This window comes from Acanthopagrus latus, chromosome 24 (genome assembly GCF_904848185.1).
Source record: "Acanthopagrus latus isolate v.2019 chromosome 24, fAcaLat1.1, whole genome shotgun sequence".
Classification (NCBI taxonomy): Eukaryota; Metazoa; Chordata; class Actinopteri; order Spariformes; family Sparidae; genus Acanthopagrus; species Acanthopagrus latus.
The window spans coordinates 1-125,000 of record NC_051062.1 but is presented as its reverse complement, the minus strand read 5'-3'; the positions used below and the strand labels follow the sequence as shown (position 1 = coordinate 125,000).

The 125,000-nt window shown below is 40.6% G+C and overlaps 7 protein-coding genes and 3 long non-coding RNA genes across 18 annotated transcripts in view; 4 read left to right on the top strand and 6 right to left on the bottom strand.

Moving 5' to 3' along the window:
- smg1 (SMG1 nonsense mediated mRNA decay associated PI3K related kinase) overlaps positions 1-14,223 on the top strand; it is a 134,809-nt gene extending 120,586 nt beyond the window's left edge. For both annotated transcript variants that reach the window (XM_037091662.1, XM_037091661.1), the window contains exons 56-64: positions 4,957-5,094; positions 8,444-8,596; positions 8,716-8,895; positions 9,126-9,353; positions 9,645-9,856; positions 9,949-10,049; positions 10,553-10,729; positions 11,359-11,465; positions 12,921-14,223. In XM_037091662.1, coding sequence (XP_036947557.1) covers positions 4,957-5,094; positions 8,444-8,596; positions 8,716-8,895; positions 9,126-9,353; positions 9,645-9,856; positions 9,949-10,049; positions 10,553-10,729; positions 11,359-11,465; positions 12,921-12,998 — 1,374 coding nt within the window. In that variant the 3' untranslated portion in view covers positions 12,999-14,223. The remainder of the gene's footprint in view (positions 1-4,956; positions 5,095-8,443; positions 8,597-8,715; positions 8,896-9,125; positions 9,354-9,644; positions 9,857-9,948; positions 10,050-10,552; positions 10,730-11,358; positions 11,466-12,920) is intronic.
- Positions 14,224-15,872: 1,649 nt separating this feature from the next.
- Positions 15,873-30,925, top strand: hao1 (hydroxyacid oxidase (glycolate oxidase) 1). 2 transcript variants are annotated; one of them, XM_037091663.1, is made up of 8 exons: positions 15,873-16,151; positions 23,506-23,657; positions 24,403-24,673; positions 24,841-25,013; positions 25,452-25,543; positions 27,150-27,308; positions 29,093-29,162; positions 29,256-30,925. In XM_037091663.1, exons 1-8 carry the CDS (start codon positions 15,880-15,882, stop codon positions 29,321-29,323), a joined length of 1,257 nt encoding a protein of 418 aa, XP_036947558.1. In that variant the 5' UTR covers positions 15,873-15,879; the 3' UTR covers positions 29,324-30,925. The 2 variants fall into 2 exon arrangements, with proteins under 2 accessions (XP_036947558.1, XP_036947560.1); XM_037091665.1 differs by lacking the exon at positions 15,873-16,151 and adding an exon at positions 20,902-21,077.
- A 6,148-nt stretch (positions 30,926-37,073) lies between these two features.
- ppp1r35 (protein phosphatase 1, regulatory subunit 35) lies at positions 37,074-50,206 on the bottom strand. 3 transcript variants are annotated; one of them, XM_037091703.1, is made up of 6 exons: positions 50,022-50,206; positions 46,337-46,584; positions 44,869-44,989; positions 39,070-39,185; positions 38,889-38,979; positions 37,074-37,507 (listed from the first exon to the last, which is right to left on the bottom strand). In XM_037091703.1, the coding sequence occupies exons 2-6, from the start codon at positions 46,577-46,579 to the stop codon at positions 37,203-37,205; spliced, it is 876 nt and encodes a 291-aa protein (XP_036947598.1). In that variant the 5' UTR covers positions 46,580-46,584; positions 50,022-50,206; the 3' UTR covers positions 37,074-37,202. The 3 variants fall into 3 exon arrangements, with proteins under 3 accessions (XP_036947598.1, XP_036947597.1, XP_036947596.1); XM_037091702.1 differs by having other exon boundaries at positions 44,869-44,992; positions 46,337-46,580; XM_037091701.1 differs by having other exon boundaries at positions 44,869-44,992; positions 50,022-50,205.
- A 512-nt stretch (positions 50,207-50,718) lies between these two features.
- On the top strand, positions 50,719-52,636 carry LOC119015612. Its single transcript, XR_005073404.1, has 3 exons — positions 50,719-50,859; positions 51,678-51,816; positions 52,503-52,636. It is a non-coding gene; the product is annotated as an uncharacterized LOC119015612 (long non-coding RNA).
- Positions 52,637-56,891: 4,255 nt separating this feature from the next.
- lin7b (lin-7 homolog B (C. elegans)) lies at positions 56,892-72,237 on the bottom strand. 2 transcript variants are annotated; one of them, XM_037090363.1, is made up of 6 exons: positions 71,858-72,237; positions 62,868-62,986; positions 62,464-62,535; positions 59,828-60,037; positions 58,929-59,104; positions 56,892-57,498 (listed from the first exon to the last, which is right to left on the bottom strand). In XM_037090363.1, the coding sequence occupies exons 1-5, from the start codon at positions 71,931-71,933 to the stop codon at positions 58,937-58,939; spliced, it is 645 nt and encodes a 214-aa protein (XP_036946258.1). In that variant the 5' UTR covers positions 71,934-72,237; the 3' UTR covers positions 56,892-57,498; positions 58,929-58,936. The 2 variants fall into 2 exon arrangements, with proteins under 2 accessions (XP_036946258.1, XP_036946257.1); XM_037090362.1 differs by having other exon boundaries at positions 58,941-59,104; positions 71,858-72,222.
- Positions 72,238-74,087: 1,850 nt separating this feature from the next.
- Positions 74,088-87,356, bottom strand: snrnp70 (small nuclear ribonucleoprotein 70 (U1)). Its single transcript, XM_037090764.1, has 10 exons — positions 87,133-87,356; positions 86,635-86,788; positions 86,472-86,534; positions 85,202-85,256; positions 85,048-85,112; positions 84,868-84,930; positions 82,252-82,333; positions 76,434-76,535; positions 75,426-75,525; positions 74,088-75,351 (listed from the first exon to the last, which is right to left on the bottom strand). The coding sequence occupies exons 2-10, from the start codon at positions 86,779-86,781 to the stop codon at positions 74,613-74,615; spliced, it is 1,416 nt and encodes a 471-aa protein (XP_036946659.1). The 5' UTR covers positions 86,782-86,788; positions 87,133-87,356; the 3' UTR covers positions 74,088-74,612.
- A 7,417-nt stretch (positions 87,357-94,773) lies between these two features.
- On the bottom strand, positions 94,774-100,288 carry LOC119014943. 4 transcript variants are annotated; one of them, XM_037090398.1, is made up of 4 exons: positions 98,291-100,288; positions 96,869-97,021; positions 96,416-96,517; positions 94,774-95,993 (listed from the first exon to the last, which is right to left on the bottom strand). In XM_037090398.1, the coding sequence occupies exons 1-4, from the start codon at positions 98,342-98,344 to the stop codon at positions 95,676-95,678; spliced, it is 627 nt and encodes a 208-aa protein (XP_036946293.1). In that variant the 5' UTR covers positions 98,345-100,288; the 3' UTR covers positions 94,774-95,675. The 4 variants fall into 4 exon arrangements, with proteins under 4 accessions (XP_036946293.1, XP_036946294.1, XP_036946296.1 ...); XM_037090399.1 differs by lacking the exon at positions 98,291-100,288 and adding an exon at positions 97,720-98,270; XM_037090401.1 differs by lacking the exon at positions 98,291-100,288 and adding an exon at positions 97,795-98,270.
- A 3,299-nt stretch (positions 100,289-103,587) lies between these two features.
- LOC119015653 lies at positions 103,588-109,123 on the top strand. The gene is made up of 15 exons (XM_037091869.1): positions 103,588-103,592; positions 103,905-104,079; positions 104,480-104,558; positions 104,759-105,148; positions 105,323-105,424; positions 105,649-105,881; positions 106,000-106,178; positions 106,300-106,393; positions 106,496-106,834; positions 106,945-107,062; positions 107,142-107,233; positions 107,341-107,455; positions 107,809-108,071; positions 108,186-108,362; positions 108,463-109,123. The coding sequence occupies exons 1-13, from the start codon at positions 103,588-103,590 to the stop codon at positions 107,961-107,963; spliced, it is 2,076 nt and encodes a 691-aa protein (XP_036947764.1). The 3' UTR covers positions 107,964-108,071; positions 108,186-108,362; positions 108,463-109,123.
- A 2,477-nt stretch (positions 109,124-111,600) lies between these two features.
- LOC119015552 lies at positions 111,601-113,575 on the bottom strand. The gene is made up of 4 exons (XR_005073387.1): positions 113,515-113,575; positions 113,322-113,389; positions 112,176-112,235; positions 111,601-111,903 (listed from the first exon to the last, which is right to left on the bottom strand). It is a non-coding gene; the product is annotated as an uncharacterized LOC119015552 (long non-coding RNA).
- Positions 113,576-113,897: 322 nt separating this feature from the next.
- Positions 113,898-117,170, bottom strand: LOC119015527. The gene is made up of 4 exons (XR_005073377.1): positions 116,983-117,170; positions 115,890-116,096; positions 115,336-115,505; positions 113,898-114,177 (listed from the first exon to the last, which is right to left on the bottom strand). It is a non-coding gene; the product is annotated as an uncharacterized LOC119015527 (long non-coding RNA).
- Between the last annotated feature and the right edge of the window lie 7,830 nt (positions 117,171-125,000).

The following is a 125,000-nucleotide window of genomic DNA, read 5'->3' as shown; positions in this document are numbered from 1 at the left end:
AGTACCACATTTGAGTGATGCATCAAGGTACATTCCACAACAGCTCTCTGCTAAGTCAGTCATTCTCTATTAAGATGAGATACATACTGCAGCCTTATTCCAGTTCTCAACCATTATTTCAATGAATTCAACTCCAAAAAATAAAGTCAAAAACTTTCTTTTTAGCAAACTCTGTGTACACAAACAATGTTCTCAATGCTCGTATTCATGAGTAGAGACAATGGTGATACTACATGCAGAGTTTTGTCGTGTCGAGCCTTCTTAGCGTTTTAAAAATAGCCCCAAGCACTCCCATTGAAAATAAGTTTGACCCAAAAACAAAAATTAGATAAATCTTAAAAGTGCCTCTTTCGTCAAAATTATGCTTTTACAGGAAGGTTGGACTCATATACATTCACAAAAAAAGCCGAAGTTCCGTTTTGGTGAGAGTTTCATTTTTAACACTTGTCTCAGACTCAAACCACTGCACGGTTGTCTGCTCAGCTGCTGAAAGATGCTCCGATGCTAATTTTTACCTGCTATTAATATGTTACTCACTGAACTGGCTGGCTAGCCAGCTACCTCTCTAACATTAGCAAGCAGATGTCTTAAGCATGAGTGATGATGGTTGTCAGGGGAAACTGATGGGGTCATTGTTTAGTAACGTTTCACTCACAAAACAGTTAGCAACTTACTGTGAAGATGGGTTAGGGTTACCGCTTCAACTCACTCTGTCTGCAGTAGCGTCTAAGAGCCTGGGTGACCTCTGCTGGACAAAGTATGTAAAGACACTGTATTAATTACTCATTTGTTTTGTTGGCATTGTATTCTACACTATGTGGTTCAGTGTTTCCCACAGTATTTTCTGAGACTGGCACTTGGGGGTTGGCGTGGATAATGTACTGTGTCGGACACGGGTGCGGATTGGGTCGGACGCCTGGAGAGCATTATTAGCGACACATCTACAAAAATATGCCTGCATTTCAAAATGATAAGCATTTACATTTCAGATGAACTCATTCATGCGTGCTTGCACCCTCCCAGAACTCCCAACACCCACGCTGGTTTACTTTCATTTTTTAAATTTGCGTCTGTCTAATTTTCCTTTGGGTAGGGCGTCGGTAACAATTCATAATCAGAATCAGAAAAAGCTTTATTATATTATTTAAGTATGATTTTACACATACAAGGAATTTGTTGTGGTGATATTGGTGCATGCATCAAATAACTATTAAGTGAAAATATAACAAATTAACAATATAAACTATTTTAAAAAGTAGAAAATATAACTATACAATATAAATATATATACACAATCTGGTTTTTGGGTAAAAGGATAAAAGGAGCAGACCGGCTGGCAGTGAACAATTACAAGAATGATGTGCAAATGAAAATGTGCAAATGAATAGGAAGTTCAAGCTGAGCGTTAATGTAACGCATAGAGTTATGGTGCTGTCAGTGTGACAGTAGAGTCAGTGGTAGAGGTGGAGTGTGAGGAGTGTCAGGGGGGATTCAGGCCTTGTTGATAAGGCTGACAGCAGACGGGAAGAAACTGTTCTTGTGGCGTGAGGTTTTGGTCCTGATGGACCGCAGCCTCCTGCCAGAGGGGAGTGTCTCAAAGAGTTTGTGACCGGGATGGGAGGGATCAGCAACAATCTTTCCTGCACGCCTCAGGGTCCTGGAGGTGTACAGGTCCTGAAGAGACGGGAGGTTGCAGCCAATCACCTTCTCTGCTGACCGAATGACACGCTGCAGCCTGCCCTTGTCCTTGGCGGTGGCAGCAGCGCACCAGATGGTGATGGAGGAGGTGAGGATGGACTCAATGATGGCTGTGTAGAAGTGCACCATCACTGTCTTTGGCAGACTGAATTTCTGCAGCTGCTGCAGGAAGTACATCCTCTGCTGTGCTTTGTTGATGAGGGAGCTAATGTTCAGCTCCCACTTGAGGTCCTGGGAGATGATTGTTCCCAGGAAGCGGAAAGACTCCACAGTGTCAATAGTGGAGTCACAGAGGGTGATGGGGGCAGGTGAGGCTGAGTTCTTCCTGTAGTCCACAACCATCTCCACTGTCTTTAGAGCATTGAGCTCTAGGCTGTTCTGGTTGCACTAGGTCACCAGGTGGTCAACCTCCCACCTGTAGGCGGACTCGTCACCATCAGAGATGAGTCCAATGAGGGTGGTGTCGTCTGCAAACTTCAGGATATAGCAGGTCGGCTTGGGTGCAGAATGTAATTTGTGCTACTGTCGGAAAACGGGTTGGATCCTTGAGCTAATTATCAAGCTAAATATCCAACATGCTAGTTAACGTCAAAGACTGTGGTGGAAGATGATGGTAAAATATTTCCTTTCTCTAACACTGGATTTATTCATGCCAACGGTTTTACATGAAATCAGATTTTTTGTGGATATACAATAACAAACTAGATGTTTCTGATACTCTTCAATTCACCGTAACAGTCAGTCATAGGCGACATTTTTGTAATTTTCTAACTAATTCATGGCTGCTTCGGAGCGACACACAGACCCACCATCTGTCACCGTGTGTGTGCTCGAGTGGAGGAGCCTCCGAGGGTGTGAAGTGCACTTGTCCGGGTTGGAAAACAGCTTCATATATTTTTTTTTCACTAATACAGCCCTTAATTAGCAGTACTGAAGTCATTAAAAGTAATGCAAACAAAAGAGACCGACTGAAAAGTCGGTATGCATTGGAAAGGTGGAAATATTTTTTCACATTCCATAATTAGACTATGGCACCAGAAATTAGACTATGGCGGGCCACCACAGTCTCTTCAATTTATGGGAAACACTGTGATGTGTTAAAATAAAGTTTTCATATTTGGGCATGTCGGAAAACAAATATGCAGATATCGATATGTCCGTAGGCCCATTCATGGGCCATATGGACAAATTGGAAGGGCTCCTCTTCTGATGTCTTCGTGTTCTGTTCAGATGTTGGGATGACAAAAAAACAATTATCTATTTAATCATATTAACACTGAAAATGCTTAAGGTATGTCAAGTTTGTACCAGGATGCCCACGGAGCCTTAAGTCTTAAATTCATTCATCTAAACTAAAGGCCTTGAAAAGTACGGCTGGCTCAAGCCCGGAAGACATCCCTGGCGTAATTTGGTGCCTTTCTGCTGCCATTCGTCATAGCTAATGGGGAAGTGCAAATTTAACGAGACCTGCCTGGAGATGGACATCTGGACTAGGTGCGCAGTCAGTAGGAAATCATTCAAAAGGCAGACTGTTGCTGAGAGTAACAGATGGTTGCTATGAGTCACAGACCGTTGTTAGGGATGCCGTTCTGTCCTTCCCTGGAGGTTCATGTCCTGTCATTTTAATCCTCGGACAGAGGTCTGGTAGATGTAGCCTACTGTAATGTAGGGGAAATTTGCCGGGTTAACTTAACTTTGGGCCTCAATTCAATTCAAATAATTTGTCCCCAGGGGTAAATTAAAGGCACGTAGAGTAGTTGTGCACAGATACAAACAAGTCAGCACGTTAAATACACAAGCCTATCATCTATCTGATCTGAAAACCTGTTTACTTTTATAAATTACAGGTATTGTGCCACCGTTAATAGATTATTATGCAAAATGTCCCATTCATTTCATCAGTCATATTTCCAGTTTAACTTGCTGAAACCTGCAGACACCCTGGTTGGTCCTGACTTGAATACAAGGTTGATTTTTGCTTTTGTTATGGATGACCATGATAATGGACATGATGAACACTAGTCAACATTTGTTATTACAGGGTTTCCATGGGGTCTTAAAAAGCCTAAAATTTGACAATCTCAATTTTAGGCCTTAAAAAGTCTTAAATCCATCCATATTTTGCATAAAGGTCTTAAATTACAATTAATAAGGTCTTAAATATGTACTTTCGAGATTCACAGTTTGCTCTGTGTGTTCTCCTTCTTTCTGAAGTATCCAGAAATGTAAGTAGCATTTTGCCAACAGCCTGGTTGGAATTTATCACCATACACTTAGCCAGTTCAGTATACGCTCAGTATACGCTCTGCAAGTGGACCCTCAACGTGGGCACAACGTGTGAAAGCGCTGGTGTCACAAACAAAACTGAAAAAACACCAGTTAGCTTCTAAAAGTTTCCAGTGAAGTCACGCTATCACTTCCCATTCCAAGTTCACCCAGTTCTGCTCAACCCAAACTCTGCGCTGTCTCGCAGTCAAGCGTCATTCAAACCATCCTCGGCTCAACTCTGACGTTGAACACGGAGGTGCTTTGGATTTTGAACACCGTTGCTGAACACTTTGGCAACAGATTTGGATGTAAAAACTTGTACCCCTCTCTCTCTCTCCAGTTTGATGTGAGGGAAGGTATGTGACAGCCCCTCCTGTCCTGTCCTTTCCTGCAGCCTCTCGTCTTCCACTGTTGAATAAACTGAGTGGAACTTCTCATATACACACACCGGGGTTATAGTTAACCACATTAAATTAAATTCCAAGATAAAAACTAAACTAAAACTACTTAATCACTTGTTAAACTAATGAAAATTAAACTGGAATAAAACAAAAATAGAATAAAAACTAATGAGATATAAACACTATAAAAACCCTGACACACACTCACTCACTCCATTCTTCATTGTTTGAGTTGCTCTGTGAGGGTTTTTAAATTTAGTTCAAAATGGTCCTGAAAAGGTCTTAAAAAGTCTTAAATTTGACTTTTTCAAACCTTCTGAAACCCTAGATTAAAATGGTATTGTAGATAACCAGCATCCATTTAAAAGAAACTCCTTCATTGCTTATCAGTAAGATTTGAAGCCTGAGGGCTTTTATTTATGTTTTTAATGGTTGCTTGTCAACAGCTCATGTTGACATGAAACACAACGCGACATAAATGTGAGCTCCACTTACAAGTTGGTTTTGTTGTCAGGTCAGGCATGTAATAAAGTTGAAGAAAATAATGAATGCACTTCTATTGTGTGGTTTTGTTTGTGTCTATTTACAGTGGCAGCATGAGGACATTCTTGGCCCCAGTAATCAGCCCCTGAGTGTCAGCATTCCTCCGCGCTCTGTCATCCTCAGCAACATGAAGAAGAAGCTGTATAAGCTGAGTCAGGACGAGGGAGCCATAGTCTCTGTTCAGGTCAGTATGACATCACATACACATCCTGCATTTAATTAATCCATCATCCCGAGCCAATCTGCAGGACCGGGGCCGATAGGGGCTTTTTTTAAACTGAATGGGATCAGCAATTTTGAACGTAGACCCAAAGCTAATTTTTTTTTTTTTTTTTTACGTCAGAGCGCAATTTGTGGCAGAATGAAGATGTGCGCGTAACGTTACTTTGGCAAACCTGTGGATAAAATGTCTGCAGTGTGGAAATATTAAATTATAATATAACAAAAATTTTAAAGTGAAAGCAGTCAATGGTGACATGTAACATCTGCAATACGACCGTTTCACGAGGGGGTAACATATTAAAAAACAAACACTCAAAGAATACATAGAGTTCACTCAAGCAATACAGGCAAAGGTACCAAAGCAACAAACACTCGCAGATACTCCTAGAGGAAAGAGAAATATCCTGGAGACAGCGACATGGCCAAAAATATTACAGAGAAGGTAACTGAATTCATCGCTCTGGATAACCAGCTCATCTCTGTGGTAAAGGATCAGGGTTTTCTTCATCATCTGGAGTTTTTGAATTCCATCATCTCGGCATTACATTACATTGACTCCACATTTTGGGTTGCAACGGGCCAGTATGCACACTAGTTTCGTGGGTCTCATACAGCAGAGCATGTAAAACGAGCAATCGAGATGCTGAACGTGTGTGAAACAGAGACAAGCAACGGGGTGATGTCATTTTATGCGACAACATAAGGAACATGAAAAAAGCAATGGGTGATACAGAGATTCCAAGCCTGGGCTGCATCGCGCACACACTTCCACACTTCAGCTGGCTGTACAAGAGGGTCTGCTGTCAAAATGCAGCATCACAGATTCACCTGCTAACGCAAGGAAGGTGGTAGACCAATGTTGCAATAGCATATGCAGAATAAGAAAGAGCCACATGAAAGTATATACTTTGTTTAAACAAAATATAAAACATGCAGAATAAGAACACCATATGAAAGTATATACTTTGTGTTAACAAAATAAAAAAAAACTATTAAGGAACAGCTTGGATTCACAGTATCGGCATGTACTAAATATTAAAGGACTCAGATTGGGGTAAATAAAACCTGACTGGGACATCCCTACTCCTCACACATGGATGACACTTTTTCCGTATGGGACAGTTTAAGAAAATGTCATTTTTAATAAGTCCACACTATTTCACTGATCAACATCAAGATACTCAGCAAAGCGCCAAGAAAAGCCCCAATCCTAACCCAGAAAGGTTTACTGGTCTACATCAGTTGTTTATTATGGAGGCTTTATCATTAGGGCCCAAGCAAGTCTCCACTTGCAAGGTCCCTATTGTTATTGTAGTGACAACTTTTTTGTCCCAGATGATTGCATTTTTCATTGCCTGAACATGCCCCAAAACTCACCAAACTTGGAATATACGTCACACCTGCCAAATTTTTTTATTATCTATTGTCGTTGTGAATTTCCGCCACTAGGTGACGCTATAATCAAGGAAAGTGCATTTTGGCTTATAACTGCCATATACTTTATCACACATTCAAAAACCTCATATCCACGCCTTCCCTGAATTGTGCTGAATCTCTTGATATAGGTCACGCCCAATTCTGCCAACCATTGTTCTTTGCTAATTGGCTAAATGTTACAAACCTACTTTTTCAAACTCCTCCCAGGCAATTTCTCTGATTTGCACCAAACTTTGCACACAGCATCTGTGGACCCTTCTGACAAAAAGTTATCAAAAGAATTTTTATGTTTCAAACAATACTCAAGTTATTAAATAACAAGTTCCTGCAGATTTCATTCCAAACAGGAAGTGTTGCATATCTCCACATTGGTGTGTCTGAATGACATGAAACTCTGTTACTACTTCCCCATGAGCCCTTAAGGATCTGTACAAAATTTTGGCCGATGACCACTGGGTGGCGCGCTTTAAATTGAAGGTTGGATTAACGCAAAACCTGGTACAATTATTGCCAATGCCCACCTGATGATTGCTGACGAAAGGTGTTAACAGGGGACTCTATAGAGCCCCCTGAAATATAAATAATCCAAGCCTCGCCTCCTACATGAATATACATGAGCAACATTTGGTACGCATATGTATCACGACCAGACGCACAAAAAACATCAAGGTACCAAACAGGAAGTTGGCCATTTTGATTCAAAATTCACATTTTACCCCCATTTTGAGCCATTTCTTTGCCACGTACTTTAACCAACTCCTCCTACAGATTGAACACCACAGACTTCCAATTCAATCAGTGTCATCTTCAAACCTTGAACATGAAAAGTTATCAAAAGGTTTCACCTACGTCAAACATGGTGAGTGTCATGATGCGATCCATTTTCATGCTTCGCCATAAAGCATCAAGACCTTATAACTTCAACATACAATTTCCCATGTAAAGCAAATTCATCACACATGTAAACGATGTCGCCCTGAATACCTCCATGCATCAGTACCATGTCATATCCATAGCGCCACCTACTGGACACAGGAATTCAGACAAACATCGCCCGGTTCAACTCGTGGCCTGGGGCCCTTTGCTCCCCGTCTCTCTCTCATCCTGTTTCCTCTCTAGTCTTCAGCTGTACTATCAATAAAACCTTACAATGGCCAAAAAATACTTTGTTGCATGAACAAGCCCCAACAGCAGCATGCCCTGACGCTCATGGACTGTTAGGGCCCGTTCATTGCTGCTTGCAGCTTTAATTTTAGATTTATTCCTGAAGTTCATTGTACATACAATGACAATAAAGGTATTCTATTCTATAACAGTAGGGTCAAAGTCTGAGGACCACCTTACCAAATACCTTCATTTTGCATTTGTTTTGAAAAAATCCATTACATCGAGAATATGTTGGCACCCCTCTTGGTTTAATGACAGCATACACTGAAAACCTGATGACTCATGTTATCCCAGCATGATTTGACAGTGACCCACAAAGCTTTTTGTGATGTCACAGAAAACGTGGCTTTCTCACCCTTTAAATGCCCCCAGAAGTGTTTACTGTGGCCGCTGGAGGGAAGTCCATAACATTCTCCTTGGTTTCCTTGGTCTCCTAGTAGTTCTTACAGAGCCTTTGAGCTGTGTTTGGGCTCATTACCCTGCTGCATTATGAATGTGTCTCTACAAAAATCAAACCAGAAGAGTGTATCTTGTCCTCTGACACCACTATAAGACTGCCCTCTTTTGACAGGACTTTTGCTGATTGGTTTATCTGTTGGGGTTTTTTTGCAAATTCTGTGTCTGTGATGAAGTAGCTTTTCTAGGGAACAAAGCTTGATGAATCAGAGGATCAAAATCCTGTGGGTTTTTTTTGCTGCTTTCCTCAGGAGAAGCTTGCATCACTGGAGGCTAGCATTGAGCAGCGACTGAAGTGGGCTGGTGGAGCCAATCCGGCACTAGCCCCTGTCCTGCAAGACTTTGAGATGACCATCAGGGAGAGACGTGCCATGGTGGCCAGAGAGAATCAGCGCACCAGCCAGGTAACACCACTGGCTTGATGAAGAAAAAGGGCCCATTTGTTAAACTTAAGTGACTCTTTCTTACCAGCTGCAGCACTTGCAAAGGAAAGTTTCACGTTTCCATGCTGTCTTCAATGCAGGTTACCTTCTTGTGCTCTACCATCCTGAACTTTGAAGGCCTTCGAACCCGATCTCCAGAAGCCATCAACATGGATGCAGCACTGTTTGAGCTGCTGAAGCGCTGCCAGCAAACCTGTTCTTATGCTGTCCAGTTTAGCAGCACTGTTTCTCCACTGGAGCTCCAGCTATTGCATAGACTGGTGGGTCTACAACATCAGTCGTTTAATATGTTTCTAGATTGATACAGTTTTGGATTTAATCAGACAATTCATTATTTTATGAATGAAATTGCTTATCTCTGATGTTAAAGTGTTTGTAAAAGTACCAAGCAGGAACTTTTTTTACATCGTGCTTATCATTCTCTTTGCAGTTGAAAGCATTAGCATATTACACCAAGTTTGTACTTTAAGTTCGTTCTCAATCATGACAGAGTCCAGTGTTAGATCTGCCCATTGGCACCCCTGATTGGCTGAGCTGTGCCCAAAGGCAGCTGGAGGAAGAGCTCAGTGTTGAGCGGAGGGCTCAGGAGGAGCGGGAGCAGCAGCTGGAGACCTGTGGAGAGACACTGCAGCTCTTGGTCGACTCAATTAAGACCATTCTGTCCAACCACAACCGCCAACTGGCTGACGTCAAGCACCTGCTGAGAGCCATGGCTAAGGTAAACCTGGTGCCCAGTTACTTCATAAATACACAGGAATTTAAAATACATTTGCAAAAAGGTGTGTAATGGGTTTTTTCTTTGTTTTTGATAAAATACCTTTAATCAATTTTGAATAATGTCTTTCACACAGTAAAGTGAAAGTTCTGAGTACTTTGAGTCAATGTCAAATAGCTTTGTGTTTCAGAATATACATTATTTCTACAATATGCAGTTGAGTGTCATCTTGACCCATGCGTTGGTTTCAGCTGTAACCCAGTAGTCTTCCTCTGTGTTAATTCGATCATACAGGATGAGGAGGCAGCATTGACGGATGGTGAAGAGGTGGCATATGAGGGCAGCGTGCGTCACTTCCTGTTGGAGTACAAAGCTTGGCAGGACAACATCCAGCTGGTCTTATTCACAGTGGTCCAGGCCAGTGGGCAGCCTCGCAGCCAGGAGCAGCTTGAACTGCTGGAAGAGATTCCTGCTACCCTGAAGGAACTGCATTCCCAGAGCCAGAGGTACTCACACTCACAGAAGCTTATACTCTCATACCAACACTTCATTCTCCTGTCTAAATCCTGTGTTACATTCTGTGTGTGCATCACTACAGTGTGTACAATGGCCTGGTGGGCTTTGCCTCCCCGTTGGTGACAGACAGAGACAGTGAATGTGCCAGTCCGGTTTCTACAGCACAAACAAGCTTTGCAGCAGGTACTTAAAGAATATGCACATTTTGCCCTTAGCCTTATGGTCTTTAAATGTGGCTGTAGAAGTTATGCATCTTCCCTCTTAGCTTAACAAAATATCAAAATATCTTAATCTGAAGAGATATTTATATACTCCAGGCATGGTGCACTGGAGGGACTTATCTGTCCACAATTTAATACCAAGTGAAAACCAGGGGGCCAAGGACTAAACACTACTTTCAAATGGTGACGAACCTGTAATGAGGCTTTTCCAAAAAGCCAAAAGGGAACTCTCAGTTCCCAGTTCAGCTCCTCGCTTAGTTCCTGTGGATCCAACTTTGTGACTGAAAAACATACTCAATACTGACTGAATTCAGGCTAACCACAGGGAGAAAAATGCAAACTTTACAGCCATGCTTCGAACATGTAGGACATAGATTTCATGCTTGTTATCGATCTATTTTATTTATGTAATACCAATTAAAGTGTGTTTGCTGTTTTCTCTTACACCATGTGCTTTGACTTCAGCTGTTAGATGCAGTGGAGTAAAGACCCAGTCTGACTCAATGTCCCAGAATGCACGCAAGGCTCTACCACGTAACCTGGGTACCCCCACTGATACCCCGCCCAGTACTCTGCTGATGAACAGCAAAGGCCTCAACCCCAGCCCAAAGAGGGCCATACGTGACCCCAAAACAGGACGAGGTACTGTTTTTCACACTTTAAGCTGGTGTTATTGTTTTGCCTGTACATGTGATTCATCTTCAAGCTATGTGACTTAAAAACACATTGAGTAAAATGTTGAACAAATACAAAAAGAACACCTAGACGTCAGACGGTTTCTGCCAATGTCCAACAGGCAGACACAGGTCCTTATCTGCGACTAATTGTATACAGCAGATCACAGACTGTTTCAGGTTTTTTCAGCCAGAGGTGGGTATTTCTAAGTATGTGGGAGTGAAACCAAGAATAAGTGTTTCAACTTTGTTATTTTGTTGTTTCCCCTTTGGTTTTTTTTCTTTGTCTGTATGGACATTTGATTAACATTAAAACATTTATGTGACATCCCTGAAGCATGTATATTCTGACAGGCCAGGTTGTCGTGAAAAAAAAATATATAACTTGACTGTGCATGACAGGGTTGATGTTACACAGGCATTATTACACAGAAAGCAAACCAAAAGAAAGAAAAAACATGCCCCAAATTCAAAATTGTCATGTGAAATCTTTTGTTGTGAATTGGCGGCAAATAAATACAACTCTCTGGACATGTAAAATTGATTGTGATGAAATCCCCCAACACTCCTCTGAACCAGCTGCTTGCTACATTGCAGCTGTCCAGGAGAGGAACTCTTATGCGGTCAGTGTGTGGAAGAGAGTGAAAGCCAAGCTGGAGGGCAGAGACATCGATCCTAACAGGAGGATGAGCGTCACAGAGCAGGTAACAATCTAGAGAGAATCCATGGCAGATCAAGCCTTGTCAGTTTTCATATTTGAATGCAACTTTTTTGTGTGTAAACTGGAGTAATCCTTATTAGTAAAACTATTTTTTTTTCTCTTGTTGGTATTATTATTATTATTATTAATGAACAGCAGCCTTGAAGCACACACTGCAGATCAAAGATTCAACTCAAAATAAGTGGGCCAAATTTACCACAGAATGCATCCCCACACAGGAAAAAAAAACGTAGTCAAGCTATGCAGAGAAGTCTTGATGCTGTGCAAAATTAAAAAAAAAAAAGTTCCATCTAAATATCAAGGAGATTCTTAGGGGTCCTACCTTTTTCATTTCCAGTGGACGCAGTTGTCGTTTTCTCTCCCAGCACACGTTACGCAAGTAGCAAATGTGCTTGCATCTGTGCACCCAGGGGTGTAGATCTTAAAATGAGGTGTTGTCACTCACATTGTTGGCACATTGCTGTCTTGAGGCAGTGGAAAATGACTTAGCTGATAGAATAGCCTTTCTGTATTCCTGATGAGTGGATGGATGGTGTTCGGGGGGATCTCCTCCTAGACCTGGGGGCGTTGGATGCATAGATACATAAAGTCCCACAGGTGCTCTGTTGGATTTACGTCAGGGGAACAAAGGGGGCCAGTCGATGACATTAATGCCTTTATCATCTAGGAACAGCTTACGCACTCATGCCACATGGCGCCTGCACTAGGGGTACTGTTGGCTATGACAGGGAGGTCTGTGTGACCCTCCAAGGATATACCTCCCCAGACTATTACCGACCCTCCGCTAAACCGATCATGCTGGAGGATGTTACAGGCCTCATAACATTCACAAATTCTGGTGTTATTTCGTGAAAGCCAGTTTAGTTGCACAATGCTATGCTATGAGCACAGGTCACAGTAGAGGAAGTCAGGCCCTCATGCCACCCTCATGGAATGCCGGAGGTAATTTTGTAGAGCTCTGGGAGTGCTCTTCGTGTCTTCCTCACTCGAAGGATCAGATAATGGTCCTGCTGCTTGGTTGATGCCCTTCTACAGCACTGTTGAGCTCTCCCCATGAAATGGCTGATCTCCTGATTTCCCCTTAATGCTCTAGAGACTGTGCTGGGAAACACAGCAAACCCTATTGCAACAGCACATACGGATGTGCCATCCTGGAGGAGCTGGACTACCTGTGCAACCTGATTGGCCAGGTTTATACTACTGGTAGCATGCTAGGATGCTAGCAGGACACAAACCTAAAGAAGATTCAGGAAGGATAAGGAAAGAGGAACTGTCTGTGGCCACCTATGGCAAAACATTTCATTTTGGGGGTTGTCTTGCTTTTGCCCCTGATCCCTGAAGTTTTAACTGACTTGGTGTTAGATGTAAAGCAGAGAAGGTGCATTAGACTGATTGTAAACCATGTTTCCATAACTGTCATCCTGCTGTATTGTTGCAGGTGGACTTTATCATCAAAGAAGCCACCAACATGGACAACCTGGCCCAGCTGTATGAGGGTTGGACTGCCTGGGTGTGAATGCTATGTTGCTTCATGTCTTTGGTCCAGCGAAGGCTTGGAGATCCACCTGAGTCCAGCGGGTCTGGGGTGTCGGAACAGCAGCACCAGGCCACACTGGGGGGAGGAAGTGGGAAGCGGATGCTTAGTCCGCCGTACCAGACTCCTGGTCACCCAAAAAGGGGAGGTGACCTCGTAGCACCGCTGCAACCACACTCCCCCAACCACCGGCGATCGGGCTAACACAGCGCTTAGTGGGCCCCACCTTCCTTTCTGGGGTTTGACAGGGCAAAGCAGCGCCGAATGGGGGAGGGGGGAAGGAGGGCAAAGGCCATATCACCCTCAACTTGAAAATACCTTCCCCCCTCACCTGCCTAGTTCACAATCAAGTTTTACCCATAAACATCACTTCATCCTGTTTAGCCAATCAAACTCCATCTGAGGCCAGGATGAAGCAGAAAGTGAGCAGTTTTCCTCTGAAGCACACAGCTGACATGCTGTGGGTGGGACTTCGCTGGGGCTAAAGCTCAGATGGATGGGGCATTTACATGGCCACACTTGTTTTTCTCTAATCTTTTCCTAAATGGTGTTGTGATTCTGATTGGCCAGTTGGTTACAGGTTTGGGCAGGAATGATAAAACGAAGGCTCAACAGGAATCCTTAAAAATGGCTAAATGGACAACCACATGAAACCTGAAATGAAAAGAAACTGAAGTGGAAAACAATATTCAAATAGTGCTTTGATCAACAGTAAGGACTTTGACACATGTCTGAAGTGTCAGATATCCCAAAATAAAAATTTAATGGAGGGTTTGCTTTCTCAGGAAGGTCTTCTGTGCTTTTGTGGGTCCTGTCATGTGGAATAGTTTTGGATGGTTTATTTGTGAGTTTAGATCAGACAGGTGAAGGTGAAATCACTTAGATGAGAGAGAACCTCTGTCTGAGTCTTTTTCTTCAGTGTGCATCTTTAGTCTGTATTGTGCTTTGTAACTACATTCAGTCATTCTTTAGACTGAAATGTAGAAGTAGCTTTCTGCCTTTTGGACTTGCCTGTTAGAAGCCATTGCTTACTTAATATGTATTCACTTCCCACCCCTAATGCTTGCATTTTAGAAATCTCTACCTTCTAGTTTTACATTTTTAGTGGGAGAAATTATGTTTGGTGATGGTGCAAAATGTTAATTCTTAAAGCTTTTAATGGATTTTTTTTTTGTTGGATGCCAAATAAACATGGAACTTAAAAGTAGTGAGTGTTTTACTCAACAATTACTTTCTTGACATAAATCTGATGCACAACAGAAGCAGCCTGATGATATTATTTCATCAATAAAGTTCAAGAAGTTTTTTACTTACTAGTTTTTAAACATGTTCATACATCTCAGGGAATGTTCTGGTGAGGCTAAGGGCTCTAATGTTTTCAGTTTTCAACAGGACATTAAAGTGAATGAAGTTTGGTTAACATTGCTCTGGTTAAAATGAATTAACATGTTCTCGTCAGTTTGGATGACAGAGTAAGGCCTGAATGTGGTCATAGATTAAACTAGACTGACATAAATTTACAGTAAACATGAAATAGAATATTATAAATGTACATGTACAACATACACTGATCAGCCATAAAATTATGGATGGATCCATGGATTGGACCTGTTTGTCCAGAACATCCTACAGATGCTCAACTTTGATGTGTTGCAAGTTGCATTAACCTGTACTAAAGTGGTATGCAACAATGTTAAGGTAGGTGATCCGCGACCCATCTGCAGCTAGACAGCCCTGTGGACAGCAAATTGTGATGCCCTGTGTGTTTTGTCCAAACCAGCAATATTTTTTTCAGCAACTTGTGCTACAGTAGCTCTTCAGTGGGATCGGACAACTGGGGCTAGACTTAGTTTCATCACGTATAGTAATTCAGAGCCTGCTAAACACCTCTGCCCCAAGTGTTGTGTAACTGTGCCAAATCCTGACCTTTATGACCAAATTAGTCTTGAAAGAGATGCAGACTGCACCCCCCTTTGCCTGTAATACAAATGGTTAAACAATGCTGCACGGATACCCTAAAAATAAAAATATCCATGTTTTTCAACTTGTTTTGTATTCATAAAAGACAAAAAAATATGGGGGTAACCATTTTACAAAATGATTTTTTCAATATCTTAATGGAGGATAATTAATTATCAACTCTGTCTTTGGGCAGAGATGTTTGACATGAGTGTGGCCTGAAGAACCCTAATGGCTAATGGCAATTAGGCTAAAGGCTGGCTTTACAATCCCAAATATAAACGCTGACTGCCTAAGGCTTCCAGGTGGAGAGAGATTGCTCAGTGCAAACTTTGTGGAATTTAGGGGTATCCCACAGGGCATAGTTACAAATGGCAATTATTTGGAATCATCGTAGTATCAGCATAATCAGAATGGAACATAAAGTCAACACTTTGAGTTTTAAAACCATCATTCATGTAAACATGGGTTTTTTTGTACTCAAACACCTACAGTAAGAGAATAACTACATTGGAAGACTATTATGGACAGTTTACTGAACACATGAGCTATTGAAAGGAGGATTCAAAGTTCACAGACCGCTATTTCACAACCTAGAAACAGTCTAAACGCACACAGGATATAAACGTCCAGTTGGTTCAGACTCATAGGTCGTGGAGAGGGGGTGGGTTGAGATAAGTTTGCACTTCTTTCTGATCATGTGATTTGAATTGACTGTTTTCTTGTACATTTTTGTGTTTGTTTTTTAAGATCATACACAAACCAACAAAAGAAAGGTGTAGATGTTCGAGATAAATATTTTAATACATCAGTCTATCAACAATATTCACAAACCTCTGGAATTGCTCTGGGTTTGTAAAGACATGTTTTATTTATCTTATGCAAACTGAGCAGAGTGTAAGTCATGCTTCAGACAAAGCAGTTGAGGGCCGGTGAAGGCTCCCAGCAGGTTAATGATTGCTGCAGCTTTGCTTATCACTGCTGCATTGTGTGTGAGAGTGACAGTCATCTCAGTGTCCAGGCATTTGAGTGGACAGCAATGTCGAGGCAGCGTGTGTGTGTGTCGGACTTCGAGGATGAAGCCAGAAAAGTTCTTCCTAAAGCTGTTTATGACTACTACCGCTCAGGAGCTGATGAGCAAAACACACTGGCTGACAATGTTGCTGCTTTTAACAGGTACAACACACACACACACAAACATGTTGAGCCCTGATCACCAGTCGTAGCTGGCCTGACTTATAAGAAGCGCTAAGAGGCCACACAAGAGAATGACAGATTTGGACTATTATGTCTAAAATCTAACATTAATCAAGACATCATAACTTGTCATGACAGAGGCTCGTTTGACAGCAAGGAATAAGAGGACCATGATGGTTTCTTTCCGTATTTGGCTCCTGGCACCCTAGGCTGATTCAGCTAACTAACACTTGATGTCCAAATGAGTTGATGTCTAGAAAATTATTCATGACTGTGTTACAGCATTTGAGTGTAATAACACTTAATGACAAGTACAAGTTATTGCTTTTAACAATGGCCTCATAACAGCTGTTGTCAAAACCAACCCCACATGAGTTTATGTAATGTTAACACATAAAGCAATTTTGTTTTTTAAGTTTTGATAATTATCTTCTATGACATGTTTATGACATAATTGATTGAATGACACCAACAGTTATAGACATTCATAAAGACTCTGTTGTGTTCGTGTCAGGTTGGCTGTAATAAAGGGTTACCCAAAATAAATAACGGTGGACTCATTTCAGAATAATATATGTATTCCCCAAAAAGACTTGTAACTCTTTTCATTAAGTTTTTGTACAAATGTGCAGGTTTGTCTGAGGTTTTGTCATGAGTGATTTATATTCTGTTTTTTTTTAAACATGATCAATTACCATTCTCTTTTTTTATTCATTGTTTTGTATTGCTGTAAGCAGTAATCATACTCATCATAGGATTAATAGTATTATTAGGGCCCGAGCAGGGAAACCTGCAAGGTCCCTATTGTTTATCGAATTACAACTTTTTTTGTCTCAAATGATCGCATTTTTCACTGCCTGAACATACCCCAAATCTCACCAAACTTGGAATTTGAGTCACACCTGCTGAAAAATGTTATAATCTATTGTCGTCATGAATTTCCACCACTAGGCGGCGCTGTTTAAATTGAAGTATTCTATATATCGACATTGGTTGGGCGGACTAACAAAAAACAATTATTGTAAAATTATTGCTAGTGCCCTCCTGAGGATAGTGGATGAACAAGTTACCAATCCACCACTAGGTGGCGCTCTGGTGGCAGTCTAATATTTGGCACTGTGCCCACAACATAACAGTTATGTCAATGAAATTTATAGGGGTGGTATAGACTGGCCCCTGTAACTCACACACCAAAAATGACCTGCAGGTGGCACTATTATCAACAAAAAAAAAAGTGTTTTGGGTCAATAATTCCCAGATAATGCGTTGCACATTTTTAAACCTTATATCTACATGTTCCCTAAATTGAGCCTAATTGTGTGATGTAGGCCAAGCCCACTTCCGCAATAAATTTCAGGGCCCGTTCATCGCTGTTTGCAGCTTAAATTATTCTTGTGTTCATGTAACGATATGTGTCTTATTATATGGAGACTAAATTACCATATTCAATGAGAATCATCCTCAACCCAACAGTCCCCTTAATTCAATCAAGCTTCATTTTATATGACAAACTTCATTTTTATATGACAAATGGCCCTTTATCACGTGAAACCACCCATCACTGCTTAAGCATAATTTAAGATCACCAGATCTGGGATCCTCATTAAATTGTACATACAGTGGAGATCAGCCACCTAAATAAACCTGAATTTGTTCATCAACAAAACAGACAGAAGCACTCTATGTGAAATAAAGTGAGAAAAACCTCCGGGATATATAATTGAACTTGCTCACTCATTTTCCATGAAGAGTATGAATAATAATAATAATAATAATAATAACAAAGGCTGCAAGCAGTGATGAATGGGCCCCTTGCATGGGGTCATGCTGCTGTCAGTTTTGTCCACGCAACACCTTCTGTTGAGGAAGGTTTTTTTTTTTTTTTTTGGCCTTTTCTGGCTTTATTGACAGTGCAGCTTGAAGAGTGTGACAGGAAACAGGGTACGAGAGGGGGAGTGACATGCAGCATAGGGACCCGGGCCAGGAGTCGAACCTAGGTCCGCTGCAGAGCCTCGGCACATGCGTCATACCAGCCGAGCTAAGTGGCACCTGAGAAAGTTTTTCTTTTATAATTTGCTGGGCTGCTCCTCCTGCCAGTATTAAACAATGTATGCTGAAATCAGAAGAACTTTCTGCAATCTACATAAAGAACAAATGATGAGAGGAGTACACTGTGACCCTACAGACTGTTAAACAGAGTTTTGTATCCATTAGCAAGGCTGAATGGTCAAGAATTTGCAGAAAAAGCTGAATTTTTCAAAAGCAGAAAAGGCAGAAAGGCTGCAAAGTAAGAGGCCTGTGATTTTGGGAAAAAATTAATGGTTATTGCCAAAATATTTATAGATTAAGTAACAGGAGACATTGCTGAACTCCGTGATGTCTTTTTTAATTCCGGTAGAGTGAAAAATGAACCGTCACCTTATCGTGGTGGAGGGGTTTGAGTACCCGAATGATCCTAGGAGCTATGTTGTCTGGGACTTAATGCCCCTGGTTGGGTCTCCCAAGGCAAACAGGTCCTAGGTAACGGGTCAGACTAAGAGCAGTTCTAATGCCCCCGATGATGAGTATAAAAACAAGGACATTCACGTCGCCCGGAATGGGGTTACTGGGGCCCCACCCTGGAGCCAGGCCTGGGGATGGGGCTCACGGGCGACCGCCTGGTGGCCGGGTCTTAGCCCATGGGACCCGGTCAGGCTCAGCCTGAAAGAGCGGCGTGGGCCCGCCCTACAGTAGGTTCACCACCCGCAGGAGGAGGGTTCAGAAGGGGCCAGTGCCATGTGATTTGGGTGGCGGTTGTGGGTGCCCCGGCAACCCAATCCCCGGACGGTGACTCTAGCCATGGGGACATAGAATGTCACCTCGCTGGGTGGGAAGAGCCTGAGCTGGTGGAGGAGGTTGAGCGGTACCGGCAAGAGATAGTCGGGCTCACCTCCTCACACAGCCTGGGCTCTGGAACCTATCTCCTTGAGAGAGGTTTGACTCTCTTACACTCTGGAGTTGCCCGCGGTGAGAGGCGGCAAGCTTGTGTGGGAGGGTGATTGGGAGGAACGGCCTCCCCGATTTGAAACTGAGTGGTGTTTTGTTACTGGACTTCCGTGCTAGTCACAGTTTGTCCATAACGAACACCATGTTCAAGCACAAGGGTGTCCATCAGTGCATGTGGCACCAGGACACCCTTGGCAGGAGGTCAATGATCAACTTTGTGACTTTTGTCTGGGAAAAGTTTGGGGAGGAGGCCATGGAGGAGGACTACCAGTCAGCCTCGAGGAAATTCTGGCAAACTATCCAGTGCCGTAGGAGGGGGAAGCAGGTCTCCACCAACACTGTTTACGGTGGAGGCGGGGAGCTGTTGACCTCGACTGGGGATATCGTCGGGCAGTGGAAGGGGCTGGGGACTCAGAAGTGGATTCATTCATCACCCAAGCCAAAGTTACTGAGGTAGTTGGGAAGCTCCTCAGTGGCAAAGCACCGGGGGTGGATGAGATCCGCCCTGAGTACCTCAAGTCTCTGGATGATGTGGGGCTGTCTTGGCTGACACGTCTCTGCAGCATTGCGTGGCAGTCGGGGACAGTGCCTCTGGACTGGCAGACCGGGGTGGTGGTCCCTCTATTCAAAAAGGGGGACCAGAGGGTGTGTTCCAACTATTGGGGGATCACACTCCTCAGCTTCCCTGGGAAAGTCTGCTCCAGGGTACTGGAGAGGAGAATTCAGCCGATAGTCGTACCTCAGATTCAGGAGGAACAATGTGGTTTTCGTCCTGGCTGTGGAACACTGGACCAGCTCTATACCCTTCGCAGGGTGCTCGAGGGTTCATGGGAGTTTGCCCAATCAGTCCACATGTGTTTTGTGGACTTGGAGAAAGCATTCAACCGTGTCCCTCGCAGCATTCTGTGGGAGGTGCTCTGGGAGTACAGGGTTGGAGGCCCTCTGCTAAGGGCTGTACGGTCCCTGTACGACCGGAGCAGTAGTCTGGTTCCGTTGCCAGCAGTAAGTCAGACCCGTTCCCGGTGCATGTAGGACTCTGGCAGGGCTGCCCTTTGTCACCGATTTTGCTCATTATTTTTATTGACTGAATTTCTAGGCGCAGTCAGGGGTCTGGTTCGGGAGTCACTGGATTTCATCTCTGCTTTTTGCGGATGATGATGTCTTGTTGGCTCCGTCAAGCCGGGACCTCCATGTTCTGGGGTGGTTTGCAGCCAAGTGCAAAGCAGCTGGGATGAAAATCAGCACCTCCAAGTCTGAGGCCATGGTTCCCGACCGGAAAAAGGTGGCTTGCTCCCTCCGGGTTTGGGGAGAGTTCTTGCCTCAAGTGGAGAAGTTCAAGTATCTTGGGGTCTTGTTCATGAGTGAGGGAAGGAAGGATGGAGCGTGAGATTGACAGGCGGATCGGTGCAGCAGCCGCAGTAATGCGGTTGTTGTATCGGTCTGTCCTCACCTATGGTCATGAATTTTGGGTCATGACCGAAAGAATAAGATCCCAGATACAAGCGGCCGAAATGAGTTTCCTCCACAGGGTGGCAGGGCACTCCCTTAGAGATAAGGTGAGGAGCTCTGTCACACTGGAGAAGCTCAGAGTAGAGCCGTTGCTCCTCCACATCGAGAGCAGCCAGCTGAGGTGGCTCAGGCATCTATATCAGATGCCCCCTGGACGCCTTCCTCGGGAGGTGTTCCTGGCATGCCCCACCGGGAGGAGACCCCAAGGAAGACCCAGGACACGCTGGAGTAACTATGTCGCTCGGCTGGCCTGGGAACGCCTTGGGATCCTCCCGGAGGAGCTAGGAGAAGTGTCCAGGGTGAGGGAAGTCTGGGTGTCCCTGCTCAGGCAGCTGCCCCCGCAACCCAGCCCCGGATAATCGGAAGAAAATGGATGGATGGATGGATGAAAAATGAGGATCGACAAAACAGGTACTGTCCTCCAGAAATTTTGGCTGAAAATTAACATTGCAGCTTATGGGGGAGTTGCTGGAGTGCTTGTCGCTTTGGGGCTTAAATAAGACCATCAGCTGAAAGGCAACAACATTTCCTACATTTGTATGTATTGTCTATGTAAAGTAAAAGATATGGGATCCAAATCAAGCTGAAGACAATTTTTGTCCAGTTTTTCCAGCTGCTCTCTCCACTTTAGCAATGATGTCACACACTCCAGCTCATGCAATACACACCCATTATAAAATCAGAAAATGAGCTGCAAATCCTTAAAACTAAAACTGTGATGATTTCAAAAGGGTAAAATATTTTAAAAAGCTGAATACATGCCCAATCGTTCAAGGTCTTCTCGCTCTTTAAACACTGGAATGGTGTATCTAGCTCCAAGTATGAGGGACAAGAAGAGGTTGAAAGTGGATGAGTTTTGAAGAGGATTTGAAGATTTTCCCATTTAATTCCAGTTACACTATTTAGACTGCGACTAGAGCGCCACCGATTTGCACCAAATTTGGCACAAAGCCTCATCAGGCAATGGAACATAATTAGCAAATGTGTTGTGGTAATTCGACCGTATTTGGTGAAGAAATGCAAGACTGTCTCTTTTGAACACAATGTGCAGCATTTTGTTGCTTTATATTTTTTATTTGTTTCTTTGACAATCAAAATTCTTTTGATAACTTTTTGTCAGGAGCATCCACAGATGATTTATGCAAAGTTTGATGCAAATTGGTCAAATTGCCTAGGAAGAGTTCGAAAAAGTCTGTTTTTCATTTATGGTGATTTTTGTGAATGGAAAAGTTAGTGGGCGTGGTGTACACCAAGCAATTCAGCTGAATCGAGGGAACATGCTGATATAAGGTTTAACAATGTGCAACATATTATGTGGGAATTATGGGCCAAAAACGCTTTCGCATTAAAAACAGTGCCACCTGCAGGTAATTTTTGGGGCGTGAGTTACAAGGGCCAGTCTACACCACCTGTATAAATTTCATTCCCATAAGTGTTATGATGTGGGCACAGTGCCATATATTTAATTAGACTGCCACCAGAGCGCCAGCTAGTGGTGGATCGGTAAGTCCTTTGTCAGATATTCTCAGGAAGGCATTGACAATAATTATCCCAAGTTTTGTGTTAATCCAATGAACCAATGTTGAGATAAGAAATACTTAAATTTAAAGAGCACCACCTTGTGGTCATCAGCCAAAATTTTGCACAGAGCCTCAGGGGCTCATGGGGAAGAAGTAAACTGAGTTTCATGTCATTTTTTTAAATAAGTTTTTGTCAGAAGGGTCCACAGATGCTGTATGAAAAGTTTGGTGCAAATGGGTGAAATTGCCTGGGAGGAGTTCGAAAAAGTAGGTTTGCAAAATTTTGCAAATTTGCAGAAAAAAACAGAGGCGGAAATGGGCGTGGCCTTTATCACAAGATTCAGCACAATTCAATGAACGCGTGGATATAAGGTTTTTGAATGTGTGACAAAGTATATGTGAGTTGTAAGCCAAAACGCAATTTCCTTGATTATGTATTAAACGGGCCCTCGCAGTCGGGGCATGCTGCCATAGGGGCATGCTGCCGTTGGGGCTTGTTCATGCAAAATCTTCTGTTGAGGAAGCCGTTACATTTATAATTTGGTGGCTTGGTCCCACTGGGATGAAATAATGTATGCATTGGGCGCCGCTTAGCTCGGTTGGTAGCGTGCGACCCAGGTGCCGAGGCCCTGTAGCAGACCTGGGTTCGACTCCCGGCCTGCGTGTCACTCCCCCTCTCTTACCCTGTTTCCTGTCACACTCTTCAGCTGTACTATCCCCGATTTTGAATCATACACGCTACAGTGCTGTGTTGTAAGGTGTCTGCTGATGTTGCATAACTTTTGGGGTGAGATGTGGAGCATGTTAAGAAGCGTAAAACACAGTGTAAATTTCTCACCCAATGCTGTTAGCTGTCAATGCTAACTCCATTTACAGAGCCCTGTAATGGTTGGACCAAATGTGTTCCCGTCTTCGGTACTGGCAAGCCAAGGGTAGCTTGAGCAATGAAGCTGCATGATTAAATCGACCGAAATTCTCCTTTTAAGCTGATAAAAAGCTGATTTTGTGAATGGGCAATCTGACCAAGAGTCATGCTGTGTCTTGATTTTATCCCTATCATAGTACTGAGGGGACACACCACTGACTTTACTTCTACTGACACTGACACTTCGGCCCAAGATGTTAGACAGACTCAGTGTTTCCATATTGTCACACTCAACAGACAAACCTCATATGCAACATGAATAAATTAAATAAATTAGAGACTGTTACAACAACAAGAATAAGGGCTTATTGTGTAACATTATGAATCTATGTCACAGAAATGAATCAAAATTTTGTTAAGTTTTTCCATTTTCCTTTGTGTGTGTTTGTTGCAGGTGGTATCTAGTCCCCCGGGTGTTGAGGAATGTGTCCACAGTGGATTTGTCTGTCTCTGTACTGGGCAAGCAACTCAGCATGCCTCTTTGTGTTGCAGCCACAGCAATGCAAAGAATGGCTCATTCTGAAGGAGAGACCGCCACAGCAAGGGGTAAAAACACACATGCATACAGTGTGTGAACTAATACAGAATACAATTTGGGAATATAGAATGATTTAGAATTGATCACATTTTCTATTTGAGAGTATCTCTAACATCCAATAATGAAATAATTTCTTGAAAATGAAAGAACACGTGAAGCTTTAATAAAACCTAATAATCTTAGTGCTGTACTGTAGGCAACTGGACGTTTCACGTCTAATCCAAGAGGATTCTTCATTCTCCAGTGGAGTCCATACCTCAACACAGGAAACATAGATATGTGTGTTTAACTCAAAAACTCATGAAATTGGACAACCTTGGGCATCCCAGTAGCTCAGTTGGTAGAGTGTGCAACTCATGTACAGATGCCTTTGTCCTAGCTACAGCAGCCCAAGGCTCAAGTCTGACCTGTGACCATTTGCTGCACGTCATTCCCCCCTCTCCCTCATCTCATTTCCTGCCATCTCCAAAAGCCATCCTGTCAATAAAGCCATGAGAGGGCTAAAAAATACTTCTGGGGACATGGACTTTGCCCAAAGGCAACAAAGTAAAATTTGACATGTTTACATCAGTGCAGTGTTGTCTTCTTTCATATATATGGTGCAAAATAGGTTTTCATAGTTTTATAAATCGCTGAAGGTGTCCATGATTTGAAATGGTGCTAGGTAAAATCTGTTCATAATTCATGATGAGCCCTCTTTCAAACTTATCTGGAAAACACCCTTAACACTGTTAACATGATATGTCAATCCAGCATGCCAGGCAGTGGGAACAGGGATGATGCTGAGCTCCTGGGCCACCTCCACTATAGAGGAGGTGATGTCAGCAATGACTGCCTCAGTGGGTGCTGGGGGTACCCTGTGGCTGCAGCTTTACATCTATAAAGACAGAGAGCTCACACTATCATTGGTCCGCCGGGCAGAGGAGGTGGGCTATAAGGCTATCTTTGTTACTGTGGATACACCATACCTGGGGAAGAGACGGGACGACATGCGCAACCACTTCAAACTGCCCCAACATCTAAGGTAGGAACCAAAAACACACGAGTAAGAGCATCACTTCCCAAATTCCACAATGGAAATTATAGAATGCATGGTGAGCTCCCATCCTAACTCCTCACTGTGTGTGTGTGTGTGTGTGTGTGTGCGCGCGTGCGTGCGTGTGTGCGTGCGTGCGTGCTGCGTCTCCCCAGCATGTCTAACTTCTCAACGGCCTCCCTGGCTTTCTCTGAGGGGAGCTATGGCAATAACAGTGGTTTGGCTGTTTATGTAGCCAAAGCCATTGACCCCACTCTATGTTGGGACGACATCACCTGGCTGAAAAAACACACGTGTCTACCTGTAATCGTGAAAGGAGTACTGAATGGTATACATGCAGATACACACACACACACAATGGTGTTTCATATGATTCCACAAAAATAAAATCTTTAATTTTGCCAATTGAATGTACATTTAGTTTTTACAGACTAAACCAGAGCTGTTATGTTTTTTACAGTAAAATCACAGAAAATAATGGAGGTTCGTGGCCAGTTTTGTCACATTTTAAGAAAAGCTTGCTTTTCCAATTATTCACATATATTTGAAAATGGGCCTGTAACTGTATGGGGCCTTACTCTCTACTCACAATGTGACAAGTCTTTTAACTGTGATATTATGTGGCTGACTTTGTCTCATTCACACACGTGTGTGTGTGTGTGTGTGTGTGTGTGTGTGTGTGTGTGTGTGTGTGTGTGTGTGTGTGTGTGTGTGTGTGCGTGTGCGTGCGTGTGTGTGTGTGTGTGTGTGTGTGTGTATGTGTCAGATGAGGATGCTGTCCAGGCTGTGAACTATGGTGTTGATGGCATCATGGTATCCAATCATGGAGCTCGACAACTTGATGGAGTACCTGCAACGGTGTGTGTGTGTCTTTTCCAAGAACTAAAACAATGTATTTTTATATAATAAGATCTTTGGTGAAAGTGGATTAATAATTAGATGAAATTTAAAAAATGTGTACATACAATGCAAGTAACAACAGAGTGAAAAAAATAGGGTGACACACCTCTGAATTGACCATTCAACAAGGTTTTTTCACAATCCACTGGATGTGCTGAAAAAATGCTAAGTTTTAGTATATTTGTGTGATTTTTTAAAATGATTTTTAAGTGAGTTTTTGAAGATTTGAATGGGATTTTTCATGCAATTTATATTTTGTTATAAGCCACTCCCAATTTTAATGATCATAAGCATATTTAAGCAGTCTATTGAGGTGCAACCCTGCATCCTGTACACTGAATTTCATGCAAATCCATGCAGCAAATGAAAAGATATCAACTTCTCTCATTTTTGGCACCCCTCTGCAGCTTTTTACTGGCCAAAAGTACTTAACGTGATAATAGTGCCGACTGCTAATAGACATGTATAGGTATGAGGTATGTGCATAGTTATACACCAGTCCTTTCAAGTTTTACTTACATACATTAAATTGTTTGGGCAGCAGTATAAGTTTTATATGTGGAAGGACATTTTTTTAATAAAAGTCCTTAAGTGAACAGTTGGGTCTCCTGAACTACTGGTGAGGGCTGCATTGCTCAGAACCCCAGGCCCATGCATGGGCCCCTGACAACAATGATTATGATGATGATAGTAGGAGCCAAGCAGGACCACATCAGCAGGGCCAACCACGCTTATTGAGAACCTGCGAAAGGAGAGAGAAAGAAAGAGGGAGAGAGAGACAAAGAGAGTGACATAATTACAATTTAAAAGACTAAAGCAATTTTTGGAGTCACTTTGTAGAGTCACGTTCAGATTAACACCAATAAAGGAATGCTATAAAGAAAGAAAGGAAAGGAAAAATATTTTCATCAGCCCCACGTTTCAATGCAGATAAAACATCTTATGAAGAGACACACTCCACATAAATAAAGGCATAGTTACCATAGACTTTCTATTGAAATGCGTAACTATACTTGAAAATGCATGCAAAGAACTGTGAGAATTTGTGCCCATCACTGAGTTCTAGTCAGGGTTGCAAAATTAACGAAATATTGGGGTTGGAAGCTTTCCATTGAAAGTCGCAACTGCTGTACACCCCAACGTGCACTCAGGTACAAGATCCCATTCAGTGCAGCTTTTATTAGATTGTGTGTCTCTAACATGTTTAAAGCCCGACACCGTAAGTGTTTTTGTCTGAGTTGAATAGCAGAAAATTGCTGGTCACCAAATGCACACTACAATCAGTTTTACTTAGCTCTAGCCCATATCGATAGTTTCCTGTTAGTACGCCATACTGGTAAAAGTTTGTGTTGTGCTCTAGCCTTGAAGACAAAAGAGGTCACAAAATCATTTGAATGCCTCGATTGCCGGTTACAAGAAACACTTCTGTGCTTCTGAGAACTTTTGTTGGAATCTGGGATATGTGGATGATAAGATAAACATTGATTATCATCAGACACATTTTAAATGTATTTTATGTGACAATGTAAATATAAAGTGTAAGAGTTTCTGTTTGTGTGTGTAGCTTGATGTGTTGGAAGAGATAGTAAAGGCAGTACAGGGTCGCTGTGATGTCTACATGGATGGAGGAATAAGGCGAGGGACAGACATCCTGAAGGCCCTAGCTCTGGGAGCAAAGGCTGTCTTCATCGGCCGACCAGTACTGTGGGGCCTTGCCTGTCAGGTGACGTACCTCACTTATCTACAATCTCATTAGCCTTAAAGCTGTAGTCTGTAACTATTTTTTGATTATATTTGCTAAAATTGTCGTTATGATCTGACATTTGGTAAATCATTTTTTTCTTTTGCTGGCACAAATCAATGGAACACACTTCCAATAGAGCTGATTACATGTGCAGATTTTAAGACATTTACATGTCACACAAAACGTTGGATGCAGTCTCTGCAAACTTGAAGACATTTGTGTGTGTGTGTGTGTGTGTGTGTGTGTGTGTGTGTATTTGATGGGGGTGGCATATTCATTTATAAAAGTTGGCGGGAGGGGGGTGAATTGTTTTAATTTGTTGTACTGATGTTGGAATGTGTGTATTCAACCCAGTGCAATGCATCTCTCCTTGTTATATACAGGGTTAATGTTTTATTGTGCACTGCCCCTGTTCAAGTGAAATAAATAAATAAATAAATAATGATAATAATAATAATAATAATAATACTGGGAAGTGCTCTTCCCCCACGCAGGTGCAGTGACTGCTCTTACCTGATCAGATATGCTCAAGCTCAAATTGTAAAAAAGGAGAACAGACAACAACAACAGGGCCGAAAAATGCCCCACCATCGCCCACGTCATGGAGAAGAAATAAGAACACTGACGAAGACAAGCAGTGTAAAAAGTGTAGTGTGTGTGTGTTGCTTACACATCCTGAATTACAATTTAACTGTGACAGGACAGGATGCTTCCTATTAGGTTAGTGTAAGACTGTGGTGATGTTTAGGTTTACATGTCCCTGGAGCTATTTATGAGTTCTGTGGGTGCGTCAGTACAGTACAGAGAGACCATCCACTTAGAGACGGTCCACTTTAGGTGACATCAGTAGAGTTAGGTGTTACGTCCCAAGATGGTTAGGGGATGAGGGGAGTAACACAAATAAATGATAATTGGGGGTAAATAAGGCAAAAGGAAACTGTAGCAAATAGTAACGCAAAAACTGCTATATTGCCCACACAAGAAACACTTATTAGCTGACACGGCTATAGTCACAAGAAAAAAACCCTGCAGGTTGCAAAGCGGCTATTGGTTAGCAAAAGTGTCTTTCAAGTGACCGGGCCGTTATAATGTTAGTATGTGTTCAGTACACTCTGAAGTGGTTGAATTGGTTAAGAGAAATAACGTCATTCATGCTCAGAAAGGCAGCACTGCAAAAATGTTGCACCAGGTAATGATTACGGGGTAACTACTAACTAACTAACTGGAATATTGTTTGTTACTCAGGATATCTTCAGTGATTGGCATGAGGTACTCGTCATTGTAATTTAGTTGTATTGATCAGAAATGGGCTTTTTTTGTTGTTGTTTTTTGAATGCGCCAACTTGGTGATCTAGCTTCCTCTGTTACCGTGGTTACAAGCCTGCTCCTCTGTGGGGAGGGGCTTTGAAGGCAGGGCTGCAGCGCAGCAGAGAGGAAGAAGGAGGGACCTGGGAGCTGTATCATTCAGATATTCTGGCTAAGTCCACTTTATTCTCAAAACTCCAGACTGCAGCTTTAATTAGGAGGAGGGCTTTGTGTGTACAACGCATCTGAATTCAATGGAACTGAATTTCAAAAAAGCATATCAAAGTGGTCTTTTTATTGGTGTTTTGTCTATCTGAGTCCTTTACGTGTAGTAAAACATAACTGGCTCTATATAAGATGGTCATTGTTAAACAATAACTAAACTCACAAAAAAAACTATACTCTCTAGCAATAAGACTTTAATGTGACATAACTAAAGACATGCCTTGTGTGTGCAGGGGGAGCAGGGTGTTACTGAGCTTCTGGACCTTCTAAAAGAGGAGCTGCGATTGGCAATGGCCCTGTCAGGTAACCCACACATAAACACAAAAACACAGAAACACACATATTGTCACCCATCAATCTTTTTCTCAGTGTGTGTCTGTGTGTGTGTGTGTGTAGGTTGTCGTTCTGTATCAGAGGTGAGCAGGTCCCTGGTCAGGAGACTGGAATTCACCTCGAGGATGTGAAAGAAGGACCTGTTGGAGGAATCACAAAACGGATGGATCATTGGACACATTAATTTTTTTCAAAATGATTTGCTATTTTTGGCAGTAAGACGTGTTTGTGAAAATAGTATATAATCACATCTAATGTAAGGTTGAGTTGAAATACTGGCCAATGTCCTGTTGTCAGTGAATTAAGTGGCACTGATTTTACTCAAGATGACTTTGCTAGTCATGATTAGTATCACTCAGCATGTGACAACAGAAATAATGAAGGACCTTTCAGAATTGGAATCACACATAGATTTATTGCCAAGAAGGATTTTACACCAACAAGGAATTTGTCTTGGTGGGGAAGGTGCATACATTTAAGACAATAAACATTAAACAAAAGGAGACATAAAGTTTGGGATGGGATAAATAAAGATACATAAAGATGGAAGAGCTGCGCATTAATGTACAAAAGTTAAAAGTTATACAAATGTACAAATTCTGCATTATTGTGAGGCAATGATTTAAGGGCGGTGGTGGGTTTGAGTGCAAGAGAGCAAGAGTCAGTCATAAGACATGTGGCAGGAGGTTTTGTTCCTGATGGACCTCAGCCTCCTGCCAGAGTGACAAAAAGTCTGTGACCGGGATGGGAGTGGTTGGCCACAATCCTGCCTGGATGCCTCACAGCCCCGGAGCTGTGAGGTCCTGAAGGAATGGAAGGTTGCAGCCAGTCACCTTCTCATTAAATTGATTAAATTACCAAACAAAACAAGACAAAACAACGTGCACCAACAGTGTGGCGCCATTCAAGTTGCATTGTGGGAAATGTAGGATTAGCAATAATTACAGATTCTCAGTAACCAAGGAGGATTGACTCTAGGGAAGGGATCAGCAACCTTTGCTATCAAAAGAGACATTTTTGCACCCCTCACCAAAAAAAATCTGTCTGGAGCTGCAAGAGGAGCATTTATTTTATATTTCCACATGATGTGGCAACTCTACAGGGAGCTATTATGCTTACAGTATAAGGTACTTGAACTTTGCCTTTCCATTTCAATGATGATGTTTTGGTGCATTTATGAAATAAAAGAACTAGCCCACAGTAAATAGAGTAGCAATACACAACTATAGCTGCAGACCTACTTTAGTCCTCCCTGTGTTTGTGAAAATGTACAAAAGTAGCCTTATCCAATAATAAATAAAACACAAAGCAGCAGGCTAGATTTAACAACAGTAAAAGTGAAAAAAAATTGCAAAACAATTTTAGAAAAAACACAGGACAGTTTAAATGTAATTCTAGTCACTTTCAGTGTGAGTGAATCCTTTTTTATCTTTAGCCACACACAGTGATCAACCCTCAGGCTTGAGCATAAAACACAATGATTTTAACTCAGAATCTATTTTTTTTTAGTGGGCGGTTTTTGTCAGTAAGGGGCGGGCCTGGGGGGCATGCCAATCGCCAGTGTATCCCCAAATATACTTGGTTGAGCGTATTCACCAATCGGACAGCAGGGTACAGCAACACCACTAGGACAATCGGGACAAACCACACAATGACGTATTGTGATTTGGTGTCTTGACTTGAATATTTGCAAAATGTCACACAGAGCAAAGAACTTCAGTATGTTTGTCTGAGTGCTGTCTTTTCTTTCCTCCATCATTGACATTAATCTGATAAAATGCTGATCATTTTTTGTAACTTGGACCCTGTTGCAAACAGACATTTTTTATTTTGGTAAAACTGTTTTGTTAATATTCTCGATGTAGGCTACTTCTTTCTCCCTGAAAATTATAAACGTAATATAAAAAAAAGAAGAAAAAGAAAATAATAATAATGATAATGATAATGATAATGATAATGATAATAATAATAGAGATAGAGGACCTGTAGTTAATAATAGGCGTCAGCAACTCTCGATATGAGAGCAGCACAGAAGCCTATAGCGAGTACTGCAATAGGAATTAAAGTATCTGTATTGTCTGTCGAAGTAAATGATATGGCAAGCTATGCATTTCTTAGATACGAAATTAACATTACCTCCTTGCAGTCGGCCATGGTTACTGATGGTTAGTGACGGTACAGGCGGAACACGAACAGTTGTCAGGCGCATACCGCCACCTGCTGTACGACAGTCATCATTTTACATTATTTCTTATTCTGCACATCACTCTTGTGTCTCTTAAAAAGAGTGTTCATGGCCATCTTTGCCTAACACTGTTCTGTAGACCTGCAGTAGGCTAATCGTTGCCCTATTTACTGCATGAACTGTATGTTTTCCCCCTAATTGGGCTAAACAACTGCTTACATGAAATCTCAGTGCCTGGTCCTGTTTTAATGCATGAACGAGCAGTTTATTTGCCGTCCCTTCTCCCATCCTCTTTAATGCTATAAGAGAAATGCAATTTGGTCAGCAGCGTACACTCAAATACTGATCCCAGTCTGCGATGCTGTCTGCTACTGGACCAGGTCTGGATACAAGTTTGAGTAAATAAAAGCCGGCCTCAATTAGAAGCCGGTCTGTTTCGAGGTTATTAATGTTTTCGATCCAAATCGCTGCTTGGCTGCATGTTCTTAATGAAATGCTGATTTATGTTTGGAAACATGTTGCTGTGTTTGCTGACAGCGCTCGCTGACTGTTCACACCTTTTTTTTCTCAACCCAGCACGTCTGGACAGAGCTGTTCGAGCCTGACCATTGAGAGCTCGGACTGACCCAAGGAAGGAGCTGTAGCCTGTATGGCAGTCTGTGGCCAGAGCAACACATTTATAAGTTTAATTGCTAGTAAACTTAAATGAATGTGTGCTCCAGATCCAGCTCTTTCCCTCTATAACTCTTTTAAACAGTAATAATGAGTTGGTTATATTATATTTTTCCATCTTTGCTGAGCATATGATTTGCTCAGAGTTAAATAAAAGCCTCTCCCATATAGAGACCCTACTATATTGACACATATCTGCATCTGGACATAGGCTTTTGCAGTTGCGTCGCTAGGAGTGCAAAACATCCGGGGCTTTAGACCCGCAGACAGTGTTGCCTCAGTTACCTTGAAAAAGTAATCTGATTACTGATTACTCCTTTAAACTCATTCAAAGCTTGATAGTACTTTGTCGCCAGCACAGAGTGTACAGCAACCTTATTATTCTCATCTTTAGCTGACAAACTCAAAATAATGACTGTATTTCCGGCTAGCAAATGTGCATCTCTCTCCTCCCTCCATTGTTGTTTGTGTTTGTGTTGCTGCGTGGTGTTACATGCGAGTTGTCCTCGTGCTGAAAACATGACTTGTCACAGACGTGACGTCACTCCCAGAGACGAGAGAAGAAAGCAAAAATATATTTTTTTTACTTAGGAGAATGACAAAAATAATAGTAACACACAGTGACTTGGATAAGTAACTTTAATCTAATTACTGGTTTTTAAATATTAACGTGTTAGTTTACTCATTACTGGAAAGGTGGTGAGATACTGGCATCACTTGAAAATTGGGCTGTTAAAGGTGCAATTTCAACGTAGTTTGTGAAGGAAAGGAAGGCCAATCGTTGAGGTCCTCCTTGTCATATATTAATCACAAATAAATCAAATTTTCCCTATAGGCCTACTGAGTAAAGTTTACGTTAAAGATATTGTAGCCTGTAATAAGACCTGTGTGCATAGGCTATTAGAGCAGGTAGAACATTCTCAATTATAATTTATTGTCTTCATTGTCTATCTACAGTAGGCTTTGCATATATGCGGCCGGCTCAGCTCGGAGCAGCTAGCAGAGTCCAAGTGAAGATTTGCCAGCACGAGAGCGGCCAAGACGGTCATTTTGACAGTTTTCAAATGTATGTGTGCAATAACTTTGACTCTATTTTAATCTAGAATAGTTTTTATATAAAGTACGTTAAAACAGAGAAAATATGAAATAATGACCACATATCATTTCGCGAGGTTTCATTGTTACATTTTTTTGTGCTTATTTGTGAATTTACTTGTGAGTTAATTATTATATAGTTGCATTATATAGCCTGGTTGGCACCATGGGAAAACACAAACTGTACCCGAAGATGGCCAGTGTCTTCTATAACATCCTCGACCTGGCTGGGGACCAATGCCCGCATCTTATTCAAGGAGCAGCAGGAGAGCCCGGAGGAAAGTCCTGCAGCAGCTGCCAAACGTTGGACACTTGAAATGTCACAAGCCCGTGTGTGGTAACTGTGCGAGGAGAGCAGAGGTAATCTGCTGAGACTGTGACCAGGGATCACAACAGCTCTTTGTTTTTGTTTTAGATCAGCTCGTTTCCAGCTTTTTCGATTTTTTTTTTATTATATATCTTTTATATTGTAGTTTCTGGGCTGTCTTCCTCAAAGGTGTCGGCACATAGTATGTTGATAAAAGAATTCTGCGGAGGCAAGGCTGGGTGGAATGATAGAGCAGTCTTTATTAAAACAGACTTCAAGTGGCCTAGCGTCCGAGCAGAGTGTGGCCGCACATCTGGTGTTCTCCAATCTAGGGCAAAGTAATGCCAAATGCTTTGCCCCCTGCCCTATCAGAACTCCTACACCTTCGATCTTAGGAATTCTACCAAATGCCGCCACCCTTTTCTCTGGTGTGTGGGCCTTTTTTAAAGTCTAACTGCCTACTTCTCCCAATTGGTCACTTTGGTGGATTCAAGATCTACATCTATCCAATGGGAAAGAAGAGAAGGATGGGTCTCCCTCACATCCTCTATGAAATAACTCTAGTGTGTGTTACTTAACTTTGCTGATGTCAGCTAAAGTGGACAGGATGGTCTCTCTATACTTAGATGACAATGTATACGTTGAGTCAGCTCTAAACCTCTGGTGTGGGCTCCTTCCTGTAGCTCATCTCTGATGCCCACCTCAGGGGTGATCAGGGCTCCTGGTCATGGGGGCCCTCACACTGTCACATTCCCGCCGTGGTCTAAGGGGAGCAACTGGTCTTGTCTCATCCTGTCTTCCTCCTATTCACTATTGTCTTAGAACCCAGGATGTGTAGGAAACACACAGATACTACAATATATTATATATGAATTATATATATAAAATGTTTCATAATCAAATAAGTTATTTTTAATTGTTAACTGAATTTTCTCTATTAAAATCTTGTGTAAATATATGCAGTAATTATGGTTTACTATGTGTGATGATATGAGTATTGATAAATGTAGCTATAATTAAACTTGTTAAAATGTACATTTTGTTGTTATTTCGTTTTTTTTTTTCTTCAAAGTAATAATATTCATATTCAATAAAATTCATCACTCAATTGGGTATTTACAAGAGAGATTATAGAGTTTAAAATCCAGCGGTCCAAATGATGCTTACGGCCTGGAGTTCTATAGCCCCGGATGCCCAGGTGTAAAGACGTGCCTGATGTGCTTTTCTCATATCGAGAGTTGATGATGCCTATTATTATCTTTATCTTTATTATCATTGTTATTATTATGATTATTATTATTATGATTATTATTATTATGTTTATTATTTTATTTTATTTTCTAACCCTTATTTTCTTATTTTTTTAATATTACATTTATAATTTTCAGGGAGAAAGAAGTAGCCTAGATCGAGAATATGAATAAAACAATTTTACCAAAATAAATGGACAAAAATGTCTGTCTGCAACAGGGTCCAAGTTACAAAAAATGATAAGCATTTTATCAGATTAATGTCAATGATGGAGGAAAGAAAAGACAGAACTCAGACAAACATACTGAAGTTCATTGCGCTGTGTGACATTTTGCAAACATTCAAGTCAAAACACCAACTCACAATACATGTCATTCAGGCATTCAGGGCTGTGTGGTTTGTCCCGTTCGTCTGAGGGGTGTTGCCGTACCCTGCTGTCCGATTGGCGAATACTCTCAACCAAATATATACGGGGATACAGTGGTGATTGGCATGCCCCCAGGCCCGCCCCCTTACTGACAAAAACCGCCCACTGAAAAAAATTCACTAGCGTGTGAGCAGGAGGAAAGATTTCCGAGCGAGGAGAGGAGGCTTCCGCGAGCGAGCAGTCTGTGCGCGCGCAAGCAGGGCAAAGTATTGCCAGCGGACTCTGCGCACGCTCGAGCTGTTTTTCTGCTGTGTACTGTTCTTTAACACTACTGAAGCTGCTATTTGTTAAATTTATACATTGCTAAATTGCCAGTATATCTCGTTTCTTCAGACTTCAATCCACCAAACACAGAGTCGGACTGGGAGACTTTTTCAGGCCAGGAGTCAGTCATTTACATGACTTACTTGCATACGCATCTTTTTTTAATGGCACCATAGCTGGGGGGGGGGGGGGGGGGTGAAAAAATTTAACAATTTTTGGCATTTGGCCGCGTCATCCTCTAGCGCCTCTATGTTTTCCTTCTCTCTCCCTCTCGGCACGGCCTTTTGTGTTTTTTTTTTTGTTGTTTTGTTTTATTTTTTTAACCCATCATCTAATCGTCGAAGCCTCGTCTCCTCTCCCGGTCCGGTCACTACACACACACACTCCGCAGCAGGTACCAGACACACGTCATGCCCTTCTTCCACGCGCTGTCTGTGTGGTTGATACGAACTGTTGGGGCGGGTGTTAATCAAAACAAACCAATCGTCTTGTCCTCCTCACATGCCTCTGATTGGCCTGGCCTGCCTCTCTGACTTAGAAAAAAAGTCAGATAGCCGCAACGCCGGGATCTGCACACTGCTAGCGGAAACGCGCGCTGGAACGCGCGCAACAAATGCGGAAGTAGATTACGGACCAGTCATTTTAGTGATTTCTACGGCAAAACGCGGCTTAAAAGTATTGACTTGTTCTCTGTCGGTTTAACGTGTGATAATATAAGTATATATTTATATCGGGGGCCCATATTTTACTGATTTTGTAGATTTGAGAGGTTATGAGAGGTTAACATTCTTCACATTCCTTATGGCAGCCTTTTTCCTGTCTTTGATCAATTTGTTCTGCAATCAGATTTTCAAATGTGTAGGCTACTACTGAATGGGTGTTACATTTATAGACATATATGGTTACATTTGCTCAACCAAGTCGAAGTTCATGAAAAATAAAATGTGTGTGTGTGTGTGTGTGTGTGTCAGGAGAGGGGGTGTATGTCAGAGCTGGTTTTGAGCTTGCCAAGCTCTGCATCCCTGGCTGGCTAAGACAGATACACTGATACATGTATAGAAGTGTTTATTCATATGAACATGAACATGTTCATATGAATAAACACTTCTCATTATAATGTGTCTAACCTCATTTGACCATCATCATTGCATACAGAAACTGTGATTAGACAGCTATTATTGAGTTTTTCCTTCTTTGTGTTTAGCTTGCACCAAGAGCTATTTGGCTGCCAAGCCTTCCTCGGGCTAATGTCTGGTCGCAGGAGAGAAAAGTGGATGAGGTATGACTAAGGCCTACTCAGCAACAGGAAATAAGAGACTGCTGTGTGCACAGCTTCACAGTGACATGATTAACCCCTGACATCCTGGATCAATCTATTGCACTGGATGGACGGACCTGGTTCTGGGCAGACAGGAGGAGGAGGAGAGAAGGTGGACTCTGTCTACATAATTAATGCTTAGTGCTCAAAAGCAGTTAAAGTAGATGGACAGTGTTCCAGATGTTGACCGACATAGCAGTATTAAACAAACACCTATACCTTTTTAAAAAAAAAAAAATTGTTAAGCAGAGGCTGAGATCTTGGTGGGCAACGCCCAGACGCTCAGGAGTCAGTTTGCTCAAACTACTCTGACTAAACAAGCAGAGATTAGCACAGCATCAGTCATCACATTGACAAGCGTGGACGTGTTTGAAAAAGTTTATTGGAAAAATGCTGCTCTTTAGAAAAACAACTGATAAGATAACTTCATTAAATGACATCACAAAATCTGACCAAAATACCACCAGCCAATCAGAATCGCCGCGTGGCCTTCATGGTGTGGCCTCATTGCGTCTCTGTCTTCCGTAGAGATCAAAGTTTGAATGGGCATGGTGTATTAATGGGCAGGGGTCTGCATTTACTGGCTCCTCCTCGGGTGGGAGGGGCTTCTGTCTGAGAAGATCAGAGCCCATGAAATGGAAGAGGGAGGGGCCATCTGCTGCCTTGTTTTCATGGCAGCGGGGCGTTGGAGCCAGCAGAAGCTTGTCCTGCAGCACTTGGCTGATCAGTTGATCCACCTGCACATCTACACTGACCAGTGAGTTAAAGAGAAGCTGACAGCGAGACACATTGACCTCTGTAGACACAGACACAGACACAGACAGTGGAGACTGGGAGTTACTCGTTTGGTGTACCTTCAAGTAAAGTGAAACATAATACTGAGTCTCAAGTCCCAAGTCATTTTTTCCTCAGGCAAGTCAAGTCACAGGGTATGTCAAGTAAAGTCCTTAGTTAAAAGGAAGGGAAGAAAATTCCCAGGTCAAGTCCCCCCAGTATGACAATAAATTGAATTGTTATATAATTTAAATAAATGTCATCAAACCATAATAGCTTATTTACTTATTATTGTATTCTTCAATCAAAACAAATACTGCCTTCCTTATTTAAACCCAAAGATAATCAGTGATGGAATGTCTCTCAGTCTATTTACTTCAGTACTGTTAAGTACAGTTATAGAATATTTACACTCCTTGCTACTTTGTACTTCCACTCCACAAAATTGATGTGGCAAATATTATACTTTTTACCCACTACATTAAATAGATATTTTTAAATTAACTTCAGATCAGACAATCACATCATATTACTCTTTCAAATATTGATTCAAATAATCAGAATTTGGTCTGATATGTTGCTAGGCAGATAATCAATTAAACACATACTGATTTACATACATGTCAATGATGTATTTGTAGAGGTTTTTCTGATTAACAGTAACTATGAAGCTGCAGCAATAGACAAGTCATTACATCTCAAGTCCCAAGTCTTCAACTTTCATGTCCAAGTTGAGTCTCGAGTCATTGATTTTTATTAAGTGTCATCAAAACAGTGACCAGAGTCAACCCGAACCCATCTCAGCAACAGACTGTAATTACCAATTACTTAATCATTAATTTGCCTTTCTGTGCCCCTTCGCATGAATTGGAACATAATACTGAGATATTAACAAGTAGTCCCACATTAATTCATGATTGTGACAGTTATGACATTCAGTTTTAAATTCAATTCAGTCAATTATTTTTAGCTAAACTGTGAATCAGAACACCAATGAAATCTAAACTTTGTAGTGAAATTGTGTTGAATCTGTTATTCACTCAGGTATAAAATTGTGGTCATGTAGCATGAGATCACTCAAGTAGCAAATTACTAACTACTTTCTCATGCAGGTATGTATGGGTCTGATAAAAAGAGCTATGTGCAAGGTGCTGCAGGCATCCTCCATTGCTCTCCTTGCTCCTTGCCATCATAAACATGGCAAGTTTTTCCTCACTCAAATCAAGGGTCTAAGGACAGAGGATATTGTTCATTGTACAGATTGTAAAGCCCATTGAGGCAATGTCATTGTGCTTTTGGCATGTAAATTAAATTGATTTGATTTGATAAAGGACATCTATGTCCTTTATGATGGCAAGGAGCAAGGAGACATGTGATGAGGACTCTGTGTGTCTGTGAGTTACCTTCAGTAGCTCTGGTGTTAATCAGGTTTTTAGTCCTTTCCGACCTCTTTAGGATCTCTTGAATGGCCTTCTGGGAGTTAAACTGCGACCCCTGCAGGACAGCATAGAGGTTACCAGATAACCAGCAATAAGCCAGCTGATAATCATCTCTGTGATGATTTTTTTGAAAAACAGTGTAAACCTGCAGTGACTGAAGCTCTGCCTTCATAGCCAGTGTAGTGTTTAGCTCCACCCTCTCCAGACAGTCTGGATCTTGATTGGATGCTGCAGCAGGAAGTTCTACACACTGTCTGGGGGCTACACCAAGCAGAGGACGGGAAGGAAATAAAATGCTTTTATTAATCATTTTATATGTTTCTGGTTCCAAAGAACCTAAAACCCCAGCAAGAGGACATGGTAGTGCTGGGTGGTATGATCAAAAATGTATATCACGGTATTTTTCATAAATTGCATAATCCTGTGTTCACAGCATTTTCTACTGGTTGAGAGAGGAATTACTAGCCACTTTTAGATAGAAAAGGCGGCACATTTGCTGCAAGGTAAAGGCTGCACTATGCCGCCCTGTCTATCTAAACGGGAGGTTTAATATTCCTTCTTTCCCAAAAAGCCGCCACTGGGGTAGGTATAAACATGTGATGTGACGTGGGTGGTGTTGGGTTCTTTATATGGCAGTGAATAAAGACTTGACTGCAGTAGAGCTAACATTAACATCTTTACTTGTTGCTCGTCAAACATACAACAACCTCCTGACATCCCTTGCGGCTCAGGTAACCCCTTGCTTAGAGCGCCCTCTTGTGTCTGACATACACCTGTATATCCAGATTACACCTCAACATGGAGCACGAAGTTTGGCATGAACAGTGACGTACAACATATGCTTCGGAAGAAATGTGGCGATACTTGATAGATTTACTTAATTATAGACACGTGGCCCATATTCTTGCCTCCTCAGTCAAACACACACTGATGTTAAACCCCCGCTATTATTAAAGCTGCCTCAAGCAACAGACCGCTAACAGGAAGCAGGTCAAATTTGTCTTCAAAATAAGAGCTTCAGATTGCACCCCATTGGAACTGGGTTCCTAGTGGGGGGCTTTTAATTTGACAGTAGCGACCGTAGTAGTGAAGAACAAGCTGACAGCTACAGAGACAGAGGAGAAGCTAGCATCTCTCGGATCTCATCGGCTCTCCAGTTGCTCATCTTGACATCCGCAGATGAAGTCATGAACTGCCATGGCTATCCTAGCCATCTTCACCGTAACGTAACACCAGAACACTACTGTTTACCCTCACCATGCCTTGTAGTTGCACCATGCCTGTTTAGTAGCACAACACTGAAAAGGGGCCGGTCTGAAACAGTGTCGCACGGCGCAGCATATTGTTCCGTAACGTTGTGTAATCAAATTCACTGGTATATTAAAAATTCATATCATAACGAAAATATACACCGGTATTCGGTATGAACCAGTATACTGCCCAGCAATAGGACATGCCAAAATCCATGACATGGTTTGGTTTGAGGGACACAGACCACATGTCATGTTTAAGTGTATGTCATAGGCAACTGATTAATAATACAGTTAAATTGAAATAGATGTTTTACGATTTTATTGAAAGCTTCTTTTACAGCCAGCATTGGCAAATAGACAGGAAACACCACAAACATGCAGTGATTCAGAAAATAGCAGGAGCAGCCTTGCTATGTTATTAACTATATTCTGGCTCAGATATTGACTGTCACTCAGTGTGTATATATGCACATCTTAATCGGATTACAGCCATAGTTCAACTATGCTGCTCAATCAGACAACTGCAATTGTCCGAGTATACATGCCGAAAATCGAATTACTGGACGAAGCATGTCATACCCCGGTGCGATAGGTGGCGCTGTACCCATTTCGACTAGTGGTAACAGAACCACCTCCGGCTGACCTCTTTACCTCACCAGCTGCATCTTTGTACATTTCGCATATGGTGTACATGATCATTACACAAACTTGATGCACAATGGCGCCCTTGCTTGCGGTCATTTCGAGGGAAAGCCACCGCGGCCCTTCTACTTATGGCTCACAGCCTGGAAAAAAGTCCCGAGCCAGCGCAGAATGCAATATCCGATCCGATCTGATGGAGTGTATACATGCCGGTGTAATGCAACTATCAATCGAATAATCCCGGTATGTTAATCCGACTACGAGAAATCTGATCTGGTCCTATTTTAGTCAGACTAAGGTGTATACATGCTTTTTAAAAATCCAATCATAGTCGGACTAACCCAGTAATTCGGTTTTCTTGAGTGTCAGGTAAATGCACTGACTAATGATCCCATGACCAAAACAAAGCAGTCCACACAGTAGTGATACTGTAATTGGATAGCTTAATTTGGTGGATTTAATGTTACCTTACACCTCAACAAGTTAGTTCAAATTAAATAAGACTGATTCTCATCCAAACATTAAGATCGGTCAAATTTGCTGAAAGCCCGAATGGAATCAGTCAGGCCTAGCCACTTACATTTTGTTTCATTCTTACTTGGTCAATTGTAATATATTGTGGCTTCTTTCTTGTGAGAAATGCACTTATTCTAAGTTGCCTTGGACAAAAATGTCGGCTAAATGCCCTAAATATTAATGTAAATGTAATTTTGCAAACGGTATTACAACCCTGGCCACTGTCCCTGATCAGGGTCAAACTTCTGAATTCAACTTGCCCAAGTGGTGTGGATGTGGTTGCAGCAGGGGAGATACTGAATAATTACCACTGTGCATGGCAGTGTCTTTTTAATTCTCATACCAAGATATAAGGCCAAAATAGTAGCAAATGGATCACACAGTGTGTCTGCCTGCTCTAATGTAAGCTGCTACTCTGGCATGCCTGGCTAACAATCATTAGCTTGCTATTCAATTTAATTCTATCAGCAGGCCTTATTGGCATTACATATTATGTGTGTTGCCAAAGCACAGTTTGAATAATGAAAAAACAAGGAAGGAAATTAACAATTAGGAAATGTGTTTGTTAATACTCACATTAGTTATTAGGAAAATAAAGGAAACAAAAATATTCTAACACACATATAAATAAAACATATGTACAAGGAGTAACCTGCACAATCATGGCACTAGCAACACCCACTTCCAGGTGGAAAACTGGCAGTTGATTTACATTGTGGAGATGGATACAAGTATACATATGGCCTATAATAAATCAGCAAACTTATTTATTTCTGCAGTAACATGTAAAGACATACAGTAAAACATGTTGGTCTGACCTTTCTCTGCTTTTTTCATGCACTAGGCTATACTACCCTGCTAGTGTCCTTGATATCTACACAACAGTGACACCTTATGTCACTTTCTCTAGTCTGTGGCCCAACAGGAAAATTAAGTCTTTAATCTATCTGTAGGAGCCATATATTTGATTTAAATTTGTTTGATTATTTCACTTGTGGTGTTACGTCACATGGTTTGAACCAATGAGGACTGTCTGTCTCATGCTTGCAAGAGAGAGAGAGGGGGTGAGTTGGGAGTCTCATTTTCTGTTGCCCGCATGCCTGATTGCATACCTCAAACGGATATCTAACATCTATGTTCATCTTTTGCAAATACCAGATTCTCTTGACTTTGATATTATTAATAAAACCGTCAACCGGGTCAGACGCAGTGTGGATCCCTCTCAGCGGCTTGTGGAAGGAGCAATTAGCCGTTACAGTATCATTAGTCAGTGCTGCTATTAATGAGTTATGAAAGCATCAAACATGCATTTTAGACTATTTAGATGTTTACACTTTGAAATAACATCAGGAAAAAAAGACACTAAATTTGGGTGTAATTAGTGCCCGAGCAGGTCGCAGACCTGTGAGGTCCCTATTGTAACTGAAAGAGAAAGAATTATTCTTCTGCGGTATAACTGCTGTTTTGGAAGGCTTAACATACCGTAAAACTTACCAAATTTGGAATATATGTTACATCTGGCGAAAAATAATTTAATAATTTAATGATAATTTAATATCATTGGGCATGGGCATGACCTGCAGGCTCTGTAGCGCCCCTTATTGTTCTTGCCTGCCTTCCACATGCGCACAGATTAAATTCATTATGCAGATTCATCATGAGGAGACGCACAAAAAAGTCTGGGGTACCGATACCGTCACTCCAACAGGAAGTTGCGTTTGGGTCATCATACTGTAACATTTATTATATAACTTATGTCACAGGCTACTTAGGGAATTTAATTTCTTTTTCTGTGCTTACAATGCTGTCACACAGCCATCATGAACTCCCCTGCATGGGCTTGGAATAAAGATTCATCTACTATTGTAACAAAATACTATTTTTATTGTTAGAGAGGAGTTACTGTATCTAAGTCAGAGTCCTGCACGGGTGAAAAATAATGTACTGTGTCGGACACAGATGCGGATCGGGTCGGATGCCTGGAGAGACGGGTCGGGTTTTACAATTGCCATTTTCAAGGCATCACTTATGAACAGTCATTATTAGTGACACAAATGATAAGCATTTATATTTCATATGAGCTCAGTCATGCATGTTGGTGCCCTCCCAGAACTCCCATTCCCCGCGCTGGCTTACTTTCATTTTTAAAAATTGCGTCCGTCCAATTTTCCTTCAGGCGTCGGTATGAATTTATAGCGGGTCGGCTCAGGTACGGAATGTAATTTGTGCTACTGTCGGAAAATGGGTTGGATGCGATTTTAAGCATGGCGGGTTTGGGCAGGTGCAGGTTCGCAAAATAAGACCCGTGCAGAACTCTGATCTAAATGACCATTTTAATCCTCTAGTTAATTATCAAGCTAAAAATCCAACATGCTAGTTAACGTCAAGGACTGTGGTGGAAGACGACGGTAAAATATTTCCTTTCTCTAATACTGGATTTATTTATGTCAACAGTTTTACATGAAATCTGATTTTTTTTGTAAACAAATTAGATGTTTCTGATACTCTTCAACTCACCATAACAGTCATAGATGACATTTTTGTCATTTTGTAACTTTTTGGCACTTAACATTTTGTAATGGCTGCTTCAGAGCGACACACAGACCCACCATCTGTCACCGTGTGTGTGTGTTTGTGTGTGTCACTAATACAGCCCTGAATTAGCATTACTGAAGTCATTAAAAGTAATGAAAACAAAAGAGACGGCTGAAACGTCAGTATGCGCTGAAAAGGCAGAAATATTGATCAATGTATGGGAAACACTGAATTTTTAAGGCGTGGCGGCTTTTATTTTGCCGTGGCGGTGCGCCACAGTCAATTACATGTAGCGGAATCCCTGTCCCTGTAACCATACAATGTCCAATCTACACCAAATCTCTCAGGAATGTAGAGGGAATCTTCATGAATATATCTCTGCATCAAAACTGTGTCATATCCATAGCGCCACCCACTGGACACAGGAAGTCAGACAAACATCATCTGATTGACATGACGTTTACTGCTTGTTTCCTCCCCAGCATCACATGAAAGTAACAGGTGAGCACGCAACCTGACGGCACTGCAGCCTGACTGAACTGCTGGCTGTGGTGATGCCATCCATTTCAATCCTTTGCCAAGAAGCATCAAGTCCTCATAACTTCACCATACAATGTCCTATCTGGGCCAAATCTCTCAGGAATGTAGAGGGAGGCGCCCTGCATATATCTGTGCATCAAAACTGTGTCATATCCATAGCGCCACCCATTGGACACAGGAAGTCAGAAAAACATCGTCCGATTGATATGACGTTAACTGCTTGTTTTCTCCCCATCGTGACATGCAAGTAACAGGTGAGCACGTAGCCTGACGCAGCCCAACGTGCGCGGACGGCGAGAGCCCGTTCATCGCTGCTTGCAGTTTTAATTCATATTTGTTACACAAGAAGCCTTTAGCTTTGCTGCTTAAATGTAGCATCTCACTAATGGCATTATTGCGAAATCACACTGAACACAGACATTAAATTTACTCTGTGTAAAGTGTCAGACTCTGGTTACCATGGTGACATCCTCTGCTCCTCCTCTGAGTTCTGATTGGTTGCTGAGGCAGGGTGTCTTTATTCAGAGTGACGCCAGGCTCTGGTCGTACCATGACGACCAACGGCTCTTCAAAACACACCTGCTGGAGATTGACATAGAACAATGTAAACAAGCCTGCACAAACATGCATAAATATACACATGCACACACACACACTCGGGCAATGGGAAAAGTAGAGGCCAATTTTTGATGCCATTTCCATTCACTGTGATTCTAACACTGCTCGATGCAGCTGTCTGCCAGACACTCATATTGTGTCTTTATCTAATTCGTTTTCCAGATTTATGTACTTTTCTTGATTTCTGGACTGGTCAACTAAAGTAGAAAGCTAAGTTATTTCTCAAGCAGAACTATTTTGTGCATCCTTTTTGGCTGTTTTAGCACTTTTACCCTGAAGGATGGCCGTCCTCGCAAAATTGAATTGTTAGTGAGAAGTGTAAAAAAGGCAGCCATCTGGGCATATTTACAATTTTATTAACTCACTGTGTAGCAAACTGGACAATACAGATGGTCTGTAAAATCTGCCGAATAATAATTAAATACTAAAACAAGTCCAATTGCCCACGATATAGCACCTAGAACAATTAAATACTTGATCCTACAACATGATAGCTGTTTTCAAACTAAACTAAGGTCTGCAACCACAGAGAAGTGAGGAAGCACTCTCAACTTTATTCTGATGTGTAATACGTGCAGCATAGTAATGTATATGATGTGTATGATTCAGGAGCTACCCTTGTATTAGAGCTGCTATGTGAAAACAATATCATTGTAGATTACAGCACAAGTGTAATCTACTGTAGGATTGATGTTCGTTTTAAATGATGCACTATGTTGTTTTGGAGAAGACATTTTAATCAGATTAGAATGACCTTTAAGTTTCTTCTTCTTCCTCCTCCTCCTCAGTAGTGGCTTCTTGTAGCAATTCGAACCATGACAGCCTAATTCACACAGTCTCCTCTGAACAGTTGATGATGAGATGTGTCTGCTACTTGAACTCTGTGAAGCAATCATGTGGGCTCAATCTGAGGTGCAGTTGATTTTTCGTCTCCGAGTCTGGTAACTGTAATGATTTTTTTTGGCCGAGAGGGTCTTGCCAAAACATGGATTAGAACAGTTTACTACCTAATTCCATATGTGTTCTTTCTTAGTTTTGATGTCTTGATCTACAATGTAGAAAATAATGAAAATAAAGAAAAAACATGACTGAGAGGGTGTGTCCAAACTTTTGACTGGTACTGTATAACTGCATGATAAAATATCAATTTATCTTAATATTCGTTATATCGCCAAGCCCTAACTTTTCATCAATATAGACATTGAGTCCCGTTGCACAAAAATTCACAGTGTTTTGCACCATTTTGAGAAACATGTTATTCAACTATTTTCAGATTGAATGTGAGCCAATACTTGATGCTGTAATTACCTCTTTGTTCCCCCTTCTTCTCGTTTGTCCTCTGGAACAGGACTTCTGTCCGGAGTGGTTCTTTTGCTGCCTCCTGTTCAGTTGACAAGGCTCCACGTTCACTTTGCTGGGGCTGAGTGTGACGGACAGATTGAGTTCAGGACAGCAAATCAGTGAGGAGGAAGAGAAGGAGAGGGGGAGGGGGGCAGGAGGAGGAGGAGAGGGAGAGGGAGGAGGAGAGAGGAGTGAAGAGGAACTCTTCATCCTGGCTGGAAAAAAGAGTGAGACAATGAAGAATACTGCTTTAACAGACATCTGATACTCACAGCTTAATGTAGAATTAATACAAGACAAAACAAGACATTATATTGCACCAGACAGCAACACAAAAGAATTATAATACTGAGGTTGAGAAAATTATGTAAATACATTAATGAAATTAAATCAAACAAACCAAAATTGGAGTAGAAAAATGGAAAACAAAAACAGGAAATACAAATTAAATATACACAAAAAAGATTTGGCTCAAACCTCAAATAAAACACTTGAAAATGAGATATTTAACTGCTATGTCAATTGTGATGGGTCCTGTTATTTTCCAGCTGTCTAAGATGTAGCACTGCGGTCAAGCCAGCTGTGGTTCGCGTTTGCTTGGTCAAATCAGCCGCCGCTTTTTTCCAGTGCACAAATGTACCACCATTTACAGTAATTAGGGGTGGAACGGTTCATCAAAAAAATCTGTCCCGTTCGGTACGCTTGTCACTTCTTTTTCTCATTTACTAACGAGACGAAGCGTCAAACTATGACACTCCAGAGCAGCAGGTGGCAGCACTGAGCTGATGCCAACCACCAGTAATCAAGAAGAAGAGCTCGCAGGCCAAAGACATAATATACGTAGACGCCTCATAGCGTGCTGGAACGTAATCCCGCGTCGCCGCCATCTTGGTTGGGTCTCCTCACTGTAGGCTAGCTACAGAGTCAATCGGAATCAACGGAGAGCGAGCTACTATGCCCATATTTTGTGCAGTTTATGGTTGCAATAACTGCCGCAGTATTGTTACCAGATCGTGGGGGATTACCTTTCACAATGTATCATGTGTCAATGTATCGTACCGTTGGTAACCGTGTGAAAATCCGGTAAAAATTCAGGAGGTTATGATTATTGTAGTTGGGGATACACCTTCCTCAGTAGAAATAAATGCAGGGGGGTCGCATTGGAGACCCATCCAAGATGGCGGCCGCACTGATACGTTAGCTCCAATAGGCAGCGTCAGTCTATGAGGCGTCTACGTATATTATGTCTATGTCGCAGGCTAGCTTGCGAGCTTCGATGCTGGAAACACAGCTGACTCGTCATAGCACTAGCTCGCAAGCAGCGATGCCAGAAATGCCTGCGACTCGAGTAAGAGGAGGACAGCGCTACGTTAGCAGACGAGCATGTATTTTCCACAAGATTCAGAGTACAAAAGGTTGGAGCACCTGTAACAGTAACCCTAACCACAAATACAACACAACACTTACACATTCACAAATTCTTAATTACAGGTGCACAAAATCCTATTTCACAAGTCACAGATTAAAAAACTGACATGCTCACATTTTTGCAGTGTATTTGGTGCAAAACATATTTGTGTACCTGTATCAGCCATGTGAAGTTGTGGAAAAAACTCTGAATATGTGCAAATCTGAATGTGAACTTGTGCAGTGTTCAATGATTGTTAAATCACTTTTCATGAAAATATTTGTGTTCTTTTAAAACACAAATCAATAAGCACAACTGCTCAAATCTTCCCCACTAGTCTCAGATTGTTTCCTTCAACTACAAATCACGAATCGTGCCCTCCACTGAGATATGTGGTGCAAAACTATCTGTGCATTCAGTCTGCTAGTGCATTGCCCGTAGGAAGCATGTATTCCTATGGAAAAGTGGGAGGTTAAAGGGATATTCTGGTGTAAATTTATTTATCATTGGTCTAACACACCGTGACACCAAGTAGGACCCCCCCTCGAGAGATAACGTTTGTGGACCACTAGCTTAAGTAGTTTTAGCATCCTCAGAAACGACCGCACAACAACAATACACTGCAAAAAATGGGTACAAGTATAAATCGCCATCAAAAAGCCACAAATAATGCTCAGAACAGCACCAAACGTCAGCAACATTAGAAACAGGGTCCCAGCACATATTTCGAGGCATCAAACATTTGATATCGTTGCCGGCTTTGTCGGAAAAGATAATTTTGTTTATCTATCAAATGAGGTTGTGTTTGAAGGTGAGATGACAGGAATATAATTCGCTGTTTTTGACGACTTTTGATTATACCATTATATTTCACCTTAAAAACTATTTACCTTGCCTTGTTTGGTGCCATTATTTTCAGCACAACCTCACATGTGTGACTGTACAGTTATTTTTTTCATTTTGACATACTAACACTATGGACCTAAAATCACAAAATAACATAAAATCAGAGAAGGAAAAAGATTTATTTTTTGCAGTGAAAACCACAAATATGTTTAATGAACCAATTGCATTAGTTATAATGCAAATATCAATTGTTGTTTGCCAAATTTGTGCATAAGTTTTGGAAATTTACAAAGTTATATGTAACTGTTTACATTTAAATGCAGGCAATTCCTCAGTCTCCACAGCTCATTCCTGCCTGTTCCGCATTCAGCAGTCTCCTCCTTGTTTTGACTCACAACACAAAAAAACAACTACACTACACACTAAACACTATATAACATACTAAAAATGTCACAAATCTCTCAACTCTCACCATCTCTGTCACCCTCACACAACTTTCCCTGTTCCCCAGCAAACCCTGCTTGCGGAAACTTTCGTGACAAAAGTCCGTTTTTACCATTTCTTCCTGTACCAGAGTCCGGTTTTGGACCTGACGGTGCATCTGTCGACTCGGGAGGTGGGCTGTGGGGGTGGGCTAGCAGCTAGTTACATATGAACATCCACAGATTCCGATTCCACTTTGTTGTCCTCGCGTATCCAGATCTCCTCAGACCGGAACAGACTCGGTCTGGACTCGTTTAGTCTCATTAATCCACAACAGTCAGTTTAGATGACCGAACGGGACCGAACCGCCGGCAAAATCCCGGTCCAGCTCGCACTGCTGCAGGTATGAATCCGCTTGTTTCTTAAGGTATGTCGTGGAAGTTAGCTCTGCAGTGATTGGCTCTGGTGCGCACATGGCTATGGTGGCTATGGTTAACAATGCAAGCGGAATTCATAAAGCATTTATGAGAGAATTTATTAACGGTATCATTGTAGTCCAAACAAATGCGACGTTGCACACCCTTGAACCACGCAGGGGCGGCTGATTAGGTCAATCAAACGCGAACCACGGCTGGCTTGACCGCAGTGATGTACCGGTTATAGCTATAGTGGTTAATAGATGGTTGTAATTAAATCTGTAAACTGAAAAAACTATTTACTAGTTAGCTATCTTAGCTACTGACACTGTTTCAGTTACGTTGGTAGATGAAGCTCGCTAACGTTAGCTCTTGAAAACAGACCACTAACTTAATAAAGTAATCTAAAGTTATATTCAGTCATTTATATATATAATATACGCGTATGTATACATATATACACATGAATGGTTAACACTGTCACTGTTTCAGTTCAGTCTCTAGTGAATATCGTTACTGAACCCCGACACTTGACTGTGTGAATGTCTCTGTGTCTCACCTGCTTCAGTCCTCAGGTCCTCTCCTGAAGGACAACCCGCACAATGTCTCTCTCTTTAGATGATGTCTTGATCAAATCCTTTGCTTCAAATGGCATTCAAATTTCCTTCCTTTCTTTCTTCTTCTTCTTCTTCTTCTTCTTCTTCTTCTTCTTCTTCTTCTTCTTCTTCTTCTTCTTCTTCTTCTTCTTCTTCTTCTTCTTCTTCTTCTTCTTCTTCTTCTTCTTCTTCTTCTTCTTCTAATAGAATTCCAGCAGGCTTTACGCAAAGGAGCGTAATGCTGCCCTCCACAGTCAAGACTTAACAGTTATTTTAAATTTTCACATACAGATCAGTAGAATAAAGGAACTTTACAACTGCTTTTCCAATGATATCGATATTCTGTTCTATTCCAAAAATGGACTTATGAGAAAAATGATAGACCTACATCTGAAAGTTCTTTGAACAACTGCTGCCTTTCACTTTTATATTTGTTGCAGACAAACATAATATGATGCACAGTTTCTAAGTTTCCACATTCACACAGCCCATATGGATGCTTCCCTACTACTTATAGACACCTTGCCAGACCACAGTGACCTAATCTTATCCTGGTTAGAATTACATTGTCTCTCCACCCAGCTTTCCTTTTCCATATCTTTCTTTTAATAGAGGGCTATAAAGTGAAGAAATGCCTGCCCTTCTTCTCCACAGTCCACTCTTCCTGCCACTGATGTTCCAGTTTCTCTTTACATCTGCTATTACATCAACTTTTCTCCAGGAAGACAACAGTTTCCTTTGACCAAGCTAGCTTTGCCAAGGAATCAGAGATTTTGTTTCCCTCCACTCCTGAATGCCAAGGTACCCACAGAAAACATACATTGTATCCCGATCTTTCAATTCTAAATAAGCAAGATAAAATTTCCCAGATCAGATCAGGATTGGCCCTTGATGTCCCCTCCTTCAGAGCCACCAAAGCAGCAGCTGAGTCAGAACAGATATTACTTTTTGGGGGTGTGTTTTCCTCAACCCAATCGTGTGCCAATAAAATTGCCAGCAACTCTACAGAGAAAATTGACAAGTGATCTGACATACGGACACTCTGTCTTGTTCTACTGCTGTCCACATATACTACAAGCCCAGTCTTCCCAGACTCTGGGTCCTTAGAGCCATCTGTAAAAGAGTGTAGATACACCTCAGGGTCAGGAAGAAGCCAAAAGGGTATCAGAGACCAATTAGTCCCACTCATCATATCTTTGTCCAGTCCTATTTTTATTGCCAGCTGTTTAATGAGATATAAGAAGTTTGATTTCCTTTCTTTACCTACGAATTCCCAAGAGTCTTCCAAAAGACATTTTCCTGCAGAGCTATTTTTTTGATCACTAAGTTTATTCCAGTAGTGGAGCCCCAGATTATATCTCCTGATTCTTAGAGGAAATTCTCCCATTTCAACCAGTAGTGCAGGAATAGGGGTGGACCTAAAGGCTCCACAGCAGACTCTTAAGGCTTTGGCTTGGACTAGTGACCGACCGGTCATCAGCCGCCGATATATCAGGGCCCGATAGAATGGCCCAATTTCTATCGGGGTTCTATCGTATCGGTAAAATGTTGCGCCGATAGAAAAAAAAAGCGTGACAATGACAAAAGCATGTGCCCATGTACTGATTTATTTTGTCCAGTGGGGTGCTTTGAGCTCAGCCAGAGACTTTGGCCCAGCTCACATTTCAGTGAAGTCCCTCTCCCACTCTACACCACAAAACTTCCCAGTTGAGTCAGCCGATCAATCAGCGGACTTTTCCCCCTTTTCTGCAAGCCACGGTAAGTTAGTTCATGAAATAAGTAACTGTAAACATGAAAACATCATGGAACAACAATTATAGGCCACATTTCATTACCCCTTTCAAAAGTGTCCCTGGCCAAGATCTCCCATGTAATTAATAACTTGCATATCAGCTATCGGTGATTGCACCCCCTCTAATATCGGCTATTGTTATTGGGCCAAAAAATCCTTATCGGTCGGACACTAGCTTGGACCCAATTCAATTTGAAAAGAACTGATTTAGCCGCTGCTCCAAATATCTCACACCCGTAGTCTAAGACAGATCTTATCATGGCTTTATAGATCATAAATAAGGTGTCCCTTTCAGCCCCCCAGTCACTTCCAACCACGCTACAGAGAATGTTGATCACTTTTTCACAGTTATAAACTAATTAATCTATATGACATTTCCATGTGAGTCTTTCAACCATCCATACCCCAAGGAATTTAAAAACCTTAACTCTTTCTAGTGGGCATTCATATGAAGAGATAATTTAACCAGGAATATTCCTCTTATATCCAAATATCATTGACTTCTCGGAAAATATCGTTGATCATTATATTGAAAAGTACAGGACTGAATCTTGGGGAGTACCATTTTTGATGTAAACAGTTTCTGACACATCTCCTCCAACTCTGACCTGAATGGTTCCATCAAGTTATTATAATGCTGTTCGGCCCGTAGGCGAAACAACAGTGAGAGACCTACCCCCGGCCCGAAGGCGCAGGGAAATGACCCTCTCATTCACCAGGGAAAACTCCAACACATGGCAGCTGAGCTGAGGAGCTATAAGCAAGCCAACACCAGCTCGCTGCCTCTCACCGCGGGCAACTCCAGAGTGGAAGAGAGTCCAGCCTCTCTCAAGAAGTTGGGTTCCAGAGCCCAGGCTGTGCGTGGAGGTGAGCCCGACTATCTCTAGCTGGTACCGCTCAACCTCCCGCACCAGCTCAGGCTCTTTCCCCCCAGTGAGGTGACATTCCATGTCCCCATGGCCAGAGTCGCCGTCCGGGGATTGGGTCGTCGGGGCCCTGGCCACGACCGCCACCGAAATCACATAGCACCGGCCCCTTCTAAACCCTCCTGCGGGTGGTGAACCTACTGGAGAGTGGGCCCACGTCATCTTTTTCAATATCCATGTTTCCATTTTATTGGTAATTGACCCTCTTTCCAACCATAATTAAAAAGAGTGAGGATTTCTTCCAGAGCAATATCATCTAACTGTTTGAGCATTTTGTAGCTGATCTTATCTTGGTGTGGAGTGATATTTGCCCCGGCCTGTAATGCATCTTTTAGCTCTTTGAGAGAGAATACATTGTAGGAATTACTTTCCTCAGTAAAATAATACAGTTTCCATCCTTCTGACTTCAAGGTTTCCTCCCTCATCTTAATATTCTCAACTCCAAGAGAAGTAGAATTATGCACCTCCTGGAAAAATTTAACGCACATGCTTGCTTTTTCTTTATTTTTAACAGCCTCAATACTACCATCATTCAGGGCTGGCATTGCAGATCTTGTCACTTTTCCTGACATTTTGTGAATTCTGGACCAGACCCGTCTGAAAGGAGTATCTGGTCCTAGAGTGCCACAGAAGGACCTCCAACTCTTCTTTTTAGCATCTACTCAAGATCTTAAATGCTTGGTTTCTGATTTTTACTGCCTTATCACAGTCTACAAGGGATCATCTTTAAAGCCACATTCAAATTCATTTTACTTAACAAATCATTAAACTCATCAGTAGATCCAACGCCATTAATTACTCCCAAACCATCTCCTATACCAATCTGAAATTCATCCCATTTAGCTCTTGCAAAATCAAATCTTTTAACTTGGTTCTCAGGATTCATATATAATGACCTCCCAAACTGGCTTATGATAGGAAAGTGATAGCTGCCCATTGAATCTTTAACCAGGACGTTCCATTCCCCGACTTTGGCTAAAGCTGAAGAGGCAAATGTTAAATCAAGGTAAGACATTTTAGAGAGTTAGTTTCAAATCGAGTTGGTCTGGTATCATTCATAATTACTAAATTATCATTATCTAAAAAATCCTATTTTTCGTAACATAATGTCTGTCTCACTTAAAAGCGGGGCAACTTGTCTCTAAGTTGTGAGAAAGATTGAAATGTGTGTCCATCCAGGAGTTGATTTATTATTGTCAGACCATTCTCGGCCCACCTTTTGTAGGTCCTGACTGACATGGATGGTAAAAATTTCCCGACTATAGGCATGGCCCGTGACAGAGCGACAACTCCTTTTAGTTGCTTTTGGACTAGATTCAAGACTTTCAATGTGTGTATGACCCAGATATTATTGATTTTAAGTTTTTTCTGAGATTGCTGACTAAGAAATGGAAGACCAGACAGGGGTACCCCTGATATGGAGTTTAGTTCGATAGAGACCCATCCGGTCTCTAGGTCCCCGACAACCCATGCCACCACCGCTCGCAGCTGCGCTGCCCAGTAATAGAATTTTAGATTAGGCAGGTTTAAGCCTCCTTTCTCTTTTGCTGACATCAATATTTTCAACCATATTCTTGGTCTTTGATTTTGCCAAATACATTTTGATATTAATTTTTCTAATAACTTAAATATGGATTGTGGTACTAAGATAGGGAGGGACTTTAACAAGAATAGTAGTCTTGGAAGAACATTCATTCTCACGGGCGCTATTCTGCCAAAGAGTGACAGGGGAGCACATCCTATCTGTTCAAATCCTTTTTAATTTCCTTGATCAGCTTGTCGTAATTAGAGGAGAATAGCTATGCAGTTTTAGATGTAATGAAAACACCAAGATATCTGAATCCCTTATTGGATCTTCTAAAAGACACCAGGTCATCTAACTGGGAGGGCCAGTCCCCAACAATCATCATGGCTTCAGATTTCCTTTCACTCTCTTTAATGCTGCTGCATAGGCAATTTTATGTTGATCCCTGACCTCCTGAACTTGCTTTGCTTTTACAAAGTGACCACGTTCTAAAAAGGAAGCCAAGTGGCTTCCACCACAGTTACAACATTTAGGAGTTCACATTTCTCTATGTCATGATCCCCTCCTCACTTAGCACACCGCCTGTTTGCCCTGCAAGAAGCTGCTACATGTCCATATCTCTGACATTTAAAGCAACGTAAGGGCGGTCTTTGGTATTCTTTTGACTAGGAAAGACAGACACCCTCTGAACACTCGAGCTGTGAGAATATTTCCTTCAAAAGTAAGCAACACAGGGGTATTTTTGTTTCCATCTTCCCTGGCTTTTAACCATTTCACATCAGTTACATTACCTCCTTTTATATTTTCCTTAATTTCTCTCTCCAACATTTCAGCATACACACCGTAGATGACACCTTTGGTTTCATTTTTTTCCACTTCCACTCTTTTCCCTCCTATTTTGCAAATTTTCTTTGCTTTTAACAAGTTATACCCAACACTCCATTAGTAAGAATCTGAGCATCAGTCCCCTCACCAAAACATTTCAATGACTTAGCCACCTTAAGCAGGTTCATTGATCGAAATCCTCCTGCCAACTGTTCTTTTAATTTGAATAGGCCTAGACACAGCCCTAGACATTTTACTCTTCTTCTTCTTCTTCTGATTCTTCCTCTTCTTTTTCCTCAACGTTTTACGGTAGTTGGCATCCAAGCTGTTGCACTACTGCCCCCCTGAGCATTTATTCCTCCTCATACATGCATTTGGTTTGAAGACTACCTGTGCTGTGCGTAGGGCCCCACGATCCATGGGGGTCAGATACGCTGACAGGCAGTTGGATGCAGGTGGAGAGATGGCCTCCAAATGGCGAAATGAATCGGGAACAAGCAAAAGACAGAAAAAGTCAAAACAAGAGGGGGCTTGTGCTTTACTTGAAGGTAGGTATGTTGTTGAAATAAAAAAGAAAAACTTTGTGGCCTAAACCTCCCAGCTGCTAGCCTGCTAATCATGAGACAGAAGATAGGATGTGGATTGGAAATTACATTTCCAGCGGACATGATTATGATTTATTGAATGTCTTGTTAACTGCATGTACATTCACCGCTGAAAAGGAGTGGTTAATTGACCAGTTGGTGGTCATATGTTGGCTCAGATTTATAGCATATGCTATCAATAGAAGTTTTGGGCTATTTTTATGGAGGTAAAATGTCGCAATCTCTTTGTAAATGTAATTCAACAGTCATATAATATTAGATAAAATAAAATAAAGATAATCCTTTATTTGACCCACAGTGGAGAAATCTAAAGTGTTGCAGCAGCAAACAGCAGTGTAGGAATATAGAACCTAAGTACAACATGTAAAAATAAGTATATAAAAATAATTATAGAAATATCATCAAGTCATACTGAATATTCTTATTCGTTTTAGTTGTAGTTGCATTAATTGCATTTTAATCTTTGTTCTAAGAACAGGAAAATTATCTGAAGCACACAGAGCTCTGTCAGAAACAGGAAGTGAGCCCGGTGTACTTCACATGATGTCACAGTGTACTTTAAGGTGGGATGACACTGGGCCGGACATTATAATGATTATAAGCTGTAAGAGAAAAAAAAGTTGTTAATTCTTGTTTTTCTTTTTTTCCTATTCTCACCCATCCTTACTATGACACTCACTCTCTTTCTTTGCACAAGAACTAAAGGAGGATTTAATGGCTCTATAAACCTGCAATGACTTTAAGCATAAGCTTTGTTCATAGCTCCAGAGATCTGCATAGGCTTTTCCTTGATCATTATTTTAAATGAACCAAATATTAGGATTCCAAATGGTGTGGTCTGTGTAAAGAAAAGTACAAATACAATGTATGAATATGATAACCTTGCTTATTAGAGGTGTATTAATGAATTCGTTCATGTAAATATGTGCAGCTAAAAGACAAAAGATACATAAAATAAATGTGTTAATATTTAAACAAATACAAATTAAGTCAAACTGACTGGACTTCATTCCATTTTCAATGGATTTCCCAAGACAGCACTGGTCAGCTGGGTCGAGCTGGTGGACAAGTGATTGGAAGGTTGCTGGTTCGAATCCCCCGGGGTAGAACTGAGCTACATTTTCTTGTTTCTAAGAAACACAGTGTTCAATTTACCCAGTAAGACTTTATTTCATAAATATTTATGCAAATAAATAAAATAAATACATGAATACAAAAAGACGACACTTGCCAGCCACTGATCTGAGGGCAGTTCTTAATAATGCTAATGCTTAGCCCTCCAGCTGGGACATCTGATGGAGACACAACGGTGAAGGCTGTAGGTGACAGTTTCCGTGTTTCCTCAACTAATCAGGCCTAACTGCTGAGAAGCGCAGTGAGAATACAATACTACATGAGAATGCAAACGTAAAATGACATGATAATATCACACTAGGTTTTAGTTAAGCCACACACTAAAGAGAATGTGTTGCCCTTATGTAACAGTAAACTGAGGAGGATTTCACTCTGGGATGGTGAAATTACTGGCACAGTCAGACTACAAGCTTAATCTGCACTTCACTAAGAAATAGGAAAGATGGAGGGGAGAAAATCCTAAACTGCAGCGTTGGCTTTAAGAAGAAATTCAGGTAACAGGTGTTGGTAGGCTACTTTGGTTTTTTGCTTCTCATCTAGGATCTCGCCTCCCACTGGAACAGAGGTTTGAGGAGGGTTGGATGATGAGGTGGATAGAGGAATTGGTTTAGCTAGCCCCTGGACTCCAGAGATCTGCAGAGAGAGACACAGAGGATTGTGCTGAATGCTGGTGAAACTGCTGAGACACAATAATAATCACTAAACATTATCTCAAGTACCAGGCTTGTCGGTGTATCATTGTGTAGTACTTTCCCGCAGTTGACATGAGAATTAAATCCATCCACCCATCCATCCATCCATCCATCCATTAAGTAAATCACTGTTCCCTCCAAGCATGAGAGGGGTCTAACACTGGGACACACATCCGCAGCAACTAGAACTTTAAGCCCCACTTCACAATTTTGATCTTTAAAATCAAAGCCAGGATTTTTTATGTCCTCTCCATCCCTGCTAAAGGCAGATATTTCATGTCACTCTCAAGAATAAACTTAATATTGTCAAGTGCAATTCCTGAAGGGGAAACTGAAGCTGTTATACTTAAATAATACTAAATACTACACTAAATAACATAGAGGAAGTACTGATTATAGGCCAACCATTAAACTGTACTGTCACTTAAGGGTTGTACCAGCATGTAATAGACATGGCTGCTAAGTGCCAATATTTTGTAAATGTGATTTGATTTATTAAAATACAAGTAAATAAAAATATAAGACACATGAATTGCATTTATATTTCCACAAAATGTGTCACATCTCCTTCACATTTCATGTTAATTAACTGACTGTGATGTCAGGAGGTGAGCACAGTGCAGCGTTTAAACGTTTTAAAATTGTAAAGTGGATATTTTTTAGGAGAAACCCCCCCCCCCCCCAGTCCCCTGTCATCTCTCTAAATTGTCCTTTAAAATAAAGCCAAAACAAACCAAAAGAACACATTTAAAGATGACAAAGCTAGGTTGCTGGTAGCCTACAGCTGCAGCTACAGCATTTCCAATGACTTATCCTTTGTGCAGGAAGAGAATTAACTGACTTGTACTCAGGACAGTTGTATTAAACTGAACTTAAAACTGAAAGACATATCGAATTGTGGATTTGGAGAGGCCACATTGTGACCAGAGCACAGCCAGGTGAAAACCTGCACCTTCTTCAAATTAGAAGACAGAGAAGAATATATTTGAAATAAGATTCCTTTAAGTTAGACAAGTCTGCCAGATTCACCGTCCTTATTTGCATATTGTGATTTGATTCAGGGGATAGCTAGAATGTTTAATTAGAGCAGGTGTAAATGTGAAGGCCTGTGATCAGATGTCATTATCCAGAAAATTAATCTTCATCATGTGAACCACTGGATGTAAACCTCTGGACTGTAAGACAAAACACACACAGAGCCAGAGACCCCCCACAAATTATGTTGATTTTCTGTTTATGAACTTCTGAACGTGCAGTCTATGATGATTTGTATGTAGTAGATATTGTATAGATTTCAAATGTAGTTTAGATTTGGGGCACCCAGTGTGCTCCCGTACATGTATTAACAGTGGTGACTGGGTGTAGACTAACGAGCAGCCTCACGAGTAGCTGGTGTGCTGCTGTCGCCTCCGGGCACTTCTCATCTTCTCGAAGCGAGCCTCCATCTCCTCCAGGACCTTTGGGGTGTAGCGGACCACCAGCTTGACTGAACCCTGGGCAGCCTTCAGCAGCTCCACAGCCTTCTCATGGTGCTCCCCCTCAACGCTCTGCATTGGTACCAACACACAATATCTACAACTGTTTTGCCATGTTGAGACAATAAACAAAAACGACCTTCAAACCCTGACTTTAAGACTCAATTCAAAGTAAGTAATTATACTTATTATATTTTAGTAAATAAAACCAAAATAAACATCTTGAAACCACCAGAAGTGGCTGACCCTTAAAAGTTCACTGCCACTAGATATCACACTAGAACTCCAGCAGTGCTCTAACCGTGTCTTCTAATCAGTCTAACGTAGAATGTTTTCTGAAATGTATCTTAGTGCACTTTTTGGATGTAAAATGAAAAAGTTAATGACTATTTCGTGCTTTGCTCTGAATGAGGGCTACCATCTCAGAGCAAAGCTATAAAATTAGCATTAAATATGAATATTCATCTGAATGGTAATAACCATGTTCCTCTTCTGTTTTAGGGTTAATGTGCACTTTACACCTGTTGAATCTGTTTTTGGCGACCTCTAGCGGTTGAGCTCTCAATTTCTGCAGTGACACAGAAGAGCAGGTTACGACTGGCTATGGCTGTTGTCTGATAGACTTGATACTTTCAATCAGAAGAGGACAGTGAAAAAAGATACAAGGTAAAGGTAAATCACTTTTGTGAGATACTGTGTGTTTGTATTTTAAAAACTATGTGAACACTTATTTTTCGACATTAGATTAAACTGATCAGAATTTGTTCCTCTTCTCTGTGGGCCTGAGCTCCTTACCACTCCGTTGACAGACAGCAGCTGGTCTCCTCTCTTTAGTCCTCCTTGGCGATCGGCCACTCCCCCAGGGATCACTCTAGATATATAGATGGGCGAGTTCTGCTCTTTCCCCCCCATGATGTTAAAGCCCAGACCTTCTTCCGTCTTGGGCAGTTCCACCACCCTTGGGTGGGCATGGCCCTCACTGGCTGCAAAGGCTGCCACTGTGGCCTGGTCAGAAAGGCATTGCATTTAGTGAGAAAAAGTCTATTCCACATAAAAAAGGTTTAGGTTCTCTCTCTCTTACTTTCTGTCCTACATTTTGAGCAATATGCGTCAAAATAACATATCTGGACCTTCCCAGGAAGAAATGTTATCGGAAAAACATCTTATTGGTCGTGATCAGAGATCACTTAAATGTTTTGTAAAATCAAATCATAGAAAGTCAACAATAGAACTCACAGCTATTTTTTTAAAAGTATTTTTTAGTCTTTCTGGCTTTATTGACAGTAAAGCTGAAGAGAGTGACAGGAAACAGGGTGAGAGAGGGGGAGTGACACGCAGCAAAGGGACCCTGGCCGGGAGTCAAACCCAGGTCCGCTGCAGAGCCTCGGCACATGGGACGCCCATAATGCCAACTGAGCTGAAGTGATGCATCCATCATGACTAGTGCCTACTGTAAGAGCCTGTGGAGGCAGTGTTATGATCTGGGGTTGATTCAGTTGGTCAGGTCTAGTTTCAACAACATTATTTGCCCAAAAAATGAGGTCAGCTGACTACCTGAATATACTGAATGAAAACCCTAACCCTGACTGTCTACCTAACCCATATGACTTTTTCTCCCCTGGTGGCACAGGCATAATCCAAGATGACAGTGCCACGATTCATCGGGCTGAAATTGTGAAAGAGTGGTTCAGGGACCATGTGACATCATTTTCATATGTGGTCCAGTCCAGACCCTAACCCCATTGAGAATCTTTGGGATGTGCTAAAGAATACTTTACGCAGTGGCCTGACTTTCCCATCATCAGTAAAAGTTCTTGGTGAAAAATTAATGCAACTCTGGACAGAAATGATGTGACACTGCATAAGCTTATCAAAATGATACCAAGGCAAATGTGTGCTGTAATCAAAGCTAAAGGCGGTCCGATGAAATATTAGTGTGTGACTTATTTTTGGCCAGGCAGTGTACATTCTGGCTGGTATGATGGTGGGATATTTTATTTCAACTTGGCGGGTGCATCAAAAAAAGAGCAGGAATCCCCTCATTAAATGCTGCCAATGTAGGTAACGGAGGACAAAATCATAGCATACTGGTAGATTATATCTCAGAATTTTGCCTGTTTCTGCAGAAAATGTAATGGATAAAAACCTGATCTGTAATACCATCACCCTATTTAGAAGTGTACAGCTGTTCTGTGTGTGTGTAAGGAAAGCACCTGCAGGGCCTGCAGGGGATAAACAATAGAGGAATCATCCCTTAAGAGGAATACAGTTACTGTATATGGAGATTATGACTGCTAAATATGAAATAAACAAAAGATGACTATTGCCAGGTGACACCTGAGCCCCAAGGAGGGAGGGGGCTGAAACGGGGGTGTCTGGCTTTATTTTCAAAACCTTATTTGGAAGATATTCCACCGGTATAATCTAAAAATGGAAGCTAATCGTGGTTAAGGGTATTGATCAGACCAAAAAGAAGTTGCTAATATAGACAAGTAGTTTTGGCACTACAAGGATACCTAATTAATGGGCCTAAGTAATCCTGTGTGTCCTGGCCTCATTTCCAGTTTTCCTTTTAGCAAAAGTGGCATCTCAAGTTTTATTCTTGAAATGAGCTGCATGTGAACACTGCTATCTCTCAGAATTATAACCAAAATTGCATCACATACTGGCAGGAAAAAACACATTATCTGCTTATTCTAAGTGCTGTACTGTAGGCAACTGGACCTGTTTCAGTTTCTTGAAGATGTTCACCTCTCATCCAAGAAGCTTCTTCGGTTCTAACTACCTGGAGGGGAGTTGCAGCTTTTAAACTCGGTGTGGGAGTGTCCTTAAAGAGTTGTTAAGGACATTGCAAACTCACTGTAGGTGGGTCAAAGAAGTCTGGAATGACTATCTTTGAACAGAGGAGGTGGCGTACGACATTAATCAAGCAAATTCCCCCTCCAGTTAGTTAGAACTGAAGGTGCCTCCTGGATGAGAGGAGAAACATCTTCAACAGACAAACAGTTTAACTGGTTGCCTACGATATAACACAACACAATTACCATGACCTAGATGACTGAGGACCTTCATGAACATTATCTGCTTATGTCAACAGATTTGTAGTACTATGTATTCATATCGTGCTGCTCTTCATGTAAATGTCTTTCTATTGTGTAATCATCATTGTTTAGACAATGTATCTGCTATATCAGAGTGTCAGTGACATGAGCGGCTGATAATGTAGCTTTGTATTAATCACCACAACCAATCTATATTAACTGTGCCCAACCCCTTAGCAATTCACTCTGCTGAATCATAATAGCAGCTGCGATTAGAGCCAGTCACACAGGCATGTACCAAAAGAAAAGGCACATGCCTGTGCAATAAAAAAAGGGCCCAATGTCTCAAAAATAACTCTGCTTGTGCAACACATAGTTTGCATGTAGTACCTTGGCTGTTGCCTGTGCTCGTACTTCTGGTCCTCCAACAATATCAAGAGTGTCATACAGCTGCTCATACACCTAGAAGACAACAAAGGAGGGCACGGATAAGTCCGGTTAACATGTGACTGAGGTAAAGAGATGTACAGTACATTGGATACATCACATTCATCCATCCATCCATCCATCCATCCATCTGTAACCGCTTATTCTTTGCCGGGTCACAGAACATCACAAAAAAACAAAACAAAAAAAAGTTGAACATTTACATAACTAAATAAGTAACTAAATTCTGATTCATAACGAATGTGTTACAATGAGCCATATCTCTGTCCACTATGGGGTTAAAAGTGATTCAGAGAGCTAAAAAAGGACATCGACCGAGAATCAGGTTAAGATAACTTCGTCTTTACCTCTCGGATAGCGGCACAGAACTTGCTCTGTAGGACTCTCTGCAGGGCCTGCAGTTTGGGAGGAGGCAGCTCACCACTCCGCTGCAGCCGATCAAGCAGCTCAATCACCCTGCACACATCTAGCACACACAAAACACAAAAAAGGCTTGATGTAGAGAGGGAGCTCTTTTCTCATTTGTCTATTATGTGCCTCCTTGCTCCATAGCCCTCCTGCCTTTGACCCCGAAATCCATCTCCTCATGTCATATTGAAGGATGTCTCAATTCCTATGTTCCATGAGGAGAGAGGGGCGAGGACAGAGGGGGCTTTTCGGGGTAGCTACACCGGTGTATCCTAACCTGAATTGTGATGCACAAAAGAGGCATAACATGCAGCTAATATACAAACCATGGTGGAGGCAGGGCTCCACAGACGTGCTCCTATGTATTCATTAGCTGTACAAATCTTTTTAAATCATCAAATGTGCAACCAAATTATCTGCCCTGGTCATCCACAAAGGTGCAACAGTCTATTACATTTTAAGAGGAGAACAGGCTAGATGTGTCAAACATTAAGTTGACCCACCCAAGCAAGTAGAACTGATAGAAAATGATAATACAAGGTAAACAATGGGAATATTTTATAGGTCAATAAATTAAACTGATGCAGTCTATTTTAAATTGTAAAAATAAGTTTTCTTAAACATTAAATATATGTATGTATGTGTATGTATGTATATACATACACATACATACATACATACATACAGTCATGGACGAAAGTATTGGCACCCCTGGAACTTTTCCAGAAAATGCACCATTTCTCCCAGCAAAGTGTTGCATTTACAAATGTTTTGGTATATACATGTTGATTTTACATGTGCACTGGGACAACACAAAAAAAGCAGAAGGAAAAAGCCAAATTTGACATCATTTTACACAAAACTCCAAAAATCAACTGGACCAACACATTGGCATCCTATTAAATCTGTGGGCAAATAATTTCATTTCAAGCATGTGATCTTTGTTTAAACTCACCTGTGGCAAGTAACAGGTGCTGGCAATATAAAAACCGATGCCAGTTGTAGAGTGTATAATGACTCAACCTTTGTGTTGTGTGCCTGTGTGTGCCACAACAAGCATGGAGAAGAGAAAGAAGAGCCAAGAATTGTCTGAGGACTTAAGAAGCAAACTTGTGGAAAAATATCAACAATCTCAAGGTTACAAGTCAATCTCTGGAGATCTTAAAGTTCCTTTGTCAACTGTGGAACTGTAACTGCAGATCTCCCTGGACCTGGATGGAAGAGAAAATTTGATGAAAGAATGCAACACAGGATAGTTTGAATGGTGGATAAACAACCTCAGTCAACTTCCACACAAATTCAGGCTGTCCTGCAGACTCAGGGTGCAACGGTGTCAGCTCGAATCATACATTGTCATCTGAATGAGATGAAGCGCTATGGCAAGAGACTGAGAACCCCACTTCTGACACAGGCAAACAGAAGCCAGACTGCAGTTTGCAAGAACATACCTGAGTAAACCTCAATCCTTCTGGGACAATGTTGAGAGGTGTAGGAGACTTGCTGATGGTTATAGGAAGCGATTGGTTTTAGTTATTTTTTCCAAAGGCTGTGCTACCAAATATTAAGTTGAGGGTGCTAATGATTTTGTCCGACCTAATTTTTGAGGTATATGTCAAATATTGTCAAATTTGGCTTTTTTCTTATGCTTTTGTGTTGTCCCAATGCACTTAAACAAATAAAGGTCATGTCATTGTCCGAACCGCTTATCCCTTTCCATGGGGTTGCAGGGTGTTGCTGCTGGAGCCAATCCCAGCCTTGTCTCAGGGCGAAGGCAGGGTACTCCCTGGATAAGTCGCCAGCTCATCGCAGGGCCCTCACTAGTGAGCAATGTCGGGTTCAGTGTCTCGCTCAAGGACACTTCGACATGCAGCTCAGCCCTGCCCGGAGCTGGGATTTGAACCAGTGACCTTCCGATCACTAGTCGACCTGCTCTACCCGCTGAGCTACAGCCGCCCCACAAATAAAGGTGTAAACCAAAACATTTGTAATTGCAACACTGGGATAAATGGTGCATATATATATATATATATATATATATAGAGAGAGAGAGAGAGAGAGAGAGAGAGAGAGAGAGAGAGAGAGAGAGAGAGAGAGAGAGAGAGAGAGAGAGAGAGAGAGAGAGAGAGAGAGAGAGAGAGAGAGGTGGTGGCCGTGCTGCAGCTGTAACTCAGCGGGTAGAGCAGGTCGACTAGTGATCAGAAGGTCGCTGGTTCAAATCCCGGCTCCGCGCAGGGCTGAGATGCATGTTGAAATGTCCTTGAGGGAGATACTGAACCCCATTGCTCATCAGTGAGACCAATCAGTGCGATGAGCTGGCGACTTGTCCAGGGAGTACCCTGCCCTTGCCCTGAGAAAAAGCTGGGATTGGCTCCAGCAGCAACACAACCCCATGGAAAGGGATAAGTGGTTACGGACAATGACACGACATGACAGTACAGTGTCCCTTTAAAGCATGCACCCAATTTCAAAGTTGTCACTTTTAAGCAGACTTATAAAATAAAGACAAATAACTGATGAGCACTATGTGATATTGAAGGAATATTTGTGTATATTTCACTGGGTATTACAAATGGACTACTTGTGCCTAACATAACCTATATTCTGTGGGCTGAACGGTCAAATGTTGTACAGTTTACTTTAAATGTACTTTAATTTGTATTATTATGATTCTTTTTTAAGTAAAACAAATTAATACATGAAAAACATAACTAAACTGTACGAAATTTGTGGGCAAATTTGTTAAAATAATATTGTCCCAGTAAATATTCTAATAAATGTGGTAACACAACTAACTCAGACACAACTAATTTCGACACAGCTAACTCAGTACAATAATCCCCTCAGAGCAATAATCCACTACCCATAATAATTCACAATATGTCTAATATGTATTACTGTTGTTTAGCACACTTCACATTAGAGACCTATAAACTGAGGACACACTAAAATTGATAAATTAATCATAAAAATAATCCTAAAGTAATGTTACATGGCAAACATTTAACAGCATAGGAGGTCTATGACGGAACAGCAGCTCCCACTGGACGAGAATATAGCAGGAATGACAGACATCTGCCTAACAACACACCCTCCCTCCCAAATGTAATGCCAATGCGCTGGACCTGCTCTAATTCACCAAAACAGATGTCACTTCAGTCAATCAGTCTTATGGCAGTCACATGTAACATATACATTTTATTTTAGCCCTTTCCTAAAGCAAACATTTGAGCTAGCTAAAGCTCCCCCTCCACCCCACATCATGAAAACAAACCTCACCTATATCCTGTGAGCATTTTTCTACTGTATATGTTTTCTTCTTTTTTCTCTTTGCTGAACCAGATAAATAGGTTTGTTTTGATGCCATGTTAAATCTACCATTCTCCTCAGTAGTCATAGCAACATGGCGTGGTAGACACGCTGGCCATGAAGCTCTCGCTGGATGATGGATTTTCTCTGACCAATCAGCTGGCGTATTGCCTTGGCTTGCTTGGAACCTCAGCGGAGGTGCTACGAAAAAAAAAGTACCAGGTGCTTTACACACCTTTTCCCAGTGAACAGCACTGCTCGGAGCTGGGATTTGAACCAGTGACCTTCCGATCACTAGTTGACCTAGTGAAAACTATTTACTTGGTGTCATTATTTTCAGCATGACCTCATAGGTGTTACTGTTCAGTTATTTTTTTTTTGTTTTGACTTACTGTATCAACACAATAGACCTAATCACAAAAAACCCCATAAAATCCAAGAAAAAAAAGTTACATTTTTTACTGTGAAAACCACAAATATGTTTAACAAACCATTTTTCTAAATTACTTATAATGCAAATATAAGTTGTTGTTTGCTAAATATGTGCATACATTTTAAAACTTTACAAAGCTCTATGTAACTATTTACATTTAAATGCAGGCAATGCTCAGGTCTGGCTGAGGTCCTTCCAGCTGAATGAAGAGCTGCACTGCCTGCTCCACATTCAGCAGTCTCCTCATTGTTTTGACTCATTATACGATAAAACCGACTCCACTACACACTAAAAACACCACACCAAACAATACATAACACACTGGCTATATGCTCCAAACACGCTAAATGTCACAAATCTCTCAACTATCAATATCGCTGGCTGTGTCTACACCAACCATCATTGCCTGTCATTCATCCGCCTACGTCCCTCCCACAACTTCCTGTTCCTCAACAACCAAACTTGCTGCTTGGACACTTTTGTGACAAAAGCCCGTTTATACCGTTTCTTCCTGCACCAGACACAAAGCAAACGTGATGGCAATGTTCCCAAAAAAGCATGGCGGACATTATTTACCCTTTTGGACCCTGCTGGTGCGTCCGTTGACTCCGGAGGTGGGCCGTGTGGGTGGCCTAGCGGCTAGCAGCTAGCTACACACTAGCATCCACAGATTCCGATTCCACTTTGTTGTCCGCACGTCTCTGGATCTCCTCAGACCCGCAGAATCAGAATCCACAACAGTGAGTTTAGATGCATAGAGCAGAAGGGGACCAAACCGCCGCAAAATCCCGGTCCAGCTCGCGCCGCTGCAGGTATAAATCTGCTTGTTGTCGTGGGTTTGAGCTCTGCAGTGATTGGCTCTGGTGCACACGTGACTGTGGTGGCTACGGTTAGCAATGCTAGCGAAATTGGTAAAGCATTTATGAAATAAATTATCAACGGTATCATTGCAGTCCAAACAAATGCGACGTTGCACAGCCTTAAACCAAGCAGCAGCCATGTGGAAACTCTCAGGTCAGTCTGATCCTGATCCACAGAGATATTTGAGGAACAGACACACACACACGGAGATTGCTTGCTTTTATAGAGAGATGGCCCCTGTAATGAAGATTTGTCATATAGATCATTATGATTATAAACTTTCTTCCAACTCAAGAACTCACAAAAGGGAGTGATTTTATGAAAAAGTCTGGGAAAATCCTCTCCCTCTTCATCTCCTTGCTGTTGTTGGCTGTAGTAGATGTTGCTGCTTTGACCTGTAGTATGCAGGTGTTCAGCTTTGCTTTCTGCTGTAGTGTGAAACTTCTCAAGTTATTCTACATTGTTATCAATAAATGTAAATGGAAGTAAATCGAATGGAGGCTGCAATGTAAGGCATCAAATGCTTACCAGGAGCAGTTAGGGGTTAAGTACCTTGCTTAAGGACACTACGACATATAAAGCTGCGGGAGCCAGGGATTCAAACCAGCAATCTTCCGATTATTGTATGACCCTCACTACCTCCTGAGCCACAGCCTATCTAACCTAACTATTAGATTTATGTTATTGTGGCCAGTCAGTAATACATAAAACATTAAAGTCATTAATGACCACCCCATTTACAATGACCTCATCATATAGACCGACCCCTCAGCACCCCTAGTTGTGACTGACTTCCTGTGTCCCTCAGTTGGGCACAACACCAGGATCTAGAAGAGGAATAAATGTTCATCATCATTGTTTCATAAACAGCGCAACACAGATACACTCTTTGTTTGATAAATAAATATAAAATGTAAACAAGCATAAAAAGTAGTATTTGTTCATTATATCAAGCTTTATTATGCCAATATGCTGTGTATTGGTAGTAAATACAATGATCTCATACTGCCTGTCACAGCACACTTGAGACAAGGTATTCCAGTGTGAGAATACCATTTAGAATCTTGAGCCTTTGGGAAAATGAGTTGGGTGAAACATATTGAATCACCACCATTGAATCTGGTGGTTTCAGCCAGATAAAAGGCTCATGGGGAAAATGTTGGTTCTCTCTAAATAAATTACTAAAGAGTATTGTCTGGAAAGTGTTATGAGTAGTGCTGTCAAACATGTCAAATCGCATTGATGTCATAGTTAACTCACAATTAATTGCAATTAATTACACGTTTGTATCTATTCTAAATGTCCCTTGATTTATTTTTGTCCCATTAATTTTTCACATTTTAATGCTCTTATCAACATGGAAAAGTGCATTTTTTTTTATTGAAAAACAACATTGGCAAACAGGGTGATACAAAATAAAATTATGAAGTGCACATGTCAGGTAAACGACTCAGCCCATAGTGCAGACTCAGTTAAACCAGGGTTTAATACCTTCTTTTTCTCAAGTTTGCTTTGATCATAGCAGTTCATTCACCAGAGACTCATCAACCCAGCCTCTTATTTCAGAAAGAATGAACAGTAAGTTAGGTTACCAATAAAAAGTGAGCCTACAACTTATTTGCTTTGAGCCAGTTGCCAGAATTGCCACAGGCCGATGTTTTTGTGAATGAAATGGCTGGGTGCGGTTGATAAAGTAACATAGGGCCATTGGGCCAGGTATTCTTTAAACAGACAAGCCACTGGGCCAATCGTTACCTCTCTGCTGTGTGTGCCGGGAGAGTTATCATAGTATGTTACCAACGCAAGGTGCAGCAGAAAAAAATAAAAATAAAAATAATAATAATTGATTAAATCAATTAAAAAAACGGCAGTCCATCGGAACATTGTTGATCGGCCCACCGGGAAAAATCCCGGTACTCCCGATGGCCACTCCATCCCTGCAATAGCACTTCTCTCAAATGCGTGTGTGTGAGTGTGCGTGTAGTGCACCATGACGTTACACTACCGTGTCTCACGCTTGTCATCCACTCAAAACTTAACATGCCCACTACTCTTTGGCCAGCTCGCAAGCCCAAACAGCTTGCCTGTCATTTTGCTTCCGGTCTAGCTAGATCCGGTGTGGTGTTGTAGCTTTTCTAAAGTCACTAGTGGTTGCAACAGCGTGTGAAAAAAAAACTACAGTTTGCTAGGCCAAATACAATATTAATCTCACGATAAAAAAAAATAAAAAAAATTGACGCCGTTAAAATGGGTTTGCGTTAACGCAGCTAATAACGCGTTTAACAGACAGCACTAGTTAAGAGATCACTTTTGTTGTGAATTGGGTTAGCGTTATTGGCATAATTAGCTAATTAAGGGGAGACCCAACTGAAAGAATAGGGAGAGTTTTAAGTAAACTCGTTTTGAGAAAACAGCCTTTATAAATATGTACTGTGTAAGAAATCTAGAGAAGGGTGGAGGAGGGGGTTTATGAAACATTTGGCGCTTTGGGATTTCTGGATATCACAAACATGGACTTTTTACCTTTTGAAGTTAACTAGAAACAATTTTGAGTTTTGGGGTTATTTTGCTTCCATAACATGTCTTCTTTCAGACTAGTGGTTAGAAAACATCCAAAATACACATTTAGGTGTTCATTTTACTTCACTTTGTCTATTTCCTTCTACAGATTTCTTATAAAATACATGTGTTTAAAGACCGTTTTCTTAAAATGAGATTTTTCTCATACTCTGAGCCAAAAATCTCCACATCAGTAGCATGTATATACACCAAACTTTCCAGTTTTATTGATATCTATATTCTGAAGGTTTCAAGAAAGGGGTTTGTTCATATATCATTCATAGCCTGATTTATATAACATTTTATCCCTAAAAACAGGGTGGACATTGTTTTTTTTTCATGGCTGTTGACAGTTTTTTCTGATGTATGGAGTGATAAAAAGAGATATCTAAAATTACCTCTGTAAAAACCTTTGGCTATAATATGTCAACAAAATGAAACAGGAATTAAACCTGGATTTATCCAATGTTTAGATTTATGTTGTGGAAATGTATGCAAATTGCCACATATTTAATTTGCATAATGCCTCATTTGCATATTTAAACATACAATATCAGGAAACTCACAATACAAAAAATAATTGTCTTAATGTAAGTAATCAGCTGGAGAAGATTCATGGTGATATATATAAGTTAAAACAATGTCCCTATACTTCACCTGGAGTGTCTCCCCTTTATTAGCTCATTATGCTAATTACTCAAATATCCCAACTTGTAGCTTTTAGCAACCAAGCTTAATCTCATCTGCTAAACCTATAGATGACATTTTAATAATAAAAGTTCATAGGAAACCACATTTCTGGGTTTAGTATGGGTCATATAGGGGTTTCCAGGAGACTACAAGAGTTGTCTCAAATCTGAGGTCACGTTTTTGTCTAAAGGTCACCACAGAGGTCATAATGCCAGAGATATACTGATATAAATCATAAGCCTGAGTGTGATATGGTCATTGATGTCACCTCCAGTGCAACGTGTAAACTATTTGAAATATCTCTGATGGCAGTTGAGTCCTGATAACAAAGGCACCAACAGGTTCAGTTCAGGTTCTGTTCAAGTGAATGTCAGGTGGTCAGAATGAATACAACTCACACGTCAACTTACATAGACATCATTGACAGGATGACGTTAATGAACCCAGTCAAACGTCATTTATGACGTCATGTCCATTCGGGTCACGTCATTGTTATCATGTACTTTTAACAGAATTTTACTAAGGATAGATTAACTGAAGTATTAAGATCGAGTCTTTGCCCAGCCATTCTTGGTCTGCTATCTGCAAACAGAACCGTTTAGGTTCGTGAGGTTCATTCAAGATAGGCTTTTCATAATGAACAAGTCACAATCAGTCGTTAAAATGCGTATTCAAAATCCGGGCTTTGGACCACACCTTGAATTAAAGATGAAACACCAGGGCGACCAATCCAAACGGAACTGCAGCCAGTTCGTCCGCAGATATCGTCGAAGGCCCGTGTGATAATACTCGAGACTCTGTGTGTCTGTTTACAGCCATCATGGTGCCTACACAGATGTGCCAACACCGGGATGGTCTGAATGGATTCTACTGATAACGACAGAAAGAAAGGAACACGGCCGGGCGAAAGGTCCAATTCGATTTTTTAAAATGAATAACTACGACATACAATCCTTAAATTAATTTACACGTAAATACGGTTATTTCAGCATGACTCGTGGTCATCATCGGGTAAATTAAGCCCCATCTGTCTCCTGTCTGTAACACAGGCTCCTACATCAGGTGCAGCAGCTACGTTACCTCTCTCCAGGCACAGCGGCTCCGTCATAGCTGCCATGTCCGCCTCCTTGGCAGGGTGGTAGTAAGAGGACATCATCGTGAGCTACTCTGCGTCCAAGATGCTCCTTTGATGAACAGTGCGTGGATGAAGAGAGACCGTGGTTCACTGAGATGTGCAGTCCATGTTGTAGGATGACGTGGTGAGCAGACTGGAGATGCTCCACAGGGTCAGGACTACCGCACGCAGCAGCTCCAATACAATGACTGTGACTGTACAGTGAGCATCTACTACGTGTGCGCACGCCTAAGGCACAGACACACAGTAATGACGAATGTTGCGTTTACATAGTTCAGGCTATATCAGGTAAGTGTAGAAAAAATCCATTTGAACAACAAAACACGATTGAATTACACCTCCTATACTTCGGTTTGCTGATCCGCTAAATTTATCTGAAGCTGCATTTGTTAAGGGCCAACACACTGTTTATACACACCCGAGTTTACATCCACTTGTAAAGACCATGTATATCATGGCAGTCTTGAGTTCCAATGATTTCTACAACTCAAATTATTCTGTAATGGATGAGTGGAACACACACTGCTTTGTCACTAAAACATTAATGACGTGTGGTTCAAAATGAATTTACTATAGGTTTCCTGAAAATGTGACCACTCTTCCAAGTGAAATAAAACAAAAAAACAAAAACAAAAACAAAAAAAACCAAAAACAACATACAGCAACTTGAATGTGATTATAAAACATTAGGTCAATCAAGTGTGTTTTGTTGCATGGCCTGTCAACTGGGTGATTATAACAATGGCTGGTGACTGTACTGGGCCTATTTATAGGGCTTGTTTGATACCCTACAATGGGAAAATCTAAGGAGCTCAGAACTGATCTGAAAAAGCACATTATTGATTGAACAAATCAGGTCAGTTGGAGCCATTTCAAAGCAGTTACAGGCCCTAAAATCAACTGTATAAACAATGGTCTGTAAGAATGGAGTGTATGGCACCAGTGTCACTGCCAAGATTAGGATCAGCAAGCCAGGCTGCAGTGCCAGTGTCCCAAGGGGAGCCACTAAAACACTGGGAACACAGTGTGGGAGCTGTCCTCAAGGTTTGCTGCTTGCACACGGTGGAAAGTGCTCTGACCTGCAGTCCAGGCATTTTAGAGCAGACTGACTGTGCTCTGAAGGCATATCCTGTATTGCAGACTACCAAAGAAAGTGATGACACTCTCAATGAAGGAGGAATAAAATGTCCAAAGAATCTCCTTATTACCCCCAAAATGTTTAGCTTCTCCTCAGTATTGTCAAAAATTGTGCCCACGTATTTGTACTCCTCCACAAGTTCCACATTCCTCCTGTGGACTGTGCTGATGGCAGCTGCAGCTAGCTCCCTCTCCCTACTGGTAAAGGTCACCACCATCTCTTGGTCTTCTCCATGTTTAACTCCAGGGCCAAATTATCACACCACTCCACAAACTCCTGCAGCATTGAGCTGTGGCGATGTGAGGGGTCTGAGAACAAGGACAGGAGAACTGTGTCAGATGACAGTCTGGATGGGTGGACCTGCAGTCATTGGTGTAAAGGCTGAAGAGCAGAGGAGAGGGGACACAGCCTGGAGGTGTGCCTGTGCAGGTGATTGAGATGTTGGACAAGGAGTTATTGACCCGCACCCTCTGAACTGTTGGTCAGTGTGGTATGATAATTAAGGAGGATTATCACCAAATTCTTCAGGAAAACCTAAAACTATCAGCAGAAGACTGAGTCTTGGGTACACCTGGGTGTTCAAACTGGACAATGACCCAAACACATCAGAAGTGGTAAAGGGAGGTTTTCCCATCGGGAACATGTGGACTGTGCTCATGACACAAGGCTGAGCCAGGAAGCTAACAAATTTAGTTGAATGTCACCATTTCTATCGAGCATAGTGGTTCAAATTCAGACAGGACTACCAGTGGCTCGTGGATGGCTTTCAGAAGTGCTTCAGTGAGATGAAAATGGCCAAGGGACATTCAACACATGTAAGATTTACTCCATGTATATTTTTAGCTGGCATATTTGATCACACTCAAAACTGCCATGATATACATTTCCTTTACAAATTGCATGTAAAAGTTTGAACACAAGTGTTGGTTGCTGCTACACATTCTACCTGTCAGTTTACATTCATGCAGAGTGGAAACAGTAGGAGATTTGACATCAAGTTATACTGACCATGGAAAAATAACATACAAACAGGAGAGATCATTTAAAAGTGTTTTATTCCAAAATGAATAAACAGAACAGCCCTCAATTATCACATCTACATTACCTTCAGTTTCACATACATTAAGCAGAAATTGGTCACTGGATCCAAATGAGCATAAATCTACCTGCTTTATAAGCTTGAAATTAAAAAAAAAATCCAAAGACAAACAGAACTCATATTTTTACACTTCATCCCAAGCCATGTGGGAGAGAAAGAAAAAAAAAAAAACATACCTAGCCTGAATCACTCAAATAATAAAAAAAAGGATTAGTTGGGCAATGTAGGAAATCTGCAATTTCAGTGAGATCAAATCAGTTTTATGCATCAATGGTGCAAGCAATGATAAAGTTTTCCAGCTGATTCCTGAACAAGACAAAAAACAAACTAGCTAGGTGTCTGGTACTGAGGAAGCCCTGACACTATCCAAGCTTCCTGAACCTTGGCAAACAGTTGCACCACATTTAAGTATAGTATGAAATGACTTATTCATAAATGGGAGTATGCTGGGTGAAGGACTATCTCAGTATTCATCTCCTGGTGCCTCCATCTTGTAGCCATTCTCACTGGAGACATAGCCATCCGCAGATGGCACTGACTGCTGGTCCATCATCATCCCGTCCTGACTGTACTCCTCCATGTTTGGTGGGGCTCCCCCCTCATCCTCATTGCCCATGTCATCTTGGGGGCCAGTGTCATCTCGTAGGGAGCTGTGGCGATCCTCTCTGCGGTCCCCCCTATCTCTCTCCCCCCGCTCCCTCTTGTGCTCCCTATCTCTGTCCCGGTCTCCCCTGCGCCTGTCTTTGTCCCTGTGGCTGCGCCTGCGGTCTCTGTCCCTTTCTCTGTCCCTGTCCCTACGCTCCTCCATGCCCTCACCCACTTCTCCTTCATGCTCCTCCAGCAGCCGCTCACCACCTTCAGGGACTCCATCGCCCTGGCCGACCTCCTCTCCATCCAGCCCCTTGCCCCTCTCCCTGTCTCTCTTGCGGTCACGGCTCCTGCTCCTTCTCTTACGTTCTCTACTCCTCTCCCTACTCCTGCTGTCTCCTCCCGCTGCCCCCCCACGCTCCCTCTCTCGCTCACGACGCCGACTAGTAGGGGTGACCTCGTCTCCTCCTCCAAGCGGCCTCTCTCTCTCCCTCTCTCGCTCCCGGGAACGGGTACGACGACGGCGTTCGCGAGACCGGGACCTTCTGCGCTCTCTGTCCTTGTCCCGGTCACGCTCCCGACTGCGCTCCCTCCGTTCTCCACGTTCCCGATCACTATAGACAAAAAGCAGTTATTGTTGTACATAACAGAACACAATTTTATGCCAGTCTTCCCCGCCAGTACTCACCCGCCCAGGGGACGATCATCATAACGGGATGCATCATCTCGTCCAGAGTGCTTGATATTAACGTCAGCTCCACCTCTCCTAGTGCCACCCAATCCACCACCTGATTAGGAACAACAAGCCAGACATAAGAACAAGTTATAGGTGTTAAGTTAGGACCCCTAGACTTGATGTTATCAAGTTATCAATTCTGGAAAGCTGACAAGGCAGACATTATTTTGCTCATCCATCTGAACACTTAAAGGAGCACGAATGCATGTGTGAACCTTTTTAAGAACAGCACTGCAACCTGTGCTACAGAGACCCAGAACAGTAGGCATCACACCAAGGGAAAATTGACAAAGGAAGAAGGCACAGAGCCATTTACTAGCCTGCACCACAACTGAAGCACAGATACAGGACTGCAATGTTTGATCAGCATCTAGCTCACTCACATCATGGCTGTGATAAACAGATTCAGCGGCGTGTTTGACTAGGTTCCTTTAGCCGGATGCAGTAGTCAGACTTAAGAGGTCTTGTATTATCACCCTAGTTACTCTGTAGTTTGTAATCTCAAATGTAAACTATAGATGAGGTACCCCCTAAGCTCTACAATCTGAATCAGGGGTTTAAATGCCCTATATTCAAACTTGTTTTGTTAAATTACTACTGCTACTACTAGAGCCCAGTGCGACTGACTCTTCCGTTAGCGGTGGTGGGAGGAGGCACAGACAAGAACGAACGAAGGCAACAGGGAAAAAATACAAAAATCAGAAAGCCAATAATGTTGACTATGTATATTACCAAAAAATATAAAGAAATTAGATTAGAAAAGGTTAGCACAACCACATGGCTTAAGCTGTAATAACATAAGTGTCAGTGGAGTTGTTACACCTCTGGTTCATTTACCCATTCTCTTGTTTTAGTTGGGTTCAGTGAATACTGTTTGAGAGCCTGTTAGTCTTTCAGCTGAGATGAAAACTTGCTTAGCACACAGCTTTGAAACTCAATACATAAAAAAAGGCAGCTGACCTAGCCTGCGAGGATGCCATCCTTTGACCGTGCGTCCTCGTTCCACGTCCACCAACACCCTTCTACCATCGATCTTCTTCCCGTCTGCATGTTTGTAGGCAGCTGAAGAATAGGAATGGGGAGAAGGAAGAAAAAAGGTTATATGCAAGTATAACGGCATCATTGTGGCAAAGGAAACAAACAGTGCGTCATTATACTGACCAGGAGCAGGTGAGGCCGAGATGGCTGCTCTCTGGGTAAAAGCCGAGGATAATGGGAGTTGACTTCCTTCCACCCGATGAGTGACTGACATGTTATACTTTTAACTGCATCATTTAACTACCAAGCATTCAGTTCTTTGGCTGTCTTCGTTGACTAACTCTGTAGCTAAGATTGATATATCGGTATCCATTTTAAGTTATTCAGGATGTCTTAAGGATATTATTTTAGGTCCAAACGACAAACTTATTGGGGTGCGACCTTTCTAAAAATACTACTATTGAACAAGAATAAAATGAAGCAGAATGAAATGTGACTCATATTTTGCTGAATAAATGCTTCATCCGACACAGGTTTGACTGAGTAGAACACTCATTCCAAAGTGTGACACATTGCCTTAAAACAGGTCTTAATTCTGTCACTGTGTATTTGCTAAATTTAACCAAATCTTTCAGAACAGTTAACAATAGTTATATTTAGTTTAGTTACTAAAGCCGTGCTGTTGTAATTGTTATTAGTGTATTCTAGGGGTGGAACGGTTCACAAAATCCATGTAACTTTGTTATTTCAGAAGTGGAAGAACGGCTTCTGTTGTACAATGACAAGTATATGCTTTTCATGCTGATTGGAGGAAGTTTAACCCAGAGACTTCACTTGCTCGTCTGCTACTAATTGAGAATGTAGTCGGCTGTTTGCGCTGTCTCCTGCTCTGACTCGAGTCGCGAGCGTTTCAGCATCGCGGCTCGCAAGCTAGTGCTATGATGAGTCGGCTGTGTGTCTGACGTCGAAGCTTGCAAGCTAGCCCGCGAGCCATGAAACACAGCCGACTCATAGCTCTCCTTGTTTACTGGCGGTTGGCATCCAGCTCAGTTCCGCCACCTGCTGCTCTGGAGTGTACACGCTTCGCCTCGTTAGTAAATGAGAGAAAGAAGTTGCGTGTGCCTATGAACTGAACGGTACATACGCGCCCCGAACCGTGACAAGTGTACCGAACGGGATGGATTTTTTTGATGAACTGTTCCATCCCTAGTGTATTCACTACCACTGAATTACATATAATTTTACAGGCTCCTTGGGGATTAAATTAAATAATTCTGAAAATGACAAAACTGTTCATCTCGATTTTAGAACAATTAAAAGAGTTTGTCCAAAGAACACATTAGTCATTGTGGAGACAGAAGAGCACGAAGCTGGTCAGGCAAATTGGACTAGTAATTACCAAACCACATATTATATGACCATAGAATGTTCTATTGCAGTGTCTATAATTTGCTCAAACCTTGTATAAGCTTCATAACAGAACAACATGATTGAAGCAACCAAGAGCAAGATTTTGTCAACAAGGACTCTCCAGCATTTGGCATTGTTCCAAACTTGTGTACATTCTGACTTCGTCCCACACCTCATCCCATTATACCATACAACAGTCTTCTGATCCATCCTGTATGATGGAAGGACTTGGCGAGATCCAGGCAGCTCATCCTGGCTGCCACACTGGTCTGAAGTGATGATGATCCCAGAGGACACAACTTTTAAATCCAAGTAGATGGGCCTTACCAACACCCATTTGGTACAGCGTACTGTCTGAGGGCCTTACCACATCCTCATATACATTCTGAGGGCCTTACCAAACTCCCTCAGACATACTTTACAGTTGATGGTCTTACCATATTGCCTCAACCATGGGCCTTATGAAAATCTGCAGTCTCAGGGCCTTACCAAAAACCCCTCAGCACCAGAATACACATACCATCACAACAAAAGGGCCTTACCAGAACCCCACCACTTCCTGTGTTCACTAAGGATGTCAACATCCCATCCAATGACAGGGCCTTACCAAACCCCCTCCAGTCCTACCAAAACTGCCAAACTGAAAAAAACAAAAACAGGGCCACCTTCCTGGCAGAAGTTGCCTCATCGCAACACAACCCCCCCCCCAAAAAAGAAACTTTAACAAATAAATGATTAAATTAAAAAGAATTCAATGAAATCCTGTCCGTAACACATGTCTTGGATCTAAAGTGGCCTGAAATCTTGACCTGATTTAGGGCATCTGGTGTCTAATCTCCTGACATGTCAGAAGCTGAATGTGGAGGAACCATTTATTTGAAAATCTTAACCTTACTATTGTTATGAATCAATCTATAAAGGCAATAACTAGTGTCTAGTCTAACTTTCAGTCATGTATTGAATAAATCATGTATTTTTAGCCTATTTGGTATAATTACCAAGAACATTTCCCTCATCTGCCTTTTCTATTAAAGCCAGCCCAGACATTTGTTTGAATAGTATTATGCATCAACTCAAATTAGTTTATCATTTTCCAGATTAAAAATGAATTGTGAACTGTATTCAGCTGATAAGGCTATACATACAGCTCAATGCTTTGCATAGAAAATGAGCAGTTTGTGGAACAGAGTGAGCAGTATGATTCCAACACTCTTGCTCACCCCTCCTTTCCAAAAACAGAAGCTACAGTGGCCCTCGTGGACAAGAAACCAATTTTCTATTAACCCAAGTGAAGAAGTGAAGATGTATTTAGTTATTTAGTCTATAAATCTACAGGTTATACGTATTAAAAAAACAAAAAACAAGGGATCAATGAGATTTCGGACAACTAAAAATAGAACACTTATTAGCTCTGTGATAAGCAGACTTCTCAGTTTATGTCAAACCATGTCATTACTTCAACCATCTTTTGCACACTTACTGCCCTGTACGTCTTAGTTACTGCTCCATATGCTGTCTTACTGCAAAAGACAAAACAAATATACTGCTAACACATTTTGCATTATCTAGGTTTAATACCATTAGATGTGGGGGGAAATGTATTTTACAGTCAGCAGTAATCTTTACTTTAGCCTTACCTGTCCAGCAGAAAGCAGGCAATTCGGCATCACTCTGCAAACATTTCTCAGACTGCCATTTGGAGAGGCATCTCTAATGTTGGTTCTTGTTAAATGTTGCTTGCTGCTAATCTACCATATCTATTGGGGGTGTCACAATCTCGATTGTAAGTTGGATATCGATCAAAATGACGTCATGATCTCAGCCTTTGAAATCAAAGGTGGAATCGTTGATTTCACCACGCCCCCAGTATCATGTCCCGCAGGTGTGCCAAAAGGGAAAATACACATAGCATGCTGTAGCCCAGCAAGGAAACGTTACCTCCTCCAATTTGAAGCTGCAACCAATGAAACACACCATGGCAACTGCTGATATAGTAGACGCATTAACTGAACTCAAACCCGCTCCTGAACTATTTTGCATTCCCAGTGACTAATGTTCACAACCCACGTTGGTGACGGAACCATTTGTAGCATCAGACATGCCACCTTAGTGGTAGAAAACCCTGGATTTAAGCATTTAATTGGCAGATTTAGTAGCCTTAACAGATAACGATCTCCAGGGCAACACGAGCTACATAACCATCACAACACACTCTTCACATCTGCAGTTACTAAAAAGTGTCACTAGATGTCAGGTACCCTTGATGGCATCTGATTTGTTTACAGTAAGTTTCCAATGAAGTGGTGAAACAAGTTATTGTTACATTTATATCGTGTTATATCGTTCATAAATTTAAATGTGACAATAAGGCCTTAGTGTAGTACACTGCAAACAAATAATTGAGGTTATATGACTTACTACACCATGTAGACCTCTTTTGAAATAAGAATTGAAAACTTGAGAAAAAAATCCAAGGATCCAAGACTAGACTAAAAATGGTACAGCCATCTGTGCTAAGAGTATAAAAGATCGAGAATTGAATCGTGACCCTAAAATCGTAAATCAAATTGAGGACTTTGAGAATCATGACACCCCTAATATTTATAATTTTATTGCTATGCAACAATAAAAATTAAAATAGCATAACTATTTTTTGAAAAGCTGCATCAAATTCAGTTAATCTGCACAACATTTATCACAACAATCTCCACAAGAAGCTAGTGGGATTGACAGCTGTGCCACACCACATTTGATTTCTCTCTTGATTGCTGACCCTTTGCCTCTCTACCAATCTAAGACACTGCTATTGTGAAGCATGTGCCCTCAGTGACCTGAGGTGGCTTTCACATAAAGGGCAGAGTCATTGGGCAAAATTTTATGTAATAGTAGTCAGGGGTGCGTTCAATGGTCAAAGCCAAAGACTATAGTCATAGTAATTGCACTTAAAGCATTTCAGGGCTTGCAAAGTATGATGCTTTACCCATTGAACGTAGCTCCTCTTCCCTATGTAGGAGATGGAGGGTGGAAAGAAATCTTACCCATCATACAAACCCATTATACCAACCATATACTGAGCTGTGGTAGTAGGGTGTAGATGTATCATAACCATCATCATCTGCCAGCCAGCTCTGGCCAATAGCCATCACAGATTGTCGGCTGCAGTGGCAATGAGAACAACACACAGTTAATATACTGTTTAGCCCCGCATCCCCCCTCAGTTCATCCCCTGCTGTGACTACATGCTTGCTGTGATTCAGCAACTCTGGTCTTGAAGAGCTGATATCACCACCAGAATGGTGTCACTGTGTCAGATAGCACCATTCACCTGTCTAAAAAGACGGTGCTCCATAATACACTGTGGTATCACCTCCAGCTTAAACTCTCTCGTGTGCTTGAGTTTTACTAATCTCACCATGACCAGGGTTGAGGACCACCAATAAATACTTTGACAAACAAGCTCCATACCAATTCATACAAAAGATGGGTTTCCATACAGTCATTAACACTGTTCTGTTCACAAAAAAAAAAAACCCATTCTATGCTTGGTGACCAGTCTGACTTTGTGCTTACCATTAGAGTCCAACCACGAGAGCAGCTTTCCCACAGAGCTACCAACGCCTAACAGTTAAAAGACAATGTGCCCGTTGAAAGGCAAAGATTTTCAAGTTCACAGATGACAGACAGTTGCCCCCCAACCCCCCCCAAGATGGTCCAACGCATTGAATAAAGCTGTTCCCCTCCTCCAGACTATTAGTCAACAGATGACATGCATCAAACACAAACACATGGACAGAGACACATGGACACAGACACATGGACACACACACACCACAAAACCACCGGACCTAGATTTTAAGACATGCAAATGTAGAACCTAAATCTGTACTGTAAGTACTGATTCTTTTGATGCCATTACCATTAATTTGCTCATTAAGTAGCGGTCACTTTCTCTAGGTGTAACAGAAAGCTGCCACCTCAGTGTCATAAAACAGAAATATCCATGTAGAATAAAAGGAATTGTTCAACTGGAGAACCATCCTACATGTCAGAGACATCAGTCTTCATGAACATGTGATCATATAGAGAAAGCTTTTGGCTCAGTGCTTCACATGGGGTTCCTACACCTTTTTGTGACAGTCAAAAGACAGCATTTTACAGGGGCGTGACACATTCAAGATGCAGGTTTCACCAGTGTGTCATCAGTCTGAAAACAGACTTGGAATCCTATAACCTGGCTGAGCCAATATTAAAACAATGTATTATGAAAGTAATTTAGTTAAAATGTCAAGTACTTTATCTGAAATCCCAGCACTTCTAACCTGGAAACAGATTAAAATTTATGCATTTTCAAATATTTCCAGCACCCTCACAAACCAGCATTGCTACTCACAGTGCATGTCTCGTTCATGCTCATATTCAATGAATGCATAGCCCCGAGGCTTCCCCGTCCTCTTGTTGTAAACAATGTAAATCTGAAACACACAAGAATGGAGATATCAGTTGGCTTTCATCATTATCAACAAATAAACTGCAACACTCGTCATATCAGCAGTGTTTACAGGGATAAAAGCAAAAAGAAAATCTGACTAATTTTTTTTTCTACAAAATACAGGCTGAGACTAATTTTAAGTTGTACCATGGGTTTAAATAGGCTAAACCAAAGATTATTAAGCAACTATTGCATTATTATTTTTGCCAACAGACAGGCTACTGTAGCCTAACCGAACGTTCAGAGCTAAGGCGCATAAAGAGGAAAATGATCCTGGAAGTCATTCATTGTGTATTGGGAGCCAGGCGGACAAGGAGGGAAAGGTGGAAAAGGCGGAGGCGGGTGGAATAGGGTTAGGGTTAGGAGGGAAAAAAAAGTTAAAAATCCTCCAACTTTATGTAACTGCCTTCAGACCAAAGGCGCACAAAGAGGAAAATCCGCCTTGTCCACTCCACCTATGTTGCTTAAGTCGCTTTAGTCACCCTGTTCATTCCTGCTTCTAAATTTAAAAGGGCCCGCACGGCACTCGCTTTAAACACCACCACACACTACTGCTGTAGCACAGCCCATCTATTTACCAACATCGTTGATCATGGAAAGTTACTTGACGGAAAGTTATTTCATAAAGTCATTAAATAGCATGCTACGTTGCAAAGCTAGTATGCAATAATTCCTCTCCTTTCTTACAAACGTATCACAAATAAAAGCTCAGCAAGCATAGCAACCACTAGAGCGACCTTCCTCCACGCATCGGCATTCTTTACTTGATTCCTATTAGAGTTTAGATTCTCTCAAGAGAGTCTGGCCGAGCCCGAGCCATCAATATTTCCCTCCACTATCCTTGGGCCAGGCCCTTGATCAAGCATTTGTGTTTTGCATTTTTATAAATAACTAATAACTTTAATAATGACTGTATTTCCAGCTACAAGATGCGCATCTCTCTCCTCCCTCCATGCTGTTTGAGTCGCTGCATGGTCCAACACGTGAGTGAGTTGACCTCATGCTGGAAACGACGCGTCTTGGTGGAAAAGCCATGCGATAACCAATAGGGATGTCTCGTTGTGCTGTCGTCCCACGGTCAAGTCGGTCCCAGAGAACAACCCGCGTAGTTTTGGTTCCTACCAAACATTCGAGCTTTTAATTGTGTAATATGTTTATAAGAAAGGAGAGAAATTATTGCATACTAGCGACGTAGCATGCTAGCATGCTATTTAATGACTTTATCAAATAACTTTCTGTGATCAACGATGTCGGTAAATGGATGGGCTGCTACAGCAGTAGTGCGTGGTGGTGTTTAACGCTAGTGGCGTGCGGGCCCTTTAAATTTAGAAGCAGGAACACACAGTGTGACAAAAGCGACTTAAGTGGAGTGGACAAGGCAGAGAAAGCGTATTTTCCTCTGTGTGTTTTCTGTCTGAACACACAATATGAGACCAAATGAAAGCTCTCTTGACTCTTAACTGACCTGCACATATGGGGGACCTGCACATGAATTTAACACTGCGCTTCTGAAAGTAAATGTGTGAGAGAAATATGCTCCCAGCTGTGGCTGCAGCTGCAATGGAACTGCATCGAATGTTACAAACTTGTACACAACATGTTGATTAGTAAGTAATGTTTTGTCAGTTTTTTTCCATGAAATTGAGAGATTCAAAATCATTTTGGTGGTGACTTATAATGGGATGAATAGTGTCAGTGACACCCATTCGGTCCTAGTAATACTTGTTTCTGCACTATGAAACCTCAGCAAGAGGGTAGGATCACAGTGTTAAACAAGATGTTTTGAGGGCATAACATTGTTATGAGATTTGTAGTTAGCTCCTACACCATGTCTGAAAAATTGTTGAGACCTGGGATTTGTATTTACAACAGTGATGTAACACTCAACTGTAGGTGGTTCGTCAAAATAAGGACTATTACATAAAGAGATATGGCAGTTAATAACTATGCTGGTGATTTACCAAGAGCCATAAAGTGGGGCTATTACTACCAGCCCTAACACTCTTGGAGAGCATGATCCATTTTTTTTCAATTTAGTCAATAGAATTGCAAACACATGTATACATATTCCTTGAGAACCCCTTTAGACATAAGTGTATTAAACATTACACACCTGTGTCATGTGGTTTTATGTACATATGTAAATGAGGCTGCAATTCAATTTAACATACAAGAATTACAGACTTAAAATGTGGTAAGGTTGGTCCCACAGATACTAGAACAGATTGGGATTAGATCTGTGGTATTTGGGGGGCCAGATAAAGACCTTGAGCTCTCTGTTGCCATCCTCTAGCTATTCCTAAGCAGTTTTATGGTGGTGGTTGTTGCATGTCACATGGCATCCACTTAACTAAATTGAATTTCAAGGTGTAGGCTAGAAGAGAAACAGTACCTGTACCAAGTTTTTTTTATTTAAACAATGAATAAACTCATGCAGATGTGATTACAGTGTAGTTTTGTTTACTTATTGCAAACGTGAACAGGTTAGGACAATTAAGACACATCAGCTAAACATACCCGTTTGATGGGTCCATAGACCTCAAACTCTCGACGAAGCTTGGACTCTGTAGTATCATAGTTCTACAGCAAAGACAAAATACGTTAGACATTATCAGCTGTAAGAAAAGAAAATATTTGCATAATCCAAAGACCTGGTGTAAGAACACTTGAGAAAATTAATGTGTCCATCCTACTCACCACTCGTGCTACAAACAATGTTTTGAAGGCATCCCCTTGTGCATTGGGGTCATTATGGGGATCCCCTATCATAATGCAGTCAGGAAATCAGAATTAGCAAAGAAACCATAAAAAGGAAAATATTTTGCATAAGGTCACTCATTGTGAAACTTACAAAGCTTGAGTTCTGTCTCAACCACTGCTTGTCTCCTCTCAATCTTCTCTCGCCTCTGAAAGAAAAATATTTGTAGGAAATGGTCGATAATCAATTAGTGGGTTTGAAGTGATTTCTAATAGACTTCCATTATGACTGCGATATGACAAAGCTTTATAAATAGAGCCTAACCGCTAAAGGATTTTTAAGGCCGATATTGATACCAATATGTGGTGATTTAAAAATCCGATATTCCGATATATCGGCCGATATATACATAAAAAAAAAAAAATCAAATAATCCAGAATCACGTAACAAAACAAACAGATTTCCGTAACATTAGTCATTTGTAGTTATTTATGAGTCCTCACTGAAATAATATGATAATGCAGTTTAAAAATGTACTTGTTTTACTGTCACAACAGAACAGAGGAACATCAAAATATATCATAGGGTTGTGGCGTTCTAAACACGAGTGTTGCCAACAAGGACAACGTAGAACAGTGGTGCCCACATTGTTTTAGCTTGCAAGCAGCTTTTGAAAAAAAATCTACCTACGTAAAAAAAATACTAAACATCCATTAATCTATATATACACTGAGTATACACAATGCATAACATATGAGATATAGAGGGTAATGTAATCCTTGGTATTGCACATAAAAATTGCCAGCAGTAATGCACATAGGTGACAAACATCTATCAATGCTGCTAACAATTTACACACTGGGCCCTGCTAGTTTTCTGCATAAAGTTGAATGACTGAAAAATGAAAATGCCTAATATTGTAAAATAATAAATAAATCGGCCGGGACTTATTTATAAATAAACTATTTTTATTATTTGAAACGTTAATGGGATCTGAAAGATGAATACAACCTTAAATTTAAACAAATTGTGGAATATTTCAAAGTCTGAATGGCGTTTCTATCTGGAAGTTGGAATGAGTTTCTTGAAAATGCTTGAAAATGTGGGTTTTGGTTTTTGGAAAATGTCCAACAAAAACATTGCACATCCCTGAAATTAAGAATGTTGTCAATGAGCAAAATGGGGTTGTTGATTCCTAACTGAAATGTATATTTTGGTGTTTGAATGGAGTGAGTACATTGAAGCAAGTGGAAGGCATTAATAAAAAGGGGAAAAAACAGTTCCATGCTTAGAAGAATGTATGTTCTGAAGGCCTCCAGTGTTCACAATTATTCGCCTTCTATAGTGTGTTACAATTGCTTTCAAAGAAGCCCAAGCCAGAGCCAGTATTTCTACAGTTTATGAAGGGAATTTCGAATCTTACCTTTCTCTCCAGGCGCTCCTCACGGGTCTCAGCCCTCGTCGGTGGAGGTGCATCTCTCGGGTCCTGATCACAAAAGAGGCAATGAAAACACAGGATGTGCGGTAATGAGTGAAAACTTGCAAATATATACAAATATGAGCGTAACAATTGATCAAATAATCACCTCGAAGTGCCTGATGAAGGGTGCGATGCCACTATATGGTTGGTTATGATGTTTCTCATGGGGCAGCTTCTCTAGCTGTGGAAGGAATGGTATAGGGTCCCGCGGTGCAAAGAGGGCCAGCAGGTTCGGAGGTAAAAACTGCGTCATCTTGCACCTTAATAGACATTTACAGTTATTAGTGTAATCACTGCTACTCGAGGCTCGGTACAATATTGCAGCAGGCACAGGCAGGCCAAGGCCAACTCCAACAACGGAAGCTCGCAGGACGGCTCGATGAGCTAGCGTCAACTGTTGTCTTCATTGACGACTTCCTCCTAATGAAACATTATTCTGCAAATCAAACAGCGACGACTTTAAAGACAAAAGTTAAGTATAACCTCGAATATCTTCGCAACAGGGAAACGTTCGCCCAGCGCCCAGCCTTTTTTGGAGCCCTTTGCATTACGAATCAAGCTAACGTTTCTACGGCTAACAAGAAGCCTCGAGCATGATTCTTACCTGTCTCCTCCAGAGTCTTGACCAATGTCAGACCATACACTAGAGGAAGAAACGACCGATATATGGACGTCAGGCCGAGAAAATACTACAGCAAAAGTACACAAGTAATAACTTAAAAGCGAATTGCGCAGGGAACTCTCTCCGTGCGGCGACAAAGTTAAAATGCGTGTGGTCTGCTGTCGTCCCCGATAAATAAAATGGCGGGATGCCGTAAATCGAATAAACACTTGCCGTAAAGCGCACCGGTCGCGAATCAATGGGGACCATAGACATATAAAGGGTAGACGCCGCGTCGAACGCTGCTGCCTGTTGGCGCTGATGAGAATTGGGGCGGTCACCCGTTCCACTCAGTGTAATCTGTTCAGCAGGCGCGATTAGGTGTCAGCGCATTTAATCAATCGTAACTCTGATATAGAAACTGATTTTCACGCGGGTTTTTTTTTTTTTGCTGTAAACGTCATACATTATAGCTATGACACAGGACACATGGGCCGGCGTATTTTATTCATTATAAATGGATTAACAGTAATAGAATATTCTGATGTATGATATGTGTTATGTATGATAGGTATTTTGCAAACACTATAAACACAACAGAAATCATATAGGCTCTCTCTCTCTCTCTCTCTCTCTATATATATATATATATATATATTTACACACACACACACACACACACACACACACACACATATTATAGATACGTTTATATATCAGAGAAAATGAAAAATATATAAATCATGTAGAGTATCAATATGTTCATATATATATTATATATACATTTATATATCAGAGAATATGAAAAAAAATATAAATCATATGTATCTATCCATATATGTAATAGATACATTTATATATCAGAGAAAATGAAAAATATATAAATCATGTAGAGTATCAATATGACTCATATATATAATATAATATAATATAATATAATATAATGAATGAATGAAATGAGAGAGAGAGAATCATGAGTGACTAAAACAAAACCTGGATAACAAATGGGGACGGGAAGGAAGTGGAATGCCTTTACATGCTCAGACTTGTGTAACAAAGCAGAGAGAATAACATGTAATGAAAACGTAATGTAAAGATACATTCTCAGTTTAACAGAACATAACACATCCCCACCCCAAACCATATTTACACATTTACAAAACTCACCAGAGTTTCACACAAGTTAAAAACGCATGTTTGCAAAACTATTCTACAATCAGATGATCTGTTGTATGTATTATTAAAGTAACGCAACGTAGCATTTCGACCTTAAAAAGATGTTTCTAAACTAACTGGGGTGGTAGAAAACTGATTTGTAAAAATTGATACGTATGGCGGAAAATCGTTACAAAAGACAACAAATAGTAATGTTAAATCTTACTTGTGAAAAGTAATCTGCGCAATGCTGCAGCATCTTTTCTCCCTGCTTCTCAACTCAAACTTATTTATTATTCTCTTTTCTTCGTTCTTCTCAGTAGCTTACGTTAATTCAACTCGTAGAATGACCGCCCCAAGATGGCCGCCGCAATTCTCACTGCCCGGCAGCCGTTGCGGCGTCTACCCTTTATATGTCTATGATGGGGACCCATGGACCGAACCACCACACATTTTGAATGAAACATCGGGGCGGAAGGTTGGGGACTAGAATATAAATGTCATAATATTGGTCAGTAATACAATCTTGACCCGACCTAGACATTGTACTCCCTGTAGTGCGTTTCATTTACAAAGTAATTCTCGTATTTACTTCTCTTTTAAAACTTGTAATATGGATATGGATTACATATAATGGGTTTCGAACCCACTGCACGGAACACTGAACCTACTGAATTTAAGACTATTGTACCACTGAACAAATTGAAGCCACAAAAAAAAAAGAAATGATCTCAGTTGGCTTTTATCATGAAATACTTGTGTCGAGGAGTTATTTGTGTTTGTATTACTCTGGCTCTACAGAACCCTGCAGATATTTCAGAAGAGGGAAGACTAGAGTCCATTTCAGAACAGATTAAAGTGAGGGAAATTTTCTCAAAGCAAAAGGGGCTTTTATAATGTTGAGAAAAAGGTGGATTGAAAGGAGGTAAACAAAATTCACAAAACAAACAAAAGAACTCTACCTCCCTCCCTGAATGTGATCTGAGTGATCAGATATCAAATGTATTCTCAATGCTAGGTCAAAAAAATGGTGGTGACTCAGGTGTTAAAAGAAAAAAAAAAAAAACTTTTTCCAAGAGAAATATCCAGAGAAAGAAGTTCTGATTGCAATATATCAACTTCAATGATGCAATTAAACTTCATTTTAAAGTTAGATACATTTATTTCAGGAGTTAATGGTTTTATATCAAAAGTTACACTAATCTGATTCCTGTGACATTACATTTAATTTAAAATGCAAACATATTTAACTGATCACCATTAATTCATTCTAATTCATTTTCATTTACATCCCATCCCACCCTCATACTGCTTCACTACATTTCAGAGGGGATTTATGGATATTAAGCTTTCACTCCACTATGTTTGATCACTTTTGTCACATATCAAGATGTATCATTGTGTATGGACCACTGCGCAGAGTGAATAGCATACTTCTATTTTTCCTACAAGTACCTTTTGAGGTAATACTTTTGGTAAAACTTTGAAGGCTTAGCTTTTATTTGTACACTGTGGTGATCTTGCTTCAGTAAAAGATCTGATCAGGGGTCTCATTAAGCACAAAATAGGTCTTGAAAGAGGCATACGCAACCTCCCACGCAAACGTTCTGATCTATAAAAAACAGATTTGACGGGAGAATGTGCGTACCTGAAAGCAAACTCTCACCCATGTGTGGAACAGTTTTTAGTCTGGGACAGACTTATTATTAGGATACATGTGGCAAGGAAAAAGGGCCAGGATTAAATATAAAGCCCCTGCAATCAAGAAAAGAAATAAATAGAAAGAAAATAAATATGTTGTTCGTACAGATATGTCAAGCGCATCAGCAGCAGCAGCAGCTTTCTCTCAGCCCCCTACAAAATAAAAAAAGCCAATAATCTGTATTTATTTCAGAATGATTGTCATGTATTCAAAATAGTTGTGAAATACAAAGAGCACATGTATGTGTATATATTATAGTTCAAATTCAGCTATCACTAAAATAGAATGTTTGGTCAGTAATTTGGGACTTTCACCCCTCTGCTTTACAGTAGGAAGAGAGCAAAATTTCTGGTGCATGCAGACTGTGTGACTCAATACAACTCTCAGTACAATCAGAGAAATGTTTATATTTTCTGGAAATCAGAAGATTAAATCACAATGACCATATAGCCTCATATATGTATTTTTTCACTCCGAATCCAATGCCACCACCTGTGAGTCTACAGTTGTGGCGATAAATTAGACATGCTGGGCTACAAGGGAGACAGTGAGCAGTGACCAAGTAAGTGTCATGTTGTTATTTTCACAAATATAGGAATGATAGTCAAAAATATCATTAAAATGCATAGTTTTATATAAAACGGCATCGCATTTTTAAACAAGGGCCCAATTAAATTTCTTTTTATGGGGCCCAAAAGCAGGGCTGCTGTGATGTGACTACGGACCAGTTTTTCAACGCACTTCATCACCACTGGGGTGAGTGCCACTCGGTGGTAGTGGCTAAAGATGTGGTGTTTCTTGGGCAGGGGGACTATAGTTGAGGATTTAACCCAGGGTGGGACAATGGATTGTGCCAGGGACTGGTAGAAGATCTTTGTGAATATTCCAGCCAGCTGATTTGCATACTCCTTCACTAAGCAGGGTTAGGGTTATTTTTCTATGTTTGATTTGTACTTTGTATTTTTGCTTTGCTACTTTGTCTCGTTCTTGGTTGCTTTGTTTTTCATCCCCGTTTGTCTGCTTTTGTTTTTTTGTAAACAGCTTTTAAATAAAGCTCGCCTTTTGTTTTCCTGATCTTACCTCCAGTAACTGCGTTTGGGTCCACCTTCCCTTTCCTTAGTTTTCCCTTTTTACCTCGACCTTTCCACACCTTAGTCTGACTAAAATCTGACCAGATCGGATTCCTCATAGTAGGAATAAAACACCTAGATTATTCGATTGATAGTCCACAAAGTGGATTTTGCATATTTCATCAACTAATTCACCTTCAAGTTCACAAGCTCATCTGTGAGCTGCTCCTCATTAATTTTCTCATCGTCATTCTCCCCATCATTTTTGAATTTTGGGGCTTTGCATTTTTTCAAATTCTGTGTTTAACACTGAATTTGACCTGGGGGCCCAGTGATGGTAACTCCGGGGCACAACAAAGGGGTTCTTCCGACCACCTTTGTGAACAAATGTGACGAGTATTAGCGATTATTATCACAAAATTAGACACATATTAAGATACTCTCTCTCCAGCTCTTCTTATGAGGTTCTGTCTTTTGACAAGACTTACATGGAATTAATCCACGAGTGATCATTTCTGTAGCCACAGCGTCCCAGAAGTTGTTTATGTCCACATGACCATTGTAGTTACCAGGTGGACTTGGGATTTCACTCACTGTTAAAACAGTAGTTTGTTATTCAGAGCACAAGAGTTGATGCAGTGCTATTCAAGGCATGGTTAGCATGATGTCCTGATAAAATTCAGAGAGAGATGAGGTGCTGTACAAGCAATGAAGCTAAAATATATAAAATAACAGCTCATCAAACTCACCAGGCTTATTGAAAACACATTTCTTGTGAAGATCCATCACAACAACTGTATCCACATGACACACAACTGCAGTTGTAGTCATGGTTGGTCAGGGCCTCAAAATGAAGGTATGCCTGAAGAACTCTCTCCTTGTTTGTAAATGACACGTTGCTAATAGTATGGAATTAGATTTGTGCCAAAAGAAACAAACAAAACTTCTTAAATGTCAAAAAACAAAACAGGAATTTGAGAGAACATGAAAGTCATTTCAAAAATAAAACTTACAACTTGCAATCAAATAATTTGTCAAATAGTGTAAATATTGGTCTTTGCTCTTCTAATAATGCATCATTTTGTTTACGGTTCCTTCTGCTGGTATATCTCTGCTCATACTTTTGCTGACTCTCAGCTTTGCGGCCTCTCTGCAGCTCTGTCTCGTTTGCGCTCCCTGACATTTTGTTTGCGGTTTTGGCACAAAACTCTCATGTGGGCGGGCTTTTTCAGCAGCGCGTCCCCATTGGCTTATTAGATTTTGACTGACACCGCTCAGTACCTATGTGTAGATAGCTAGCGCGCTAAACGACCCCGGCTTTAAAACATTTACTCATTTGTTAAACTGGCTTTACCTCATTTTGGCTTCTTAGCATGTAATAACGATCACAAAAACGTAACAAAACCCTGACAAATGAATCGGGTATGAAAATTAAACTAAGACTCAGAAAGGAAGATTTGAAATACAGGTTTATGTTATTTTCCCCCCCAAAAGTGTAATATTATTTGGCAAAATACTAGACCCAAAAAATTAAAAGAAATTACTTTTCATCTTATCAAATTAAATAAACACCAAGAGTGGTCACTCTATTTTTGGGGTGTACCACACACTCCCCTACTAACAAAAGTGGCTCCCAACACTTAGTAATTCAAATGAAAACTCCCACTTAGCAATACAAAATATCAATAATATCAAACAAATTTCTGTGGGGTACCCAAAATTCTTAAGCATGTTACTCGCTAACCATGAACGTGCACAATGTCTTGTAAGCATTCAGTAGCAATGCAAGCGACAAGTTATGGGCTGGTATGTGGGATGGATAATTGGCACGGACTAGAATGAGTGAAAGAAGGACTGGGGATACTGGTGAGTGTAAACAGGGGGCTGAGTTCCTATGGCAGCCACCATGAAACGTGGCTAGTAGGTCGGTTGACCAAGAGAGGGGTAAGTGAACATATAGCCAGGGTGTCTGTCTCTGGTCAATCTCCTTAGTGGGCTGGGTGTCAAGCTGAGTCTTGGGTTCATCAGGGCCTGGTGTACTTTCACTTTGTCTCTCTAGTTCCTCCATAATAACACCTTCTCTCTCAGATGCAGGTTCACCAGGGGCTGTTTCTCCAAAACACTCAGGATTATTTTGTGTCTCACAGGTACCTCTTTGGTATGGTACAGGATTATCAACTCTTGGCAAGGGCGTACATTTCCCACAATTCTGTATTATTTTATATATGAAAATTCATACATTTAGAAGTTTTTACGACAACATTGACCATTTGAATTCACATGTAAAGGAATATTCTGAGAAATTGCATGGATTCCTACAGAATCAAAATAAAGCTTCTCTTGAAATTCACAATTAAGTGAAAATCAATGTTTTAATCTTAAAGGTTTTGCTCTATATCTCACCTATATGCCAGCATCAGGCCCAGTGTTACTAGTTTTATTTACTGTTGACACGTAGACCTAGGTTAAAACTGTTATCAAGCTGTTTAAGTTCTCATTCAAATTTCTCACCTGATCATCTGTATCCCCTGAGCATGTCCCTGCCTGGCCACTGCTTTCACTGTGCCTCTCTCTCTCCCTGTGTCTCTGTGCTGCCTACATTGTGACCAGATACCATTATTTTGCCAGAAGAACAATGACTGACCTTGATGATCCTTTTAATTTGATACATTGATTTTTCTGCTTGTGTTACTAGTTTATTTGCTTTAGCTATATAGTGAGTGCATAAATAACAGTGTACAATGTACAGTAGTGTAGCCCCTTTCACACATGCACTGCTATTCTGAACTTACCATTACCTGGAGGAGCTGTATGTGTAACCAATGTCCTAATCAGTTGGACCGGACATTAACCAGACTTTGTTGAGGAGGTCAGATTTGTGCAGAGAATTGACAGTTCCATTTCGTGTTCGTATGTTTCATACAGAGTAATCAGTATTGCGCCAAACAAGCTGTTTAAAAATGTCAAATTGTTGTTAATTTTACCGACTTCAGCGACACCTCCGACTTCCGGAGTTCCCCTCTGAACCAGACAAACTAACAAACTAATAACAACACCAAGTCACTGGGGTAAACTAATCTAAAACCAATAGTTGTCCTTCAAACTAATATCACACAAAGCGATTATAAAATCCAGAAAGAAGCTCTGTGCGTTACTGACTCTTCGTGCTGTTCTTCCCCACTACCAAGTGTCCCCAACCCGGCATGCTCCGGTGGAAAAAAGTGTTTATTCACTTGGCTTTTGGTATCAACAGAGCAGAGTGATGTTGTTTCACAGCACTTAACTAGGCAGCTGTACAACCTGCACTGTAAGAAAAGATACACCATATCTACTCAATAAAAATGAGGCAACAGATTACAAGCAATATTATTAATTAAATTTCACAATGTTTGGTATTGAGTAAATTTTCATTAAATGAGACTCTTAATAGTTACCCATTTAATATGAGTAGATCTGAATAGAAAACAGTACAGAATTAATTAAAACCTAAACAAAAATATTGAGTTGATTTGAAAAAGATAAACTCCCTAATGTGTAAATTGTACTGATAAAAATGTATTTAATTCTACATATCAATGATATATAATTGAGTAATAATCAACTACATTTACCTGTGCATTCATTTGAATGTATTCAATACAATGAATTAAATCTAAATCTATATCTTTCTTAGGAATAACTAGTCTATGGCCCAGAAAGTACAGAATTAAACAAATAATCAAATAACACGTTTATTAACAATTCACTTTTGTGCTTTCAAACACATTGTAGCATCAGTGTACACTGCAACCACAGTCTTATTTCAGGCCAGAAGTAAGATCTTGCATTTTCAAACCAGAAATTTGAATAGGACAGAATACTGACTCCAAACTTTTTTGTAAAAACAAAAATAAATTCCATTTTACACAGTGATTATGTATCCATAAACATGTGTTTCCATGCTTTCTCACCTCACTAAGCTACTAAATGGGATTAATAATGATCTTAAAGAAAAATGCACCAGAAGTGCATGTACCAAAACAATTTGTATGGAGTAAAACACATTTAGTACTTTGAACTAACCACAATAGAAATTAGTGGGATGAGAGTCCAAATCAGTGCTAACTTGCAAACATAGCAACACTTTCAAATGTGCAATTCGCTAGCTCTGTTGAAGCTGAACATTGTGTAGCACAACATGTAAACTGCAACTACAGTCTCATTTTAAAGCCAGAAGTTTGCTCACACATGTCAAAACAGATCTTTGAAAAGGGACAAAATGCTGACTTTAACAATTAAAAAGAAAAAAAAGAAATGCCATATTACAGAATGGTGATATGTCCATAAACATGTTTCCATCCTTTCTCAACTCACTGAACCACTAAATTAGATCAATAATGATCTTAAAGTAAAAATTCTCCATAAGTGCATGTGCCAAAACATAAACTATAAAAGTGCAATTTGTACAGAGTAAAAACATTTGTACTTTGTACTTTGAACTAACAACAATTGAAATGTCAATGACATTCATGGGACAGAGTCCAAATCAGTGCCAACTTACAAACAGAGCACTTTCAAATGTGCAATTCTCAAGCTCTGTAGAAGCGGGACATTGTGTAGCACAAAAGTCTGCACTGCAACTACAGTCTCATTTCAAGCCAGAAGTTTGCTCTTGAGGGACTGGACTTTGACAGCTCTGAATCATCCAGTTCCAAGAAAAGTTTTTGGAATACCTCAAAGGTGTACTTCAGCTGTCTGGGATAATCGAGATTCAGTGCGTAGGTCAAGCCAAGGAGGACAGAGCAAGCCCTCACAATATCTCCAAGTCCTGTGATGACTTCCACGCCCTCTATGACAATTCCAATGTTCTTTGGGCTGTTGCTTGTAGAAGCTCCAGGCTTTGGGGTCACAATAATTGCCATTACGAGCTGTTCAAGTTCCTCCAAGTTCTCAGTGTCCTGCAAAATGAAATTGTAAGTGTCTTAGTATAAAACTATCATAAATATATTGCAAGCATACGGTATTATTAGACAATACATTCATTATTGTTTTCATAGCTTCTCGCAGGCCTTGGTCTCAAATTGTTCTTTGTTTTCTTTATTTTGATGTTTTTATATTCTACAATTGTTCTTCCATTGTAATGAGGGCTTTATGCTATTGTACTATTATATCCCTCTCTATTTACAGTATCTTGTGGAAGAATAGTGTTCATCCCTCTAGTTGAGTTCAGAGATTTGAAGAATCTATGACAAGGAGCACTGAAGCTGTTAAAGATACTACAAAAAACAAAGGTCACAGATCTATTTGACAACAGCACCTACTTGAGGAATTAAGGAAATGTGGTCCTTGAAATAAGTTAATGCAAATTAAGTTTACCTACATTGAATTCTTTGATGAGATGTCCCCCTTGTTCTCCAAGGTATTCTATAAGACACTTAAGGACAACCTCTCTGGTCCTCTCAACCGAAGAGTGCACTGAGTCCTGGGGAGGAATGCAACAACTGATAAATCAATCACCAAAAAAAATAAAAAAAATCACTGAATGTTTCTGTAATTTAGAAACGTAAACACTTATGAGAAAATCTGTTTTTGTACAACCTGAATCCCATTTTTGTGGGATTGCCTATCAATTCTAATCGTACTTTACATGCCTGCTTTACTCCCACTGCCTCCCCTCCCACCAGAAGCTGCCTTCATTAACTATTTGCACTTATATTAGGGCAGCAGCTAATTTCTGGAGGACAATTGTCTATCATTCAGTTTGATGTCCTTATTCATATCATTTGGAAATCTTATGGAATAAAGCTACTTCTAATTTTAAAAAGTATTGTACCTCCAGCGGTTCCATTATGATCTCCAGTCTTCTTCGAAGTGCTCCACCTTTGGCACGAAATAGTGTCAGTAGCTTGGGAGTGTGATGGTCCAACGCAGACATAAATTTCGGCTCCAGATGTACAGTAGCTGTTCTTTGAAATTCTGCATTGATCTGAAACACAAAGGCAACAAAAGAGACAAGGGTATCACATCAAGTTATTGTCTGTTATTGTCTGTCTGTCTGTATCGGTACACTGCCTGTAAAGCAACAATAACATGATCTGAGAAGAAAATGTGCATCCAGCAAACTTTTTTTAAATCGTAAAAGTACGGAAAACTATGTTTTAAAATAGTTTTAAAAGACAAAAAAATGCCTCTGCTCTGCTGTGAGATACTGGGGGTGTGTACGCTGAAGGCGCCGAAGGCGTGCAACATGATGATATATATATTTTTAAAAAGTAACGGTAGGAGCCACTGTTTTATTCGGCAACTATTTTGTGTGTAAATGTGGACTTATTTCGGTAAAATCATTACTTAAACGAGTCGCTAACCAGCCATTCATCACCAGTTATCTTCATGTTAAATGGCCGATTTTTCCAATGGAGTTCGGCGGCCGGCTCACAAAACTCTAACTACCAAACTAAACACCGGCGCTAATCAGATATGGAACAGTATCCTGTTACTAAAATTTTTTCAGAAACTTTTTTATTGTACTGTTTAGCTGTAAAATTAAAGTCTGTGCCATGTTAAACCTCCTCCCCTCCTGCTAACGTTAAGTGCTCCGGACATTACCACACTAAAATGAACAGATTTAAGCATGAAAAGAAACACAATTGCGACTCTATAATATAACACTGCGAATAAACTTACTTCACGTGGGTTTAGGTAAGTTGGCTTCACATTTGCAAGTTGCAACAAAACAGCGAAACAACAGAGAGAACTTACGTTACCTGCCCGGGAAGACAAGCTCCACACAGGAAGTAAAGCTAACGGAAGTGCGTCAAGTGCCGTCCGAAATATAAGATGCTCTTCTAGTGATAACCCCCAATATATCTTTCACATGTTAATGTGTCTACCCTTAACATTAAACCCAATGTACTTATTTACGCCATTTCATTAAAAACATACTGAGGATATATCAACACGCAAGGGAGGTAGGAACCAAGATAGCGGAATACCAAGCCGCATCCTTCAAAATAAAAGTTTGACTTCGATGTATTTGAATTCTTCCAAAATGTATAATGCAGTGTTCATAGCTCGCAACAAAATCACATTAGGCCTACTAACGTACATTTATATGAAGCCTTGGCAACAGAAGCCAACTTTACGTTGCTGCTGAGTCTCTTTTTCTGTGATAGCTCATTTTATATTGTAATATTCCTTCCTTCCACTACATGCGTTCTTCTTACAAGCCCAGTGATAATAAAATAAGTTTTCTTACCTTAGTCAACCAGTTAAATTTTGCAAGTTGAGCAATGTCGAAGAAGGCGAACATTCACTGTCTGTACTCTCTTCAAATGTCTTGTGGCTAAATGATAGCCTGCTGCATTTTTTTTTTTTTTTTTTTAAAAAGGCGCTCTTTGACAGGAAGTACTTTTCAATTAAAATTTGCCTGATTACATTAATTAGAATTCACTCAATATTCTGTCTATTTGGGATTAGGTAAACATAATGCTTATGTTTTATTTAATTACAATGGGCGGATTTTATTCCAAACATTTTTATTTAAATTTTAATTAAATATTCTCCTCAAAACCAAAAACACAATTATATTGAATATATTTTACCTGATACATTAATTCAAATCTACATGACCACAGAATCAATTTTTACAGTGTGGATCTATGTTATCAGTGCTTAAATATATCCAGATAAATGTTAACAATCACCCCAATCTTTAACATTAAGTTTCAATTGAGTCTGTGTTGTTGCGTCTGTGTGTTGCTTAGCAACCATTCTGCTGAATGTCGCTGAGGAACTACCGTTACATTGCTTGGTGGAAGAATGATTATTTGTTATCAATAAATTATTGTTCATTGACCTTGCCAGGTATATGTAGTAACCGTTTTCCAAAAGCAATAAGTCCCATGAGGCCGTGGTTTACAGTGATTCTAGAACAGCTAAGGCACGACGCGCCTCTCAGGGCTTATTGCTTTAATCTACTAAGCTAACGTTACCTATTTAGTTAGTTACATTATCTAGTTAACATCTTATGTCCGGCTGTCAGTCTTGGTTTCTTCGCTTTGTGGGAGCTTCCATTTTATCTATACACCTTCTCTCTTCAACAACAACAACTGCTAAATCGGAATAGAGATGGGAGTAGGAGTGAAGCAGCAATTTTAAATGTGACTGACACTACTGTATATGACCATGGGAGTTTGTATGAACAGTAAAATGTTCTGAGACACAGCATAATTGATTATTCCTAGTAGATAAGGGGAACTGAGCCTGTGCCAGAAGTGGCACGGGAAGTGCACTGTCCTTCCCCCACTGCACCTCTCTCATGTGATCCCAGCCGGGATCGTAGGCGCGTTGGCGTCTGCGCCCATAGCGCACTTCCCTCCACGTGCCTTCCAAGAGTTGATGTTTTTTCAGTGGTGTATTTAAGTAATTACAGAAGGTATATATTTATAATTGTTTTTAATAATATATTTATATGTGATAAAATGAAATGTTATGCTTGTGCAACTTTATTTATACAGCAATGAATTGAAATGAAATGAAATGAATCAAAATAAAAAAAAACAATGAATGAACTGAAAAGGACACAATAAATGAATTGGTTTATAAAATAAAAAACAAATTTTATTTGAGCAATAAAAAACCAAAGAAGCGTGTGCTGGACAGTGACGTTTCGACCAGTTTCTGGTCTTGCTCAGGCCTAGCACACTGTGTAGATGAATTGACTGGCTGACAGGGGTCCATGTTGTTCCAAAGTCAGAGCAGGAATGAGTGACTCGCCTCCCTGTCTCCTTTTATCACCTCCCCTCAAGTTCATCTACGTATTTTGGCCCTCCCCCTTCTTACGTATCCTCAGTGTTGGATGTCTGCAAGTTTGACCATGAACTACGCATAGTATTTGTCTTTGTTTGTTTTTTTAATTGCTCAAATCTTGTAAAATCATAATGAAATGTCTTTTTTAATCCTATAGAACCTATTTATTAAGCTAATGTTTTTAAATCATATAAAAAGGTACTATAAATTAAATTTTTTTTAATCCATTTTCTAAGAGATCATGTATAGTGTTTTAACAGGTATGTAATCAATTGGTGTTATTTAATTATATAAAGGGACCTGTCTATCCATGATTTTAATCCTTTTAAAGTTACATATTTAATTGTTTTGAATCATCTTGAAAGTGCCCCCTCTTTTAGAGGGTTAGGGAAGGGGAAACAATCCCCTCTCCCAAAGGAGAAGGAAGGTGCACTGTCCTTCCTCCCGTAAGACCACCCGTAGTCCCGGTCCCTATAGGGTCCACGGTCGCGCTTGGCCCGCCGGCCATAGCGGACCTCTGTCCATCCATCCATGGTTTGTTTTGTCTCTATTTTTTGTTTGTTTTTTTTTTGTTTTTTTAATTTTTTAATTTTTAATTTTAAATGTAAAAAAATCACCAAAAAAGCTTTCCCAAATGGGGAAAGTAAATTACGTAAACAAAAATTGTTTTAAATGAAAAAAAAGTTTTTGTTTAAGTTGTTATTATTAATAAACAAAAGAAGGTGTGCCCCAAAAAACGCGACGTTTCGACCTAAATAGGTCTTCCTCAGGCTTACAGCACACTAAAAGTATACAAATGGCTTACTGTGTATGTGGCTGGTATCTGGCTGCTCATGCGCACTCATCAGTGTCCAAAGCCAAAATGAGCTCTTGGGCTGATGCACTGCCTTTTATACCCCCCAAAAATGTCCTCTGTTAAATTTAGTGTTTTTCCTTTTTACATCTTCCCTTTCCAGTTTAGTCCCGCCCCCTTTCCTTTCTTTTACTATAATGCATGCCTATTGCAATAGTATGAATTTATCTTAATAATGCCTTCTAAAATAAATTATTATGAATTATATTATATTATATACACTATAACTTTAAGAATCATAATATATTTTAAATATTTATATTAAATTATGAAATTTAATTAATTAATTTATTATTTAAGGGGGTTGGGGTTAGAGTAAAAAATAGGGTTAGGGGTCGCCATAAGCTTAGGTTTTAGATCTGAAATTATAATTAAATTTAGGGGTAAGGGTTGGGTGCGGGGAACTGAGCCCGTGCCGGAAGTGGCCGGGGAGGTGCACTATCCTTCCCCCACTGTGCCTCTGTCACGCAATCCCAGCCGGGATCATAGGTACGTCGCCCTCCGCATCTGTACCTCACTTCTCTCCACACACTGTCCATGTGGACAAGTTATCCTCACGGTGTATGTAAGTAATCACTAGTTTTATATGCTTTAGAGGTATAGTTTTTCTAAGTAGATATGTTTTAATGTTATGTGCTTGGGTTAGGTGAAGTAATAAAGTACTCAGAGTCTCTCCCTATGTTGACCAACGACAACATAGGTAGAGAGACAGAGGCATGGCGCTGGCCGCCACAAGTTAGTCCCCATCTCACCTCCCACTTGTCAGCATGAGCCATGATAGAGGAGAGAAGAATAGGTGGAGGAGGAAGAGTTGGTTGAGAGGGGGGAACGCCTTCAGCGAACCTGCTATGCCTAATGGCAGGACAAATCCACACCACAGTAGAGTGTCTAGTGGCTCAAAAAGTGCTTCCTGAAATGTCTACAAAAAATACTGACTAGGGCGTGTCCAGCGTCAGGTCAGAAAAAGAAGGAGGGGTTTGGGGTTAGACATGAAGGGGGGAGAGGTTGAGGGTTAGGATAACCGACTGGTGTGGCCATAAGAAAAACCAAGCAGACCAGCCAAACACAGAAAGAAATCACAGGAAGGTCAAAGGGGAAGACGGCATTAGAGACAGGGTTAGGTGAAGTAATAAATTACTCAGGGGGTACAGGGTGTTAACCCAGATTGACCCGGGTCAATCTGTCAGTTGTGGGAGAACGGTAGGTGGTAGAGCTACGGGGGTGGTACCGTTGTAAAGCTGGTGGGTGAGAATGTGGGTGGCCAAGTGGGTCCCGCCCCCGTGGGAGGTTCGGTTGCGGAGCCACGCCTCCTTTTAGCGTCCGGGTCATGCGTATCTCGTTTCATGTCATTTGGAGTCTATCTATACCCGGTTTGGAGTGTGGTTTTTGTGAAAGTGGCTTGGCTGCTGGCAAGGCATTTGGAGCAACACAGTCTCACTCCCAGCTCGTCAAAAACCGACGCTTGGTCAGGGCCCTTCGGCGTCAGTTTCTGGCGCACAAGGTCTCCCTAAGCCTCATAATCCGACGCAGCGGGCTTTCAATTTATTCTAATGTAATTCCATCCGCGTCGATATTTGACTCTGAGAGCCAGTGCTCCAGCCTTCCATTCACGTCAATTCATTAACCCGACCGCGTCGCTTAAAGATGCTGAGGGCATCAGTCCCATTGGTTAACTGAGGACCTGACACACGGAAGTACTGTCCGTTTTCACGTTAACGGTGATTTTCACAATGATATCCGCAACATTTCTAAAGGCAGAAACACCATTGTGTCCTTGTTAGTTACACAACATTAGTGGGTTGATTTCCTGGACATCAATTTTCGTGTTTTTCCCTTCGATTCTGAGAAAGAAAGAGTTGTTTGCAAGTGTTGGAGTGTAGGCAATACACTACCCATAATCCTCAGCTACCGTTGCTATAGAGACGACGCCAGTCAGCTTTGCTTGACAAAATCGTTTTAACTGTTCATTTCAAAATTAAATAGAATGTGAATGTGAACTGATTTAAAGTGATTAATAGTTAAACATCAAAATATATTACTGTATATGTGGGCATCGGCTGCATCCTACAATGTGGGCTCCAAAAAATAATATGTTGTAAAAATTTTCTTACTGGCGCAGTATGGCAGCAGACAGTATGCTAGTGTGAGTTTTTTTCTGTCTGTACCGCGGTGTGACTTTGTGTATTGACATAAACAAAGATTTGTTTGTTTGTTTTTTAATAAAGATTTGTATTCTAAATCAGAAACGCGCGTGTATGACGTCATCGTATGCGACGATCTTGAAGGCAGTTGTATTTCCCTCCTTTTGGTAAGTCTAACAGTGAATTAATCAAATAACAGAGATAGAGAAAATATGAAAATCTAAGCTACAAAAAATGATTGAAACATCCCAAATATTGTTGTCCACGCCTTTAGAATGCAGAGTTTTAATTTATAGGACTGGATTATTGATTAGATTTAGTGAAATATAACAAATGTGCACTAACCTTTGCTGGCTAGCTGCCGTTAGCTAGTACAGAATCAAAAAGGCTGTGTCTTCGAAGTTCAACTTTATTTTGGTATAATTTTATTTGAAGGGTTGTGCATTAAATTGACTTGACAGTTGCCACGAAGATGAAAGAGTCTTCATGAATGTTGTCGATCATGTCATGATGTCATTTTTAATGTAGTTAGTGATTGATTAAATGACACTTAATGGCCATATTCAAGATTTCTTCATGACAGCAGTCGTGTCATGGATAATTCAGTTTCAGGCATATTCCTTCAAATAAAATTTTACATATATTCGTCATTTTTGAGGATACAAGCATAGGAAAATGTATAATCTCCAGAAGTGATGTATTTTATTTTACCTATGTAGCTCACAACAGTTGGTTAGTAGCTAAGTAGTGATGTCGTAAATTTAAAAAAAAAAAACATGTGTCAAATGTATGTTTGTTTAGTTTTGAGTGTCTCAGTTCTTCTCTCTTCCCTCAACGGGTCCTGCAAATTTGTCATCTAAAAAGCCAACCCTTGTTTTTTTTCTAAGAACAAAACAACCCAAAGGCACTTTTAAGAGCCACGTCTGTCTTGTTAACCTGTCCTTGCTGTGTTGTACCTGTTAATCTCTCTCTCTCTGTGCTTACCTTTGCTTTGTTTTATCTATTTCTCTGTTGCAACTCAGTTTATTCCTGTGAACGTGCTCTCTGTCCAACTCTCTTGTTTTCAGTCTGTCTGTGTCTCTGCCCTTTATCATGAGTGATTCAGAACTCCAGGATCTTCTTATGAGTGTGGATAACCTGGCTGATCAGCAAGAGCTCATTGATGATCTCGAGAGGGTTGATGACTTGCTTGGTGAGCTGCAGAAAGAGGAAGCAGCAGCACCAGTGGCACCTGTGCCAACGGTGAGGTGGAAGAAGAGAAACAGTGACGGAAACTTAATCCATGCAAGACCATGATCAAGCAGGAATCAGTCAAGTCAGGTTCAGTATTGCTTTTGCATTCATGATATTTTAAAGATCTGGATTATTTAGGCATTTGTGTGTTTCAAATCAAGGAAATGTAAAGCTTTATGTATGGTACCGGGGGAAAAAAAAAAAAATATTGGAGTACAAAGGATAACTTTATACTAAGGAGTTACCGGCTTTGGTTTGGTGGTATGGTAACAAATACAACTACACCTGATGTCGATAAATGTTTGGCAGTGATTTTGTGCTATTTCACTCTGTTAACCAGGCTTACATGTGTTGGGACAAATAGAACATTTTAATGATACAAAGATTTTTTTTTAAATTTCTGATACAGCTGGTTAGTCAGAAGAGTCATCCCCCTGTCGATGCTCCCGACACGAACTCAGAGGTGGTCTTTGCTCCAGAGACTGTTGGTATGTGCTTTATTTGTTCTCCATAAGCCCAAAGCATAATGTTCAGACATTTGGACTTGTATCTGTATGGTGTATGTGATACAGAGTTAAGATGTAAACTCTATCTTCATATTTGAGTACAAATTTGCCAAAATTTAGCACAGCAGTTGTACCTTTCACAATCACTCCATACAGTACACTTACTTTTGACTTTTTAACAGAGGGGTTTCTACGAGATCTCCAGCAATCACTTAGCGATGCCACAGGAGATGAGGTGGAAGCACCAACCCCAAAAACTTCTCTTCTGGCTTCATCAAACTGGAGCACACGAAAAAGTCTCTTTGCAGAGAGCTGGAGGGCAGAGAGACCACGTCTGGTTAACACCGCAGTGGCACAAGAAAATGTGGAATCCCACATCTGCCAACAGTGTCGGAGTAATACAGCTGTTGTCCGTTGTCGTGATTGTCGACCATGCCCCTTCTTCTGTGCTGAATGTGATGCCAGTATGCACACCAGACACCCCCTCCACAACAGAGATGCCAGTACCGCAGGATTTTTCCAGCCATTGCCTCCAACAACTTTTGTACTGAATAACACCCTTTGCCCCTGTGGTAAGTTCCTCAAGATGTCTTTAATACTTCTCAGCAGTGTGCGTCATCCATTAAGTCTGTTTTAAATTTTCTCACGTTAAGTTCAGCCTTTAAGTGCATTCAGAAATCTATAAATGTTTTATTTCCCAGTCGATACAAACAAATCTTAATTCATGTTTGATTTTTTTTTTCTAGTGCGGTTAGTACCCGTGGAGATGCCTGACAAAATCTGTGGTTGTCCAACAGAGGCACTGAGACTCAAACCAGGAAGGGCTGTGGCTGTGATCACAATGAATGGTAGGAATGTGGAGAACTTTTGTCCTGTTTGAAAAAGTATCTTTTTAATAATATTTATCCCTTCTCAACAACTCGTACATGTTTGTTATAGCTTTGTATATGAAATCTTAACATGACTATTGAGTAATATTTACCACATTTGAACAAAACCATGAATATAATTAAGGGGGAAAATTTTGCATTACAGTGGGGTTTTTTTGTTTTTGTTGTTTTTTTTTCTCAAGGACGACATGAGCTCAGCATGCTTGAGTTGGCTTGTGAAGCATGCAAAGCCACATGGACTGCTGGAGTTGAGGACCTTCTTCGAAGTGACTACTGGCCAGCTACCCTTCACTTCGCTACCATTTATGCAACAGATGTTTTCTTCTCATTTGAAGAAATGAAAATGGCTGCACCTGGTCTGTCCTGTCAGGCATTTTTAAGAATGTTAGATCAGCGAACTGTCCGTTTTGGCCGTGTGAGTATTGAAGTTATTAGTCCTTCTTGATGTTTTTGATTTGTGCGTTGAAAAGCTTATGTCCTTATAATTTATTTTTTAAATATCATTAGCTGTTGATGTCCTTTTTCTGTGATAGACTGGGAAGATCTCAGCTGACAGCTTTATAAAAAGTTTCTTTGAATGGAAGGCTGTGCGATATGAGGTGGACAGCATCTGCAAGGAGGAGCCCTTCACCTGTCCTGCGTGCAGCCCGGATATGCTTGCTGTTTCTGTGGATGGAAACCGCAAGCATTACCGTTTTAAGAATGCAGCTAGGTACTATAACATATTTATAATGTCACAGTGTTTGAACTAATAACAAAACTTTAGTCTCTGAGTGTGCACCAATTAACTTGAGAATGCGAGGTATCATAAAATGTCCCTTTGTTTTATTTAGATCTGAGGAACAGGCCATCTTTGATGGGGTCTTCATAGCCAAGGATGAAGACGTCACCAGATTCATCAACTACATACAGAGCACAACCAAACATGTAATATTGCAGACTATAATTATATACACAGGAATACTAAATCTCCTATTGGAGAGTTTTGTTAGGTTGGAACATTTTCATCAGTCAGTTTTTATATTGCAGATCTCTGGAAGAGGTATTTGTGGAGGGGAATGGTCAGCAGCCAGAGAAACCTCCCAAAGATCGGCCAGTAAACTGGATGAGGAGGGACTGGAGCTTGCAGTCTGTCGTCATGGAGTGCTTCTCTGTGCCCTCAATATGTACAGGGGAGAAATCTTTGCATATCCCCTGTACTTACAACAGAAGCTGGCCAGTAGTTGTTTTTTTTGCATGGATGTGACCTGCAAATATTGGCCCTACCTCCAAAGAGTCACAAAAAGCTGCCCAGAGCTCCAGCATCTTCTGAACATGGAGCCCTTTCTCTCAGTGTTCCATGCCAAAGCCCATGACTTCAAATGTGAAGTAAGCAATTGTTACCATGTGACAGAATCACTTTATGTGAAAACCTCCATACCTCCACGTCAACATTGACTTGTTATAACATGCCTTGTTTTTGAATGTATTTTAAACAGGTGAAATGGAGTGGGGCGTATCAGGAAGGGGCTGGATTAACACTAGGGGAGGAGGTGGAACAGGTCAACGCCTTCCTCTCTCGTATAGCAGTGACCACCAAACATATGTCAAAAGCAGGTGAGGTGACAAAATAGTATAAACTTTAGTGTAAGAAATAAGTGGAATAGTGATAACATCATATTTTTTTCTGTTGCAGGACGTACAGACATGCTGACGCTCATGGCCATGCGCTGGAATAAGCAAAAGGTCAACGACTTGGCCACCTCACTGTCCCACAGATATCTGAAAGTAATAACATCAGTTTTTTATAAGTGTTACATTTTCTTTGTTAGCAGTAGTTGAGGCTGTGGACTTGAATGTTAACTAATTATTTTTATTGTCTCTGTCATTTGTAGACCACAAAAGCTCTGGAAAACCAGTTGCAGAACCTGGAGTCCATGAAGGCAGAGTTGGCAGTGACTGAGAGCCAGTTGGAAGACTGGGTCAGTGATGTGAAGGAGTGGGCAGAAGGTGAGGAAATTGTCATTGTAGTTTTGTCAGCACAGAGTTTCTGAAGTCATGATTAATACAATTATTTTTTCAGTCTCAGAATTAGTGATAACAATCTCATTACCTAGTTTTCACAAATCATTCAAGATTACAATATATATCATTTTGAAACATTTACTAAATTTATTCTCTGAAAAGAAGGGATGTTTTCTGTTGACCTTTATTCCAGAGCAGAACATGGCATACAAAATAAATTTTATTTTATTTCAAATAAATTACCTTATCATAATGGTATTTGAGAATTGCATGAAAATGAGATCAAATTGCGCTGATATTATAAGTTACTAAGTGCAACACATATTTCCTCTCCAAAGCAACAACCAACGAGTCAAGTGATGCTGCTGCCTTGACCAACAAGATTGAGGTGCTGGTGGCAAGAGACGCTCGCAGCGTCTTTACAAAGACACAGACAGCAACAAAGGTCGTGCCAGAATCCGCCGTAAGATTAGGGAGGAGAAAGGGATCCTGACTTCTGTTGTGGAAAAATATAACAGAGTGGTTCCGAGCACAGAAACTCTGTGCATGGAAACCATTCTGTCTGGAGAGACAGCTTGGCCATGGCAGCTACCACACAATGGTAGGTACACCAGTCTGTTGAATACTTTAGCAAATTTGACATACCTTCAACTCCATTAGACTTCATAGATCTTTCATACATATTAATAAATGTTTTGTCATAAATGCTTTCTAGACTTTGTTGACCTCAGGACAAAGAGAAGAGCTTTCGACATGGTCATGGCAGTATTGAGACTTCAGGAGGAGAAGATGATTCTCGTCATGGAGATGAAGCACCACTGGAGGTCCCTTTCAACTCGTAGTGATTCCCTGAAAGAGCTGTCCTGTCTGGTTTCTAGGGCAACAATGCAAAGTATGTATTCAAAATTTTATATCACAAGAATGTACATATCAATGACTGACGATAAAGTTACTAATACAGGCTTTATCTGTATCTATCTCATACATTTAAGATTCATCGTGGGGCCTAAGTGAAGACGAGTTGAAAGGTCTGCAGAGCATCATCCGAAAAAAGCAGCACGACATCAGAGATATGATGGCTAATGCCAGATACAGCTACCTGCAAGTTTTGACTGGAGCAGAGACCATCAACTTCTTGCACAGTGTTTCAGATGATTATTCTGACAGTGACTCTGACATTTCTGATGACGCACTCTGTTATTAGAGTTATTAGAGGCTGCTGAATTCAGTTCTGTTGCCCGATCACTCGGCTCTGGTTGTGGTGTCCATTCCGGCACTGGACAGCTTTACTGTGATAGCAGGGTAAATGCGAGCTCTCCCCCCGGTGCTGCTCAGCTGCAGCTACGATATGCAGCAAGTAGATGTTGTTTTCAGGAACCTTTGTGAATCACAGAGTTGAGGCAGTGTAGGAATAAAACTCCTCATCTTCAGATGTCATGATACATATGTGAACTACTATAATAAAAAAATTTCAATGCCATCATATGCTTTGTGTGCTTCATTTGCCAGTAACATCCTCAAAAAGTACCTTTCCAACACCTTAGCGGCTGCCTTTTTTGACTGATACAGGTGTGCACAGGTTCATGGCACGTAGCAGAAGCCTTCAATAATCCATATTTTGCTTGGTTATGTTTCATACACATGTAAGCTATGATAATAAAACATTTTTAATGCCATCATATGCTTTGTGTACTTCATTTGCCAGTAACATCCTCAAAAAGTACCTTTCCAACACCTTAGCGCCTGCCTTTTTTGACTGATACAGGTGTGCACAGGTTCATGGCACGTAGCAGAAGCCTTCAATAATCCATATTTTGCTTGGTTATGTTTCATACACATGTAAGCTATGATAATAAAACATTTTTAATGCCATCATATGCTTTGTGTACTTCATTTGCCAGTAACATCCTCAAAAAGTACCTTTCCAACACCTTAGCGCCTGCCTTTTTTGACTGATACAGGTGTGCACAGGTTCATGGCACGTAGCAGAAGCCTTCAATAATCCATATTTTGCTTGGTTATGTTTCATACACATGTAAGCTATGATAATAAAACATTTTTAATGCCATCATATGCTTTGTGTACTTCATTTGCCAGTAACATCCTCAAAAAGTACCTTTCCAACACCTTAGCGGCTGCCTTTTTTGACTGATACAGGTGTGCACAGGTTCATGGCACGTAGCAGAAGCCTTCAATAATCCATATTTTGCTTGGTTATGTTTCATACACATGTAAGCTATGATAATAAAACATTTTTAATGCCATCATATGCTTTGTGTACTTCATTTGCCAGTAACATCCTCAAAAAGTACCTTTCCAACACCTTAGCGCCTGCCTTTTTTGACTGATACAGGTGTGCACAGGTTCATGGCACGTAGCAGAAGCCTTCAATAATCCATATTTTGCTTGGTTATGTTTCATACACATGTAAGCTATGATAATAAAACATTTTTAATGCCATCATATGCTTTGTGTGCTTCATTTGCCAGTAACATCCTCAAAAAGTACCTTTCCAACACCTTAGCGGCTGCCTTTTTTGACTGATACAGGTGTGCACAGGTTCATGGCACGTAGCAGAAGCCTTCAATAATCCATATTTTGCTTGGTTATGTTTCATACACATGTAAGCTATGATAATAAAACATTTTTAATGCCATCATATGCTTTGTGTGCTTCATATGCCAGTAACATCCTCAAAAAGTACCTTTCCAACACCTTAGCGGCTGCCTTTTTTGACTGATACAGGTGTGCACAGGTTCACGTTATACTGCAAAAGCCTCAAATAGTTCATATTTTCCTTGGTTATGATACATAATAGTAATAGTAGTAGGAGTTGCATTGTTGAGGTTGGGCCTCCAAAGGGGCCAGTGGAAAGTAAGCCTGGGCCAAGGCTGTGTGGATAAAACTGCAAAATTAAAACTTTGTTGTAGGACTAAGCCAAATACACTGTTGGAAAGGTCTCAATCTGGAGATTAACATAATGCCAGCCTGAAGACTGTAAGTAGCTCCTGGCCTGAACTGCTGACCTTTGAACCTTGACCTCAGTGAATTTTTGAATGCATGTCATTTTGCTACAGAAGGTGCTACATACATGGGGGCAATTGTTATAAAGAGCTCTGGGTGTTGGTATGTGACTATACCTACAGGGGTAGAGTCACCATATGGAGGCACTGTGAAATGAGAAGAAAATTATTTTTTTTCTTTTTTTTAACAATTAGATATTACAATTTGGATCACACACTTGTTTCCCACCACCTTAAACCCCTGACTGTACTCTCAATTCAGTATTAACATCTTTTAATCCATAGAAAACCAATATTTCTGAAAACTACAATCCCCATTAGACCCGTCGTGCAGCGTGATACAAAACACCACCAAATTTGTAGTCTTTCCGATATGCAAAGAGGTCTTGTGATTAGGGTTTTAAAAAGATACACCAGCGGAGTTGATGGAATATGTAGCACAGCCGAATTAGCTATGACACTGTAAGGAGATTGTGTATGGGAAGAGAAATGAGAGATGTTGTTTTATTTCGGATATATTTTTAGATCCACGCCACGCAGTCAGTTTCGTAGTATGAGTTCTTCCGGTTTGTCAAAAAAGATGCCGTAATTAGGGTTCTAAAAAGATAGATTTACAGAATATATTAAATATTTGATGCAGCCGAAACATTTATTTCAATGCATTTATATGATGACCTTGGCATAGAAGAGCAAACATACGCTGATTAAGGTACAAAGCTTAAACAAATATTCTAGAAATGCTTTAGGTGTTGCGTTCAATGTCGGCGCGAATTGTGATACATAGGCATATGTATCAAATGCCGTCTACATTACTGTGTTATAAAGCTAGAACACCAATTATCAAGAAACCAAAAAACTATGAAAATTTTCCCCAATCCCAATCTGATTCTGTTTCAGTTGCAAATGTATAGGCTACTGTCTTTTATTGCTTGTCTTTATATATTTGCCTGTCTTACTGTTTAAATATGACAATGAATTTTCATATTGTCATAACATGTCCCCCTGAAGTCATTTTATGTGTGGTTAAACAGTCAGAGCTTAAATTGTATTTTAAGGAATAACTGTATTGACAAATTTAAAAAAAATGCAATAAATAGACAACAAACATACCACAAAGAACAATTTATTTCTGAATTTCTCCACTGTATCTGAAACATGTGACACGTGTGTGTGCATGTGTGTTATTCACAGTGTATGACTGAGAAAAGTCTTTCAACTGAAAAAATATGAACAAACAAAAATAAAGTAGAAATAAAATAAAATAAATACATCCATAAAATAAAGTTGCCATTTGTAAATAAACTTAAGTACACAGAACAGAACAGGACAGAACTTATGGAAACACCAGTTACTTATTTTGAGCAGCTATACTGTTGGGCTGGTTCCCATGTGTCATCCCATTCCTTGCCACTGCCAGGATATGAAAGAAAAAACACATATAAACAGGAAATGGTTAAAGGTTGACCTTGCTTCTGACATGTAAGAAATTTCATGTTTTTAAGTTCATTATTAAATATGTCTTCCATATCAATATGTCATGCTATAGTACTCCTGAAAAGCAAATAAAGTCTTTGTGAGCACTTACTCAGCAAATATGAGAAGTTAAAATGGTATGGCAACCACTGCACAAATCCTGTTTCCATTCCAACACACAGGTTTATAGTAATGTAGGAAGAACTTACCACTTAGAGCATGGTGTCCACCGCACTTTGACTTCTTCTTTTCCCTGAAAGGCATGGCATCTGAAAAAAATTACACAATTAATTATGAGAGAAACAAGCATTTCTTACAGAGATAGTTCTTAAAGATATGTGTACTGTGAAATAACTGAATACCTTGCAATAAAATTAAAATAAAATTTTAACTTTGATTTACAAAGATACAATGACATTTCACTAACCTTTCCAACGTTTTGACACAAAATACTGTAGAATACATATACACTACACCCTTGACTTCAATCAAAGACATTGAGAAGAACTATATTGTCAAGTATGAGGACGACACCACCATTATTGGCTGTATTTTAAACAGCAGTGACTTCATATCAGCAGAATATCAACAGTCTTGCAGAGTGATGCACAAATAACAATCTACTGCTCAACATCAGCAAAACCAAGGAGCTGATTGTGGCTTTTAGGAAGCAGGAGGAAAAGACACACTCCTGTCTACATTGGTGGAGCTGAGAAGGAGCAGGTTAACAGTTTTGTTTCCTCGGAACCTGTCATGGTCATCACACATCACCACCCTGGTTAAAAAACATTAGAGCACAGAAAAGGTTCTACTTTCCAAGAAAACTTTAGCGGGCTAGATTTCAGAGCTAAATCATTGTCATCTTATTCAGAGGAGCTATAGAGGGCATCCTGACTGAAAGCATCACAAATTAGTGTGGTCTGTGCACGGCCCAGGACAGGAAGGCTCTGCAGCAGGTGATTAAAACCTCCCAAAACATCACTGGTACCCATCTACAGAGCATCAGTAATATCAGTGAAGTGAGATGCCTGCACAGAGCCCAAAGGATACTTCAAGACAGCACCCACCCCAACCACAGTCTGTTCACACTGCTGCCATCACGAAGAACATACAGAAGTATCCGCTGCTGTACCACCAGAGTATGGAGCAACTTCTTTCATTAGACTGGGAGAGTTCTCAATCCATCCTCAAAACTAGACTATTATTTGTTTTGTCTTGTGAAACATAAAATGACTACACTTTGCATTTCCTTATACAACCCTGTGTTGTAGAATGACCAATAAATAGACTTTGAACATTAAATGTTTTTCCATCGTATTTACAAGAAATCCAAGAAGAAGAAAGAGCATACTTACATTTAAAACTCTTTTGCCAACAATGCTTTCATACATGAACACCCTCTGGGTCCTGTGTTTTCTGCATTCTAGAAAAAGAAAAAATGATTAAAATAAACAAAAACACATGAAGTCATAAGTGTTTTGAAGTGGCAACCCTATACCCCCAACCCTATAATTTGAATACATGTTTGTAGTATAGAAGAAATCTAACCTTTCAGTTTGAGTCTTTTACTGTTTTTGGAAGAGGAGGCAGGACACAGAGAGGAGACTGGAGATGGAAGAGGAGGCTGAGAGGAGAAGGAAGATGGAGGAGGAGGCTGAGAGGAAGAGGAGGATGGAGGAGGAGGCTGAGAGGAGGAGGGGGATGGAGGATGAGGCTGAGAAAAGGAAGATGGAGGAGGAGACTGAGAGGAGAAGGAAGATGGAGGAGGCTCAGAGAAGGAAGGAGGAGGAGGAGACTGAGAGGAGAAAGAGGATGGAGGAGGCTGAGAGATGGAAGGAGGAGGAGGAGACTGAGAGGAGAAGGAGGATGGAGGAGGCTGAGAGATGGAAGGAGGAGAAGGAGGCTGAGAGGAGAAGGAAGATGGAGGAGGCTGAGAGAAGGAAGGAGGAGGAGGAGACTGAGAGGAGAAGGAGGATGGAGGAGGCTGAGAGATGGAAGGAGGAGGAGGAGGCTGAGAGGAGAAGGGGGATGAAGGAAGAAGCTGAGTAGAGGAGGAAATGACAGGTAGAAGGTGAAGAACAACTAATTCTTCTTCCTCTTCTGGTCCTGCTTGTGCTCTGGACTGGTTGTCCATAGGGGGGGCAGGTGGACAGTTGTCCACCAGGGGCACAGGACCAGCCGGTGTCCCAGCTGCTTGTGGAGCAAACAACTCTGCAAATATTGCAAATAAAATGTTGAAAAGAAACCTGGAGGAAGTACTCATTTTAAAGAAGATTTTGTACACAAATGTAAGTGCATGCATACACCCAGCTAACTACATACTGAAATTCTCTTCTGACAATGCTATCCTTAGTTTGATGTTCAGAGAAAATGATATATCATTTGACAACACTGAGATTACTCACTACACATTGCTGTGATGCGAACCATCTGACATTTGAATGTAAGGAAGAGATGGTGCTTGACCCTTAAACCAAGGACACAGGCTGCTTGAGCAGTGCATGTGGGTGGCCTTGCTGTGCTGCTGTGTCTGTTTTATGGTACTGACCGAACTGCTTCAGTACTATTGAGTATCGAAAAATGTCAGGTATATTTATTGATAATTGATAATTATCAATAAATAAATCATCAATAAAAAATAAATTATCAATAAATATGATTATGTGATTTTACCTTACACATGTTGAAAGAGCGACAGAGCTGCAGTGAGAGAGGGAGGAGAGAAAAGAAAATAGATAATGTAAAAATCTGGTCCTTCCCCTGTTGTGTGTTCTCGTCATGTCTGTGTCATAAATTCTGCAGATACAGACATTAAATCTGTAGTGACACGCTGGTATGATTTTGATATGATTGTCTATAGGTCATTTCCAGGTCTATTTTTGCAGAGAACCGCGTGCGTGTCAGAGTAAAATAGACAAGAATACAAATCTCGTGATGAAGCACAACAGCAGTCATGTTTGACACGTGCATAACTTGCACTGCTCATGTCGACAGTGTCACTGCTCTGACCTGTTTGACGCCAAAATGAAAAACAAGCCATAACACTAAGCACATGCGCTGCTTAGGTATCCTGTGTGTCCTTGGCATTAGAGTACCAGGTGACCTATAATTATTAATAGCACTTCCATTAATGTGGTATGCTCATATCACTATTTTGGTGTCCACATTGATAACATGACAGCCTTGGTTCCAGGCTACAGCAGAGGTTGTATTCTCTAATAAGGCTCCATAAAATAAAGCTGCCATGTGTAAATAAACTTAACTGAGTTGTCAATGCTGCAATGGGTTAGATGGAACATATTTACATGTTACATCAAAATGTAGTGACACAGAGCCCATGAACAATACACTATGCAAGGATGATCTTACTTTTCAGGAGGTGCTCATAAAGTTTTTTCATTTTTTTGATGATGTCCTGGACAACCCCATCAGTTTGGGAGATGTGGTGGAACATGTCCCCGTAGATCTCCCCATTGCGGCCCTGATGCCCAGTAAATAAAAGGGGGCAGTGAGTGTCCAAGGGCATTTAGTTTTAAAACCTGCAAGGATTACAGTGGAGAAAAATATACACAGTTACACCTTGGCTTGACAAATTAGCATAACAGGAGTTTAGGCATGTACAAGCGAGGCTAATCAGCACCAACTCAAGAGCTTCAACTTCACTGATTTGGCAAATGTTAAATTACTTTTTGCTCAGCTGTTAGCCACTAAGCTTTGTGCATTTCGTCACAATATTTAGATATTTCATACATTAGGTTATTAGGTGAAAGTGTAACAGGTGTATTGGTTATTTATAAAAATCATGGTTTGTTACAGCCATAATGGTGGTTTTAACATTTACTGAAAGCAAGATTGATTGACAAACAAGATCACCATGTCTGAGAAGCCAAACCCCTTGTTAAACTATAGTGATTAAGACTCACAGATAGCTGGGCCGACTTGATGATCCTGCTGGAGTTCCTGTTTTTTTTGACGGATGATGCCCACTCACTGTCCTCCAGCTTTGCTTTTTTTTTTTTTGAAATTCTTCATTAATTTTAAGAGTGCTCACACACTGGACACAGGTCTTCCTCACAAGGGAATTTGGGACCTGACAGGAGGGGCACGGCCTTGTTTTGGGCTTTGTCATTCTGCAAATAAAAGTGCAACATAGAGGGATTATCTCAGATATGTTTGCTGTCGGGTGATTACAGTGCATGTATATTCATGCATAATAGTCCTTTTGCAAATTGAGTGATAGAAGATGTAATATGTTGTCAATACTGGACATAGTGTGTAAACTTCCACTGGTTTAAATCTTCAGTATGACATTCGTTTTACTGTAGCTTGCTGCATACACTCTAAATATGGGCCTATCTCTGATTTCTTATTTAAAAAAAAATCTGGAGAATATTTTATTAAGCAGTTAGTTATTGCTAAATACACATGTAATGCTGCAATGGGCTGAGACAGACAATAAAAGCAGCAGGAAATCAGTAACCAATCACTGGATGCTGAGATTATGTATACTGTAGACTAACTGGAATGACTGCCATACAGTGCAATCATTTTTTTTTTTTTAAATCAGCTTAATATGCAATGGCAAATATAACAATACTAATAAAGTTTTGAATGAAATGTCTATTTTGTAGCATGGGAACTTGTCATTAACGTGTCAATTTGAAGACTTTGAGAGTTATTGTTTTAGTGTGTATCTTAACATTATCAGTGCCTTTTGTTTCTATAGGAGATGCAGCTAACTAGTGCAATTGTACTTAAACAGTTCTGGCCCTTCAGATGAAGCCATTTTTAGCAACTACTACATTGTTAATACTGTACGTTAGTAAGCTAGCTAGCCAAGCAAAAAGCTTTCAAATGAACACACGTTGCAAAAGGCAAAATGTTACAGAGGATGTTCTCCTGAAGTTTCTCACTCTCTCTCTCTTTAACAAAGTGCTCTTAACGAGATATTTCATTTTTGTTATGCTTGTATTTTTGTCGACATTATATTGATTAGGAGAGTTCATGACAACTTACCTGGGTCTGGCAAGAGTCAGTTAAGGATGTTCCAGAGTCCCGACATGAATCACGTTTACTACGACTCCCAAGGTGCACTGCGATTAAAGCATCCAATCACCGAGCTTTAAAGCTGCTGACCTATCGCTTACAGCAAGCTGAAGCTAAAGGTTGATGTTTTTAGACACCGATTTAATTATTAATCACTTTTGATTAGTTCACACTCATAATCTGAAAATTTTGAAATAATTTATTTTAAAACATTTTTGGCTTGAATACAGATGAATCTGCTCTAACTCCCTAAGCGCTCTAAATCGCTTGATTTGGCAAGAAAACACGTCTTAATGAAAACAATGTTGAAACAAGTGAAACCATGTATCCACACTATGTTGAGGTCAAATTCATACATTTTGAGCAAAATCTAAGCTGAGAAAGCATTTTTGGCTTGAATACAGATGAAGCTGCTCTAACTCCGTCAAACAAGCTCCCAGCGCTTTAAATCGCTTGATTTGGCAAGAAAAGACGTCTGACTGAAATGAATGATGAAACAAGTGAAACCTTCTTTCCACACTATGTTGAGGTCAAATTCATACATTTTGAGCAAAATCTAAGCTGAGAAAGCATTTTTGGCTTGAATACAGATGAATCTGCTCTAACTCCGTCAAACAAGCTCCCAGCGCTCTAAATCGCTTGATTTGGCAAGAAAACACGTCTTAATGAAAACAATGTTGAAACAAGTGAAACCATGTATCCACACTATGTTGAGGTCAAATTCATACATTTTGAGGAAAATCTAAGCTGAGAAAGCATTTTTGGCTTGAATACAGATGAATCTGCTCTAACTCCGTCAAACAAGCTCCCAGCGCTCGAAATCGCTTGATTTGGCAAGAAAAGACGTCTGACTGAAATGAATGATGAAACAAGTGAAACCATGTTTCCACACTATGTTTAGGTCAAATTCATACATTTTGAGCAAAATCTATGCTGAGAAAGCATTTTTGGCTTGAATACAGATGAATCTGCTCTAACTCCCTAAGCGCTTTAAATCGCTTGATTTGGCAAGAAAAGACGTCTGACTGAAATGAATGATGAAACAAGTGAAACCTTCTTTCCACACTATGTTGAGGTCAAATTCATACATTTTGAGCAAAATCTAAGCTGAGAAAGCGTTTTTGGCTTGAATACAGATGAAGCTGCTCTAACTCCGTCAAACAAGCTCCCAGCGCGTTAAATCGCTTGATTTGGCAAGAAAAGACGTCTGACTGAAATGAATGATGAAACAAGTGAAACCATGTTTCCACCCTATGTTTTGGTCAAATTCATACATTTTGAGGAAAATCTCTGCTGAGAAAGCATTTTTGGCTAGAATACAGATGAATCTGCTCTAACTCCGTCAAACAAGCTCCCAGCGCTCTAAATCGCTTGATTTGGCAAGAAAACACGTCTGACTGAAATGAATGATGAAACAAGTGAAAACATGTATCCACACTATGTTTAGGTCAAATTCATACATTTTGAGCAAAATCTAAGGTGTGAAAGCATTTTTTGGCTTGAATACAGATGAATCTGCTCTAACTGCCTAAAACAAGCTCCCAGCGCCCTGAAACGCTTGATTTGGCAAGTGAAGACGTCTAACTGAAATGAGTGATGAAACAAGTGAAACCATGTTTCCACACTATGTTTAGGTCAAATTCATACATTTTGAGCAAAATCTAAGCTGAGAAAGCATTTTTGGCTTGAATACATATGAATCTGCTCTAACTCCCTAAAAAAAGCTCCCAGCGCTCTAAATCGCTTGATTTGGCAAGAAAACACGTCTTAATGAAAACAATGTTGAAACAAGTGAAACCATGTATCCACACTATGTTGAGGTCAAGTTCATACATTTTGAGCAAAATCTAAGCTGAGAAAGCATTTTTGGCTTGAATACAGATGAATCTTCTCTAACTCCCTAAGCGCTCTAAATCGCTTGATTTGGCAAGAAAAGACGTCTGACTGAAATGAATGATGAAACAAGTGAAACCTTCTTTCCACACTATGTTGAGGTCAAATTCATACATTTTGAGCAAAATCTAAGCTGAGAAAGCGTTTTCGGCTTGAATACAAATGAAGCTGCTCTAACTCCGTCAAACAAGCTCCCAGCGCTTTAAATCGCTTGATTTGGCAGGAAAAGACGTCTGACTGAAATGAATGATAAAACAAGTGAAACCTTCTTTCCACACTATGTTGAGGTCAAATTCATACATTTTGAGCAAAATATAAGCTGAGAAAGCATTTTTGGCTTGAATACAGATGAATCTGCTCTAACTCCCTAAGCGCTCTAAATCGCTTGATTTGGCAAGAAAACACGTCTTAATGAAAACAATGTTGAAACAAGTGAAACCATGCATCCACACTATGGTGAGGTCAAATTCATACATTTTGAGCAAAATCTAAGCTGAGAAAGCGTTTTTGGCTTGAATACAGATGAAGCTGCTCTAACTCCGTCAAACAAGCTCCCAGCGCTTTAAATCGCTTGATTTGGCAGGAAAAGACGTCTGACTGGAATGAATGATGAAACAAGTGAAACCTTCTTTCCACACTATGTTGAGGTCAAATTCATAAATTTTGAGCAAAACCTAAGCTGAGAAAGCATTTTTGGCTTGAATACAGATGAATCTTCTGTAACTCCCTAAGCGCTCTAAATCGCTTGATTTGGCAAGAAAACACGTCTTAATGAAAACAATGTTGAAACAAGTGAAACCATGTATCCACACTATGTTGAGGTCAAATTCATACATTTTGAACAAAATCTAAGCTGAGAAAGCGTTTTTGGCTTGAATACAGATGAAGCTGCTCTAACTCCGTCAAACAACCTCCCAGCGCTTTAAATCGCTTGATTTGGCAGGAAAAGACGTCTGACTGAAATGAATGATGAAACAAGTGAAACCTTCTTTCCACACTATGTTGAGGTCAAATTCATACATTTTGAGCAACAACTAAGCTGAGAAAGCGTTTTTGGCTTGAATACAGATGAAGCTGCTCTAACTCCGTCAAACAACCTCCCAGCGCTTTAAATCGCTTGATTTGGCAGGAAAAGACGTCTGACTGAAATGAATGATGAAACAAGTGAAACCTTCTTTCCACACTATGTTGAGGTCAAATTCATACATTTTGAGCAAAATCTAAGCTGAGAAAGCATTTTTGGCTTGAATACAGATGAATCTTCTCTAACTCCCTAAGCGCTATAAATCGCTTGATTTGGCAAGAAAAGACGTCTGACTGAAATGAATGATGAAACAAGTGAAACCTTCTTTCCACACTATGTTGAGGTCAAATTCATACATTTTGAGCAACAACTAAGCTGAGAAAGCGTTTTTGGCTTGAATACAGATGAAGCTGCTCTAACTCCGTCAAACAATCTCCCAGCGCTCGAAATCGCTTGATTTGGCAAGAAAAGACGTCTGACTGAAATGAATGATGAAACAAGTGAAACCATGTTTCCAACCCATGTTTAGGTCAAATTCATACATTTTGAGGAAAATCTAAGCTGAGAAAGCATTTTTGGCTTGAATACAGATGAATCTTCTCTAACTGCCTAAGCGCTCTAAATCGCTTGATTTGGCAAGAAAACACGTCTTAATGAAAACAATGTTGAAACAAGTGAAACCATGTATCCACACTATGTTGAGGTCAAATCCATACATTTTGAGCAAAATCTAAGCTGAGAAAGCGTTTTTGGCTTGAATACAGATGAAGCTGCTCTAACTCCGTCAAACAAGCTCACAGCGTTTTAAATCGCTTGATTTGGCAAGAAAAGACGTCTGAATGAAATGAATGATGAAACAAGTGAAACCATGTTTCCACATTATGTTTAGGTCAAATTCATAAATTTTGAGCAAAATCTAAGCTGAGAAAGCATTTTTGGCTTGAATACAGATGAATCTTCTCTAACTCCCTAAGCGCTCTAAATCGCTTGATTTGGCAAGAAAACACGTCTTAATGAAAACAATGATGAAACAAGTGAAACCATGTTTCCACATCATGTTTAGGTCAAATTCATACATTTTGAGCAAAATCTAAGCTGAGAAAGCATTTTTGGCTTGAATACAGATGAATCTGCTCTAACTCCCTAAAACAAGCTCCCAGCGCCCTGAAACGCTTGATTTGGCAAGTAAAGACGTCTGACTGAAATGAGTGATGAAACAAGTGAAACCATGTTTCCACATCATGTTTATACGTCAAATTCATACATTTTGAGCAAAATCTAAGCTGAGAAAGCATTTTTGGCTTGAATACAGATGAATCTGCTCTAACTCCGTCAAACAAGCTCCCAGCGCTCTAAATCGCTTGATTTGGCAAGAAAACACGTCTGACTGAAATGAGTGATGAAACAAGTGAAACCATGTTTCCACATCATGTTTAGGTCAAATTCATACATTTTGAGCAAAATCTAAGCTGAGAAAGCATTTTTGGCTTGAATACAGATGAATCTGCTCTAACTCCCTAAAACAAGCTCCCAGCGCCCTGAAACGCTTGATTTGGCAAGTAAAGACGTCTGACTGAAATGAGTGATGAAACAAGTGAAACCATGTTTCCACATCATGTTTATACGTCAAATTCATACATTTTGAGCAAAATCTAAGCTGAGAAAGCATTTTTGGCTTGAATACAGATGAATCTGCTCTAACTCCGTCAAACAAGATCCCAGCGCTCTAAATCGCTTGATTTGGCAAGAAAACACGTCTGACTGAAATGAGTGATGAAACAAGTGAAACCATGTTTCCACATCATGTTTAGGTCAAATTCATACATTTTGAGCAAAATCTAAGCTGAGAAAGCATTTTTGGCTTGAATACAGATGAATCTGCTCTAACTCCCTAAAACAAGCTCCCAGCGCCCTGAAACGCTTGATTTGGCAAGTAAAGACGTCTGACTGAAATGAGTGATGAAACAAGTGAAACCATGTTTCCACATCATGTTTATACGTCAAATTCATACATTTTGAGCAAAATCTAAGCTGAGAAAGCATTTTTGGCTTGAATACAGATGAATCTGCTCTAACTCCCTAAAACAAGCTCCCAGCGCCCTGAAACGCTTGATTTGGCAAGTAAAGACGTCTGACTGAAATGAGTGATGAAACAAGTGAAACCATGTTTCCACATCATGTTTAGGTCAAATTCATACATTTTGAGCAAAATCTAAGCTGAGAAAGCATTTTTGGCTTGAATACAGATGAATCTGCTCTAACTCCCTAAAACAAGCTCCCAGCGCCCTGAAACGCTTGATTTGGCAAGTAAAGACGTCTGACTGAAATGAGTGAGGAAACAAGTGAAACCATGTTTCCACATCATGTTTAGGTCAAATTCATACATTTTGAGCAAAATCTAAGCTGAGAAAGCATTTTTGGCTTGAATACAGATGAATCTGCTCTAACTCCGTCAAACAAGCTCCCAGCGCTCTGAAACGCTTGATTTGGCAAGTAAAGACGTCTGACTGAAATGAGTGATGAAACAAGTGAAACCATGTTTCCACATCATGTTTAGGTCAAATTCATACATTTTGAGCAAAATCTAAGCTGAGAAAGCATTTTTGGCTTGAATACAGATGAATCTGCTCTAACTCCGTAAAACAAGCTCCCAGCGCCCTGAAACGCTTGATTTGGCAAGTAAAGACGTCTGACTGAAATGAGTGATGAAACAAGTGAAACCATGTTTCCACATCATGTTTAGGTCAAATTCATACATTTTGAGCAAAATCTAAGCTGAGAAAGCATTTTTGGCTTGAATACAGATGAATCTGCTCTAACTCCCTAAAACAAGCTCCCAGCGCCCTGAAACGCTTGATTTGGCAAGTAAAGACGTCTGACTGAAATGAGTGATGAAACAAGTGAAACCATGTTTCCACATCATGTTTAGGTCAAATTCATACATTTTGAGCAAAATCTAAGCTGAGAAAGCATTTTTGGCTTGAATACAGATGAATCTGCTCTAACTCCGTAAAACAAGCTCCCAGCGCCCTGAAACGCTTGATTTGGCAAGTAAAGACGTCTGACTGAAATGAGTGATGAAACAAGTGAAACCATGTTTCCACATCATGTTTAGGTCAAATTCATACATTTTGAGCAAAATCTAAGCTGAGAAAGCATTTTTGGCTTGAATACAGATGAATCTGCTCTAACTCCGTCAAACAAGCTCCCAGCGCCCTGAAACGCTTGATTTGGCAAGTAAAGACGTCTGACTGAAATGAGTGAGGAAACAAGTGAAACCATGTTTCCACATCATGTTTAGGTCAAATTCATACATTTTGAGCAAAATCTAAGCTGAGAAAGCATTTTTGGCTTGAATACAGATGAATCTGCTCTAACTCCCTAAAACAAGCTCCCAGCGCCCTGAAACGCTTGATTTGGCAAGTAAAGACGTCTGACTGAAATGAGTGATGAAACAAGTGAAACCATGTTTCCACATCATGTTTAGGTCAAATTCATACATTTTGAGCAAAATCTAAGCTGAGAAAGCATTTTTGGCTTGAATACAGATGAATCTGCTCTAACTCCCTAAAACAAGCTCCCAGCGCCCTGAAACGCTTGATTTGGCAAGTAAAGACGTCTGACTGAAATGAGTGAGGAAACAAGTGAAACCATGTTTCCACATCATGTTTAGGTCAAATTCATACATTTTGAGCAAAATCTAAGCTGAGAAAGCATTTTTGGCTTGAATACAGATGAATCTGCTCTAACTCCCTAAAACAAGCTCCCAGCGCCCTGAAACGCTTGATTTGGCAAGTAAAGACGTCTGACTGAAATGAGTGAGGAAACAAGTGAAACCATGTTTCCACATCATGTTTAGGTCAAATTCATACATTTTGAGCAAAATCTAAGCTGAGAAAGCATTTTTGGCTTGAATACAGATGAATCTGCTCTAACTCCCTAAAACAAGCTCCCAGCGCCCTGAAACGCTTGATTTGGCAAGTAAAGACGTCTGACTGAAATGAGTGAGGAAACAAGTGAAACCATGTTTCCACATCATGTTTAGGTCAAATTCATACATTTTGAGCAAAATCTAAGCTGAGAAAGCATTTTTGGCTTGAATACAGATGAATCTGCTCTAACTCCGTCAAACAAGCTCCCAGCGCCTGAAACGCTTGATTTGGCAAGTAAAGACGTCTGACTGAAATGAGTGATGAAACAAGTGAAACCATGTTTCCACATCATGTTTAGGTCAAATTCATACATTTTGAGCAAAATCTAAGCTGAGAAAGCATTTTTGGCTTGAATACAGATGAATCTGCTCTAACTCCGTCAAACAAGCTCCCAGCGCCCTGAAACGCTTGATTTGGCAAGTAAAGACGTCTGACTGAAATGAGTGATGAAACAAGTGAAACCATGTTTCCACATCATGTTTAGGTCAAATTCATACATTTTGAGCAAAATCTAAGCTGAGAAAGCATTTTTGGCTTGAATACAGATGAATCTGCTCTAACTCCGTCAAACAAGCTCCCAGCGCCCTGAAACGCTTGATTTGGCAAGTAAAGACGTCTGACTGAAATGAGTGATGAAACAAGTGAAACCATGTTTCCACATCATGTTTAGGTCAAATTCATACATTTTGAGCAAAATCTAAGCTGAGAAAGCATTTTTGGCTTGAATACAGATGAATCTGCTCTAACTCCCTAAAACAAGCTCCCAGCGCCCTGAAACGCTTGATTTGGCAAGTAAAGACGTCTGACTGAAATGAGTGAGGAAACAAGTGAAACCATGTTTCCACATCATGTTTAGGTCAAATTCATACATTTTGAGCAAAATCTAAGCTGAGAAAGCATTTTTGGCTTGAATACAGATGAATCTGCTCTAACTGCCTAAAACAAGCTCCCAGCGCCTGAAACGCTTGATTTGGCAAGTAAAGACGTCTGACTGAAATGAGTGAGGAAACAAGTGAAACCATGTTTCCACATCATGTTTAGGTCAAATTCATACATTTTGAGCAAAATCTAAGCTGAGAAAGCATTTTTGGCTTGAATACAGATGAATCTGCTCTAACTCCCTAAAACAAGCTCCCAGC

Coding starts and splice junctions, on each gene's coding strand:
- LOC119015653 (XM_037091869.1), top strand. Junction 105,149..105,322: donor TAACACCCTTTGCCCCTGTG/GTAAGTTCCTCA, acceptor TTTTTTTTCTAG/TGCGGTTAGTACCCGTGGAG. Junction 107,234..107,340: donor TGTCCCACAGATATCTGAAA/GTAATAACATCA, acceptor TGTCATTTGTAG/ACCACAAAAGCTCTGGAAAA.
- LOC119014943 (XM_037090398.1), bottom strand. CDS start 98,344: ATGTTCGCCTTCTTCGACATTGCTCAACTTGCAAAATTTAACTGGTTG. Junction 97,022..98,290: donor AATTTAACTGGTTGACTAAG/GTAAGAAAACTT, acceptor TTTGTGTTTCAG/ATCAATGCAGAATTTCAAAG. Junction 96,518..96,868: donor TCATAATGGAACCGCTGGAG/GTACAATACTTT, acceptor ATTCCTCCCCAG/GACTCAGTGCACTCTTCGGT.
- snrnp70 (XM_037090764.1), bottom strand. CDS start 86,781: ATGACGCAGTTTTTACCTCCGAACCTGCTGGCCCTCTTTGCACCGCGG. Junction 76,536..82,251: donor GCATGAACGAGACATGCACT/GTGAGTAGCAAT, acceptor CCTATTCTTCAG/CTGCCTACAAACATGCAGAC. Junction 75,526..76,433: donor ATGGCATCCTCGCAGGCTAG/GTCAGCTGCCTT, acceptor GTTCCTAATCAG/GTGGTGGATTGGGTGGCACT.
- ppp1r35 (XM_037091702.1), bottom strand. CDS start 46,579: ATGAAGAGTTCCTCTTCACTCCTCTCTCCTCCTCCCTCTCCCTCTCCT. Junction 38,980..39,069: donor CAGAGCTTCAGTCACTGCAG/GTTTACACTGTT, acceptor GCTGTCCTGCAG/GGGTCGCAGTTTAACTCCCA. Junction 37,508..38,888: donor TAACACCAGAGCTACTGAAG/GTAACTCACAGA, acceptor CTGTGTCTACAG/AGGTCAATGTGTCTCGCTGT.
- lin7b (XM_037090362.1), bottom strand. CDS start 71,933: ATGATGTCCTCTTACTACCACCCTGCCAAGGAGGCGGACATGGCAGCT. Junction 59,105..59,827: donor TGCTGTCTGTCAACGGAGTG/GTAAGGAGCTCA, acceptor GTACCAATGCAG/AGCGTTGAGGGGGAGCACCA. Junction 57,499..58,940: donor CAGCAGCACACCAGCTACTC/GTGAGGCTGCTC, acceptor CTCTCTCTGCAG/ATCTCTGGAGTCCAGGGGCT.
- hao1 (XM_037091663.1), top strand. CDS start 15,880: ATGCTTCAGACAAAGCAGTTGAGGGCCGGTGAAGGCTCCCAGCAGGTT. Junction 16,152..23,505: donor AATGTTGCTGCTTTTAACAG/GTACAACACACA, acceptor TGTTTGTTGCAG/GTGGTATCTAGTCCCCCGGG. Junction 24,674..24,840: donor AAACTGCCCCAACATCTAAG/GTAGGAACCAAA, acceptor GCGTCTCCCCAG/CATGTCTAACTTCTCAACGG.